This window comes from Paroedura picta, unplaced genomic scaffold (assembly GCF_049243985.1).
Source record: "Paroedura picta isolate Pp20150507F unplaced genomic scaffold, Ppicta_v3.0 Ppicta_v3_sca21, whole genome shotgun sequence".
Classification (NCBI taxonomy): Eukaryota; Metazoa; Chordata; class Lepidosauria; order Squamata; family Gekkonidae; genus Paroedura; species Paroedura picta.
The window spans coordinates 4,207,981-4,311,308 of record NW_027518618.1 but is presented as its reverse complement, the minus strand read 5'-3'; the positions used below and the strand labels follow the sequence as shown (position 1 = coordinate 4,311,308).

The 103,328-nt window shown below is 55.8% G+C and overlaps 2 protein-coding genes across 5 annotated transcripts; one reads left to right on the top strand and one right to left on the bottom strand.

Moving 5' to 3' along the window:
* Window positions 1-11,655: 11,655 nt before the first annotated feature.
* MARK4 (microtubule affinity regulating kinase 4) lies at window positions 11,656-61,952 on the top strand. 4 transcript variants are annotated; one of them, XM_077318595.1, is made up of 18 exons: window positions 11,656-11,852; window positions 35,045-35,311; window positions 37,674-37,727; window positions 39,012-39,060; window positions 41,368-41,433; window positions 43,031-43,101; window positions 43,345-43,401; window positions 44,082-44,318; window positions 44,559-44,678; window positions 46,212-46,311; window positions 46,514-46,623; window positions 47,881-48,040; window positions 48,670-48,884; window positions 49,782-49,885; window positions 51,252-51,521; window positions 55,333-55,412; window positions 57,258-57,302; window positions 59,894-60,135. In XM_077318595.1, exons 1-18 carry the CDS (start codon window positions 11,802-11,804, stop codon window positions 59,956-59,958), a joined length of 2,121 nt encoding a protein of 706 aa, XP_077174710.1. In that variant the 5' UTR covers window positions 11,656-11,801; the 3' UTR covers window positions 59,959-60,135. The 4 variants fall into 4 exon arrangements, with proteins under 4 accessions (XP_077174710.1, XP_077174708.1, XP_077174709.1 ...); XM_077318593.1 differs by lacking the exon at window positions 55,333-55,412 and having other exon boundaries at window positions 11,657-11,852; window positions 47,884-48,040; window positions 59,894-61,952; XM_077318594.1 differs by lacking the exon at window positions 55,333-55,412 and having other exon boundaries at window positions 11,657-11,852; window positions 48,670-48,815; window positions 59,894-61,952.
* A 794-nt stretch (window positions 61,953-62,746) lies between these two features.
* Window positions 62,747-70,820, bottom strand: CKM (creatine kinase, M-type). The gene is made up of 8 exons (XM_077318632.1): window positions 70,664-70,820; window positions 66,771-66,986; window positions 66,212-66,366; window positions 65,957-66,089; window positions 64,913-65,084; window positions 64,222-64,345; window positions 63,615-63,804; window positions 62,747-63,166 (listed from the first exon to the last, which is right to left on the bottom strand). Exons 2-8 carry the CDS (start codon window positions 66,961-66,963, stop codon window positions 62,988-62,990), a joined length of 1,146 nt encoding a protein of 381 aa, XP_077174747.1. The 5' UTR covers window positions 66,964-66,986; window positions 70,664-70,820; the 3' UTR covers window positions 62,747-62,987.
* Window positions 70,821-103,328: the final 32,508 nt, after the last annotated feature.

Below are 103,328 nucleotides of genomic sequence, written 5' to 3'. Positions count from 1 at the left end.
GGAAATGATTAAAAAATAACATTCCAGGCAAAAACAAATACATTTTAATTTGAAGTCAAATGGAGTACAGTCTTCTCTCTTATGTATCAAACTTGTTTAAAGCACTCCACAAAGGAAAAAATGCTGTCTGTATTAGCTCTTCACAAGACTGCTTCCAAAAAAGTATTTTGGGGAAAAAGTAAACATGAATTGTAAACACCTGTTATGGTTCTTTAAAATAATATGCACTCTTTCTGTTTCAACGGCATATGCTCCAAGAAAACACACGTGCATTCATTAGGAAGCACAGGAACGGGAAAAAAAATGTAAGGATGCTACGTAATTGTGATCCAACTTATGTCATGGATATGAATGTTTAGCGAAAAAAGGTTTTTATGTCCTATATGTTTATAGAAATATTCCTGATGAGGGCTCAGGTTGGAATTGGCTGTGTGCAGAAGTCACTTGGTTTGATTTTGATTCCATATCCAGGAAATATTATTTTCTTAAAAGAGCTTTCTTAGCCAGGTTTGATTTTGACTTAATATTTTGAAAACAATCTTCTACGTAAAGAATGATCTCAGCCAGCATTTTTTTCCTTTGTGAAGTTTGAAATATAAGAGACAAGTTAGAACTCCATATTACTCCAAATTAAAATTTGGTTATACCTCAAAAGTGTTTTTGATCATTCCCATCCCCCCTGTGTGACCCATTTAAATTGTTTGACCCCTAAGTTTCTGGCAGTAGTTTTCATGAGCATGAAGGAGAAACTCGACCTACCCAGATCACTCATGGTTCTCCATCTCAGGCCCACTTCTTTTTTTTTGGGGGGGGGGGAAAGCATGCAGGAGAACATCTCCCTGGATCGCAGTCCATATCAAAGAGGAAGAGAACTGCCTCCTCCCCCAACTCCGCAAATCACATGGCAGGCACTGAATGCACCTACCTCCAAATGAGCTCTCCAAGAAATCCTGTCCCCACCTGCTTTTGGCCATTTCTGGCGTTCTTCTGCCACCGCCTGGTCACTTTTGTACGTTAAAAAATTAAGCAGGCATTGTGTCAGAAGAACAGAGTGTGAGTCCAGCAGGGGCACCTGAAAGACCAGCAAAGTGTTGTTCTGTGCAGAAGCTTCCCTGTGCAACTCAATCGCTGCTCTGCGGCTTCAGACCAACACGGGCACCCTCCTGAATTTGTCCCAGATGAGAGAATCTCGTAGCGGCCAGCACCCAACGCAATGGGGACTCTGGCTCTGTGCTCCCAAAACATGCCCCCGATTTAGGGAACAAACGGCAAACGCACCTTCTCTCCTCTTGCATCTTGTTGAGCGGTAGTATTTTTTGACTAGTGATGTTTGGGAGGGGAGCGTGAGGTCGGGGACGTGGGTTTTGTGGTGTCAGGTGTTTGGAACGGGCCGTGCAACTTCCTTTGTATGCCGTCTTTCATCCTATAATGTGGGCTGTGTAATAAGCAGCTGTGTGACATCTTATTTTTTCATTTGCTCAGGCTTTTGGGCTCCAGGATCAGTCCCAGCCACCCAGCTGTTGCTCTGATTTCCACTGATTTCCTTTTCAGAAGCAGTTCTGGGGCTCAGACCCCCCTCCAGTTTGGACCGCATCGTAGGACACAATGAAGGAGCGTGCCTCTGAGAGGCACAAGGAAGGCATGTCTCTGAGCATAAGCCGAGTGGATCCCCCACAGCAGGGGTAGTCAAACTGCGGCCCTCCAGATGTCCATGGACTACAATTCCCATGAGCCCCTGCCAGCGAATGCTGGCAGGGGCTCATGGGAATTGTAGTCCATGGACATCTGGAAGGCCGCAGTTTGACTACCCCTGGATTAACCTGTTTAGCTTCTGGGGACCTTTGCAATAAGATTTGCATTTGCTGGCAGGGGCTTCTGGGAATTGTAGTCCATGGACATCTGGAGGGCCACAGTTTGACTACCCCTGCCCCACAGGAATGAGGCTGGACTGGGCTCCACCTCCGTGATCTGCCCTTGTGGAAGCCTTGAGTCCACGAACACGTTTCCTGATGCCCACCGAACATCATGTGAAAGTGGCTGATAGCAGGCTGAACATTTGTCCGCAGGGGAGCCAGTGGGCTAGGCAGATTAAAATAATGTTGTTGTTTGTAAACCACCTCGCTTTTCCTGTGCACAAGTGCCAACGCGGTACAGCCGTTGAAAGCAGTGTCCCCTAATCTGGAGAATTTCCCGTTCCCGTTCCTCTGCCACATGCAGCCAGTCCCAGTTCTCTCACGACTGTTCTTGTAAGCGGTTCTCTCAGAGCTCTCTCAGCCCCACCTACCTCCAGGGTGTCTGTTGTGGGGAGAGGAAGGGAAAGGGGTTTGTGAGCTGCTTTGAGATTCCTTCCGGTAGAGAAAAGTGGGGTATGAAAAACAACTCCCTCCTTCTCCTTCTCCTCCTCCTCCTCCTCTTGGGCTTCCTGTGTGTGTTGAGCTGTGCTTCCTACAGAACGTGTTCCATGGCTGGCTCCACCTACTTTGGTGGCCATTTCGTAGTTGCACCCACCATCCAAGATGCCCGCAGGCCATAAAGGGTTGGTGACCCCTGGTTAGGGGCATTTCAAGCAAGAGAGAGAAATCATGGAGTCACAGACAAGTCGGGAGGATATCGTCAGCTCTGATGGCCCAAAAGGAAGGTGACCAGATTGTCCCACTTTTGGAGAGACATCTCTCTGCCCTGTGGCTGGCCCTGCAGAGGAACTGGCAGGCCCCTTTGGTAGATGGGAAGCTGGACTGGAGGGACCCTCCCTGGTCTGACCCAGCAGGGCTCTTCTGAGGGTCTTCGCAGGGGAAGGCCTTGGTCTCTCTGCCCTGTGGCTGGCCCTGCAGAGGAACTGGCAGGCCCCTGGGTGAGACGGGAGGCTGGACTGGAGGGACCCCTGGCCTGACCCAGCAGGGCTCCCCTGATGTCCTTAGGAAGGCCTCGGCCTCCCTGCCCTGTGGCTGGCCCTCCAGAGGAACTGGCTGGCCCCTGGGTGAGACGGGAGGCTGGACTGGATGGGCCCTCCCTGGTCTGACCCCGCAGGGCTCCCCTGATGTCCTTAGGAAGGCCTCGGCCTCCCTGCCCTGTGGCTGGCCCTGCAGAGGAACTGGCTGGCCCTTGGGTGAGACGAGAGGCTGGACTGGATGGGCCCTCCCTGGTCTGACCCAGCAGGGCTCCCCTGATGTCCTTAGGAAGGCCTCGGCCTCCCTGCCCTGTGGCTGGCCCTCCAGAGGAACTGGCTGGCCCCTGGGTGAGACGGGAGGCTGGACTGGATGGGCCCTCCCTGGTCTGACCCAGCAGGGCTCCCCTGATGTCCTTAGGAAGGCCTCGGCCTCCCTGCCCTGTGGCTGGCCCTCCAGAGGAACTGGCTGGCCCCTGGGTGAGACGGCAGGCTGGACTGGATGGGCCCTCCCTGGTCTGACCCAGCAGGGCTCCCCTGTTGTCCTTAGGAAGGCCTCGGCCTCCCTGCCCTGTGGCTGGCCCTCCTGAGGAACTGGCTGGCCCTTGGGTGAGACGGGAGGCTGGACTGGATGGGCCCTCCCTGGTCTGACCCAGCAGGGCTCCCCTGATGTCCTTAGGAAGGCCTCGGCCTCCCTGCCCTGTGGCTGGCCCTCCAGAGGAACTGGCTGGCCCCTGGGTGAGACGGGAGGCTGGACTGGATGGGCCCTCCCTGGTCTGACCCCGCAGGGCTCCCCTGATGTCCTTAGGAAGGCCTCGGCCTCCCTGCCCTGTGGCTGGCCCTGCAGAGGAACTGGATGGCGCTTGGGTGAGACGAGAGGCTGGACTGGATGGGCCCTCCCTGGTCTGACCCAGCAGGGCTCCCCTGATGTCCTTAGGAAGGCCTCGGCCTCCCTGCCCTGTGGCTGGCCCTCCAGAGGAACTGGCTGGCCCCTGGGTGAGACGGGAGGCTGGACTGGATGGGCCCTCCCTGGTCTGACCCAGCAGGGCTCCCCTGATGTCCTTAGGAAGGCCTCGGCCTCCCTGCCCTGTGGCTGGCCCTCCAGAGGAACTGGCTGGCCCCTGGGTGAGACGGCAGGCTGGACTGGATGGGCCCTCCCTGGTCTGACCCAGCAGGGCTCCCCTGTTGTCCTTAGGAAGGCCTCGGCCTCCCTGCCCTGTGGCTGGCCCTCCTGAGGAACTGGCTGGCCCTTGGGTGAGACGGGAGGCTGGACTGGATGGGCCCTCCATGGTCTGACCCAGCAGGGCTCTCCTGATGTCCTTAGTAAGGCCTCTGCCTCCCTGCCCTGTGGCTGGCCCTCCAGAGGAACTGGCTGTCCCCTGGGTGAGACGGGAGGCTGGACTGGATGGGCCCTCCCTGGTCTGACCCAGCAGGGCTCCCCTGATGTCCTTAGGAAGGCCTCGGCCTCCCTGCCCTGTGGCTGGCCCTCCAGAGGAACTGGCTGGCCCCTGGGTGAGACGGGAGGCTGGACTGGATGGGCCCTCCCTGGTCTGACCCCGCAGGGCTCCCCTGATGTCCTTAGGAAGGCCTCGGCCTCCCTGCCCTGTGGCTGGCCCTGCAGAGGAACTGGCTGGCCCTTGGGTGAGACGAGAGGCTGGACTGGATGGGCCCTCCCTGGTCTGACCCAGCAGGGCTCCCCTGATGTCCTTAGGAAGGCCTCGGCCTTCCTGCCCTGTGGCTGGCCCTCCAGAGGAACTGGCTGGCCCCTGGGTGAGACGGGAGGCTGGACTGGATGGGCCCTCCCTGGTCTGACCCAGCAGGGCTCCCCTGATGTCCTTAGGAAGGCCTCGGCCTCCCTGCCCTGTGGCTGGCCCTCCAGAGGAACTGGCTGGCCCCTGGGTGAGACGGCAGGCTGGACTGGATGGGCCCTCCCTGGTCTGACCCAGCAGGGCTCCCCTGTTGTCCTTAGGAAGGCCTCGGCCTCCCTGCCCTGTGGCTGGCCCTCCTGAGGAACTGGCTGGCCCTTGGGTGAGACGGGAGGCTGGACTGGATGGGCCCTCCATGGTCTGACCCAGCAGGGCTCTCCTGATGTCCTTAGTAAGGCCTCTGCCTCCCTGCCCTGTGGCTGGCCCTCCAGAGGAACTGGCTGGCCCCTGGGTGAGACGGGAGGCTGGACTGGATGGGCCCTCCCTGGTCTGACCCAGCAGGGTTCCCCTGATGTCCTTAGGAAGGCCTCGGCCTCCCTGCCCTGTGGCTGGACCTCCAGAGGAACTGGCTGGCCCCTGGGTGAGATGGGAGGCTGGACTGGATGGGCCCTCCCTGGTCTGACCCAGCAGGGCTCCCCTGATGTCCTTAGGAAGGCCTCGGCCTCCCTGCCCTGTGGCTGGCCCTCCAGAGGAACTGGCTGGCCCCTGGGTGAGACGGGAGGCTGGACTGGATGGGCCCTCCCTGGTCTGACCCAGCAGGGCTCCCCTGATGTCCTTAGGAAGGCCTCGGCCTCTCTGCCCTGTGGCTGGCCCTGCAGAGGAACTGGCTGGCCCCTATGAGAGACGGGAGGCTGGACTGGATGGGCCCTCTCTGGTCTGACCCAGCAGGGCTCCCCTGATGTCCTTAGGAAGGCCTCGGCCTCTCTGCCCTGTGGCTGGCCCTGCAGAGGAACTGGCTGGCCCCTATGAGAGACGGGAGGCTGGACTGGATGGGCCCTCCCTGGTCTGACCCAGCAGGGCTCCCCTGATGTCCTTAGGAAGGCCTCGGCCTCTCTGCCCTGTGGCTGGCCCTGCAGAGGAACTGGCTGGCCCCTATGAGAGACGGGAGGCTGGACTGGATGGGCCCTCTCTGGTCTGACCCAGCGGGGCTCCCCTGATGGTGTTCTGTGTCTCATCCTTGTGCTTTGGGTTTCCCAGCCTCTCTTCTTCTCTCCTCTTGCCCCCAGGCCTCTTTGGCTCTTCCCCATGGAGCTCTTCTGGGTCGTCCCCGGCAGCACCATGCATTCCCTTTCCCCTCCGGCATGGAAACTGTGGCCCAAGCCAGGAGGTGTGGATGGGCCGAGACCCAGCACTGTCCCAAGGGGGGGGGGATCTGCAAGACCTGGGGGGGGAATTCAGGTCCTCCCATTTGGGCCCCCAGAATAGCTCTCCTTCCCCATGGAGCTTGCCCGGCTGCAAGGCAGCCACACACAAAGGCACATCTGTCCGCTCTGCCAGGCTAGGGATGCAAGGGTTAATGTCAAGGTAGCTGAGTGGCAGGGAATGGTTGGGGTGGCAGCCAATGGCGAGTGAGTATGGCGGTTGCCAGTCCTCCTTGGCAAGGATTGGGGGAGGGAGACTGGGGGGGGGACTGACGGACAGGCCTGTTTCCATGCCGCCTCGTGGCCAATCACCAGCGCGCGGGGCTGGCTTGCTGCTGCAGCAGTGCCTGGCCATTGGCCACTGCCTTCGGAAGGGCAGGCACTGACCCTGCAGCCCCCTGCAGGCCCGGCTGAGCCCGGCTGCCCCCTTGGAGGGAGGGGCCGATTGCAGAGAGAATGCCTGGATACCTAACCCCCCCCCAGCCTCACCCAGAGTGGGAAGGGGCTAACGACCCCCCTAGAAATCCATTGGCCCCTCACACCTTCATGGGGGGGGGGTGCCAGGGGGTTGGTTCTTTCTGCATGGCAAAGCATATGGCTGCCTGCTGCAGCATGGGACTTGCCTGGAGCCCCAGGCACAGAGGGGGCTACGTGCGAAGCAGAGAAATGAAAGAGAGAGCAAGTGTCCGACAGAAGTGCCCTGGGGCCAGGAGACGCATGAATTGCAGGCCATGCCCTCATAAGCCCAGCCTGCCGGGGGAATGAGCCAAGGGCCGGAGGAGGAAGGGGCCTCCTGGCCACGGATCGTGCCCCGGACGCCTCGGAACATTTGGCATGGGCTGCATTCAAGCCAAAGCCTCCCAAGGGGCAGAGCGCCCCCCCCCGCCTCCTCTGCAGAAAGGAAGCCTCAAGGGCCACCTGAAGCAGAATGGGTGGCGGACCCTGGCAGGAGGGGGGGCAAGAGGGGGTGGGCCCTGGCTTGTCCCTGCGTAGCAACTCTTGACGCCCTTGGTGGTCTCCCATCCCGGGGCTGACCCTCTTCACTTCTGAGATCAGCCAGCCTGGCCATGCAGGACAGGAAGGACCGGGTGGAAAGAGCAGCAACATCATCATCATCATCATCATCATCATCATCATCATCATCATCATCATCATCATCATCGCTGCCAATTTATACTGTGCCCGCAGGGGTTAGTCGTGTCAGTCTGTCTGCAGGAGCAGGAAACAGCAAGCGACTAACAAAGTGTGCGGCGGGGGAAGAGCTTTTGTGAGTCGCAAACGAGAAGGGTCTTGTAACCTGCCTTTTTAAACTGCCCAAAGGAGTCGCAAAGTGGCTTCCGGTCGCCTTCCCTTTCCTCTCCCTACAACAGGCACCCTGTGAGGTGGGAGGGCCTGAGAGCCCTGAGAGAACTGTGACTGGTTCAGGTCACCTGTCCGGCTGCAGGGGGAAGAGAAGGGGGGAACAGAACCCGCCAGGTTAGGGACCACCTCTCTTAACCACACCCAACTGGCTCTCAGAGCTCCTACCAGAAAACAAAAGGCCTAACTGCACCTAGGCAGCACCTGGAAACTTGGCTGTCTGGGCAATTCAAACAACAGGTGACAAAATCATATAAACATTTATTGTGCGCAGCTTAAAAAAAATTCTTTAAGGCTAAAAAGCTACAGGCGATTACTGGAAAATTATATACCCCGTGCAATCTTAGGCCTTATCCCTGATTTATTTTGACCCTCACTGGGTCTTCTTCAGGTCTAATTTTGACACATGCATGGATAAAATACAAAATACACAAGGCAGCCAGTAAAATAAATAAATCATAAGAACTTTTTTGGGGGGGAGGGGGTGGCCAAAAATGAATCGAAATGGATCAGATGAAAAATGTCCTTCAGGTAACAGTCCCCTTCTTTCAGGATGCCAATAAATTCTGATGGGGACCCATGAAATTAGTGGGTGGACAAAGGCCCCACCCTGCTCTGCTGCAGGTTTTGTCAGTTTTCAAGATTGGCCCTTTTCTGCAACCGGTCAGAAGGTGGCTTCCCATCCCCTGCCCCTGCCCCTGCACAGCAACACCAGACCACCTTGGCCGTCCCCCACCCAAATCCTCGCTTGCAGGGTCTCATCAGCCCAGGCGATCCCGGGTCATTGTGGCAGCCCAGAAGAGGGCAACTGTCAATCTGGGGCATTTCTAAGTATTGTGGACGTCCTTACAGACACCCCCAGGGGAAAGGGGGAGGGGAAGGATTCCAGATCCGGCATGGGTTGATGCCCTCTCATTTCATCGAATCAATGTGGCATCTCCTGTATCCCTGACCTTTGTCGAAGGGGAAACGGACGCAGGGTTGGCGTCCGCGCATGGAGGTTGCGTCTGCAAACAGGCCCCCCGGGTGTCCCCTGTGCCCTTTCCCTGGGGCTAAGCTGTTATGTCCTGATCCCAGAGCTTGACGCGTCTCAGCTCAGCCACACCACAAATTAAGTGTATGCAACCGTCCCCTCCAGATTAGACTTCTAGGCGGGCCTGCCCCCGTCCCCGACCTGGAAACGGCAGCTGGTGCAAAAAGCGGCTGCTAGGGGCCTTAGTGGAACACCTTGGAAGACCCACATCCAGCCTGTGCTGAGGCAGCTGCCTCAGTTGCTGGTGGTGGCCCGGATCGGGTTCAAGGTTTCGGTACTAACCTTTAAGGCCAGCCGCAGTCTCGGCCCCTCATATCTGCGGGACCACCCGTCTCTTTATGCCCCCTGCAGGGCACTGCGCTCTGTGGGTATGACTCTGTCGGAGGTTCCCAGCCCGAGGGAAGTTTGCCCAGCCTCAACCGCGGCCTTTTTGGTCCTGGCCCCAACCTGTTGGGATGAGCTCCCGGGAGAGCTGAGGGCCCTGATGGAACTCTCTCAGTTCCGCAGGGCCTGCAACGTGGAGCTCTTCCGCCAGGCGTGAAAATGGTGGGATATGAATTAAAGTATAAATAAAATAAAACCTGGCAAATTTGCTTTTGACATTATTATTGCCTTGGCCCTGTTCAACAAGAGGCCAGCCTTCACTTCTCCTGGCTGCCCCTTTCCTCTGAGGAGAGCCCCCATCAATCAGAATTTGACCTATCCGACTCCGGTCTTATACGTCGATTTGAGTCCAGTTGCAGCTTGCGGATCAACAAGATTTGGGCAGCCTAAACGTGCAAGACTTATCAGGGCTTTGGCCTTGGGAAGCTCAAAGGCCCAAAATCTCATGGCGTTGAACGGAGAGCCAGCGGCCCGCTAGAATTTCATGTCTAGGTGTCTGCCCAGGTGGGACCCACAGCGTGCCCCTGGGCCTCCGGAATAAAATCTGCACATTTGTCAGGAAGTCCCAACAGACTAGACTTCAGCCACGGAAGACTCAAAGCCACACAAACAAATGGCGCAGGAAGGTCAGAGTGCTTCCCCTTCACCTCACAAAGGCAGCTTTGACTCTTGAATGATTTATCTCCTGGTAATCTTGTTCCAGTTCACTTTGAGATCAAATCAGCCTAAAACTTTGCCTCGTACAAATAATTGGTTTTTATACCTCACTTTTCATTACCCGAAGGAGTTTCAAAGGGGCTTCCAATCGCTTTCTCTCCCTCTCCTCACAACAGGCACCCTGTGTGGCTGGTGGGGCTGGGAGAGCTCTGAGAGAAATGGGACCGGCCCAAAGTCCCCCAGCCGGCTGCACACGGAGGAGGAGAGGGGAATCAAACTCGGCTCTTCAGATTAGAGGCCGTCGCTCTTAACATCGCCTTGGATAAGGACACCTCCATCTGTGTACATCCGCTGCCTGCCCTCGTACAGAACTGTGCCACCTTGCAGGTTCTTTCTGACACAAGATGTGGGAGAGGGAGAGCTGCTCTGAACTTCCTGGTCTGTTGGTGATACATTGTGAGCGAATGGCACTTCCCTCGGAGCAGGGCCACAGCTCTCCTCCCCGGTCTCAGCTTTTGCTGTTGGGCAGGGGCACACCCACTGGGCACAGGGCACAAGAAGGTGTCTGCCTTCCCAAAGGGCAGAGGGCAGGACACCGAGGCCTGCCTTGGGAAATTTCCTAGCTCTCCAAGGGGCTCCTGGAGTGGACCGCAGCTTTTCTTTGCATGGAGTAGTAGCCACAGCGCAGCGCTTCAAAACTGGGCTCTGGGGGTCTAAAGGGGGCCCGGGGTGGGTCTCCGAGAGTCCACACCTCAGATTCCCCTCAACCGCTGGATGTGTGCCGGAGCCCATGGGCAGAGTTGCAGGAGAGGCCCAGCAATGCCAGTCTTCCCACAAGGGCCCCCCTGCGACGTTCCCAGATCATGGTCCGGGGGGCTGGTCTGGGGAGCAACGCTAGGCCTGCCCCCCTGTGTGCCATGGGGCAGTGCCCTGGCAAGTATGCTCAGGCTGTACACAGGAGCCTGTTCTCTAGTGGTGCAGGGTGGTAGGGTAGCAGACCTGCAGTCTGAAAGCTCTGCCCATGAGGCTGGGAGTTCGATCCCAGCAGCCGGCTCAAGGTTGACTCAGCCTTCCATCCTCCCGAGGTCGGTAAAATGAGTACCCAGCTTGCTTGCTGGGGGGTAAACGGTCATGACTGGGGAAGGCCCTGGCAAACCACCCCGTATTGAGCCTGCCATGAAAACGCTGGAGGGCGTCACCCCAAGGGTCAGACAGGACCCGGTGCTTGCACAGGAGGGGAGACCTTTACCTTTATACCCCCCTCCTGTTATGGGGCAGGCAAGCGGGCTCCATAGAAGACTGGGCCCCCCTCTGTCTTTTGCACTGGAGCACCTCAAAATGCTCTTTTTATCCGCCCTCAGAGAGAGAGGGAGACCAGAAGCCCCTCGGGACTAGCGCTTGTGACTAGGTCAGAATTGCAGCCCCCCCCCCGCCCAGACACACACAAATCCAGGCCTGCCCTCCAAGGTCACTGCTGCCTACTCGGAGGAGCTGACAGTCTCCCTCCCTCCTGCCGGCCTGGCAAGCGGGGCTCTGCCACTGAGCGGGCTCTGCGGGGCCTCGGGCGAAGGTCTTTCCCAGCCCCTCCGGCCGGGCCCTCTGCAAGTGGCATCCAATCGCGGGCCCTCCTACCTGCCCTGCCCCGTGGGGGCGGCGCGCTCTGCACGCGCTCAGAGACTCCCTCGTACTCCCCCTCCCTCCCTCCCTCCCTCCGGCTGGCGCAGGGCGAGGCGAGGCGAGGCGAGGCGAGGCGAGTGGCTGCGGCGCCTTTAAGCGGCTCGGGGGGCTGGCGCTTCGACGGCCGCCTTCCTTCTCCTCCGGCCGGGCCCGGCCCTGCCCAGCCTGCCCGCCTCCCGCGCAGTCAGCCAGCCAGCCAGCCAGCCGGCAGGCAGCACCGCACCGGAGGCGAGGCGAGGCGAGGCAAGGCGAGGCAGACGCGCCGCGGCTGGCTGGCCTCCCCGGAGCCGCCCGCCTGCCCGACGAGGACGACGACGAGGACGCCGGAGCCGGAGCCGGAGCGGCGGGAGGCGGCGTCGGCGGAGGAGGGGCTGCGTGGCGTCGGCGGGCGGAGGGGGCTGGCGCGGCGGCAGCGGCGGAGGCGGCGGCGGAGGCCCGGGGCTGCTCGGCTCTTTTGCGGCCGCCTCCCCGGCGGGTCCGGCCCAAGCCCTCGGCGCGCCCGGCCCGGGCTGATGGCGGCCGGCAGGAGGCAGCGCCCGCCCCCCCGCCCCCAGCGCCGGCCCTGACGCCCCGCCCCCCCCGCCCCCCCCGCCCGCCACCATGCGCCCGCCCGGTGCCCGCTGAGCCGCCGGCCGAACCACTGACCGAGCGAGCGACCGAGCGGCCGGCCGAGCGAGCGCCCCCCGAGCGGCAGCAGGAGCAGGCGGCGGCGGCGGCGTCGGGCTGCTCGGCGGGGCAAGATGTCTTTGCGGACGGCGCTGGCGGCGGGCAACGAGCGCAACGCCGAGGCGGTGAGTCCGGGCCGGGGGAGCGGCGGGCGGGAGCGGCGGGCGGGCGGGCCTCGCGGACTGCGGCATGGCCTCCTGCTCGGTCCCGGGGGAGGCGCGGGGGGGGGGCTGGGGCTGGGGCAAGGGCAGCGCCAGGCAGACCCGAAGGGCGCGGCGTCCCCGGGGCCGAGCAGGTGCAGCGGGGGAAGGGGGGCCGGGGGGCCGGGGGCGCCCTCGGACGGGGCTCTCCCCTCGCTTGGCCCCGGGCCAGAAGGGCGAGCGCCAGCGACCCCACCCCCACCGCACCCGGGCCCCGCGGGGGGTGGGGTGGGAGAGGGGCCTGCTGGGGGTCGGTGCGGCCGGGCAGCGGCCCCTTGGCAAACGCCAGCCCTCCAGGCGGCAAGATGGATGGCGGCCGGGTGGGGATTGCGGGCTGCGCGCTCCAGCAGCGGGGGAGGGGGGGTGGCGCCGGAACACAACAGCCCCCCCCCAACACACACACACACACACACACACACACACACACAAGCCTGCCAGGACGCCCCTGCCGATGGCCACGCAGCCGGGTTGCCCCCCCCCCCCCAGAAGCCACCCCGGAGATTGCCCCTTGAGCGCCTTTCAGCACCCGCGGATGCTCCGCACCAGGCGCCCGACTCCGGGCCTTTGGGAGGAAGGTGCCCGCTCAGTGCTTTCCCTTTGAAGAAGATCGCGTTTCTAGTCCTCATGCCGGTGGAGAGGAATGCGAAAGCTGCCGTCCGCAGGAGGCCTCCAAGGCCAACGAGGGTCAAGGTCCCTGTGGGGGGGGGGGGAGGAAGAGCTTACCCGAGCCGTCCTGATCTGGGAATGCCTGACTTTGGGGTGTAGCACGGGGGGGGGGCAGGGTTGGTGGGGGCTCAGCCCATACCACGCCATACAGTTTTGGCCTGGTTGGATTAGAGAGCCCAGGACTCCCCCCCCTTTTTTTTTTTGGGTGGATCAAGAAGGAAAATGACTATTTCCAGGGCAAACCTCAAACCTCAGCAGGTTAACTCCTGCTGTTGGTTCAGGTTTACTCCCAAGTAGGCTTGCATAAACTTGCAGGTTTAGGTTAAAGAAACACAACCCCTTGTTTGTCCAGGAGTCGTGAGAAAGTTGTTTACCCCTGAGCCTACCTGCAGGGGTGTTGTGGAAGGAAGGAAGGAAGGAAGGAAGGAAGGAAGGAAGGAAGGAAGGAAGGAAGGAAGGAAGGAAATTGATCACCCAGCCACCCTCGACATCTCCATAACAATGGCCTGTTGTGTGTGTGTGTGTGTGAGCAAGAGAGATTGTGCAATTGAGGCCTGAGGCTGGGTCGGCCCCACGTGCTGCCATTGGGACGGGCCCCAGCAGGTGAGCCCTAATCACCATCTCTCTTCTTGCCTCTGAGGCGTTTCTCGATCTCAGGCCCCACCCCAGTGCTGCTGCTGCTGCTGCGGCTGTGGCTGTTGTTGTTGCCGCTGTCATTGATTTGACAAGGCTCCCTGACAGCCCAACAGCCCTGTTGCAACCGCCGCTGTGTTTCCATGGAAGCGAGGTCATCGCCATGGGAGCCGGCCTAGGCTACAGCCCCAGAACCTGTTCTCGGAGCCGGTTTGGCCCTGCCTCACCGCACAGCGTGAGGAGGAAGAGGGCTGCCTCTGAGCACGTGCAGAGCGCTTCCCTCTCCCTGGTGCCGCTGCAGGTCCCAGCTGCAAACCCATTCCGAAGGCACCGGGTGGGGTTGCCAAGCAATCCCCGGCAGCATCTCCAGCTAAAAGGACCAGGCAGGAGGGGACGTGGATGATCTCTCTTTCCTTGAGGCCCTGGAGAGCAGCTGCCAGTCTGAGCAGACAAGACTGACTGGGATGGACGGTCCAGTTCAGTCTCAAGCAGCTTCAGGTGTGTTTGGGGAGGGTCGTGGCTCAGTGGGGGAGCCTCTGCTTGGCCTGCAGAAGGTCCCCAGTTCAACCCTTGGCAGCATCTCCGGTTAAAAAGGGCCAGGCAGGAGGGGATATGAAAGACCCTTTTCACCAGAAGCCCCGGAGAGTCACGGCCGGTTTGAGCCAACAATATTGACTTTCGTGGGCCAAGGATCTCATTCAGTGTATGCTCATCTTCTTTGTGGGAGGCTCAGTGGTAGAGCCTGGCGTGCGGAAGGTCCCAGGTTCAATCCCCGGCAGTTCCAGTTACAAGGGACCTGGCAGTAAGTAATGTGAAAGCCACAAGGGCAGCTGCCTGGCTGAACAGGCAATACTGGCCTTAACCGTCTAATTCAGTGTAAGGTAGCTTCACGTGGCCCTGAGGAAGCGACAGAGCAAGCTGGCAACAGGGTTAAAACATGGTACCCCATCCCTCCATCCCTCCATCCCTCCATCCCTCCATCCATCCATCCATCCATCCATCCATCCGGTTTATGTACCGCCCCTCACTGTGGCGTCCTGGGGTGGTGCACATGGATCAGTATAACAAGAAAGTTCATAGAAACAGTCGGGAGTCATGAAAACAATAGTTGTGAGCTTATGGGACATCAATCATCGTGTGGGAACGGCGTACCCTGGGGCATCTGCAGCAAGTTGGAGGGAGCGGCCAGTTGTAGCTCAGTGGCAGAGCCTTTGCTTGGCGTGCGGGAGGTCCCAGGTTCAATCTCCGGCATCTCCGGTTTAAAATGCATTAGGCAGTAGGTGGTGGGAAAGACTTGTTTCTCCCTGATAGGGGAGGGATGTTGTTTCGCACCTCTCTCCTGTGGGGGGGCCTGGGATGCGAACGTGGCCACTGCAGAGGTGCTGAGATCGCCACAGGGGTTGCTTGCCTTGGACTGGGGCTGTGCCCCCCCCCCCAAGCCACGGCCTCTGTTGTTTCCAGCGAGGGTCCTGCAAGGGCCGCTTGGCAGACATCCCGACTGTCTCCCACCTGTCCTCTCGAATAGCTCCCCCCCCCCCTGGGTCAATCCCTGTGAGTTCAGCCAGCCAATCTGCCCATCCCTTCCTGCTGCCTGCCTGGGTGAATTGGGAAGCCTGATGCTGAACTCTGTCTGGAAGCAACCGGGAAGGCCCCAGGGGGTCTCTCCCACGTCTCGGGATCTCCGTGCGTGCGGGCCTGGGCACTGTAAGACAGGCTGGGTGCCATTTCTGCTGAGGGAGCGTGGCCCTTGGAGGAGTGCCAGGATTGTGACAAGTGTGTCTGGCTCGGTCGGTGTGTGCAGGCTTTGTGAAGACGTTCACACCCGCCCCTTGGGGACTGTGGCCTGGGTGCGCCCCAGCTTCCCTGTGCCGACGGGACGATCCCTCGGTTGTATCTTGTGGTGACAATTGTGCCCAAGCTGCTCTCCCGGTTTCCCTTGAGGGAGGCCTGTCTCGTGGCCATCTTGGGGCACGCAGGCCTCTTCCTGACCACCCTCCTCTGTTGAGCTAATCTTCTAGAATCAAATGCCTTCGCACCTGGGGCAGCTTCCCGCCTGAGGAAGAAACGCCTCAGTCAGAAGGCAGCCCGGTGGCCTAGAAGGAAGGCCTCTCCCTGCCTCCCCGTCATGCAATCCACTGCCTTGGTCGAGACCTGACTGCTGCCAGGGTGGGAAGGCCACGAGGCTGGACCTTGGCTCTGGAAGGAGAAGTCAGTCCAAATGATCCTGCTGGCCCCTGGGCCTTGGGCGAAGAAGGACAGGGCCCTGCCTGCCCCACCTTGCTCCCAAAGGATGGACCCGTGCAGCAGTCTGCAAGCCTCTCAAGTCTGGGGGAGCGCCGTGGTGAGCGGGGTTCAGGCTTGTTTCTCTGTCCACGGCGTGTCTCCGAAGCACCCTGATGTTTGTCGATACCTCGTGCCTGAAAGGTTGACACCTGGCTGGGGAGGAGACCCACGTTCTGCTCCCTCCGGAGCCCTGAGGTCGCTGGGTGACCTTGGGCAAAGCGTTCAGGGATTACTGGGCAGATCGCTGAGAGAGGAGAGATCTCTGGACTGCTGCGTACACAGCTCGGCATCAGCGGCCTTGTTTTGGTTCTTGCACTCGTGGGTCACATGTCTTTCTGGATCTTCCTTCTGTGCTCTCCTGGCTGAGGCCCCGGGAGGAGATGGTCACGGACCTGCTGCTCACGTTTGGGCCCCGCTGTGTGGGCTGCAGGTGCTTCTGCAAAAGCGCACCGGGGGCCATTGTTGGTGGGGGAGCTTGATCAGTGTGGCTGCACACGCATGGATAAGCCATGACCAATGAGCATTCAGGGACCGCCCTCTGGGCCTTTTTTGGCAGGGGACCCTGTGTTGTGGCCACCTGTCCCCAGGTGGGCTCTTTCTGCTGTTCCCACCCACTGGCCCAAGGCAGCGAGGGAAGCTCCCACCGTTCCTTTTCCAGGATCCCTCTTCTGTGGGATTTATTGTGTGGGGTTTCCAGCTAGTGCAGAAGACGGGGAAGCAAAGGTACAGAACGGAGGGGTAAGCAAGGGGTATTTTGTGAGGGGATGGAGAAGCACCATAAAATTAAAACGATTGCTGAGATAGTTTTAGAGGACAGGCATGCTGGACTGCAGTGAATTCCAAGTCACTTGGAGACCCACAGGAGCTTTAAGAAATGAATTCATACCCCCTCCCCCCCAAAAAAAATCTTGTTGGTCTCTGAGACACTGCTGGATCCAACCCCACATGTTAGGCCTGTCGGCTTTGTCTCTGGTTTGTCCAGATAGGTGGTTAAGCATGAGGGTCGTGGCTAAGAGTGGCAGACTCAGATGGAGAACTGGGTTTGAATCCCCACTCCTCCTCCCAGCTGGGTGACCTGGGGCCAGTCACCGTTCTCTCAGAACTCTCTCAACCCCATCTACCTTCAACAGGGTGCGAGTTGTGGGGAGGGGATGGGAAAGGTGTTTATAAGCCGCTTTGCGATCCCTGTGGGTAGGGAAAAGTGGGGTATAAAACCCAACTCTTCAGCGGTCCTTCTCAGCCTAGTGGGGGTGTTGGTAGTTCCTCAAATGGAAGAGGCTCAGTTTGGTCTCCCCTGTTTCCCACCTCCTGGAGGTGAGGGCTGTAGACTATAAGAAGAGCCCTGATGGGTCGGACGGGTGGTCCATCTAGTCCAGCCTCCTGTCTCACCCAGTGGCCAACCAGTTCCCCTGGAGCAGGGGTAGTCAAACTGCGGCCCTCCAGATGTCCATGGACTACAATTCCCATGAGCCCCTGCCAGCAAACGCTGGCAGGGGCTCACGGGGATTGTAGTCCATGGACATCTGGAGGGCCGCAGTTTGACTACCCCTGCCCTGGAGGGACAACAAAAGGGCAGGGAGGCTGAGGCCTTCCCCTGATAAAAACCTCAGAAGAGCCCTGCTGGATCAGACCAGGGCGGCCTTCCCTTGATGTTGCTTCCTGGCTCTGGGATTCAGGGCTTGTGGGCTTGGGGTGGAGGCAGGATCCGAGCAGGCAGTGTCGCTGACCAATGCGAGATCCAGTCGGTTTAGACTGAAGCTGACCAATAGCACACACTGGCGGGAAGATCCGTTGCTTGCGACTGTATATAAGTCGGGTTTTTCCAGAGACCTTTCAGTCCCACTAGTTGTGCCGCCTGCAAGGTCATGCTGAGATCCCAGTAAAGAGCTGGCTGAACTCCCAGTGGCCCCGGCTTCCTTCCGGTCCACGGATTGAGTGTTGACTGCCCCTGGATGTGGAAGTTCCCCTCAGTCACCGGGGCTCGTAGCTGCGGATCAACCTCTCCTCCGTGAATCGAACCCCTTTTTCAAGTCCTCTCTGCTTGTGGCCCTCACCACGTCCTCTGGCAGCAGATGGGTGTGCCTTCGTCGCTCTTTTAAAACATTTCCACCATATCTTTGCAGCCTGCTTCAGGCACAGAGGACGGGGGTTTACAGCTGGCCTAAAAGGAAGGACTTGAGCGCACCCCTCGCTCGCCAGGCATGCGCAAACACACACTGGCCGAGCACAACCCCCCCCCCCCCCGCTCCCCGCTGCCGCCTGTGGCTCTTTCCGAGCAGGGATCCTGGTGCTCCGATGCATTATTGATGGGCTGGGAGGCGGGAGGGAGGGAGGGAGGGAGGGGGTCTGCCTGTGAGGTGTGCCCTCCCCCCTCCCCTGTGTGAGCCTGACAGGCAGCTCTCCTTGGCATCCCAGAATGCACCGAGGCATTCCTGAATACCCTCCCGTGGGAACAGAAAGCGAGCTTTTCAGAAAGGGCAGCCCATGACAGCCCGCATGTTCCCAGCCAGCCAGCCAACCTCCCCTCCCTCCCTCCCTCCCTGCCCCCCTCCCTTTGCAGGAGGCAGGGGGGGGGAACCCATACTGGTCGGGGTGCTGCTTCCAGAGCCTGCAGGACCAGCGCTTTCTCTGCCCTCACCTGCTGGGGGGGGGATTCCTGCCCTGACCCCCTTGGAGGGTGTGGCTCCTCTCCCAGAGTGCACTGCTGCCAGTCAGGAGAGACGGGGGGGAGCTCAGTTGGTGGGAGGGGGTGTCTCCTGTCCCCCCCCCCAGTAGGTGAGACTCTTGGCCTGAGAGAGGGTGGGTGGCTGGGAAGTGCTGGGTCGGGGCTCCCGAGGGGAATAGGCTGGACAGCCCGAGAAAATTGGCCTGGACAGTTGGGGTAGTGGGGGGGGCTGAGGGCACAGGAGGTCACCTCTTGCAGAAGCCTTTCAAAAGTCCGGGAGTGCTGGAGGGGGGCGGGGGTCTGGTCCGGACCATGCTGCGTGTGTTTGGAGGGGTGCGGGGGGAGTCTGGCGGGTGGGCACAAAGCAAAGTGCTGGCTGAGCAGATGGGGAAACGCTGCTCCAGGGTTCAGCCAAACCTGGCCGAGTCTCCGCTGGGAGCCAGGTGGGTCCGCTGCTTGTCCAAGCAGGCCCAGAAATGCCGCCCACCCCAAAGACTTGCCTGGAGGGGCAGGGGGTCTGTGGCACCAGGGAGGACGCTGGCCAGAGGGTGGTTCTGGAAGAGCTGCTGTTTCCTTGCCTCTTCTGCCCCACTGGGGGAACTTCTTTCGCAGGAGCAGAAGAGGGAGGAGGGGGGAGGAGAGGCCATGTCCTGGTTGGCCAGTTTGCCCCCTCCCTTCCTTCCCAGTTCCATGAACTGAGTGCCATGGAGTAGCAAGGGGAGGGGCTGGGGCTCAGCCTGTGCTTCGCATGCACGTTCAATCCCGGCTTGCAATCCCCAGGTTCAATCCCCAGCAGCATCTCCATTTGAAAGGACCAGGCAGGAGGTGATGGGAAAGACCTCAGAATGAGACTCTGGAGAGCTTCTGCCTGTCTGAGTAGGCAATACCAACCTCGATGGACTGAGGGTCTGATTCAGTATAAGGCAGCTTCAAGCAGAGGAAGTCCTCTCTCTGCCTGAGGACCTGGGTGTGGTCTGCAGGGGGCATTTTACCCGCTGCCAGCTCGAATAAGTCCCTTCCATCTACACTGAATTTGATTTCCACTTTGATTTTGGGTGCTTTAAATTTTCTCTCTGCAACATGCATGATTAATCCGGAGTGACCCTACCTTTCCCCTGTGATATCCAGAAGTGGATATATTTCAAAAATCAGCATCAGTAAATTTGTAGATCTCTGCTTTTTGCGAATTAACTTCCCGCCTTGTGCCTCCAACGCTGTAGCAAAGCAGTCTTCCCTGATTGTCCAGGTTCCCGCTTGAAAGGCTTCCCTTAAAGTGACTGCGCTCCAGAAGCCCTAACTTCTCTCAGCAGAGATTTGCCTCTTGGATTTATTCCCCCTCTTCTGCTGTCTCCAATCCTCTCCCCTCTCCCCTCCTTTCAGGAAATGAAAGAGGCTCCTGCTGCACTTGGCTCCCCTCCCTGCTCTGAGCTTCACCAATCAAGTGCAGGACATTTTCTGTTTCAGGGGGAGGGGGAGATAGTGGAAGACCCAAGTACAAATCAATCTGAATTCAGCAGGATCCACAACGGAAAAAACAAAGTAAATGCAGAATCAGCCCTGGAGAGCAGCTGACAGTGCAGAAGGCAGGTTCATGTGTTCAGGACAAATCAAACAGTCCTTGAGCAGCTAGAGCGGATGGCTGTAATGACTAAGAGTCAGCATGGCTTTCTCAGGAACAAGCCATGTCAGACTAACCTCATCTCATTTTTCAGAAAGTGACTCCCTTGCTAGATCAGGGGAATGCGGTGGACATAGTTTGTCTTGATTTCAGTAAGGCTTTTTATAAGGCTCCGCGTGATATTCTTATTGGCAAGTTGGTAAAATGCGGTATGAATCCTATTACTGTTATGTGGATTGAAAACTGGTTGACAGATTGCACCCAAAGGGTGCTTGTATGGTGCATCATCTTGGATAGGAATGACGAGAGGAGGGCCACGGGGATCTGTCCTGGGTCCTATGCTGTTCAACCTAATAATAAATCATTTGGATAAAGGGATAGTGGGGTTACTTATTAAATTTGTATATTACACTAAACTGGGAGGGGCAGCAAACACACCAATAGACGGAATCAGGATACAGGACGATCTTGACAGGCTAGCACAGTGGTCCTCAACCCCTGGTCCGGGGACCGGTACCGGTCTGTGGATCAGTCAGTACCGGGCCGCAGCTCCTCCTCGTCCTCCTCCCTGGCTGCTGCCTTGGGGGCTGCCCTGCCACTCTGCCACTGGCTCACCTTTGGTGCTTTCCTGTGGCCGCCATGGCTGGGGCTCCCCCTCGGTGTGGCACTGTGCAGCTGCTGCTGGCAGCACCCCCCCAGTGGGCGGCAGGAAGTCAGGGGCACCGGTGGGAAAGCAAGTGGAGCAGGGGCTCAGGCGGCGGCGACGTCCCTCGGCAAAAGACTACCCCCACGTGCCTCAGTAAAATTGTCAAGTGTTGACCGGTCCCCGGTGATAAAAAGGTTGGGGACCACTGGGCTAGCAAACTGGGCTAAAATGAATACAATTCATTTTAATAATGAAAAATGTAATGTTCTGCATTTAGGTAGGAAAAATCAAATGCATCCCTATAGGATGGGTGAGCCTTGTCTTGGCAGAAGTACATGTGAAAAGGATCTGGGGGTCTTAGTAGACCAGACACTGAACCTGAGTCAGCAGTGTGACTCGGTAGCTAAAAAGGCAAATGGGATTTTGGGCTGTTTTAAGAGATCACGTGATGTGATGCTACCACTTGACTCCGCTCTGGTTAGACCTCAGTTTGTTCAGTTTTTGGGAACCACAGCTGAAGAAAGATGGAGAGAAACTGGAACGTGTCCAGAGGAGGTTATGAAGATGGGGAGGGGTTTGGAGGCCAAGTCGCATGAGGAAAGGTTGGGGGAGCTTGGTCTGTTTAGCCTGGAGAGAGGTAATATGATGACCGTCTTTAAACACTTGAGGGGCTGTCCTAGAGAAGATGTTTTTGTTGCCCCAGAATCAATGGGTGGGCAGGTAGTTGTGAGTTCCTGCACTGTGCAGGGGGTTGGACTAGATGGCCCTGGAGGTCCCTTCCCATGCTATGATTCTATGAGTTGTATTCCTGTGTTTGACATTCAGAAGATCCCAGGTTCAGTCCCCAGCATCTCCAGTTTAAAAGGCCAGGTGACAGATGATGGGAGAGATCTCTGCTGGAGGACCGCTCTCCGTCTGAGGAGGAGATGCTGACCTTGCCGGAGTGAGGGTCTGCTCCGTGTGTGTTCTTGTTTTCACATCGTCTGCTGCATGAAGGAAGTCCCCCATCTGCAGTGAGATATATGCGTGCATGCAGGAGTGCTTCGGTGGCCTTTAAGTCACTGCTCTCTGCTCTGTCTATAGCAGGGGTAGTCAAACTGTGGCCCTCCAGATGTCCATGGACTACAATTCCCAGGAGCCCCTGCCAGCGAATGCTGGCAGGGGCTCCTGGGAATTGTAGTCCATGGACATCTGGAGGGCCGCAGTTTGACTACCCCTGGTCTATAGCTTGATAGGGAAGGTGCCCCAGGACTTTGTGTCCGCTGGATTTTGCACAGAGGCAAGAGTTCAAATCCCAATCAGGCTCACCAGGGAGTCCTTGAGCACGGCCCAACACTCTCTCTCTCTCTCTCTCTCTCTCTCTCTCTCTCTCTCTCTCTCTCTCTCTCTCTCTCTCTCTCTCTCTCTCTCTCTCTCTGCCTAGTGCACCTTGCAGGGGTATTGTGAGGAGGAAAAGGAGCCCCTCCTAAGAAGGCTAATCCAAAGGAGGATACAGTTGTGGCAAACTAGTTTGTGTTCTATGAAAACGTACATCCTAGCGGGAGGGTGGGGGGAGGGCTGCCGTTTGCGTATGATGTCGTGTCCAAAGGGAGTCCGGGATCTGGCCTGAGCTGGACACCAGACCTGCAAGCAAGTAGCCATCTTATCAGGTGGCTGGGCCCGAGGCGAGGGGGAGAGGCTGCTTGTTCCCAGTGGAAACAGGCAGCCAGTGAGACAATGACACCTCCCCCCCCCTCCCCACAACCCCCACCAGTGGGAAAGAGATCTCTTGAACCTTCTCCAAATCCTCCCAGAAATTTGCACCGTTTGGGTCCTCCTGGTGCAGTGGGAGCCCACCCCCTCCTGGATTTACCGGTCCACGTAGGCCGGGGGGGGAGCAAGGGGGGGACACAGATGACATGAGGGAAGCTGCCTTATACTGAATCAGGCCCCATTTGCCTGCTCAGACTGGCAGCTGCTCTTCAGGGTCTCAGGTGGAGGTCTTTCCATCCCCTACAGCCTGGCCAGTCTCACCTGGGGGTGCTGGGGATGGAACCCGGGTCATTCTGTGTGCTGAACGGAGGCTCTGCGATTGAGCCACGGCCCCTCCACAGCCCAGGATTCTTCCTTGGGGGGCCCCAGGCTTCCCTGAACCTCTTCTTCACAGCTCCTGCCTCTGGCCTGGTCCAGACCCCCTTCTGGCTTGGAAGGGGCTTGAAGCTGCAGCTCTGTGGGGCAGGCAGCCCCAGGGATCTTGAGCCTCTGCCTGGGCCCAGCCGCAAGGGATCAACTCCCAGGAAAGCAGGGGCATACGGGAAACCAGGCCTGGGAGTTTCCATTTGCCAGACAGAGGAATTGGCTTCAGCAAGTCCCCCTGGTTTGGGGTGAGCCCAGAAGGTTGGGGCAGAAGCTGTTGACCCCATTTCACCCACTGGGGTCATCCTAGAAAGCAGCCACCTCTCCCCCCCTGGGACCCTTCTGGGCACCCCTGTTCCAGCTTTTCATCCAGGAGCCCATGGGAGCTGAGGCCCGGATCCTCCCTGCCTCTTACCGGGGTCCGTTTCAGGCCTGAGACCTCGGAGGGAGCCTGAGGCAGCTCTCTCTGCCTGCCCAGCCCCAGGGGGCTCTGGAAATGCTTACCGTACTTCACTCAGCACGCCGCACCGGCTCAACATTTCCCCTTTCCGCGCACAGAGAAAGCAGCTTCTGAGGCAGAAAAAGGTCCCTTCCGGCTCTCTGGGAAATGGAACGGAGAAACGGCCCTTTGTGTGCAGAGACCTCTGGGGGGGTGGGGGGGGTGGAGGCAGGGCATCCTGATGCCCAGGCAGGGTTTGGGCCGGAGGGGGGGCAAGATGGCCATTCAGGTGGTCACCTCCGGTTCCTGCCAGGAAGAAACCCTGTTTAGGACATTCTTTTGCCAGTTCACCTTCCAATGGCATTTTAAGGATTTTTTACTGCATTTCTGGTGATGGACATTTCTTGCATTCGTGAAATGAAGTATTCAGCTTAGAATACCTGGGCCAGGTTTTCAAAGTGCCGATGGGCGTGGCCTCTGGGGGTCTTCTAGCTCAGAGGTCTTTTGACTGGGCAGGGGGAATGTTAACGGCACGTCGGTGGCTTTTTGTTGGGGGATGTTTTTGGCCCCGTTTAATTCTGCAAAACCACTTTGGGGATCAAGGTTAGCGTGGGTTGTAAAGGGCAGGGGAGTGGTGCGTCTTTCTGCAAAGATCCCCTTCTAGAACCCCGGCTGCTGGATGGTGGGCCCACCAGAAAGGACTGCTGGCCTCTGGCCCCTGTGCTTGCTCCAGTGCAGGCAGAAGAGCCGGGGGTTCCGAAAACATGTTTCCCCTTGCTCATGACACGGGAATCGCACAGGCGGGCAGGAGACTGGGGGCAGACCGAAGTCTTTGTTCACTCACACATCCGGTCCGGAGGGGTAATGGTTTGCCGACCACTGGCTGACAGATGGCCTTGCAAGAGGACAGAAGGACCACTGGGGGCTCCTCAGCCATTATGGATAAGGAAGAAGAGGAGCTGGGATTTCTGTACCCCACTTCTTGCTACCGGGAGGTGTCCCAAAGCAGCTCACCATCATTTTTGCTTCGTCTCCCTACAACAGAGACCCTGTGCTATATTGAAGGCTGAGAGAGCTCTGAAAGAACTGTGACTGGTCCAAGGTCACCCAGAGGGCTGCATGTAGAGGAGGAGCAGTGGGAAATCTCACCCGGTTCTTCAGTTTGGAGGCTGCCACTCTTAAGTCTCTTGAAGTGGAGAAACTGGAGTGTGTCCAGAGGATGGCTATGAAGATGGTGAGGGGTATGGAGAGCAAGTTGTAGGAAGAAAGGTTGAGGGAGCCTGGTCTGTTTAGCCTGGAGAGAAGACGACTGAGAGGGGATCTGATAACCGTCAGCTTGGTGGTGTGGTTAGGAGTGTGGACTAATCTGGCATGCCGAGCGATTCTGCTGGGTTTGATTCTAATCTGGCATGCCAAGTTCAATTCCCCACATGCAGCCAGCTGGGTGACCTTGGGCTCCCCACAGCCCTGATAAAACTGTTCTGACCGGGCAGTGATATCAGGGCTCTCTCAGCCTCCCCTCCCTCACAGGGTGTCTGTTGTGGGGAGAGGAAAGGAAGGCGATTGGAAGCCGCTTTGATCCTCTTTTGGGGAGAGAAAAGCGGCATCTAAGAACCAACTCTTCTTCAGATTTCTGATGGGCTGTCATATAGAACAGTAGTCCTCAACCCCCGGTCCAGGGACTGGGACCGGTCGGTGGATCAATCGATACTGGGCCACGGCTCCTCCTCGTCCTCCTCCCCGGCTGCTGCCTCGGGGGCTGCGCTGCCACTCTGCTGCCAGCTCACCTTTGGGGCTCTCCAGCGGTCGCCATGGCTGGGGCTCCCCCTTGGCATGGCACTGCACAGCTGGTACTGGCAGTGCCCCCCAGTGGGCGGCATGAAGTCAGGGGCGCTGGCGAGAAAGCAAGTGGAGCAGGGGCTCAGGTGGTGGCGATATCCCTCGGCAAAAGACTACCCCCCTCCCCAGGTCTCAGTAAAATTGTCAAGCGTTGACCGGTCGCTGGTGATTAAAAGGTTGGGGACCGCTGATATAGAAGATGGAGCAGAATTGTTCTTTCTTGCCCCAGAGGGACAGACCAGAATGAATGGGATGAAATTAATTCAAAAGAATTTTTGGCTAAACATCTGGAAAAAGTGCCTGACAATTAGAGCGGTTCCTCAGTGGAACAGGCTTCCTCGGGAGGTGGTGGGTTCTCCTCCTTTGTAAGTTTTTAAGCAGAGGTTAGATAGTCATCTGACAGAAATGCTGATTTTATGGACTCAGGCAGATGGGGAGTGGGTGGGCAGGAAGGGGTGTGCCAGGGTTTGTCTCTTGTGGCCCTTCCTTGCACCTCCAGGAAATTACTGATAACCACTGTGGGATGGGAGGTGAATTTCCTCCAGGCTTGGCTGGATTCTGGAAATGTTGGGAGGGGGGGAGCGTGAAATTAGGATCACTGTGGGAGGCAGGCAGTTGTGAGTTTCCTGCATTGTGCAGAGGGTTGGACTAAATGACCCTGAAGGTTCCTTCCAACTATGATTATCTGAAGTCTCTGCAAATTATTTATTATATATTTGTTTACCGCTATCCCAAGGCTCAGGGTGGTTCACATGGAACATAAACAATACATGGAGCTTGTTTCTTCATAACATATAAGTGGACTGTAACAATACTAACAATAAAAATAGTAACCTTAGCTAATTCATAACAGTTCAGACAGGTCCATGGTTCAGGTGTTTGGGTTTTGGGAGGGAGATTCAGGGGCCCTGCAGATGTTACTGATTCTGGTCCACACTCAACCAAATCTCTGGCAGAAGAGCTCCTTTTTGCAGGCCCTGCGGAACTGTTTAAGCTCCGTCAGGGCCCTGATCTCTTCTGGGAGCTCGTTCCACCAGGTGAGTGAGGGGCAGGACAGAGAAGACCTTGGTTGAGGTCAAGCGAGTTTGTTTTGGGGCAGGGATGACTAGCCAGTTGGTGGGGGCAGAGCGTAAAGCTCTTTTGGGGGCAGAAAGCAGAAAGATAGTCCCTATCGCCTTAAAGGTAATTACCAGAACTTTTAGCCTGATCCAGAATTCAACTGGTAGCAATTGCAGCTGATGGAGGATGGGCCAAATGTGGAACCTCCACAGTGTTACCGGGAGGACCCTGGCCGCAGCATTTTGAACAAGCTGTAGTTTCCGGATCAAGGTTAAGGGCAGGCCTGCGTAGAGCGACTCGCAAAAGTCCGGTCTAGAGGTGACCGTCTCGTGGATCACTGTGGCCAGGTGTTCCAGGGCCAGGTAGGGCGCTAGTAAGTTGGCTTAGCAGAGGTGGTAAAATGCCAGCTGTGCGACCTGGGCTTCCGTTATAAGGGAAGCATCCAAGATCACACCCAGGTTCCTGGCGGAGTGGGCCACTGACTGCTGTATCTCGTCCAGGGTGGGCAGGCGTGCTTCCTCCCATGGTCCCTTCCTACCCAGCCACAGGACCTCCGTCTTTGAAGGATTGGGCTTCAGGCGACTCTGCTTGAGCCATCTCATCACCGCTTCCAGGCAGCTGGCTAATGCCTCTGGGGGAGAGTCAGGGCAGCCATCCATCAGAAGGAGGAGCTCAGGAGGCACTTCCTCAGGAGTAAATGTTTGGCTCATTCTTATTATGTTCTGAGATCAGTGGCCAAAAATCCCAAAATCATAGAGTTGAACATCACTCATTGGAAGCATAAAATATCCTGTACAAAAAATGCACTAGTAATAATGCTAAAATTATTAAAACACTAGACTGTGTTTTTCTGCCTCATTAAACTGGCCAAAGCACAGAATCTTGCTCCCCTAAGGGCTGTTTCATTGATATAGTCAGCAAGAAGAATAGTATAAAATAATTTGATCATCCGGGATATTTGGACAGAATTGGGTAAGGCAGCTCCAAAAGTCCTGGTAAAATCAGCAACATAAGAGACGGGAGCAAGTTTAGAAAAAGAAGAGCTGCTTTTTTGTACCCTGCTTTTAAGGAGTTACAAAATGTATTACAAGCATTCCCTTCCCTTCCTCTCCCCACACCAGACCCCCTGTGAGGGAGGTAGGGCCGAAAGAGCTCTAAGAGAACTGTAACAGGCCCAGGGTCACCTAGGTGGCTGCATGTGGAGGAGGAATGGGGAACCGCACCCAGTTCTCCAGTTTTGGAGCTGCCGATCTCAACCGCTATACCAGGCTGGCTTCCAAAGGCCACAGTGGGAAACGGGAACCCAGCGCATTCTCACAATCCCCTGCCACAGTTTGGCTCACTTTGCCCTCACTTGAGCTTTGAAGGGTGCTTTTAACAGGGCAGCTAACCGAGAACTGAGTTAGCTGGATCCAGTCAAGCCCCTTAGCAAGACAGCACAGCTTTTTGGCGAAATGGCGCACAACCTCCACTGACCACCCTGAGAAGAAGATCCCATGGCCAAATCCTCGCTCCTGCTAGGACGACAACAGTCCCCCGGTGAGTGGTGGGGAAACCACCTCACTGACTTCATGCCAAGAGCCCAGTGTGCTGCAGCAGTGAGGAGGGCCAACCCAATGTTATTGAGGATGAGGAAGGGGATGGAGAATAAAAGTGGCCCATATTGTCATGCATAGATGGCAGGTGTGGCCAGCTTGGTGTGGCGCAAGGGTGGTCAACCTGTGGCCCTCCAGATGTCCATGGACTACAATTCCCATGAGCCCCTGCCAGCAAATGCTGGCAGGGACTCATGGGAATTGTAGTCCATGGACATCTGGAGGACCACAGGTTGACTACCCCTGTGGATGGTTGCTTCTAATCTGGCGAGTGGGTTGGCTTTCCCGCTCCTCCACATGCAGCCAGCTGGAAGACCTTGGGCTTGTCACAGCCTTAATAGTGCTGTTCTTTCACAGCAGTCGGGCCCACCAACCTTCTAGCATGTCTGATGTGGGGAGAGGAAGGGAAGGCGATTATAAGCAGTTTAGAGACTCATTCTGTCCGAGAAAAGTGGCATATAAGAACCAACTCTTCTTCATTTGGAAGACTCTGTACAGTTCTGCTCACTGTATCTCAAGGAGGAGATGGCAGAGCAGTAAAAAGTGCAGTGCTCTTGGAGAACAGGTGAAGAGCCATAAGATGGGAGGTGGGCAAATGTTGTCCCCATCTATAAGAAGGGAAAAGGAGGATCCGGGTAACTACTGACCCATCAGCTTGATGTCGATAGCTGGCAAAAGTTTAGAACAAATCATCAAACAGACAGTCCTTGAGCAGCTACGGTGGATGGCTGTAATTACTAAAAGTCAGCAAGGCGTTCTCAAGGACAAGCCATGTCAGACTAACCTCATCTCCTTTTTTGAGAAAGTTACTACCTTTCAAGATCAGAGGAATGCTGTGGACATAGTGTGTCTTGATTTCAGTAAGGCTTTTGATAAGGTTCCGCATGATATTCTTATTGGCAAGTTGGTAAAATGCAGTATGGATCCTAATTCTGTCAGGTGGATTGCTAACTGGTTGACAGATTACACCCAAAGGGTGCTTAGAATCATAGAGTTGGAAGGGATCTCATGGGTCATCTAGTCCAACCCCCTGCACTATGCAGGAAATGGAATTTCTTTTGCATTATTTTCATCCCATTGGATCTGGTCCGTTTCTCCAGGGCTAGAGGGAACAACTCTTCTCCATCCTCCATATGGCACCCTTTTAAAGACTTGAAGATGGTTATCAGATCCCCTCTCAGTCGTCTCCTCTCCAGGCTAAACAGACCAAGCTCCCCCAATCTTTCTTGATATGTCTTGGTCTCCAAACCCCTTACCCTCTTTGTTGCCCTCCTCTGGACACGTTCCAGTTTGTCAACATCCCTCTTCAACTGGGGTGCCCAAAACTGAACACAGGACTCCAAGTGAGGCCGAACCAGAGCAGAGTACAGGTGTATGGTTCATCATCTTCTTGAGAGGAGGGACGACTGGAGAGCCTCAGGGGTCTGTCCTGGGCCCTGTGTGGTTCAACATATTCCTAAAGGATTTGGATGAAGGAATAGTTGGGGTACATTAATTTTGGAGATGACACTAAACCGGGAGAAGTAGCAAACACACCAGAAGACAGAATCAGAATACAAGATGGTCTTGACAGGCTAGCAAACTGGGCTAAAATTAAAATGAATTTTAATAGTGAAAAATGTAAAGTTCTGCATTTAGGTAGGAAAAATCAAAAGCATCCCTATAGGATGGGTGAGACTTGTCTTGGCAGTAGTACAAGTGAAAAGATGCTGGGGGTCTTAGTAAACCAGACTCTGAACATGAGTCAGCAGTGTGACTTGGTAGCTTACAGGCAAACAGGATTTTGGGCTGTTTTAACAGAACTATAGTGTCCAGATCACGCCAGGTGATGATCCTGCCAGTCAGGATCCTCAGGAGGTGGTGGGTTCCTCAGGAGGTGGTGGGTTCTCCTTCTTTAGAAGTTCTTAAGCAGAGGCTAGATGTCATCTGACAGAAATGCTGATTTTATGGACTCAGGCAGATGGGGAGTGGGTGGGCAGGAAGGGATGTGCCAGCGTTTGTCTCTTGTGGCCCTTCCTTGCACACCCAGGGAATTGCTGATTGTGGGATGGGAGGTGAAGTCCCTCCAGGCCAGGCTGGATTCTGGAGAGTGTTGGTGGGAGGAGATAATTTGGGCATGAAATTGGGGATCACTGTGGGTAGGCAGGTAGTTGTGAGTTCCTGCATTGTGCAGAAGGCTGGACTAGATGACCTTGGAGATTTCTTCCGACTCTGATCCTATGATTCTAAGGGGGCAACTGAGAGGATGAGGGGGCTGGAGCCCTTGGAGGAAAATCTGGAATAATCGGGGGCTTTTCCATTTAGGAAAGAGATGACTGAAGGGGGACATGATAGTAGTAGAAAACTAGGTAAGGAGTGGAGAGCTCTGACAAAGAGAAATTCCTCTCCCACAGGAAGAGACTGGAGGACATTCAATGAAGCTGACCAGCAGGAGGTTCAGGGGGGACCAAAGGAAATACTACTTTACATAGAAAGCAATTAAAATGTGGAATTCGCTGCCAGAGGGTGTAGGGATGGCCACAGGGATAAACAGCTTTAAAGGGGGATTGGAAAGATTCATGGCTACTAGCCATGGGGATTAAGAGGAACCTGCTTATTCAGAGGCACTAAGCCTCTGACTCCCAGAGCCCGGAGGCAACATCCGGGGAAGGCCTCGGCCTCCGTGCCCCGTTGTCGGCCCTCCAGGGGAACTGGCTGGCCCCTGGGTGAGACGGGAGGCTGGACTGGATGGGCCCTCCCTGGTCTGACCCAGCAAGGCTCTCCTGATGTCCTTAGGAAGGCCTCGGCCTCCCTGCCTTGTGGCTGGCCCTCCAGAGGAACTGGCTGGCCCCTGGGTGAGACTGGAGGCTGGACTGGAGGGACCCTCCCTGGTCTGACCCAGCAAGGCTCTCCTGATGTCCTTAGGAAGGCCTCGGCCTCCCTGCCTTGTGGCTGGCCCTCCAGGCTGGCCCCTGGGTGAGACGGGAGGCTGGACTGGAGGGACCCTCCCTGGTCTGACCCAGCAAGGCTCTCCTGATGTCCTTAGGAAGGCCTCGGCCTCCCTGCCTTGTGGCTGGCCCTCCAGAGGAACTGGCTGGCCCCTGGGTGAGACGGGAGGCTGGACTGGAGGGACCCTCCCTGGCCTGACCCAGCAGGGCTCTTCTGAGGGTCTTCTCAGGGGAAGGCCTAGGCCTCCCTGCCCTGTGGCTGGCCCTGGGTGAGACGGGAGGCTGGACTGGAGGGACCCTCCCTGGTCTGACCCAGCAGGGCTCCCCTGATGTCCTTAGGAAGGCCTCGGCCTCTCTGCCCTGTGGCTGGCCCTGCAGAAGAACTGGCTGGCCCCTGGGTGAGATGGGAGGCTGGACTGAATGGGCCCTCCCTGGCCTGACCCAGCAGGGCTCTTCTGATGTCCTTAGGAAGGCCTCGGCCTCTGCCCTGTTGCTGGCCCTCCAGAGGAACTGGCTGACCCCTGGGGGAGACGGGAGGCTGGACTGGATGGGCCCTCCCTGGTCGGATCCTTGGAGAGGCCTAGGAGAGTCTGTGTGTGTGTTTATGCTTGGAGTGGGGCTGAGGCTCATTGGAAGAGCCCCCGCTGGACATGCAGAGGGTCAAAGTTAAATCCCCAGCATCTCCCATATCCAAAAGGACCAGTCAGGGGATGATGGGGAAATCCCGCTGTCTGGCTAAGATCCTAGAAAGCCGCTGCCAGCCTGAGCAGGCAATGCTGACCTGGCTGCATCAGTGGCCTGACTGGGAAGGAGTCGGCTTCTTGTGCCCGTGGCGCAGGGGTGGGAGGTCTGTTTGGCTTGCTGCATCTGCTGGCCTCTCGTCCCAGGCCCCTGGGGTGCAGAGCTCCCTTTGGGATCTCCAGCGGGGCGGGTGGGGGCCCACGTTGCCTGCCTCAGCCCGGATGCAAAACTGCAGCTGTAGCACTCTGGCCCTCCAGGATATGACGGCACCGTTTGTGAGCCTGGCTCAGCTCCAGCGCTAATCACCACCTTTGTGTCTCCGGCAGGCCGGAGGGGCCCACCCCTTCGCCCTGCTGTGCACCAGCGCTGCCTGGCTGCCGGGGGAGGGAAGGCCCCGCCCCGAGAGGGCCAGCATTTCAGGTTGGTTTTCATGCCAAGCAGACCAACGTGAGGCAGGCGGCACCTGCCCTGCAGAGGTCTGGATTTCGAAACTGGTTGAGGGAGCTTGTGTCACGCTCTGCTGGCGTCGGAAGGAAGCCACTCTGGCCACCACTCTGGAGGGTGGTGGAGGTGAGGCCTGGGGCAGGGGGCTTGGCTCCAACCCCCCCCCCCCGACGGAACTGGGCTGGGGGAGCCAAAACCCCCCCCATTTCGGCTCCTGTGGCATCTCCGCTTGGGCTGTGGGAAACCCAAGAGATCTGGGGCGAGTCCCACACGCTCAGCCCAAAAGACCTTATAGGGTTGGTGTGAGGATAAAATGAAGGGCAGGAGGACATTATCATAGAATCATAGAGTTGGAAGGGCCCTCCTGGGCCATCTAGTCCAACCCCCTGCACTGTGCAGGACACTCACAACCCTCTCGCTCCTCCACTGTCACCTGCCACCCCCTTGAGCCTTCCCAGAATCAGCCTCTCCGTCAGATGGCCATCCAGCTTCTGCTTAAAAATCTCCAAAGATGGAGAACCCACCACCTCCCGAGGAAGCCTGTTCCACTGAGGAATCGCTTTGACTGTCAGAAACTTCTTCCAGAGGTTTAGACGGAATTTCTTTTGAATTAATATCATCCCATTGGTTCTAGTCTGTCCCTCCCGGGCAAGAGAGAACAACTCTGCTCCATCCTCCATACGGCAGCCTTTTAAATACTTGATGGTTATCAGATCCCCTCTCTGTCGTCTCCTCTCCAGGCTAAACAGACCGAGCTCCCCCAACCTTTCTTCATACGTCTTGGTCTCCAAACCCCTCACCATCTTTGTTGTCCTCCTCCTGACACGCTCCAGTTTGTCTACCTCCCTCTTCAACTGGGGTGCCCAAAACTGAACACAGGACTCCAAGTGAGGCCGAACCAGAGCAGAGTAATGCGGTACCATCCCCTCCCGTGATCTGGACACGATACTCCGTTTGATACAGCCCAAAATCCCATTTGCCTTTTTAGCCACTGAGTCACACTGCTGACTCATGTTCAATGTATGGTCTACTAAAACTCCTAGATCCTTTTCGCACATGCTACTGCCAAGACAAGCCTCCCCCATCTTATATTGGTGTATTTGGTTTTTCCTACCTAAATGCAGAACTTTACATTTGTCCCTATTGAACTTCATTTTATTCAGTTTAGCTCACTTCTCAAGCCTATCAAGATCATCCTGTATTCTGTTGCTGTCTTCAGTTGTGTTTGCTACCCCTCCCAGTTTAGTATCGTCTGCAAATGTAATAAGTATCCCCCCTAATCCCTCATCCAAATCATTTATAAATGTGTTGAACAACACAGGCCCCAGGACAGATCCTTGGGGGACTCCACTTGTCCCTCTTCTCCAAGAAGCTGCTGAACCATTAACAAGTTCCCTCTGGGTAAGATTTGTCAACCGGTTATTGATCCACCTGACAGAATTAGGATCCAGACCGCATTTTACCAACTCGTCAACAAGAATATCACGTGGAACCTTATTAGTTGTTCTAGGTCCCTACTGGGGAGCAGGCAGTGGGGCAGAAATGAATAAATGTTATACGATGGGAGCATAAATGCTTTCACAGCGGCCCCCATCAATGGCTTTTTCATAGGATTCATCTGTTGGGGCAGGCCTGGCAGTAGCCGCTGGTCATGGCAGCTCAGAATGGAGCCTCCAGGTTCAGGGTAGACTGCCTTTCAGCATCTTCCTCTCCCTCCCTCCCTCCCTCTCCCTCCCTCTCTCTTCCTCTCTCCCCCCTCCCTCTGCCCCTCCAATTACCTGCTTCCTTGCTCCCAAGACACTGGCCATTGCTGGCCACGGAGCACCAGGTTACCAGAACTTTCACTTGGTTCTCCCTCCCTCTCCCTCCCTCTCCCTCACTCACTCTTTCTCCCTCCCTCCCTCTGTCTCTGTCTCTGTCTCTGTCTCTCTTTCACACGCACACAGTGCTGGAATTTGGGTTTCTCAGGCAAGAAAGTGTGGCTTGTTTAACCCGAGGTACGTTTAGACTCTGGGGCTAGAGTTCTGTGCGTGTTTGTTGGTGCACAAGTGCATTAGGCCCACATCTCATAAGGTTTTGTCTGTTTCTGCCACAAGCCTTGCAGGTGATCTTTGGTGTGTGTGTTTTGTTGGTGTTTTCAAAGCCAGGAGTGGATGGATGGAGGGGGGGGGGCGATAGGGAGGTCTGTGGCAGTGGGAGATCCCAGGGGCAGTGCAAGTTGTAGCCGTCTTCCGTCTTCTGCCTCCTCTGCAGCTCCAGAGCAGCTGTTGATGTTGATCCCCATAATCTCTTTGGACTAAAGATCTTTTGCTTTCTAATCTCATTAAGGCTCCCGGCTTCCCTGGAGGGGATCCCTGCGATCTGTAACCTGCAGCCCAGGGAGGAGGTGACAATAGCTCACTGGGCTAGGAATCCCCCCTTTCCTCTGGGCATACAGTGGGGGGGGGGAGCAGCTGTCAATTTCCTGCATTGTACAGGAGGTTGGACTAGATGACCTTGGGGTTTCCCGTTCTACACTATGCTTGCCGAAATGACACTTCGCTTTCATGGAACGTGTGATGGAGCGGAGGGGGCAAGAGGTCCCGAGGGCATGTGCAAAGGGTTTCTGCCCTCCCCCCCCACTCTGTGGATCCTGGATCTTTGGGATTGGAAGAAAAGGCAGCCACAGAGACATTGGTCTGGGGAGCGTGAGCCTCTGAGCCTCACTTGAGGCACGTTGCATTGCCCAGAACGGGGTTTATAGAAGATAAAAATAAAATTGGGGCATTTTGGTTTCTGGAGAACCAAGGGCTCTCTTAAGTCTTGGGTGCAGTTTGGCTCTAGGGAAGGGAGGTTTTAGGCCCTGCGCAGGGAGGAAGTGGAGGGACCAGCTTCCCTGGAACGTTTGCTTGGCATGCTGTAAGTCCCAGGTTCAATTTCTGGCCTTTCCAATTAAAAGGGTGAGGCAGGAGGGGATGGGGAAGACCTCAGCCTGAGACCCTGGAGAGCTGTGGAGAGGGACTGTGGCTCAGGGGCAGAGCCTCTGCTTGGCAGGAGGAAGGTCCCCGGTTCAGTCCCCAGCAGCATCTCCAGCTGAAAGGACCAGGCAGGAGGGGATGGGGAAGACCTCTGCCTGAGACCCTGGACACAGGCCATAGCTCAATGGAAGAGCCTCTGCTTGGCATGTAGAAGGTCCCAGGTTCAATCCCCAGCAGCATCTCCAGTTAAAAGGGCCAGGCAGGAGGGGGTGGGAAAGACCTCCACCCTAGACCCGAGAGAGAGAGAGAGGCTGCCAGTCTGAGCAGGTGATGCTCCCCTGGATGGGCCAAGGGCCTCATTCATCACAAGGCCATCTCACCTGTGATGTGTAGAGGGTTTTTATGCATCTCACCCCCTGATCCCAGCTTCTCCTGCCCTTTGTGCTCCTGACTGTCCCCCCTGGGTGACGCCACCCTCTCTCCCCTCCAGCACCAACGCTGCCCTGTGGTGACGCTGGACCCTGCGCCCAACCCGGCGACGCCCCCCCTCTCCCCGCAGCCCTCCACCCTGGCCAGCAGCCGCTCCGAGAAGGGCTCGTCATGGTCCAGCCGCTCCCTGGGCGCCCGCTGCCGGAACTCCATTGCCTCCTGTGCCGACGAGCAGCCCCACATCGGCAACTACCGCCTGCTGAAGACCATCGGGAAGGGGAACTTCGCCAAGGTCAAGCTGGCCCGCCACATCCTCACGGGTAGAGAGGTGAGCGGGGGGAGGGCCGTTCGCTGTGGGGCAGGGGGGCCCGGATGACACTGGCCTCAAGGACCCTTGCGGGGTGCCCGGGATTCGGGATCCGATTATTTCAGCATGGCGCAGTGCTTGGCATGGTGGTCAAGAGCAGAAGTCTCTAACCTGGAGACCTGGGCTTGATTCCCCTCCTCCGTGTGTAGTCAGCTGGGTGATCTGCCACCGTTATCTGAGAGCTGTTCTCACAGAGCAGTTCTCTTAGAGCTCTCTCAGCCTCTTCCTACCCCACAGGGGGTATGTTGTGGAGGGGAGAAGGGATGTTTGTTTGTGAGTTGCTTTGGGACTCCTTTGGACAGTGAAAAGCTGGGTATGAAAACATCAGGTCTTCTTCTTAATAAAATCAGACCAGGCCCAGGTTCAAATCCAGCCTGTGCCTTGGAAGCTGTGTGGATGGCCTTGGGCCGTTCTCTCCTCCTAAGCTACCTCTGCCTTGGATCTGCATTTCATAACTTTAATGGAATATCTAAGTCAGGGGTAGTCAAACTGCGGCCCTCCAGATGTCCACGGACTACAATTCCCACAAGCCCCTGCCAGCATTCGCTGGCAGGGGCTCGTGGGGATTGTAGTCCGTGGACATCTGGAGGGCCGCAGTTTGACTGCCCCTGATCTAAGTGAATTAAAAAATTCCTGCATTGTACAGGAGGTCGGACTAGACTGTGTGTAGTCCACCTTTTCCACTCAAAGTGGATTCAACCATCGATACGAGCACAATGACAGCGCAAGGGTTACAGAGAGCGGGATAATCGTAGCGTAGGAGACATCCTGCAGAGTGCAGAGAAACAGTTTTACCCCAGTAGAAAAACAGGGAGGGCCAAGAGTGAGAAAGAGGCAGCAAACCAATAATCCCACCCAAAACACGGCTATTCTTGGCTGCGGTCCCCGTGCTTTTATAAAGTGCCTTCCCCAGTGGGTCCTGGGGAGAAATGGGAAGTCCTTCGCCCTGGGGGCGGGGGCATGAGCAGGGAAGAGGGACGTGGTGGAGCCAGAGGGGAGTAACCATGCCGGAGAGGGGCTTGGGGCACCTTCCGTAGGAGGAGAGCGGAAGAGTCAGGGGCTTTTCCACTTAGAAAAGAGGCCACTAAAAGGGGCGGGGGGGAAGGAGGGAGGTTTATAAAATTATGCATGAGGTGGAAAGATCTCCCAAAATGCTGAGGCTCTAGAACAGCCAAGGAAGCTGTTGGGTTCAGGACGGAGAAAGGGAGAGACTCCTTTGGCAGCCAGAGGATGTAGTGATGGCCACAAGAATAAAACCGCTTTGAAAAGGGGATTAGGCAGGTTCATGTAGGACAAGTCTGTCAGTGGGGATTAGCCACAGCGATGGAGGGGAACCTCCATATTCAGAGGCAGTCAACCTCTGAATTCCAGAGCCAGGAGGCATCATCAGGGGTAGACTTCAGCCTCCCTGCCCTGTGGCTGGCCCTCCAGAGGAACTGGCTGGCCCCTGGGTGAGGCGGGAGGCTGGACTGGATGGGCCCTCCCTGGTCTGACTCAGCAGGGCTCCCCTGATGTCCTTAGGAAGGGCTTGGCCTCCCTGCCCTGTGGCTGGCCCTCCAGGGGAACTGGCTGGCTCCTGGGAGAGAAGGGAGGCTGAACTGGATGGACCCCTGGCCTGACCCAGCAGGGCTCCCCTGATGTCCTTAGGAAGGCCTTGGCCTCCCTGCCCTGTGGCTGGCCCTGCAGAGGAACTGGCTGGCCCCTGGGTGAGATGGGAGGCTGGACTGGCTGGGCCCTCCCTGGTCTGACCCAGCAGGGCTCTCCTGATGTCCTTAGGAAGGCCTCGGCCTCCCTGCCCTGTGGCTGGCCCTGCAGAGGAACTGGCTGGCCCCTGGGTGAGAAGGGAGGCTGGACTGGATGGGCCCTCCCTGGCCTGACCCAGCAGGGCTCCCCTGATGTCCTTAGGAAGGCCTTGGCCTCCCTGCCCTGTGGCTGGTCCTCCAGAGGAACTGGCTGGCCCCTGGGTGAGACGGGAGGCTAGACTGGATGGGCCCTCCCTGGCCTGACCCAGCAGGGCTCTTACAAATGCCTTGGCCTCTCTCACAGGTCTGTTGTGGGGAGAGGAGGAAAAAAGGGTTTGTAAGCTGCTTGGAGAGTCCTTTGGGGAACAAAAAGCAGGGGGTGAGGAGAAGGCCAGCTCTGCTTCCTCTGTGGAGCTCAGCCAGAACTGGCCCACATTGCCCAGGCCTTGTGCCCAATCGTGGGAGCGGACGGAGAGGGGGGGCTGTTTGCCCGTCATGGGTGTGGATGAGGGCTGAGCCCCCCTCCCCCAGCCCCCTCTTTCCCCTCCAGAGCCTGATTCCCTCCCCTTGATTTCTTCCAGGTGGCCATCAAAATAATCGACAAGACTCAGCTGAACCCCACAAGCCTGCAGAAGGTGGGTGCTTGGGGGAGGGGGTGCAGAGCATGGGCTGGGCAGCATTCTGCCTTCCCCCAGGTGGTAGGGGCCAGAAGACCCCCCCCTTCAGCAAAGTGGTTTTCTGCATGGTGCTTCAGATGAGCCAGGATGTCAAGCAGGGATTTGCCGTAGGAGATTGCTGGGCCAGCCTTCCTTACAGGATTGTTGTGAGGCTAGAATGCGGGACGGTGTGGGATGGGATGAGACGAGACAGGAGGAGGGGTTGGGGGCCGCAAGGCTTGCAGCCCTGATTACTGTGGAGCGCCACGTTGAAGTGGAAATCCTGAGGATACGGAGCGTGCCCAGCAGCCCCGTACCGGACCCCCACGCAAGCACCCCCTGGGGCACTGTTGGCCTGGCACCCCCCAGCTCCCCTCCCCTGCCCTGTGCTGGCTTGGGGAGGTCTCTTTCTCCGCCAGCCGGCCTCCCATCTGAGGAAGGCAGCCCCCCTCGAGGTTGACCCTTCTCCCCCAGCGGCTCCAATTGATGCCACTTGGCGCTCTCCTTGTCCTCCCCGCCCCTCCCGTCCCCTCCTTAATTAGCACAGGGAGTCCAAGTTGGTCGCTGTGGTAACGCCAGCTCGTACCAGATCCCTGTCGTGCTGAGGGGGAGTTGGGGGGGGGGTTGTTGCTAATTAGCGGCTGGAGTTTCCAGGACAAATGCGCCGGGAGGGGACGGAGAAGGCGCGGATTGTGATGCTCCCCCCCAAAGAAAAGAATTAGTCATTTCCCCAGCTGGAGGGGGAGGAACTTGGATCCAGGTTGCTGATGTGCCCCATAACCTCTGCCCTCCAACTTCCCCTCTTCTCCCCCCCCCAATTGAAATGCGAGCTCTCCCTATCCCCATTTATTGCCAGCAGACCTAGTGACGGCTGTGATAATAAATCCTAAAACGAATAATAAATCCTAGAAGGGTCCTTGGGGGAGGGGGGGAGCCCAGGGGCTGCCAGCCCCTCCCCCTGCCAAATCCCCCCCCCCCAACACTTACTTACCTGCAAGTAGGGTGTCAGGGGCCAGTCTGGAGTGACAGCATGGCAGCAAGGAGCTGCGATCCACTCCAGCAAATGAGCCAAACTGTAGACTTGCCACTGGGCCATTTGGGGCTCGGCCCCCTGCCTAGAGGTTAGCCGTCAAAGGCCACAGAGCAGCGCTTAAGAGTAGGGAGTCAGTGGGGTAAACGGGGCCTCCTGCCTTGGAGGGTGCCCCTGCAGGGGGGAGGGAGAGCAGCCTGACTCCCTTGTTCCTCTCCCTCTTCTCTTTGCAGCTCTTCCGGGAAGTGAGAATTATGAAGGGTCTGAATCACCCCAATATCGGTAAGGAGCCTGGTGGGGCACCTCTGTCCCTCCCCATACTTGGGTGCTTGTCAGCAAGGGGGGAGCTCAAGGGACAGGGACGTCTTTGCCCCAAGGGGGGGGACAGTGCACATCCCAGAAGCCGACAGTGGCACCCTGTAGGTCAAGAACTTGGCGCTAAAATTTCTGCCTCTGAGCACCTGGGCTTCCATTCATTCTCAAGGTTTCTTCCTCTTGTGGCTTGGCAAAAACAGAAGGCATTTGTGACAATCCAGTGCAAGGTCACAAGCAGAGCGCCAGAGGTGGGCCTCAGAGGCAGGAGTTCTGATTCTCTGTCATCCCCCCCCTGGGGGGGCCATAACAATTTCACTGTCAGCTGAACCCTGTTGTGGGGTAAAAGTTGGAGAATTCCCCATGTTGTGTGAAACAGAGAGCTATTGCAAGGGCTGCCTCATGATTGCAGGAAAGGCAGGGCGTGCGGGGGCAGGGGCTGCCACGGCTGTGGGAACCCCCCCCCCCCTGCCCACCCCATGACTCCAGGAAGTAGTTGTGCAGAACAAGCCAGCCCGGCTTGATGGGCACGATTTATTCTGGTCACAATCTGGCTTTTTTGTTTGCATGGAGCACGTTCAGGCTGATTGGGGCGGCCTGTGAATGTGGCCGGTCCCTGCTGGTGGGAGGCTGCCGTGTCAAAGGCAGCGGCCGCTCCCTTGAGCTGGCAGGATGCGGGACACCGGGCCAAAGCCTTTCAGGGACTGAAAGAGCCAAGAGGGGCCGTGGCTCAGGGGAACAGCAGCCACAAAGGCCTCAGCCGGAGACTCTGGAGAGCCATGGAGAGGGGCCGTGTCTCAGGGGCAGAGCCTCTGCTTGGCAGGCAGGAGGTCCCAGGTTCAATCCCCACCATCTCCAGTGAAAAGGGCCAGGCAGGAGGTGGTGGGAAATACCTTCATGTGGGACCCTGGAGAGCCATGGAGATGGGGCATAGCTCAAGAGCAGAGTCCCCACTTGGTATGCAGAAGGTCCCAGGTTCAATCCCCACCATCTCCAGTGAAAAGGACCAGGCAGGAGGAGATGGGAAAGACCTCGGCCTGAGACCCTGGAGAGCCATAGCTCAGTGGCAGAGCCTCTGCTTGGCAGGCAGAAGGTCTCAGGATCTGGCCCCAGAACACGTAGCCACAGTGATCCCTGCAATGGTCACCTCCAGGCCCAATGACTGTCACTCACTCTATGCAGGCCTTCCTTTCCCAGACCCGGGAGTTACAATCGGTCCAGAGTACAGTTGCCAGGTAAGGGCCCCATGGAGAACACATATGAGACCAGTTCCCCATCAGCTGCACTGCCCTGGTTACCAGTTGAGTTCCAGATCAGGCTTAAGGTGCTGGTTATAGCCTTTAAGACAGGGGTAGTCAAACTGCAACCATCCAGATGTCCATGGACTACAATTCCCATGAGCCCCTGCCAGCGAACACTCATGGGAATTGTTGTCCATGGACATCTGGAGGGCCGCAGTTTGACTACGCCTGCTTTAAGGCCTTACGTGGTCGGGGACCTGTGACTCTGAAGGACGGCCTCTCCAGGTACATCCCCCCAGCATATGCTCTCTGCTCAGCTAAGGCCAACTTACTGGTGGGGCAGGCCCCAAAGAGTTCAGCCCATCTGAGCCAGGCTAGAATCAGAATCCCATCAATTTCATGACTTACGGATGGAGCAAATATTTGGGTGTCTGTCTTAAAATTTTAACAGCCAAATTTTTAGATATTGGATTTTTAGATATTGAAACTCAAATTTTTAGATATTTTTAGATATTGAAACTCAAATACTTTGTTGAAACTCAAATACTTTGGCCACCTCATGAGAAGGAAGGACTCCCTGGAGAAGAGCCTAATGCTGGGAGCAATCGAGGGCAAAAGAAGAAGGGGACGACAGAGAATGAGGTGGCTGGATGGAGTCACTGAAGCAGTCGGTGCAAACTTAAATGGACTCTGGGGAATGGTAGCGGACAGGAAGGCCTGGAGGATCATTGTCCATGGGGTCGCGATGGGTCGGATACGACTTCGCAACTAACAACAACAACAACATATTCTGAGACTTATGTTTATAAAGCTGCTGTAAGCCACCCTGAGACCTCCCTGTAGGTGGGGCAGCCTGAAAGCCAAATAAAATAAGAATATAAATAAAATGGATCAAATCCCTGGTGGAAAGGCCCAGGCAGGAGCTGATGGGGAGGACCTCCGCCTGAGCCCTGCAGAGCGGCTGCCGGACCGGCCGGAACGGACCGAGAGTCTGATGGGATATGAGGCATCTTAATGTGTTGGGTCTCTGTTGCAGTGAAACTCTTTGAAGTGATAGAAACAGAGAAGACCCTCTACCTGGTGATGGAGTACGCCAGTGCTGGTAAGGACCCTCTGCTCTCTCGGCCCCCTCCCTTGCACTGTTCTTGTGGGGGAGAACTCCGGTGCTCTGGAGGGGGGCTCCGGGGGGTGCTCAGAGCCAAGCCAGAGGTGGTTTCGGCTGCCAGGGCTCCACAGCCGTCCCACGTGGGGGCAGGGAGCGCCAGGAAGCCGGCCTGCCTGGCCACCCAAACAAGCCGCTGCAGGCAGCACTTCTCTCCCCCTGTCTGGCTGCTCAGCCTCCCCGAATGGCTAAAATTATCCCCCATCTGTTCCAGCCCCCCCCAGCTTCCACCCCCACGGGAGCTGTGCCTACCTGGCAGCTGGCTGGGGAGGGGTGGGGGCAGCGCACTGGGCCAGGCTAATGTAAAAGAAACCTGAGGAAGATTGACAGATCCCCCCTTCCCTGTTTCTTGCGCCCGTCTCAGTGCTCCAGTGCCAAAGTGGCACCTGCCCAGAATTCATCTCTGCAAAGTGCTCAAGCGGCTCCCAGCCTGAGCAGGGCTGCAGATGTGGGGGGGGTGTGCCATCTTTGCCACCTGGGATGTGCTACCCCAAGTGGTCCCCTGTGCCAAAAATGGGCTATGCCAGGCAGGCAGCCTCCCGAGCTCTGAGTAGCTCCAGGCCTGTTCAGGCCGTGAAGTGGCTGCGTTGGGTGCCCCCCACCCCACCCCACCCAGGACCCTTGAGGAGTGCCTGGTCTTTAGTTGCCATCTCTTCCCAAGCAACGGGGCCTTTGAGAGCTAGCGTGGCGTGGCGGGGAAGAGGGGTCAGCCTCTCAACTGGAGACCTGGGCTTGATTCCTCGCTTCTACTCGACACGCAGGCTGCTGGGTGACCGTGAGCCAGACACAGCTCTCCGAGAGCTGTTCTCACAGAGCAGTTTTGGAGACCTCCCTCCACCTCACAGGGGGTCTGATGCAGGAAGAGGAGGGGGAGGGGTTTGGCAGCCACTTTGGGACTCCTGCAGGTCCTGGAAAGCGGGATGTGAAAGTCAATTCTTCTTCTTTTGTAAGTGGCAGCTGCTCCCGGAGGCCTTTTCCTGCCCACCTGCCGTTCTGCCTGCAGGCGCTTGCTCTGAACTCACCTGTGCCCTACAGGTGCACAAGAGGAGCTCCCTCCTCCAGGGACAAATGACCCCCCAGGGCTGGATCCAGGCGGTGCTTTTCTCCCAGGGAGGGGTCCTCCGTCAGCGGGGCAAAACTCTCCTGCTTCTTCCCGTTCATCTTCTCCCTGAAGGGTTTGGACAATGGCATGAAGGACAAATTTGGGGGCTCCATGGCCAGGAAGGGAAACAGGCAGCAGTGAATCCTCCCCTTCCGTTTGCGTATTGATCCGGATCCCACCCGGCAGATCGAAGATTTCCGGTTTAGTCCCAGGCCTCTCCGGTTAAAAGGTCGGGCAGAGGGAAGGGCCATGGAACTGCAGTGCCTGACAGCGACTGTGTGGGGTTTCCAAGCCATGGGGCATGCAGAGGGGGTTCCCCTTGCCCGCTGTTATTGGCCTCCTGCGATAGGACCACTTCCAGAGGGTGAGGACTGGCAGGAAGGGAACTGGTCTCGAGGCCTCTGAGCTGCTCCCTCCTCTTTTCCTTCCCTGCAGGAGAAGTCTTTGACTACCTCGTTTCTCATGGCCGCATGAAGGAGAAAGAAGCTCGCGCCAAGTTCAGACAGGTGCGGGGAACAGCTCCCGCTGCAGGGGGCAAAGGGGAGGGGGGCAGTCCTTCGCAGCGGGCAACTGGGGGGGGATGCATGCGGCCGGCCGACCGGCCTCTGGAGTGGAAGAATCAGTCCGTCTGGCCTGTGCTCCTTGCCTGAAGGGCAACAGGTGAAATTCCCTGGGGGTCCTGGCCAGCTGTAATGCTTGTGTGCACATTCAAAGAGATTTGTGACTCCCCTTCTGCCCCTCCCGCCTAGATTGTCTCGGCTGTCCACTATTGCCATCAGAAGAACATTGTGCACAGGGACCTGAAGGTAAGAAGACCCCTGGGTGCCCCCTCCCCACCTGAAATGCAGTTGCTTCCAGCTATTCTGGGTACCATGGAGGTCAGTGGGCTCAAAGCCCCCCATCCCCTCAGCTCATGACCCCCCCCCACAGCATGTCCTTCCACCCATTGTCCACTGAATGAACAAATATTCGTTGCTACTGGAGTTTTCAGGTTTTTAAAAAATAGTTTTTAAAGGGAAAGGGGCTTTTCGGGAGCACGAACACAACAGTTTATTGGCTGTTCTGTTTGAGTGACGGCCAGGGGCGGGAAGAAGTGCAGAAAAATATGGCCTTCTTTGTTGCGATTCTGGCGACACCGGAAACCTTTGGGGAATTAATAGACCGCTACTGGGACTTCAATATTCCGCTAGAATTGAAGGTGTGCGGAATGATGAAATTCCACTATTAAATATAGTGTTTCTGCATACTGCAAACATTTGGCAACATTGGTCGTTGTGCGGAATGGCCCTCAGAGTTCCTGTGGACTCTCCAGGGCTGGAAGAAACGCCAGCATTGGGGAATTAAAACAGCCATTCAGATTTGTACCAGGGCCTGTTGTTGGGGAAGAGTTTCCCAGCTGCCCCAGAAAGAAGGCCCTCTGTCCCTCTGTGGGGTCCCCGGGGGTCCTTCCTCACCCCGACCCTCCCCTCCCTTTCCCAATGCACAGGCCGAAAACCTCTTGCTGGATGCCGATGCCAACATTAAAATCGCCGACTTTGGGTTCAGCAACGAGTTCACGCTGGGCTCCAAGCTGGACACCTTCTGCGGCAGCCCCCCCTACGCCGCCCCGGAGCTCTTCCAAGGGAAGAAGTACGATGGGCCCGAGGTGGACATCTGGAGTCTGGGGGTGATCCTCTACACGCTCGTCAGCGGCTCCCTGCCCTTCGATGGGCAGAACCTCAAGGTGAGGCAGGGGACGGAGGGGGGGGGGCTGGAAGGCCCAGGACAGAGCCCCCAGGCTGGCCGGGGCTGGATTTCTGCAAACGGTTTCACTGGATGGGCATTCCCCCCCCGAAATGGTGGTGGGAAGTGTTGTCCAGTTGCCCCCCACTTACAGCTCATGTCGGCCTCCCAGGGGCACGGGGTGGGGTGGGGTGGAAGGCGACCGACTGACCGGCCGGCGCGTCTCTCTCGTCCGGTGCAGGAGCTGCGGGAGCGTGTCCTGCGGGGCAAGTACCGCGTGCCCTTCTACATGTCCACCGACTGCGAGAACATCCTGAGGCGCTTCCTGGTGCTCAACCCGGCCAAGCGCTGCACCCTCGAGGTGAGGAGCTCCCCGTGGCAGTGCTCCCGTTCCCTGCAGCTGGCGCTGCCTCCGTGGGCCGTGGCCCGCCTCCCCTCCCCTCCCCTCCCCTCCCCTCCCGGGGCCTGTAATTTGCCTAATCCACTCAGGGATAATGAGCGGGTGCCTTGGTTGGGGACCGCCCCCCCTCCCCTGCTCTTCTGCAGCCGAGGAGGGGGGGGCAGCGCTCTGCGTTTCCTTTCTTTCCCCGCCATGCAGAGGCAGGATTGGCTGTGCGCCAGGAGGGTGAGTTGCCCCTGAGGACGCACAGAGTGCCTCTCTCCCCACTGGGTGGAAGGCAGCCAGGAGCCCCTCTGCTGGGGGCACACAGAGCCCTCCGCCACTGTAGAGGAGTTGCCAGCCTCCAGCTGGGGCCTGGAGATCGCCCAGAATGACTGCTGCGCTCCAGGGACGGAGATCACGTGGGGGGGTGGGGGGTGGGGGGTGGGGGGGGGAGGTTGCTGCTTTGGAAGGCGGGCTCTGTGCCTTTATGCCCCCCACCCTCCAAGCCCCTCACCTGGCTCCACCATCAAAATCTACAAGGGGTGTCTCTTCCTAAAAAGTGAGCAGAGGGGAGGTGGCTTGAAAACAAGCAAACATGGAGGTGAATTTTTCCCTGGGTTGGGGGGGGGGGAGCTTTTCCAGCGTCTCCTCGGAAACCTGCTCGTTTTTGGAGAAAATTAATATTTGTGAAGACCTTCAAAAAGCTTGGCCCACTCAAGACGTACCTTTATTTGTGCTTAGTTGTAAGAGGGCTTTTATACCGCCCCTCCCTGCACGTGGGCTCAGGGCGGGTCACTCCATAAATGCTTCTGTTCAGCACAACAGCGCTAGACCCTGGGTAGCCCCAGGCCCAGCCAGCGAGTTTTCCAGGGCACGTCCAAGTGGCAAACGGGGAATGCTTCTGACAGTGGCGGACTGAGTTCAATATGTGCGATCCTTTATCCGTGGAAGCGGGCTGCTCCTTCCCTGCTCCAGCCACACCTGAATCTCTGCTCATGGCAAGATTTGTGTCCAGCCTCGTGCCTTCCGGCCTGTCGGGGGACAAAACTTAAGCCCCAGGGCCAGGGGGCAAGGGCTGCCGCTTGTTCTCTAGGCAAGGCCTGGAACTTGCCCAGCGTTTGATCCCTCGGCGACAGAGACCAGCCCCCTTAGAGAAAAGAGCTGCTTGGGGGGATGACCGGAGTGGGTGGCGGCCTCCTTCCCTAAGCTCCGCCCCTCCAAAATCTCCAGGTGTTTCCTGACTCAGAGTTGGCAGCCCTTCGGCAGTGGACACAGTTGCAGTTCTGCTTGTAGGAAACGTGGACATTCTTAAATAGGGTTGTTTGCTAACGCTGCCTAATTAATAAGCAGCACCGTAAAATCAGCGGCAGTTGGAGAGGGAAGGGCGTGCCGCGTAGATTTCGATCCCTCCCCCCCTGCATCTCCATTTCTATCCATTCCCAGAAACTCCCAGAAACTCCCTCTCTCCAGGCCTGTCCCTGACTCACCTCTCCCCATTCTGCCCTTTCGCAGCAAATTATGAAGGACAAGTGGATTAACATTGGCTACGAGGGAGAAGAACTGAAGCCCTACAAGGAGCCGGAAGAGGACTTTACGGACGCCAAGCGCATAGGTGCGGGCGCTCCCGTGGGAGGAGCGAGACCTTTGGGGGCCTCTGCTGAAGGGCTATGCAGGCCGGCCTTGGCTGGCGCCCGGAGGGGCACGGGGCAGGAGTCCCCTGAGTGGGGAAGGGGGCAGGGATGCTCCGGGATCTGCGTGGCTTGCCGGTCACCCCGTTTTCTTCCTCCTCCTCTCCCCCCCCCGGCCATCTCCAGAGGTGATGGTGGGCATGGGCTACACTCGTGACGAGATCAAGGAAGCCCTGACCAACCAAAAATACAACGAGGTCACGGCCACCTACCTCCTGCTGGGCAGGAAGACCGAGGTGAGGCCTGCTGGGGTGGGCGCTGGGGGGGGGGGGGAGGCCTGGGTGGCGACTGGGTGGCCGCAGGAGGGAGAGGAGCCCCCTCCCCAAGTCTGGCTAATCCAGCAATATGGGGGGGGGGAGTGGCCACACCTGGAACTCCCGCTTTCCCACGAAAGGCAACTGATCCTGCAGAGCCAGCTTGGTGTCGTGGTTAAGAGCAGCGGCCTCTAATCTGGGTTCGATTCCCCACTCCTCCACCTGCAGCTAGCCGGGTGACCTTGGGCCAGTCCCTCTGCCGTCCCCGCAGAGCTCTCTCAGGCTCACCCACCCCACAGGGTGTGTGTTGTGGGGGGAGGAAGGCGTTTTGAGACCCCTTTGGGCAGTGAAAGGCGGGGCTGCTTCTTCAGAGCTGCAGAATGGGCAACCGTAATGAAGAGGCTTGGGGACTTTCCCTGGTTGAAAAAAGGAAGAAGAGAAGGTGAAGAAGAAGAAGAAGAAGAGTTGGTTCTTATATGCCACTTTTCCCTACCCGAAGGAGGCTCAAAGCGGCTTACAGTCGCCTTCCCGTTCCTCTCCCCACAACAGACACCCTGTGGGGTGGGTGAGGCTGAGAGAGCCCTGATATCACTGAAGAAGAAGAGTTGGTTCTTATATGCCGCTTTTCCCTACCTGAAGGAGGCTCAAAGCGGCTTCCAGTCGCCTTCCCATTCCTCTCCCCACGACAGACACCCTGTGGGGTGGGTGAGGCTGAGAGAGCCCTGATATCACTGCCCGGTCAGAACAGCTTTATCAGTGCTGTGGGGAGCCCAAGGTCACCCAGCTGGCTGCATGTGGGGGAGTGGGGAATCTAACCCGGCATGCCAGATTAGAAGTCCGCACTCCTGACTACTACACCAAACTGGCTCTCAAGACAGAGGACCTAAGGGGGGGGGGGTGGCCCCGGGGGTCCAGGGCAGTCGCTTTTTCTGCTCTGGTGTTTGGAAGTCGGAAGCAGCTGGGTCCAGACAGGGCTTTGGCCAGAGATGCTTCTCATTAAATTTTGGATTGGCTATGCAGATTTCTTAAAATTGTTGCTTTGGCAGCAACTGCCACCACCTCACAGATCTGCACTGTGTACTGAAGTCAAGCCGTGGTGGCCATTTTGTGGCTGGCTGTGCCACACCTCCCGGCGCAACCTCTCTGGCTGGCCCACCTGCCCCCCCTCTCATTGGTGCTCTCTTCCCTTCCCCTTCCCCCCCCCCGGGAGGAGGGCTTGACCACCCGAGTGTCTCCCAGCAGGTGGAGGGGGGCGAGTCGCGCACGGGCAGCAGCCTCTCCCTGGCCCGGGTGCGGGCGCCCAGCGAGGTCTCCAACGGCACCAGCAAGGCCTCTTCGCACTCCAAGAGCCAGCGCAGCTCCTCCACGTACCACCGCCAGCGGCGGCACAGCGACTTCTGTGAGTGACCCCCATCGTGGCCCTAGCTTGGAGGCCGGCCTCCTCCCACCCCCACGGACCCTGGGCCTGGGCAGGGCTCTGCCCCCCACCTTGGAGGCCGGTCTCCTCCGCGGAGCCCCCAACCCAGTGCCCACCAAGGGTTGCGAGAAAGTGGGCGGGGCCTGGGGGGAACTCTTGCCCAGCAAACTGCCTGATTGGCCATTGCAGAAGTGTGCACAAGATTCTTCAGGCTGCAATGGGAGGTCCGTTGCGGCAGCCTTTTTGTGGCTGGCTCCACCTCCTGGGTCAGCCATTTTGTGGCTCCACCCATCACACCCAAGGGATTCCAAAGGTGCCCACAAGCATCAAAAGGTTGGGGGGGCACCCCTGTTCTGGTCCCGCGTAACTGTACAGATCTGAGGCTAGTCATTTCTGGTGTCTGGGAAGAAGCCAGGTGCTAAGCTGCCTTTGGGTTTTCAGTGCCAATTGGCCCCTTCCTCCGGACAGACCATCGGCGGGGCCAATCGGCAGGCGCGAAGATGGAAGGCTTTCCCATGGCTCTTCCATTTGGGGGGGGGTGTCCTCCATTCCAGCTCAAGGTTCACCCCGTGGGTCTCTCTCTCCCCCCCCTCCCCTGTCTCCCTCGGCAGGCGGCCCCTCCTCCGTCCCCATGCACCCCAAGCGGAGCCCCACCAGCACCGGGGACGGCGAGCTGAAGGAGGAGCGGATGCCCTCCCGCAAGGCCAGCTGTAGCGTCGTGAGCAGCGGACGCGGAATCCCGCCCTCCAGCCCCATGGTGAGCAGCGCAAACAACCCCAACCAGTCCGAGATCCCCGACCGGCGCAAGGATAGCGCCGTCAACACGGTGAGTTGGTGCCTCTCCAGCTCTGGGGTTTCCTGGGCCTCGGGCGCCCCCCTCCGCCTTTGGAGCCCAGAACCAAGGGACCAGCACTGCCAGTCTTCGAGGCTCACCCGCTCCTAGGCAGCCCTGCGGCGCTCCAAAGACCAGAGTGGGGCCCATTCTGCCCCCTCCTGCCCCCCATTACAGGACGGCACTAAAGTTCTCTGCAGCACCTCCACTGCTCTGCTTCCCTTTCTGGCCGTGCCAGGGAGCAGTGGGGCCCTTGGACACGGGCCGAGACCGACCGGGACTGGTGCCCACTTGGACTGAGCAGCGGACAGCTTTGGACGAGAGGCCCCCCCTCCCTGAGTTTTGCCCCCTCCCCATCCAATTGTCACTGGCTTCTCGGCTCCCCGGCCCCCCCAGTGGAGCTCTGATGGACATGTTCACGCTCCCTTGTGCTCCCTGGCTGGCTGGCTGGAGCCTGAAAAGCTCAATCGTGCATCCACCTCAGGAGGCGTCCGCCAAAGCCACTGACCTCGGGATTTTCAGGTACCCTGCATCTCCCTGCCGAGAGAATCCAAAAGCCCTCCTGGCTTCTGACCAGCGCAGTCCCGTGGCTCTTGGCCTGGGCAGCCCAGGCAAGCCGGAGTCTGCAAGCTAAGCAGGGCTGGCACGGGCAGGTATTTGGGTGGAGTCTGCCAAGGAGGTGGGTGGCAGGTCCTCCAAGGAGCGCCATGGGTCACAACGCAGAAGCGGGCACCAGCAAACCATCCCCACACATCCCTGGCCAGGCTTGCAGATGAGCCTCGGGCCCCCTGGCTAGATGACACCCCATACGATCAATCCAGAGAGGCCCCGTTGCTCAAGGGGATCTCCAGTCTCCTCCCAGCCTGAGTCTCTCCCTCCCTCTTGCTGCAGAACAACATCCCCTCCAGTATGATGACCCGGAGGAACACGTACGTGTGCACAGAGAGGCCCGGTGGGGACCGGCACTCGTTGCTCCAAAACGGGAAGGAGAACAGGTAGGCCTTGGAAAGAGCCGCTGGGAGGCCTGGGCCAATTCCCTCCTGCCCCAACCAAGACCTCAGCCTGCAGCCCCAGCCGAGGCCACGGGCGGCCCTGCCTCCTCCGGGGAAGGAGTGGGGCTCGCTGCAGAGGGCAGAGAAGGTGGGCTGGGTGGCCTGGAGGGCGGCAGAGGCCCCCTGCCCACACTGTGCCGAGGCTAGCGTGAAAGAGCGCAGGGCCTCCGTTCCCAGGGCAGCTTTCCAGGCTGGGGAGGAGAAGACGCCAGTGCCTGGCGGGGGGAGATGGCTCCTTCTCCACTCTCACCAGCATGGCCATCGACTGCCCTCCCCTCTGGCTTTTGGGCTGCAAGCCTGGTGGGGGGTGCCCTTGCTCGGCATAACCCTCCCCCGCAGTCACTTTGGAGAGGCTGCCTGCTGCTGGGGGACAGAATGCTGAGTTAGACAAGCCGACAGGGATATTCTGGCAGAGGAATTGGTTGGCCCCAGGCTACGAGGGAGAAGGAGCTCTTCTTCGGGAAGCCTGGGCCTCGTGCAGCTCGGCCATGCCCTCTCTCCCCAGGCAGCAGGAAGAGGAAGGGGGTGCTGGCCTTGACCCCCCCTTCTCCCCCCTGCCCATTCCTGTCCCTTTCCACAGACTTTGGCTCCCACTGTCCAGGCTGCAGCTTGACGCTGCTGGAGCCCCCGGAGAGAGGCTGGGGCCTGGGTGGGCCATGGGAGTCCAGGTCCTGGGGGAATCCAGGACAGCATTCGGCATGGGGGAGTGGCAGCGTCCTTGGGCAAGAGGTGACCTTGTGTATCCCGCCCCCCCGCCAGAAGGGACAGATCCTAAGGGGCTGGGGCCATTCGGAAAGCCAGAGTCATGGCCTTGGCTCTCCTTTTCCAAGTTTTCCTGTAGTCTAGAAGCTTTCATGCTTAATCCTGATAGGCCAAAACAAAGAGGGGAAAGACTCTGTCCAATGGCTTAATCAAATAGTATTAGAAATATAAGAGTCCAGGTGGGAATCATAATAAACAGATAATACAGACTCTTATATTTCTAATATTATTTTATTAAGCCAGGGATAGTCAAACTGTGGCCCTCCGAGAGCAATGGGGATTGCAGTCCAGGGACATCTGGAGGGCTGCAGTTTGACTACCCCTGGATTAAGCCATTGGGCAGATTCTATTTTTCCTTTGTTGTGTCACTGGGATTGTCCACTTTCTTTCTGTAATCCTGGTAGTCAGCTGACTCCACGAAGAGACTCTGTACTTGCCCAGAGTACCCTTGACTTTTATTAGCCCTTCAGAAGTTTCCGTCCTCGAATGGAGCCCAGGATGAGTTTCCGTGCTTCAGCTGCCCCTCTTCCCCCCCCCCCTTCCCCAGCTCTGTCTCCAGCCGGGTGCCCCCGGCCTCCCCCTCCAGCCACAGCATCGCCACCTCCTCCACGTCTTCGGACCGCACCCGGCTCTCGCGTGGCACCAACATCCGCAGCACCTTCCACGGGGGCCAGGTGCGGGACCGGCGTGGGACTGGCGTGCAGAACGGCCCCCCGACCTCCCCGACGCTCTCCCATGAAGCCACGCCCCTGCCGCAGAGCCGCAGCAGAGCCACCTCCAACCTGTTCAGCAAGCTCACGTCGAAGCTCACGCGGAGGTGAGTGGGCCGGGACCCCCCCACGGCGTCTCCAATGCTAGCTGTCTACCTGCTGGCCGGCTACTCCCCCCCCCAGGCGCCTTCTCCACCCCCCCCCCCGCTTGCTCTCTCTCTTCCCCTGGTAGTTTAGCAGCTTCAGCCCCCAACCCGTTCCCACCCAGAAGTGACTCTTGGGGGCCAGAGAATCAGGCGGTACTCCAGAGGGAAAGCTGACTGTGAGAACCATGAAAGTGGGATGAATCCATATATATATATATACAGAAATAGAAACAATTTACTATTAGAGCTCAAAGTGTTTGAACTGTAAAACAGAAAACCTCCACAAAGAACAGCAAATGTTGGTTTGTTTGTTCAGTTTGTTTATCTTCTTCATCTACAATCAGCGGTAGTCAAACGCTGGCAGGGGCTCATGGGAATTGTAGTCCATGGACATCTGGAGGGCCGCAGTTTGACTACCCCTCGTCTACATACATAAAGAGTGATTTATACTTCTGACAACATGCTGAAGGTTCCAAAGACTCCTATTGGTGGAATCTCCCCCTCTCGGGGCCAATGGCTGCTCCTGCTCAGGATTCCGCCCCCCCCCCTGCCGCCCTTAGGGAGCCTCTGTCAGCCCCTGACTGAGGGGCGGGACGTGTTTCCAAGAGCAACGCAGGGGAGTCTTTCCTTTGGAGGGGGGAGGGAGAAAGCTTTCCCCTTCTGCCTAACTGCTGGCTGACAGGGAGGCCACGGAAAAGCCCCTTCCCACTTAAAATACGGCTGTGGCCGGCCTCACTGGCTGGAGGGAAGACGCAGCCAAGCCATGCGTGTCTCATCTCTGCAACTCTCTGAACATTAGAGGCCTACTGCACAAGGTTGTTGTGCAGGTGAAACTAGATTCTGTTGCAGGAGTTCTTTTGCCTTCATCTGCACAACAACCCTGTGCAGTAGGCCTCACGTGTTTCATCTCCACCTGTGAGGGAAGCCTCAAATGTTTCTTTTGCGCAACAGGCCTGTCCACCCTCCAAAGAAGCCCTTTCTGCCTGGGGGGGGGGGGCTGATCTTTATAGTCTGGAGATGAGCAGCAATTCCAGGAGATCTCCAGGCCCCACCTGGAGGTTGGCTACCCCTGGGTTGGAAACATTCCTGGAGATTTGGAGCTTGGACTTGAAAATGATGCAGTACCTCAGAGTCACCCTTCCAGAGCAGCCATTTTTGCCTGTGGAGATGATCTTTATAGTCTGGAGATGAGCTGCAATTCCAGGAGATCTCCAGGCCCCACCTGGAGGTTGGCTGTCCCTGGTCTGAATATGTTCTTTGAAGTTTGGAAGTGGGGCCTTGAAGGTGTGCAATGCCTCCGCAGCCACCTATCACCCCCTGACTTATTTCAGGCCAAGCAAACACTGCAGAGAGGAGGTCAGGTTGCCAGACTGCTGTAGGTTCGTGTTCTGGAATTCCACACTACCTGGGTGTGCATAAACCTGACTAAGGTCAAGACTCCTGTGCACAGAGAGACCTCCTCTTAGGGTTGCCAGCTTCCAAGTGAGCCACTAAACCCACACCAAACCATGAGCTAGTGCCACTGGGCCATTACAGCAGTGGTCCCCAACCAGTCTGAGAACTGGTACCGGTCCGTAGATCATTCTGTACCGGGCCGCGGCTTGTCCTCGTCCCCGGCTGTTGCCTCAGGGGCTGCCCTGCCACTCTGCCACCGGCTCACCTTTGGTGCTCTCCAGCGGCCGCCATGGATGGGGCTCCCCCTCGGTGTGACAATGCGCAGCTGCTGCTGGCAGCACCCCCCAGTGGGTGGCAGGAAGTCAGGGACGCCGGCGGGAAAGCAAGTGGAGCAGGGGCTTAGGTGGCGGCGACGTCCCTTGGCAAAAGACCACCCCTCTCCTCGGGCCTCAGTAAAATTGTCACGCATTGACCGGTCCCCTGTGATAAAAAGATTAGGGACCCCTGCATTACAGAATGCAATGGGCTTTGGTACTAATGAGAAATAATAAATGACTACTCCAATAAATGACACTGCTGAATGGAATGGTGAGATGAAATGTTAATGGGTTTTAATGTTTTTAATGTTAATTAATGTATATGATTGCTACTCTTATTGTTATTCTTACTGATGCACGCTGTCCCCAGGCAATACGGAAGGGCAGTCTATAAATTAAACCAAAAGATGATGACGATAGAATATCTTATCTACTGGTACACGCATAAAGCATCATCCCCTGTGTACGCCACAAAGGCCAACAAGTTCAGCCCCAGGGTGTTTCAATGATACTGATCTTCCTCAGAGGTCAAGACACACACTTGTACATTTAAAAAACAGGGATGCAAGTACTTCTGTAATCTGTTACAGCTAGTTCTGGTCCTGCATGTGCTCGTTATGATGCTTATGCTCCAGGCAGAATTCCCAGCCAGCAAGCATTTTTTAAATCCTCTCCTGGCTATTGGATAATCCCACGCAGGGCTTCTCTGAGCAAAGGTCCTTGACGGGGTACGCTCAGAGATACTTTGTGTGTGCCCAAGAGATAAGATCTTCTTGCATCCTTTTTAAACATCTTGGGCTCTATTCATACATTGTTTCTGTTTTTCTATCTGCACTTTCGCCCCTAACCTTCATGGTTCTCATCCATTTCCCAAATTGGGCTTTTGTTTCCCTTCATGTTCTGTGTTGCGCTAACTGTGACTCTGCCCTGCGCATGTGGAACTCTTTGCAGAGAGGGTCCCGAGGTGCCACAGGGCGCTCTGGCTGCGCTCGAAGGGGAAGGGGCCCGTGCGAGGATGCTGTGGGCCATTGGCCGTCTCAGGGTGTCTTTATTCCGAAATCCCCAAAGGATGTCGGTGGCGGAAATGGCCATCCAGCTGCAGCCAGCTTACGATGACCTGGCCGGGTTCCCAGGGCTAGAGAGGTTCAGAGACCCTTGGCCATGGCCTGCCTTTGCATAGCAACCTTCAGAGATATGGCAGGATCCGGCTGGCCTGAGCCAGCATTGCATCGTCCAGCGTTTTCTGTTGCTTAGGCCTGAGAGCGATATCCGTGTTTCATCGCTGCTTCTGATGAACATGGTGTGCCGCCAGTGGGCACATCCCCCGCCTTCAGCGACACGGTTTCCCCAGTGGTTGCTTGAGAGTGGAGATCCTGGCTCCTTCGTAGTGCAGTCCGTGGCCAAAGAACAGGGCGGGCTTCCTGTTGTGTGTCTGCAAGCCACCCCAAACCATAGGCCAGGGGTAGTCAAACTGCAGCCCTCCAGAGGTCCATGGACTACAATTCCCATGAGCCCCTGCCAGCGAATGCAATTCATGGGAATTGTAGTCCATGGACATCTGGAGGGCTGCAATTTGACTACCCCTGCCATAGACGTTATACCGATGTGCCTAGCAAGGACGCTTGCTTTGCCCAAATCCTTCCCTGACGCTCACACACGCACCCAAGCACCCTCAGTTGACCAATGATGATCCTTGTGCGGCTGCCTTCAAAGCAAGGCATGGCCAATCAGACTTGCTGGACAACAGACCTCCCCCCGCCCCAGCCCACCTAAGCTTTGAAAATATTTGGCAGGCAGGAGAGAAATTGTGGGTGGGGGAGTGATGACCACAAGGGCTGCACTCCGGATCCCTGACCTAGAAGCGGACGGAGAGGCCCCGGAGCCGATGTGCCACGAGGACCAGCTGTGCCCCACCCTAGTTGGAAGAGGCAGCCGACTCCTGGGGCTGAGGCCCGCTCTTCCCGCGGCAGGGAAGGGATTTCTCTCTGGACTAACCTCTCTTGCTTCCGCTCTGCTGCTCCTCCGTGCCTGATTTCACTCTGGCTTTTCTCTGTTTTCAGGGTCACTCTTGACCCCTCTAAGCGGCAGAATTCTAACAGGTGTGTCTCGGGTGCTTCAATGCCTCAAGGATCTAAAATCAGTAAGTTGGGCTGCTTTTCTCCTCCGCAGGGCCGTGGCTGCCCTCCTGTCCCTGCCGTCTTTGGCTGCCTCCTCTCTTTCTCCTCCCCTCCCCTCGCAAAAAAGCTTGCTTCCTTGTTTTCGGGGGTTGGTTGGGTTCGTAGTGAGGGGCTTAGCAATCTCCAGTCCTGGGGCTTTGGACAGTGTGGAACTCAGGAAGGGCGGTGCCAAGACCCATGCCGGGCCAGGAGTCACGCCTTTAGCCCAGGAGCCCTCTTCCCCTGATCTCAGACATGTAGTCTGCACAGGCTCAGAGACACTCTTCCTTCTAGCCCTCAGTCTGAGGCCTGGCTAGGCTTGCGGGAGGGCGTTGTGGGGGAGTTGAGTCTCTTGGGGCCTTGGGTGGACTGGAATGCTGACCCATCAAAGAGCGCCTCTGTGTCACCCAGTAGCAGAGAAGAGGGTCCCACAGGGTGCCTGCCCCCCTGCAGAGCTAGGTTGGGTCAGGGAGGGGAGCTCTTTCTCCTCCTTAGGATACGGCCTCAGGTTCCTGGATGGGAGACGGGGGGGGGGGGGTGTCCTTGCATAAACCTGAAACCTCTGGCAGAGCCCCATAAGTCCCTGCATCTGGGAGTTGGGGCTCCTCCTGCCTCTGTCCCAGACTCTGATTGGGGTCCTCAGCTGTCCTTGGCCTTGAGGCCCTGCATCCTCTTCCCTGAATCATCCTCTTCCCTCAGTCCAAGGGATTATTTTTTTTGGAGGAGCATGCAGCTTTGAGTGCCCACAGGAGCACATAGGAACTGAAGAAGCCATGTTGGGTCAAGTGGTCCTCCAGTCTAACCCTCTGGCTCACACAGCGGCCCAAACCCAGGGGCCACCAGGAGGGCCACCAGCAGGGCCAGAAGCCCCTCCCCCCACTGTTGCCCCCCAAAACACCAAGCATACAGAGCACCCCTGCCTCAGACATAAGAATGTAAGAGAAGCCATGTTGGATCAGGCTAATGGCCCATCCAGCCCAACTTAGTGTCCCGCAGTGGCCAAAATGCAGGGGCCCTCAGGAAGTCCACCAGCGGGGCCTGAACTCCAGAAGACCTGCCACTGACACCCCCCCCCAAGCACTAAGGGGACAGACTATCCCAATCCCAGACATAGGAATATCAGAGAAGCCATGTTGGATCAGACCAGTGACCCATCCAGTCCAACACTCTGTCACACTGGCCACTCACAACCCTCTCGCTCCTCCACTGTCACCTGCCACCCCCTTGAGCCTTCACAGAATCAGCCTCTCCGTCAGATGGCTGTCTAGCCTCTGTTTAGAAATCTCCCAAGATGGAGAACCCACCACCTCCCGAGGAAGCCTATTCCACTGAGGAACCACTCTGACTTTCAGGAATTTCTTCCGGATGGTTAGATGGAATTTCTTTTGAATTAATTTCATCCCATTGGTTCTGGTCCGTCCCTTTGAGGCAAGAGAGAGTAACTCTGCTCCATCCTCTACCAACCTTGGGCTCGCCACAGCACTGATAAAGCTGTTCTGAGTGAGCAGGAATATCAGGGCTCTCTTAGCCACCCTCACAGGGTGTCTGTTGTGGGGAGAGGAAAGGGAAGACGACTGTAAGCCGCTTTGAGACAACTTCAGGTAGATAAAAGTGGCATCTAAGAACCAACTCTTCTTCAGTAATCTCAGGGCTCTCTCAGCCTCCCCTCCCTCACAGGGTGTCTGTTGTGGGGAGAGGAAAGGGAAGGCGATTGGAAGCCGCCTTGAGACTCCTTTGGGTAGAGAAAAGCAGCATCTAAGAACCAACTCTTCTTCATCTCTGCTGTGTCCAGCTCCAGCCTTCACCTCTGCCTTCCTTTCTCTTCCCAGGGTCGCAGACGAACCTGAGAGAATCAGGGGACCTGCGCTCACAAGGTACGTCTCTGCTATGCTTGAAGCCCCACGTCCCTCCTTGGGTCTGCCCACGGTGCTTCAGTAGGTTGTAGTCCGTATGGGAGGTGGGAGTCCACAGAAATGCAGAAAAGCCACATTAAATTTGCAGTCATGCAAAGAGATGCCTCAAAACCTGAGAGTGGTGCCTCGTGTGCTCTTGGGAGCTTGCAGGGCTGAGTGGAAGTCTGGGGGTGGACGTTCATTACCCTCTGTTGGCCCTGGCCCCACCTCACGAGGAGTAGGGTGGAAAGTACCAGGAGGAGGCCTCATGGGTGGCTGGGCTGGATCACACCTGCTGCAGCGGTTGTGGTAGCTCCACTTCCCTTTGGGAGGCCAGACAGGCCCTGCTTGTGTATTTAGGGTGGGGTAGTTGAGCCTTCCTAAGGACCTCAGGGGAGCCCTGCTGGGTCAGGCCAGGGAGGGCCCATCCAGTCCAGCCTCCCGCCTCACACAGGGGCCAGCCAGTTCCTCTGCAGGGCCAGCCACAGGGCAGGGAGTCCGAGGGAGTCCTAAGGACATCAGGAAAGCCCTGCTGGGTCAGGCCAGGGAGGGCCCATCCAGTCCAGCCTCCCGTCTCACCCAGGGGCCAGCCAGTTCCCCCGCAGGGCCAGCCACAGGGCAGGGAGGCCGAGGCCTTCCTAAGGATATCAGGGGAGGCCTGCTGGGTCAGGCCAGGGAGGGCCCATCCAGTCCAGCCTCCCGTCTCACACAGGGGCCAGCCAGTTCCTCTGCAGGGCCAGCCACAGGGCCGGGAGGCCGAGGCCTTCCTAAGGACATCAGGGGAGCCCTGCTGGGTCAGACCAGGGAGGGCCCATCCAGTCCAGCCTCCCGCCTCACACAGGGGCCAGGCAGTTCCTCTGCAGGGCCAGCCACAGGGCAGAGAGGCCGAGGCCTTCCTAAGGACATCAGGGGAGCCCTGCTGGGTCAGGCCACGGAGGGCCCATCCAGTCCAGCCTCCCGTCTCACCCAGGGGCCAGCCAGTTCCTCTGCAGGGCCAGCCACAGGGCAGGGAGGCCGAGGCCTTCCTAAGGAAATCAGGGGAGCCCTGCTGGGTCAGACGAGGGAGGGCCCATCCAGTCCAGCCTCCCGTCTAACCCAGGGGCAGCCAGTTCCTCTGCAGGGCCAGCCACAGGGCAGGGAGGCCGAGGCCTTCCTAAGGAAATCAGGGGAGCCCTGCTGGGTCAGGCCAGGGAGGGCCCATCCAGTCCAGCCTCCCGTCTCACCCAGGGGCCAGCCAGTTCCTCTGCAGGGCCAGCCACAGGGCAGAGAGGCCGAGGCCTTCCTAAGGACATCAGGGGAGCCCTGCTGGGTCAGACCAGGGAGGGCCCATCCAGTCCAGCCTCCCGTCTCACCCAGGGGCCAGCCAGTTCCTCTGCAGAGCCAGCCACAGGGCAGAGAGGCCGAGGCCTTCCTAAGGACATCAGGAGAGCCCTGCTGGGTCAGACCAGGGAGGGCCCATCCAGTCCAGCCTCCCGTCTAACCCAGGGGTCAGCCACAGGGCAGGGAGGCCGAGGCCTTCCTAAGGAAATCAGGGGAGCCCTGCTGGGTCAGGCCAGGGAGGGCCCATCCAGTCCAGCCTCCCGTCTCACCCAGGTGCCAGCCAGTTCCTCTGCAGGGCCAGCCACAGGGCAGAGAGGCCGAGGCCTTCCTAAGGACATCAGGGGAGCCCTGCTGGGTCAGACCAGGGAGGGCCCATCCAGTCCAGCCTCCCGTCTAACCCAGGGGTCAGCCAGTTCCTCTGCAGGGCCAGCCACAGGGCAGGGAGGCCGAGGCCTTCCTAAGGGCATCAGGGGAGCCCTGCTGGGTCAGACCAGGGAGGGCCCATCCAGTCCAGCCTCCCGTCTAACCCAGGGGTCAGCCAGTTCCTCTGCAGGGCCAGCCACAGGGCAGGGAGGCCGAGGCCTTCCTAAGGACATCAGGGGAGCCCTGCTGGGTCAGGGCTGGGAGGGCCCATCCAGTCCACCCTCCCGTCTCACCCAGGGGCCAGCCAGTTCCTCTGGAGGGCCAGCCACAGGGCAGGGAGGCCGAGGCCTTCCTAAGGACATCAGGAGAGCCCTGCTGGGTCAGACCAGGGAGGGCCCATCCAGTCCAGCCTCCCGTCTCACACAGGGGCCAGCCAGTTCCTCTGCAGGGCCAGCCACAGGGCAGGGAGGCCGAGGCCTTCCTAAGGACATCAGGGGAGCCCTGCTGGGTCAGGGCTGGGAGGGCCCATCCAGTCCACCCTCCCGTCTCACCCAGGGGCCAGCCAGTTCCTCTGGAGGGCCAGCCACAGGGCAGGGAGGCCGAGGCCTTCCTAAGGACATCAGGAGAGCCCTGCTGGATCAGACCAGGGAGGGCCCATCCAGTCCAGCCTCCCGTCTCACACAGGGGCCAGCCAGTTCCTCTGCAGGGCCAGCCACAGGGCAGGGAGGCCGAGGCCTTCCTAAGGACATCAGGGGAGCCCTGCTGGGTCAGACCAGGGAGGGCCCATCCAGTCCAGCCTCCCGGCTGTGAGACCTGGCTGTGACCAAGGCAGTGCGGAGCGTGAGGCGAGAAAGGGTGTCCATCCATCTCTGCTCCTCCTCCTCCCCCAGTTGCAATTTACCTTGGAATCAAGCGGAAACAGAACCCCGGCTGCTCCGATTTACCTGGAATGTGAAGCTCACCAGCGCCCTGCCCGCCGAGGCTATCCTGGCCGCCCTCCGCCAGGCCACGGACGCCGCCAACTGCTGCAGCCACCAGCGGGAGCCGTTTGTCCTGTCCTGTACGCACGAGAAGAGCCCCAGCGACCAGTTCTGCTGCTTCGAGGTGGAGGTCTGCCGGATACAGCGGCTGGGCGGGCTCCACGGGGTGCTTTTCCGGCGCCAGGTGGGCACCTCGCTGGCCTTCCGGGGGCTGGTGGCCAAGATCACTGACCAGCTACAACTCTAGCACCCGGGAGGCGCTCGGCCGCGGGGCTCGACCCGCAGGCTGGGCAACAAGGGCGCCGGCCGTTCTCCACGCGGGGCCAGGACTTGCACTCGGAGCCTGGCTCTGTGGCCGTCGGACAGAGGAGCTGTGCCGACCCCCCGACCCCCCCGTCAGCCGTGGGGAGGACAAAGGGGCAGGGGACCCTCTTCAGGCTGCAGCCGCGGAAGTGGCCGAGTCTCCTGAGCTTCACCGGGCGGGTGTTGGGCTTCCCCAGAGCTTTGGGTGGCAAGGGGGAGGGATTTGCGACATATTTTTGACCCTTCTCCCCCCCCCCATCTTCTTCCCCCTGCCCCCACCGGGGGAAGGGCCTGCTGTGAAGCTCCTGGGTTCAGTTTTGGGTCCCCACGCACACCGCCTTGCGGAGGGAGGGAATAACGACGCCCCGCTTAGTCCCTTGGGTTTAAATCAAAGTGGCAAATTGGTCCCGTTTCAACGCCAAGCCGGTTTTTATTCCAGCTGCCTTTGGGTGAGCAAAGAGGTCTCCCAGGCCCTCATTCTGGTTCAACGTCAGGAGAGTTGCAGCCCCCCCCACGCCCCCCCCCTGCCCTCTGTGTCCCCCAGCAGCGGGGGCGGACTTTGGTGTGAGTGGCCGAGACTTCCTGGCTTGCCTGGGGCTCCAGTTGTGGCTCCAGGGTGCGGAGGGGGAGATGGGGGGGGGAGAGGAGACTGGAGCAAGGGGGCTAATTCTGGGGCCAGGGAGATGCTGCCGGCTGCATCTCATCAGGCGGCGAGGATGACCTGTTCTTCACCTGTGGGGCTGCCGCCCTGTGGCTTGGGGGCTAGAGTGGTGCTCAGCTCCTGGGAACCACGGATGGGGCAGAGGGCATCCCTCCCCTGGGGTGATCGGACAGCTGTGGTGTGGCGACCCCCTTTCCCTTTCCGCTCCCCAAGGAGGGTTTCCACCTGGGCCAGCTAAAGGGGGCCTTCCTGCCTCTACGGTTTAGCCTCCTCCTAAAGTAGCAGACAGGCCCCCGCGTGTCCCCCCTTGCTGCATGGCAGAGGCGGCTGGCCCTGGGGGGTGGGGGTGATGGTTCAAGGGCTTCAGTCAATCAACTTCTTCAGAATCGGACCCCACACTGGAAGTGGCGCATGTGCAGAAACGGGGCCGCAGAGGAAGCAGAGGCCTTTCTGCACCCGAGAGGCGTCCGGGGCAGCCCTCCAGCCCCCTGCTGGGCCGGCCCATCTGGGCACCTTAGGCCTGGAGCTGGGGTTCAGCAGCACAGAGTCCAAGCGGCCTTGGGCCCCCAGGGAGGGGTCTGGTTTCCGGCGTGGAACAGAAGCTGAGTGAGCAGGGGGGGGGGTGGACTGGGATGGTCCTGGCCTAGGCTGGGGTGGGGCAGGAATTGGGGGGCCTCATGGCAATCTTGCCCCCGTTGGGCCCTGGCCTGATGATGCTAAATTGGGCAGCACTCGGGAAAATCAAATGGGTTTCCCTCCCTCCCTCATCTCCTTCCCTTCCAGACCCTTGCCCCCCCCCACTGCTGTGAGCTGCCCCCTCCCTGCCCCCCACTCCTGCCTGTTTGCCCCCCATCTGTACAGACTCCCCTGTAAATATCAGTCCCATTAGCCCCTGTATTATTGGGTAGAGATATTCACGATCCAGGCCTTGCTGTGGGACAGTTGTAAGTTATTCCAGCCCGAGCGGCGGTCTGTTCCGAACCCGTAATAAACACAGAGAGCCTCCTCGCGTGCCTGGCTGGGTCCTTGCCTTGGGGGACAGGGCCGGGGGGAGGGGGGACTGCAGCACCTTCCAGGGCCTGACGAGGCGGGTGTAGCTGCTCAGCAGGGGGCACTCTGCTTATGGTCAGAGGCGGCTGGAAAGCAAACCAAGCCCTAGGTCCGTGCGATTGGCTGACTCTTTCACCTGTCTACCGTCCCGTCTCCGCAGCAGCTCGGAGCCCCTGGCCGTGCTGAGAGGCCCCCTGCAGGGAGGGATGGCCCAGCCTGGCTAGATCTCCTATGTGAAGCGGGGGCTTCCCTCCTGAGACCCCCCCTCCAGAAGGGCAGGGTTGCTACGCAGAGGTAGGCCATAGCTTCCTGCCTCCATTCCTGCCATGCCTTGACCCGGATGAGCCGGCCTAGCCTGATCTTGGCAAAACCACCTCTGGCAAAACCACCTCTGAACGGCTTTGGCCTGGAAACCACGTTGTTTGTTCATGGTAACGCAGCTGAAGCTCAGCAGCCCTTTGGTGAGCTCTCCCCAGGAACACCTAGTTGGAGCTCGGGGGTGGGGAGGACAGTAAGGAGGGGGCAGCCCCCCGCCCCAAGTGTTGTGGCCTGGGGGCTCAAGTGTGCTGAAGCTGCCGTCCAGGGGCTGTTTTTCAATGGAGCCTGAGGCTGGTCCGTGAGGGCCTGTCCGCCAGCCAAGGTGCCCACTGCATTGCCGGTCACTGTGCTGCCCTCGGTGCCCTTTGGACCCCGCTGCCCCTGAAGCCCCCCCCCGCCCAAGCAAGAAAGAAGAGGCAGAGAGCGTGCCCTCGAGTGGGGAGGCAAGGCTTTGGGGCCATCGCTATCTTTATTAACTGCTTCCCCTCCGGCTCCGGTGACATGAGCCTCCCCGGTGGTGGTGTGGGGCAGCCGTCCCTCAGCCCTGGCCTCCCCGGACGGGGGAGGGGAGGGCGCCAAAGGGGAGCGGCTGTGGGGAGCGAAGAGGTTGGGTCACCCCCCGGAGTCCGAGGCCAGTCTGCAGGGGGCAGCCAGGGGGCCGAGGTGGCGCGCTCACTTCTGAGCAGGGACCATGTCGTCGATGGCTTGGCCTTTCTCCAGCTTCTTCTCCATCTCCACCATGAGCTTCACGCCGTCCACCACCAGCTGGACTTGGTCCACCTCGGAGGAGCCCAGGCGGTCGGCGTTGGAGATGTCGAACACGGCGCCCACGGCCTCGGTGTCCACGCCGCCTGGGAAGGAAAGGGGCAGTCGCCAGAGGTCAGAGGCCTCTCTCAGGCCAAGGAGGAGCTTGTCCCGGGCAGGCAACGCGCTCCTGATCAGAACGGCCCCTTGGGAGCAGGGAATCCGACGCAAGAACCTCGAACTGAAAAGGGCTAGTTTTGGGGGTTCCCTTTGGGGGTCCGGGGTGGATTCTGAAGTGCAAAATGGCCCACCCATCGGGGAATTTTCTGCCTGGGGCCGGCTCTCCCCTTCCGCAGGAGGAGCAATTCTGATCTAAATCTGTCGGGGGCATTCAGGTTGGGGCGATGGCTGTGAGGCCTCTAAGCATCCAGGTCAGCCTTTCTGATTTGCTGGCACTGGTTTGAGCTCCTGCAGACAGACAGACAGACCCCCGGGAGGACGGGCACCTGCGACGCCCCTGGGCCCGTGGCCTTGGCCAAACCCCCCTCCGCTCACCTGTGCCACGTTTCTGCAGACGGAGGCGGGTGAGGATCTCCTCGAACTTGGCGTGCTTGCTGAGGTTGGGCAGCTTCACGTGGACGCCCCCACGCAGGCCGGTGCCCAGGTTGGAGGGGCAGGTCAGGACGTAGCCCAAGTGCTCGTTCCAGCTGAAGGGGTGGCCGGCTTTCTTGAAGATCTCCTCAATCTGCCCCCCCACACACACACAGAGGAGAGCATTCAGACCCCACTGGCTTCTTGACAGAATCCACCCTGAAGTGTCCCAGACCGGACACAGGGCCCAAGGAAGACCCCGGGGACTCCTGTCATGCAATGTCCTGTTCCCCTGATCCCTCTGTGGGGGGCATCCCGCTGACCCCATGAGCCCACCCTCGGGTCAGGCTCTCTGGTGCCCCATTCGGAGGTATTGGGGAACAACATCCCCTCCCTACCAGGCTCTCCTCGCAGCCCCCGAGGGGCCACTGCCTGCCCCAGCTCTCTTGTGACCAGCCGATGCTGCTGCTGCAGGAGACCGCCAGGCTCCCTGCCTGGTCCTGGGCCGCCCCTGCCCACCGAGGGTCCTGCCCTGCCCCCTCTCAGGACCGGAGGCCGGGTTGCCGCTCACCTTCTGCAGCCCGACACAGAAGCGCCTGAAGACTTCCTTCATGTTGCCGCCCTTCTGCATGGAGATGACGCGGAGATGGTCCTCCTCGTTGACCCAGACCAAGAAAGTCTTGTTGTCGTTGTGCCTGCAGGAAGAGGGGGCAAAGGCCTCAACCTTTCTGGCAAGGGGCCTTTGGGGTCATTCAAGGGACGTCCACCTTAGGGACGGGACGGGGGCAGGGCTGCTGCTGGGCTGCGTTTCGGCAGGCTCAGCACAGGGACGGGCAACGAGTCCTCCACGAGTGGAAGGTCCACTAGGCCCGTTCTGATCAGGGGATTCTTTGGGGGGAGAACCGGGGGGGGGGCTGCAGCAGAACGCTTTCAGGTTGGTCACAAGAGCCCCGATGGTAGTTTTCATTTGTGCACACCACTTTGGCCAACAATTGGAAGTCTGTTCCCCTCCTTGCCGTTTAAGGCTGACCGATCTTTGTCTAGCTAAGGAGGAAGAGCCGGCAGGGACCGGGGTGGCACCCAAAGGGCCGCCCACGTGGGCATTTCTCTCTGACTCAAAACTGCCAGGCGGCAGACGTCTCAGGGGAGTCTCTCGGCGAAGGACGGGGAGTGGGGAGGTCAGAGGCCTGCAGGCAGCCCACGCCGGACCCCGCTTGGGATTTGCTCTCTGGTCCCAGAAGCGCCGCCCCTTCGGTGCTCACCAGATGCCTCGGGCGTCGGGCCAGTCCCGGGCCATGCCGGAGGCGAGCAGCAGAGGGGAGACGGGCTTGTCAAACAGGAAGTGGTCGTCGATGAGCTGCTGCTGTTCAGCGTCAGTCATGTCCTTCAGGGGGTAATACTTGCCCTTGAACTCTCCCGTCAGGCTGTTCAGGGCTGCAGAGAGGGAGAGGAGACACGAAAAGGCCGGGTTTGTGGGGCTGGACCACATGGGGTGGGCCCTTGCGGCGTGGATCTGCCCCTCTCTCCGAGGAGTTACTGACTGGCATAATAAAACCAGAGTCCAGTCAGGCACCTTTAAGACCCACAAAGATTTATTCAAGGCTTTCTAGTGCAGGCCCTCTTCGTCACTGATCTATTCAATGGCTGGGCAAGCAGGCAGCCCATGAGGCATCGCAGGAAGAAAGAGCAATTTGGAAATCTCATCCCACTCCCCAAAACCTCCCCCTCTCAAGTTCCCTCCACCAGCTCAGCCGCCTGTCCTGCCCCATTTTAACTGCCTGACGATCGTTCAGGCTCCTTGATGCAGGCAGAACCTTTATGGGCCAACTTTGGTGGAGTTGTACCAGCCAGTGTTTTCCTTCCTCCTCCTTCACTGAGCACCCAGATTCCCCAAGGCCTGTGGGTGCCCCTGTTCTGCTGCTTCTGTGGGGGTTAGGGTCAGGTGGGGGGGGGAGTTTGCTGCACGAAGGGCTGATGTAACCGGAATCTCCCGACCGCCCTCCATCCCGGGACTCAAGGCGGCTTGGGGGGACTCTGAGGAAGTCTCCCATCCAAGCATGAGCCCAACCCAGGCCAATTTGGTCCCAGCAGGGTTGTGGTGTGGGGTGTGCCCAGAGGTACTCCCCACCTCCGCCCCCCGAGCTATTGAGAACCAAGAATCACAGAGTTGGATTCAGGAAGCGATAACTCCCAGGGTCCTTGGGAAGAGGGAAGGAGGGAGACCATGGAGAAGGCCTCACCCCGTCCCTGCCCTGACACAAGGAGGAGAGGTTTTCCAAGTGGACACATTGGCCTTTCCCCCTTACCGGTGATGGACAGCTTCTCCACAGCACGGCGCTCCCCCCGGCTGCAGTGGGGGGGCAGAGAGTACCCCTTGATGCTGCGGCCAGTCCGCACACGGCTGCTGAACACATAGTTGGGGTCCAGATCATCTCCGCCCTGCAGGGGAGGTTGAGGGGGGGAGGAGACATTAGGTAGGCCCCCATGCAGCTGCCCACAAGCCCCGCTCCCGCCACTCCTCCTGTCCCCCCCACCCACCCACCCATGCACTGCGGCCTCACCTTCAGGTTCTCATGGTTGAGATCGGTCTTGTGTTTGTCGGTGGGTTTGTAGCCGCCGTGACGGTCTGAGATGATGGGGTCAAAGAGGTCCTTGAAGACGTCGTAGGTCTCCTCGTCCCCAGCCACACAGCCGACGGTCATGATGAAGGGGTGGCCTGCCCAGACAGGGAGAAAGGGGACAGAAAGCTGCACAGTACTGAAGAAGCACCGATAGATTTGAGTCCCGTAGCACCTTCCAGGCCAAGATCTTCAGGGGAGGATGAACCCTCATAATCGAAGAGCTCTGGCCCTTGAAAACTTATCCCCCAGAAATCGTGTCAGTCTCTCAGGTCCTACTAGATTGGACTCCAGTCTAGCTGCTCCTTCATGCGAGCCAGCCAGCCAGCAGAGGGAGCAAACAAGCCGGACTGTGGGGCCAGTGCCGCAAAGGAGCAACGTCAGCTACGGGCAGCCGAAGATTTGGCTGGGAATTCGTTTAGACGGAGACGGCAAAAAAGGTGACTGGTTGTTCCTTTGGGGCAGCTTGTAGGCTTTGTGGGCAGGGCTGGCAAGGGCTCACCTGGGTTGTCCACACCAGTCTGGATGCAGTCGTCCAGAGTGAAGCCGCTGGGGGTCTCCTTGTCACGCAGCTTCTTATAGATCTCAGGGTTGAGGACCTTGGCCATGTGGTTGTTGTGCTTGGTGAGGTCGGGATACTCATCCTCTGGCGTGTAGTTCAGCTTGAACTTGTTGTGGGTGTTTCCAAAAGGCATGGTGGCTGTCAACGGGGTGAGTCCTGCACGGTGGAGCCAGACGAGAAAGCAATGGTGGTAACATGGGAGAGGTGCCAATCAGTGGCCCACTGCCCTGGCATAGCCAAAACTGGAGAGGGGTGAAACAAGGCTGGAAGGCCAGAGCCCCAACTCGCAAGGTCAGCCCTTCACCCCCCCCCCCAATAACAGCCTGTAATTCTGCATTCCCTTGTACAGAAATAGCAGAATAGAGGACCCTTGCACCTGATTATACCACTGGTGAACATGCACCTTGGAGAGGGGATAACAATTCCCCCATTGTGCCTGTGGGGATTTATATCTGGATTGGTGACGATTCTCAGTCCCAGTGGATTATATATATATTTGCAGATGTTGTATTGCAGGAAGAAGTGACATATTAATTTCTGGAGAACACGAGCCCAGATTCGTTAAATGAAATCAAATCCCCTGGGCCAGATGACTTGCATCCAAGGGTATTAAAAGAACTTGCAGGTGTAATTTCTGAGCCTCCGTCAATTATTTTGGAAAACAGGTGAAGTGCCAGGAGATTGGAGGTGGGCAAATGTTGTCCCCATCTTCAAGAAGGGGAAAAAGGAGGATCTGGGTAATTACTGGCCGGTCAGTTTGATGTCTATAGCTGGCAAAATTATAGAACAAATCATCGAACTGTCAGTCCTTGAGCAGCTAGAGTGGATGGCTGTAATTACTAAGAGTCAGCAAGGGTTTCTCAAGGACAAGCCATGTCAGACCAACCTTATCAATTTTTTTGAGAAAGTTATTCCCTTGCTAGATCATGGGAATGCCGTGGACATAGTTTGTCTTGATTTCAGTAAGGCTTTTGATGAGGTTCCGCATTATATTCTTGTTGGTAAAATGCGGTATGAATCCTGTTACTGTTAGGTGGATTGAGAACTAGTTGACACAGCATACCCCAAGGGTGCTTGTAAATGGTTTGTCATCTTCTTGGAGAGGAGTGACAAGTGGAGGGCCTCAGAAATCTGTTCTGTGCCCTGTGTTGGTCAACATATTCATAAATGATTTGGGTAAAGGAATAGAGGGGGTTCTTATCAGATTTCCAGATGACACTAAACTGGGAGGGGTAACAAAAACACCAGAAGACAGAATCAGAATACAAGATGATTTTGACAGTCCAGTAAACTGGGCTAAAATGAATCAAATGGATTTCAATAGTGATAAATGTAAAGTTCTGCACTGAGGTTGATAAAATCAATTGCATCACTATAGGATAGGTGAGACTTGTCTAGGCAGAAGCACGTGTGAAAAGGATCTGGGGGTCTTAGTAGACCAGACACTGAACATGAGTCAACAGTGTGACTCGGTGGCTGAAAAGGCAAACAGGATTTTGGGCTGTATTAATTGAATTATAATGTCCATAACCCACAAGGTGATGTTAGCAGTTTACTCTGCTCTGATTAGACTTCACTTGGAGTCCTGTGTTCAGTTTTGGGCACCACAACTGAAGAAAGATGGAGAGAAACTGGAACATGTCCAGAGGAGGCTACGAAGATGGTGAGGGGTTTGGAGACCAAGACATATGAAGAAAGGTTGGGGGAGCTTGGTCTGTTTAGCCTAGAGAGTAGACGACTGAGAGGGGATCTGATAACCATCTTCAAATACTTGAGGGGCTGTCCTAGATTAGATGGAGCAGAGTTGTTTTCTGTTGCCCCAGAGGGACAGACCGGAACCAATGGGATGAAATTCATTCAAAAGAACTTTTGACTAAACGTCCGGAAGAAGTCCCGGCCAGTGAGAGCAGTACCTCAGTGGAACAGGCTTCCTCGGGAGGTGGTGGGTTCTCCTTCTTTAGAAGGCTAGAGAGTCATCTGACAGAAATGCTGATTTTATGAACTCAAGCAGACGGTGAGTGGGTGGGCAGGAGGGGATGTGCCAGGGTTTGTCTCTTGTGGCCCTTCCTTGCACACCCAGGGAATTGCTAATTGCCGCTGTGGGATGGTAAGTGAATTTCCTCCAGACCAGGCTGAATTCTGGAGATTTCTGGCTGGGGGAGATCACTTGAAATTGGGGTCACTGTGGATGGGTAGGTACTTGTGAGTTCCTCCATTGTGCAGGAGGTAGGACTAGATGACCCTGGAGGTCCCTTCCAGCTCAATTTAGTCCAATTTAGAAACCAACAAAATCTGTGGCCAGGAAGGAGCTTTCATGGGCCATGGCTTACTTCTTCAGGTACAAAGCATCTCCAGAAGGGAGCCATGACTCCCGAAAGCTCCTCCCGGCCACAGATGTTGTGCGTCTTTGAGATGCTCCTGGCCTCCTCCTGCTGCAGCCAGACAGACCCCCCAGCGGCCCATTTTGCTCTGAGAACCATCCTTGTAAAAGGCGGGTTGAGGAGATAAAGGTGTCCTTTTCATTTTTAAAGCAGGAAATGGGGAGGTAGATTTGCTTCTCACTTGGCACCTTAAGCTCCCTGACGCAAGACATTAGAGTTCAGTTTCAAAACAGAAATTCCCAAAGAAGGTTGGCTCGGGACTCTCAAAAAGGTTCTCTAACATTTGAGACGGATGTAAGGAAGACTCCGGTCTGTGCCTTTGGGGCAGTCCTGCTCCTGCTTCCACCTTGGCTCTAACCTCCTCGGTTCCCGCGGGCTTAGAGGGCAGCTGGGAAGGGCAGGGCTGCTGGGCCAGAGAGCCATTGGCCTGTGGGCAGTGGGGTCACGCCAAGGACCGGGCTCATTCTGTGCTCACGGCCCCTCTGGATGGCCAGGATCCATTAGCCTTAGGCAGCTTTTCTTACATCTCATCGAGGGGCCTCCAGCCTGAGCATAAGGAGGGGAGCCTGCAGGTGGGGACTGGGCCGCCCAGCTCCTCTGAGCCCAGGGACTCTTCAAACCATCAAGTGTCAGTCCTGGCAGGGGGCCGGCAGTGAATCTGCTGACGTCTTATCAGCAGTGAAGTCACCAATTGTGCACTGGGGGGCAGCTGAGTGGGGTGGGGGGAAGATTCCACCGCTCGGATCCAATTGCCGTCACTGGAAAACTGGGCACGGCTTCAGCTGTCAGCCCGGCCGTTTATTTATAGCCCTCGGTCTTGTCCACAAAAGGACCCAGTTTGCAAGGGCAGCTGCTGGCTGAGATGGGGACTGCCTTCCCGGGGCTGCGTTTGCAAGGGGTCAGCTGGCCCAAGAAACTCAATATCGGGGGCTCTGCAAGGGCCAAGGAAATGGGGAGTCAGCTGCGGGAGAGGGAGACAAGGGGGGTCGGCCAGGAATCGCACAGCCCTTCAGTTCGTCTCCCACCCTGGCCCCTTGACATACCAGCAGCAAGAGAACCGCAGGCACCCTGGCCAAGGCCTCCAGGACTTGAAGGTCACCTTGAAGGTTGCCGCAAGCCAGATGCCCTTTGAGGTTCCCTGCTTCTTCCCATTGGGCAAACCCCACCCCTGCATCTCTCCCGGCATGAAAGAGTCCGTGGAAAGCGTCCCCGGTAGCACCCCGTTCTCCAGAACCCCTTTTTTCTGCACTGGGCTTTTCTCAGCACGAAATCTGGCATTAATGAATTATATCTTAGGAAAAACGTCATGCATTTCTAAAATCAGAATCGCTGGCCTCCTCAGGAGGCGGAGGCACCTGCTCCTGTCCATTCCTCCTCCTCCTCCTCCTCTTGTGCTCCCACCCGGCCCCCACCCCCGAGCGGAGCCTCCGGACCACAGCAGGTGCCTGTTACCTGACAGGGAGAATCAGAGCCTGCGCCGTTCCCCAGGGGTGTTGCACTGCCTCTTCTGCTCCAGCACAATAGGTGACCCAAGAGTCCAGGGCTGGGGGTCCGGAATATATACCTCATGCTCCGCTCCCATTGGCTGACAGCTGGCGATCAGCTGGCCCGTGATTGGATGCTGCTGCCCCCCCCCCCCAGCTCAGTTTGGAATTTGGGCAGGAGGCTCCCAGTTGGAGTGGGCCTCAAGGAGAAAGATGTCTCCCGCATCTCGTCTTCCAGAGAGCTTTGAGCCAAGCACCCAGGGGATTGCATTTCACCTTCACTCCAGCCCTGCACGGTAGACTTTCTGTAGGATGATGACCGGCCCCTTGAAGACAAAGGGGGAGGCACATGGTTGACGCAAGCAAAGGGAACTGGGTGCCAGAGCCGGCCCTCCGGGAGCGTGCCAGAGGAGTGTTCTAAAAATAAGGAGGCACCAAGAGAGAGGTGCTTGGGGCTAGGAGAAGTTCTGCTGTGGTCTTGGGCTTCTCTCTCCTCCAGAGCTGGGGGGCTGGATGTGCTAAGCTGTTTAGGGAATTGGGGGGGGGGGAGGCATTCTTGCCAGAAGACCGGGACAGAGTAGCCAGCAGCATGGATTTCCACCTCTCTGGGTGTGAAGAGAATATTACTGTATTACTTGAAAGAAAGATGACCCCACTGTAAGACAATCTTCTGTCCTAAAAGGATATGCACACAAGACGTGGATTACTGTACGTGACTGTAATATGTCTGAGGATTTAAGAAACATGTGTGTCCCCCTCCCCTTCTTGATGCACATGCGGGAGGGGGGGATAGACTTCCCCAGTGAACAATGAGAGCTGGAAACATGCGTTTAAAAAACAAAACATGCACTGAAATCCCTGCAATGCCTTCACAGCACGGTTGTTTGCTTTTGCAAGAACCGGGGAGGAAGAGAGGCGGCATGGCTGGTTCATGCCACAGCCGTCGGGTTCGTTCTCCGGAGAACTCCGGGTCCAAATGAAAGGGGTCTGCGTCTCTAAGGATAAGAACAGACAATTCTCCCTAAAGCCGCCTGATGCAGCCATGGGAGTTCAATAACACGTCTGCACTATGCAGCGGAGACAACTTTGCAATCAGAGTCACAAATAATTTGTGCACAGTGCCACGGGGCAAGGATGGCATGCCAGGCATCCCCACTTGCTCAGGAGAAGCTGCTTCAAAAGAGGGGAGGGGTTGTGGCTCAGTGGAAGAGCGTCTGCTTGGCATCCAGAAGGTCCCAAGTTCAATCCCTGGTCTCTCCAGCAAAAAGGACCAGGAAGTAGGAGATGGGAAAGAGCTTTGCGTGAGACCCTGGAGAGCCATGGAGAGCGGCCATGGAGTGCTTGGCACGCAGAAGGTCCCACACTCAAACTGTGGACTAAGCCCACATGCTGTTCCCCACGGACTAACCCTATGGGGGTGGGGGGGACAGCACACCACGGTTTCCCCAACACCTGATTGACCAGCAGGCTATGTGAAACTTACAGGTCTATTCAATAATTACACAAAGAAGTAACATATTGCATACAGTTAAGACATAGAGAATTGAGCCACTGAGGAAGACTAATATTATCCAAAAATGAGATTTCCACCGGGGCTCGTTCTGGCCTTTGTATGGCAGTAACAATCTAAAATCCTCTCAAGCCTTGAAGTCAGCGTGTCTTCTTCATCACGGCTCTTGTACCTTGGCAGGAGGCCAGGTAACGCTCAGTCTTGAAGAGCTAGCTTTCCCCTTGCCATCCCTGCCTGTCTGCTTGTTTAGGGGCTTCTTGACCGCTTCCTCTGGCAAGCCGGCTTGGGGGCAGTTTCTAACATGCTCAGTTACTAGTTCAAAAACTCATTAAAAAATTTAAAAACAACAATTCGTAAAGGTTCATTTAAATGTAAACCACCCAGTCCATCCTCCTGCCTCATATACTGGCTCTGAGATTCAGAGGTTCAGGGCATCTGAAATGGAACACCCCCTTTATCCCCCATGGCCATTAGGCCCTGATCGCCTTCTTCCCCATGACTCTGCCTAATCTGCTGTGTCCATCCTGAACCAGCTCCGTTGGTTGCCCTTGAGTTCAACTCCTTCGGGAGAGGAAGAGAAAGTTCACTCTGCCCTCTCTCTCCACCCTGTTTGGGTCTTCTTTTATGTGACTATTTGCCATTTGTTGCCTTTCAAAAATCAGTTTCCTTCCTTGGTGTAACTGGGGTGGGGGTAACGTGGCCAGTTTCATCAGGATCCCGAAGAGATTCAGCAGGCATTTATTAGAGCACCGCAAAATGTTGACACCATAACCACACACACACACACACACACACACACACACACAAACGTGTCTGTGCAAATGACTGATGTCACCTGCTGTGGCTGAGGATTCCTCTCCTCCCCCCCCCCCACTCACGTGCCCCTCCCAGGGCCTGGTATGCATTAAGCAGGTGCCACATTCCTCTAAGCGGAGGAGACCGCCTGCCATCGCCTGCCAGCAGCTGCAGAGACCTCCAAGCCCCCCCCTCCCCGCAAGCGGAACCCTAGCAGACCCCACACGGTGGGGAAGGAGCCGGCCAGGGCGGGTTTGTTTCTCCCCTGGCTAGCCAGCCTACCCCTCAAATTAGGTCAGAGTGGTTGAAATGCACCAGGCCTGCCTGGAATGCCCGGGCTGCTCCATGCTAGAAAGCGCTGGCATTCACCAGCAACAAAGAAAGGGGTGGGGGAAGGACCTAACCCCAAAATTGACTTCAGCAAAAAATTGTTGTCGTCAGCCATTCAGTTGAGTCCGACTCTGGGAGACCCCCCGGAACAGCCACCGCCACGATCCACGACCCCGCACTGCCTCCCTCAGCTGTGGAATGTTCTGGCCGGGACCCAGCCCAATCCCCTCCAACCACTGCACCCTCCTCGGTCAGCCTGGTTTCCTTTTCCCACTGACCAGTCCTAGCACAATTGCTTTCTCCACTCAGTTAGATTGCATGATATTCTGATATCCCCATGACTTTTCCAAAATCCAGCCCAGGTTTGCTATGTGATCACATGTGACACCCCGCCCCCCCATCGAAAGCCAGCTTGAATTCTCTTTCATTGGTTGTTGTACTGCATTGTATGATTTTGAGCAGCCTCTTACTAACATGAGAAATGAGGGCTTTGCACAGTAATTGGAACAAATGGACTTTCTGATGAACTCCACACAGATGCAGGAAAGACCCTTCCTAATGTACTTGCTAATAAACCTCACCCAGACACAGGAAAACCTCTTCATGTTGGTTCAATGGTTGTTGTACTATGTTGTATGATTTTGAGCAGGCTCTTACTAATATTAGAAAAGAGAGCTTTGTTCAGTAATTGGAACTAATGGACTTTCTAATGAACTTCACCCAGACACAGGAAAAGTGCTTCCTAGTACTAGTCCATCCCCTGGGAGATTCCCAGATCAGAATGGAATGTAATGCATTATACACACAAACCCCGAGAAGTACTGGACCAGGGGTCAGGGGGAAGAAGGAACTCTGTGGGCACAGTTAGGGAGATCTAGAGAGCTTGAGGCTTGGAGATCTGGACTGTCAACTCATGTCCAGGCATCAGAGATCTGTTCCCCCAGAGGAAACGGCTGATTAGAGGGTGGGAGGGCAATAGGGCATCGCATCCTGCTGAGGTCAATCCAAACCCCACCCTCAAGCCTCCAGGAACCTCTGAACCTGGAGTTGGCAACTCGAGATACCAACATTGGGGCACAGAACAAAATGGCCAATCTCTGCTTCTGCAGACAGGCCCGGAAGTGACCGATCCTCCTTTGCATCCGGAGTCTACCTGACTGCCCGGGCCGTTACTCCTCTGTGTATGTGTGTCATTTCCACAAAAATCAAATATAGGTGGGTACCGGTGTTATTCTGAAGTAGCAGAACAAAATGTCAGTCCAAAATGTGAGTCCAAATGCACATAAAACTCAACAAAGTTTTATGCAAGGTGTGAGCTTTCGTGTGCAGGCACACTTCCTCACACCCTGCATAAAACTTGGCTGGACTTGAAGGTCCTTTTGGACCCACATTTTGTTCAACAGTCAAGTGCATGCTGGTTTTGGAGCCTTGGAGGGTCTGGGGTCATCTCTCTTGACCCCCAGGTTTTGCTGCTTCAGGCTTTATATAGGCAGCAATTCCCATCTGGCCTGAAACCAAACCTGACTCCCCCCCCCCCCCCCCCCGAGTGTCCAGGGCCTGCCTGGGAGCCGCCATCCCAAAACAGCCCTGCGATCAGATTTCGCCCTCCCCTGCCCTCTTTATAAAGGGTCCACAAGAGACGGCAGGGAGGAAGGGAGATGCCCCGAACAGCTGGCTCTCAGCTGTGATTTACGGGAATCTGACCCCCCCTCCAGACACACCGTCAGGGCCAAGGATCTGCCCCTGGCTTGACCTTGGAGCCCGAGGGGGATGGGTGGAGCAGCAAGAGGCGAAGGGCAAGAAGAGGCACCTAGCAGGGCACCTCTTTCAAAGGAAGGTCCTGGAGAGGGCGAAATCTGGGGACTGGCCAGGTTGGTCACATCCTACTGGCAAGCAGCGGGGGGGGGGGGGGGTAGGTTGCTAGATCCAGGTTGGGAAACTCCTGGAAGTTTGTGGGTGGAGGCTGGAAAGGACAGGGGGCATCACAACATCAGGGGAGCCCTGCTGGGTCAGACCAGGGAGGGCCCATCCAGCCCAGCCTCCCGTCTCACAGAGTGGCTGACCAGGTCCTCTGCAGGGCCGGCCACAGGGCAGGGAGGCCGAGGCCTTCAGCTGATGTTGCCTCCTGGGTCTGTGATTCAGGGATTTTGTGCTTCTGAATGTGGAGGTTCCCATGAGGCACCATGGCTAGTAGTCAATGAACCTCTCTAATCCCCTTTTCAAGCATTTTATTCCTGTAGCCATCACTACATCCTCTGGCAGCAACTTCCACATTTGAACCAGTCTCTGTGTAAAGTATTCTTTCCTTTTGTTCATGCTGAACCTACTGCCCATCAACTTCATTGAATGCCCTTGAGTTCTAGTACTTTGTTGAGTTGGGTATAGTGGCACAGAGTTCTCCCTCAGGCCCACGGGCCACATGCGGCCCCCAACTCTTTCTGTGCGGTCCTCCGTGGTTCCTTCTCTCTTCAACTTATCCTCCATAATAACATTTTGGCCATTCGAGGGACCCATACCACTCCCCCTGTCCATGAATTACCACGTTGAAGCTGTATATTTATATAAGGAAGCTGAAGTAGAGCCTCTTGTGGCGCAGAGTGGTAAGGCAGCCGTCTGAAAGCTTTGCCCATGAGGCTGGGAGTTCAATCCCAGCAGCCGGCTCAAGGTTGACTCAGCCTTCCATCCTTCTGAGGTCGGTAAAATGAGTACCCAGCTTGCTGCTGGGGGGTAAAATGGTGATGACTGGGGAAGGCACTGGCAAACCACCCCGTACTGAGTCTGTCATGAAAACGCTGGAGGGCGTCACCCTAAGGGTCAGGCATGACTCGGTGCTTGCACAGGAGGGGAGACCTTTACCTTTACCTTTAAGAATGGGTTCAGGAGATGTCAAGTCTGCTTTTGCAAAAAAACAAAAAAAAAAGGTGGGAAAAGAACAGTAAAAGGCCTGGTATTTTCACACAAAAAAAGGGGGAGGGGGATACAAAGTGTTTTGCACACTGAACATTTCTAGAGGCTCCACCCATCAAAGCAAGTGGCTTCCAAAGTGACTGGTGAGGCTGCTGCTGCAACCAAAAGCCTCCTTCCTTCCACAACAAGGGCTGGTGGCTCTGACCTCTGGCCTTGCTTGCTCCTGCCTCTCCCTCCTTCCTCTCTCCAGCTAGGAGTCTTCTTACACATCTGTGACTGCAGGAGCCAGTGAGGGGCCCCTTGAGCTCTCTCAGCAGGGAAGCATATGGCCTTCCCCTCCCCTCCTCACCTCTTCCTCCAGCCAAGTCCCCTCCCTCTGGCTGCCATTTTGCTTCTCATGACTGAGGCTTGGCTGGCAAGCAGTGATGTGTAGGTGCACCATGCGTATAATTTGAAGCCAACTTAGTGGCATCTCCTCTGTTCCAGGCGGAAGGCTGAACTTACTCACCCTTTCTGTCAACTTGCCCTTGTTTGGAGGGCCACCGATTCTTAACATATTCAGATTAGAACGTATTAGCAGGTGTATATTTAGAAGAAGAGTTGGTTCTTATATGCCGCTTTTCTCTACCCGAAGGAGGCTCAAAGCGGCTTACAATCGTCTTCCCTTTCCTCTCCCCACAATAGACACCCTGTGAGGGAGGGGAGGCTGAGAGAGACCTGATATCACTGCTCGGTCAGAACAGCCCAAGGTCACCCAGCTGGTTGCATGAGGAGGAGCGCAGAATCGAACCCAGCATGCCAAATTAGAAGTCTGCACTCCTAACCACTACACCAAACTGGCTCTATTTAAGCTTCAAGGAACTGTGTTTATTAAGAACTAAATCCCATAGTATTCAATGTACATAGGATTGCAACTGCCATCTGTTAGGCCAGATTCACAATCCATTTTTAAAAAATTGTTCCTAGCCTGTGTATATAGCCCAATGCTTCTGGGTCTCTTCACTGCCATGGTTGAATTGAAAATCCCCATCCAATAACAGTTAAGAGTGGAGTGGATTTAATAGGAAAGGGAGGAGTTAGGCCTCTCAAATTATACCACTCATATTTTATTTATTGAAGGACAACACTGAAATTCTGCAATTGCTGCTCTGCTAAGAACCCTGTAAGATGTCTGCAAAAGGAAGTTCTGTTTCAAAGAAACAAAAAATTGCAGATGAGTACCGTGTCTTTAATGACAAATGGACTACTGAGTATTAAAGGAGTACAGTATTAAAAGGCACTTTGAATCCTGTCACAAAAGCTACTCAATACATCAAGGAGAGGTGCAAGTGAACAAGATAAACTCTCTTTAAAAAAATCAATGTTTTTGCAGCAAAATAATTTTAGAAAGCATGTTGAAGATAACCAGTCACCTTTTTTGCCTTCTCCCTCTAAACGAATTCTTCAGTAGGAAAGTGTGATGCATATTGCTGTATCCAGCATTAATTACATCAGGCATCATGGCCTTGCTCATTGTCAGTTTCAAAATTTTCTCTCAGAGATCAGTGCAGAATATAGGGATGTATTGTACCATGAAGAAGTCCGGTGGCTTAGCAAAGGCAAAGTATTCAAAAGTGTTTTCAGTCTTCAAGAAGCACTTTCTGACCCTGAATGGATTTTTGATTTGGCTTTCTTAACAAATATCACAGAGCATCTGAACACATTGAATCTAAGACTGCAGGGGAAAAGAAAGCTTGTGTGTGACATGTATACTGATTTGAAAGCTTTTCAAAGGGGAGGGGTGGATGAATTGATATTTGTCATATCACCTGATAAATGCTTAACAAAGTTTAAAAACATTAAAAAATAATTAACTCCCCCCCATTCAGGAAACCCTTCCAGGGTTGGGGAGGGAGGGTGTGTTAATGTGTTAACTGCTGCAGAAAGGATATGTTTTTAGTTTTTAGTTATTTATATAAGCTATAGGTGGACTGGAGCTGGTGGGGGGTGCAAAGCCTGAGAGCCCCCTTGAGGCGGGATCTGCTACATGGCCTTAGCCAGAGAAGTAACCCTCAGCTGGTAGTAAGGTAAGGGAGGGGGTGGGTTTTTGGGTAGGGTGGGTAGTTAGGGAGGTCAGGATAGGGTGGGTTAGGGTGGGTGGGAAAATAGTGCAGCTGAATAGGAAAGGGGAGTGAGTGCTAGTTAGTTAGTTAATAGGGTTTTTTTCTTCCCTGAGAGCATGGGAGATGAGGATCTGCTGTGGGGGGGGGGCAAAAAGGGGCTGGGATTCAGACCATAGTGGGCCAGGGGTGATATGGCAGGGGGGGGTTGGAGAAGAGAAGGGTGGGGAGCACAGATGCTATGCCTTGGGCTAAGCCATGTAAACACAGCGGTCATCTGGGGCGTGCTCGATGCCCTTCTAACCTCCGTCCCACCCCCAGACATGCAGAGGTGGAGGCTAAGGGAAGGGAGCCAACATTGGTCTTGTGCAATGCAAGGTCGATCAACAACAAGGCCTCAACTCTGCAGCAGTTTTTTGCAGAGTCTGGGGCTGACCTTGCTTGCGTGACGGAGACACGGGTGCAGGACGGTGAAACTGTCGCTTTGAAAGAACTAGCCCCACTTGGCTTCTCTGTCCTTCACCAGTCTCGGTCCCATAGTAGGGGAGGGAGGGTGGCAATATTGGTCTGGGAGGTTATTTCCTACGGGGCTCTCCTGGTTTCGGAGATCGGTGGAGTGGAGTGCATTGGCATTGGGTGGGGCTCATTCAAGAGCCTGGCCATCTGGTTGGTATACCATCCGCCCAATGCACCCTGCCGAGCCTGCTGGAGGAGGCGGCCACCTGGGTTTTGCAATTTCCCGGATGTATAATTCTGGGGGACTTCAATGTCCTCAGGACTTGGTTCGGATCTAGTGTCATCCATAGCAACACTGGGGCTCTCGCAATCTGTTGCTGGGCCCACTCATCAGGCTGGCCACACCCTTGACTTGATTTTTGGGGCTGGGGTAGATGTGGTTCTGGAAGCGGCTTGTGGTGTACCATGGTTCAGACCACTATGCCCTGCATGCCCGGATCATGATCCCGCCTCCTCCCCAGTTGGGCGGAGGGTGTATTTTTGCCCGCCCACAGAGACTCATGGATCCAGCTGGTTTCCAGAATGCTCTACGGGACCCGATGCCTCCCGGCAACCCATTGGTGGCCCTGGCGGAGGCCTTGCAGTCCTGCCTGATGGCTGTCATAAATGAGATTGCTCCTAGACGTCCACTCTGCCCTCGACTTAAGCGGGCACCTTGGTATACCGGGGCGCTCCGTGAGAAGAAGAGGAAAATGCGACGACTACAGCGAGTGTGGCAGAAATCTCGCGACGAAGTGACAAGAGCATCTTATCGCACGCTTATGAGGGCATATGAGATGGCAGTGAAAGCAGCAAAGCGTGACTTCTTTGCTGTGGAAATTGCGTCCACTAGCTCTCCTCCAGCTCAATTATTTAGGGTAATTCGGTGCTCACAGCCCTCGAGGGGGGGCATCACAATGCTAGACAATTGGATCTTAGCTGTGAGGCCTTTGTGAGCTATTTTGCGGATAAAGTTTTGTCACTCTGCCACGATCTTCTGGCCACAATTGATACAGTAAATGAACTGGGAGCCTGTTGGCCGTCCTTGGAGGTTATGCTTGATGGCTTCAGGTGGCTCTCTTTACCTGAAGTGGACAGGTTGCTGGGGAAGGTGAGGCCGACCACTTGTCCTCTGGATCCCTGTCCATCTTGGCTCCTCAAGGGGGGGCGGGAGTCAGATAGTGGATCAGCTTGGGGATATTGTCAACTGCTCCCTGCAATCTGGGGAGTTCCCTGAGCTACTTAAAGAGGTGGTGGTCTGCCCACTCCTTAAGAAACCATCGCTGGACTCACGGGACCCGGCTAACTACAGACCAGTCGCGCATCTAGTGTTCCTGGGGAAGGTAGTAGAAAGGGCCGCGGCAGACCAGCTCCTGGCTTTCCTGGAAGAAACTTCGGCATTCGATCCATATCAGTCAGGCTTTTGTCCTGGCCACGGGGTGGAGATGGTGTTGGTCGCCCTGTTGGATGACCTCCATTGCTAACTGGATCGAGGCAGTTCTGCTGTGCTTGTTCTATTAGATCTGTCAGCCGCATTTGACGTGGTCAACCACAAACTGCTAGCACACTGCCTCGCTGAGACGGGGGCATAGCTCTCAGCTGGTTATGCTCTTTCCTCCATAACCAGACCCAGAGGGTGGAAATTGGGAAGGAGTTATCAGGCCCTTATCGGCTCCCGTGTGGGGTCCCTCAGGGCTCAGGGATCACCTCCACGTTATTTAACTTATACCAGCTGGCAAGGAGTTTTGGGCTGGGATGCCATCAGTACGCTGATGACACCCAGCTCTATCTCCTCATGTACGGCCACCCGGACTCCCCCCCCCAGATCCATTTGCCAGATGTTTGAAAGCAGTAGCTGAATGGCTCAAGCAGAGTCGTCTGAAAGTGAACTCCTCCAAGACGGAGGTCCTGTGGTTTGGCCATAGGGGGTCAGGAGAGGAAGCGCGTTTACCCTCCCTGGCAGGGACACAACTTAAAATCGCGCATCAGGCCACGAATTTGGGGGTGACTATTGATGCCTCCTTAACACTTGAGGCTCAGGTCAAGAAGGTAGCCAGCCAGGCTTTTTTCCATCTGCACCAAGCTCGGCTACTAGCGGCCTACCTGTCATCCGAACACCTGGCCACAGTGATCCCTGCGATGGTCACATCCAGAATAGAGTTTTCCAACTCGCTCTACGCCGGCCTGCCCTTGTGCTTGATCCGGAAGCTTCAAGTGGTACAGAATGTGGCTACAGGGGTCCTCACTGGTACATCTTGGAGGGCCCATATCCAGCCTGTGCTGAGGCAGCTGCACTGGTTGCCGGTTATTTTTTGGATCCGGTTCAAGGTTTTGGTTCTGACCTTTAAGGCTTTACACGGTCTGGGCCCGGCATATCTGAGGGACCGCCTATCACCCTATGTCCCCCACAGGGTCTTACGCTCTGCAGGTACAAAGTTATTAGTCATCCCCGGCCCCAGAAAAGTGCACCTGGCCTCGACCAGGACCGAGGCCTTTCCGGTCCTGGCCCCGACCTGGTGGAATGAGCTCCCGGAGGAGTTACGGGCCTTGCGGGAGCTCTCAGCGTTCCTCACCGCCTGCAAAACGGAGCTCTTCCGCCAGGTCGTGGGGTGAGGCCAGGCTGCACGGAAGATCCGGGCCCCCCTACAGCGGCAGTAGCGTACTCCATCTGGCATTCTCTGTCCTCCCTCCCCCTTGATAGTGGGTTACCAAGGGGTAGAGTAGATAGGAACTGAATTTTTACCACATCTTGTTCTATTATCTGGGGATTACGTATGATATGTTTTATATGATTTATTGTATGTTATTATTGGGGTTTTATATGTCTGTAAATCGCCTCGGGCCTCCAGGGGAAGGTGAGGAATAAATCTAATAAAACTAATAAATAAATAAATAACCCCAGGGTTTCTTTGGTTGAGAAAGCCTGGCATAGAATAAGATTTTATACCCCATGTTCCACTGCTCGAAGGAATCTCAAAGCGCCTTCCAATCACTGTCCCTTCCTCCCCCCACAACAGACACCTGTGGGATAGGTGGGGCCAAGAGAGCTCTGAGAGAACTTTTCTGTAAGAACAGCTTTAACAGGACTGTGACTAGCCCAAGATTACCCTGCTGGCTTCATGTGAAAGAGCGAGGAATTGAACCCAGCTCACCAGATTAGAAGCCACCGCTCTTAACCACTTCACCAGAGTCCATGTTACATATCTGGTCATTTCTACATACCTAGCCTCAGCTTCCAATATGCCCAAGTTCAAAAGAAATTCTATTATATATCTCACAACAAAATATAAAAGATATTTTTGTTCAAAATACACTTCTTTATCCCTTTATATTCAAAACTTGTTCTCACCCTTCTTCTGCATTGTACTATGTTTATATGCAGGACACTGTTTCATAACTGTTTCTCATTCTAAGTTTGTCTTCTGCTTGCATAATAAACACTCCGTCTCTCCTCAGATTTCAAAATGGACCCGATTCTCGAATAGATTGTTAATTTTGCCATCACTGCATCGTGGAGAAGTTTCCTTTCCCATTCTTCTCGTCCTCTTTCTGTTTTGCTGCGTGGATTATTCTAGCCACTGTTCCATGTTTTTAAATATCTCTTCTAATTCTTTTGGTAATTTGTTAGGCAATATTCCTAATAGCATATTCCTACTTTCCATAGGGAAATTAAATTTTAATGTATTCTGCATTTCCCCATGCATTTCCTTCCAACATTTTTTCTTTGTTTACAAGTCCATCCCATAAGGCAAAAGGTTTTGTCTACATCTTGATATTTCCAGCATTTTCATATGTAGTTTTTATCTTTTTTTCTCAATATCCTTTGGAGTCTTATACCGTCTAATAACATTTTATACATTTTTTTCTTAATGCCGGACTATCTGTGAACTTGTTTTCCCCATAACTGCTTTCCCCATAACTGCTGTCATTGGTGCATAAGTATTTGCTCTCTAAAATTCTGCATCTGTTTAATCATGCATTTTTCACTTCTTCTTCTGTTTCTAACTGAAGTACTAACTTACATATCCGACAGAGTAAATGATCTTTTTTGTTTTGTTCAAACTCAGTCACCTCTCTCAGAGCTCAAGCTTTGGCTTTGAAACTGATTGGTAATCTAGCAGCCATTGAATGGTGATTCTTTCACTGCTAATATCTTGCCAGGAGTTGAGTTTCCCCTGAGCATTTATCATCCCTCGCCTAGCACTTTTGTCTTCTGGTGATTCCTGTCTTCTCCTCTTCTCCAAAATACGACAGCCTCAGTTTGGTCAATTTAGCTTCAAAGCTCAGTTTGGTCAATTTAGTTCAGACTTAACTGGATCTGGGACTGACTTATTTGGTCACGGTGGCCCATAGCATCTGTGTCTGATAGCAAAAGAATAAAAATGCACAAGGAAACACACCTCATTTGTTGAAAGTCTTTCTATCAGATTCCTCCTCTGAAGATGGGGGCTTGGCCTCTTCAAAGCTTATTCCCCAAAATCTCCTGCTGCTGGCTCAAATTCAACTCTTCCATATTTCAAGAAATTCACTGAGATGTTTTTAAGATCTTACTGTAAGCACTGTGGCTGTAATCTCTACCCAAGGTATTGCAGTAATTAGATAAGGTTTGGGGCCAATATACAGGGCACTACTGGCCGTGTCTAGACATGGCATGGTCTGCCAGACAGGAACGACAGAGTGGGCATGGAAGGGGAGAGGGGGTTACAACTCAACCTGGGAGAATTATTCCAGCACTTCTGGGCCAAGGGAGGTATGGCGGTGGGAGGAGGTTCAATAACAGGGGGAGAGCGACACACGCAGGTCCAGAAAGGCCCCGACCGTGGAAACACGGTAGGTGGCCTGGTCGATGTGCTCGCTGTCCTTCAAACCTCTGTCCCATCCCCAAATCTGTAGGAGAGAGGGCTAGGGCGGAGCCGGTGCTGATGCTATGCCACGCCAGGTCGATCAAGAACAAATCCTCAACCCTGCAGGACTATTTCGCAGGGCATGGGGTAGACCTGGCGTGCATTACCGAGAGCTGGGTGCGCGAAGGTGAAACAGTCGCCCTTAAAGATTTTGCGCCACCCGGCTTCTCGGTCCTCCATCAGCCCCGGCTCCATGGTAGGGGGGGTGGGGTGGCGATCCTGGTCCGGGACAGCTATGCCTTCAGGGCTCTCCCAGCACCATCGATCCCAGGAGTTGAATGTGTCGGCCTGACGTGGGAATCGGTCGAGAACGTGGCCATCTGGGCGGTGTACCGTTCACCCACTGCCCCGCCCGATGCCCTGCTGGGCCTGCTGGAGGCGGTGGCCGCCTGGACATTGCAGTTCCCCAAATTATTAATTTTGGGGGACTTTAATGTCCATGCGGATTCGTCGGGTCCAGGACTTGGCCTGGACCTGGTGTCGGCCATGGCGACACTGGGGTTCTCGCAGTTTGTTGCTGGTCCCACTCATCAGGCTGGCCACACCCTGGATCTGATCTTTGGTGCTGGTGTTGAGATCGATCTGGTGGCTAACAACATCGTTCCGTGGTCTGACCACCATACCCTGAAGGCTCGCCTACGGATGCCACCCCTCCCCTGTTTGGGTGACGGACGCATTTTAGTCCGCCCACGGAGACTTATGGAATCCAAAGGATTCCTGAATGCTCTGCAGGACCCGATGCCCTCCGGTGTCTCGTTGGAGGCCTTGGTGGAGGACTGGCAGTCCCGCCTGTTGGCCGCCATTGACGAGATAGCTCCTGAGCGCCCTCTCCGCCCTCGCCTCAAGCAGGCCCCGTGGTTTACCGCGGAGCTTCGGGAGAGGAAGAGGGAGGTGAGACGGCTAGAGCGAGTGTGGCGGAAGACCCGCGACGAAGCTACAAGAACATCTCATCGCACGCTTATGAGGGCGTATGAGATGGCGGTGAAAGCGGCAAAGTGTGACTACTTTGCTGCGGAAATCGCGTCCGCTAGCTCTCGCCCAGCCCAATTATTTAGGGTAGTTCGGACTCTTACTGCCCTCGAAGGAGGGCATCAAAATAGTAGTAAATTGGAACTTGGCTGCGAGGCTTTTGCGAGCTATTTTGCGGATAAGATCTTGTCGCTCCGTCGCGACCTTACTGCCACAGTTGATACAGTTTGTGAACTAGAAGCTCCGTGGCCGTTACGGGGGATCAGGTTTGATGGCTTCAGGCGGCTCTCTTTATCCGAAGTGGACAAATTGCTAGGGTCGGTGAGGGCGACCACTTGCCCCCTTGATCCCTGTCCGTCGTGGCTGCTTAAGATCAGCGACCCACGGATAAGTGTTCCCCTGAGGGAGATTATAAACCTCTCTCTTATATCGGGAGAATTCCCTCAGCGGCTCAAGGAAGCAGTGGTTCGCCCTCTTCTGAAAAAACCATCGCTGAACCCGTGGGACCCCGCCAGCTACCGCCCGGTATCGCATCTTGCATTCCTGGGCAAGGTAGTTGAGAGGGCCGCCGCGGACCAGCTCCTAGCATTTTTGGAGGAAACTTCGGCCCTTGACCCATACCAGTCTGGCTTCCGTCCTGGCCATGGGGTGGAGACCGTGCTGGTCGCCCTGACAGATGATCTCCGGCGCCAGCTGGACCGGGGCGGGTCGGCCATCCTCGTGCTATTAGACCTGTCAGCCGCATTTGATGTGGTTGACCATGAGCTCTTGGTTCACCGCCTCGCTGATACTGGGATTGGAAGGGTGGCTCTTAAATGGCTATCCTCCTTTCTAGAGAACAGGTCACAGAGGGTCGCTGTGGGGGAGGAGTTATCCGACTCCTTTGCACTCCCATGTGGGGTGCCACAGGGAGCGGTGCTCTCCCCCATGTTATTTAACATCTATATGCGTCCCCTGGCTCAGCTGGTACGGAGTTATGGGCTTGGGTGTCATCAGTACGCTGATGATACCCAGCTCTATCTCTTGATGGATGGCCGGCCAGACCTCCCCCCAGAAAAATTCGCCAGTTGTTTGGAAGCAGTGGCTGGATGGATCAGGAAGAGCCGCCTCAGACTCAACCCCTCCAAGACGGAGGTCCTTTGGCTAGGCCGAAGGGAGCAGGAACAGGAAGCGCGTCTTCCCTGCCTGGACGGGGTACAATTGTCATCTGTGCCCCAAGCCAGGAATTTGGGAGTGATTCTGGATGCCTCACTTTCCATGGAGGCCCAGGTCACTAAGGTAGCCCGGACGGCGTTTCTCCATCTACGCCAAGCTCGGCTACTAGCGCCCTACCTGCCCCCGGAACACCTGGCCACTGTGATCCATGCAACGGTTACTTCTAGATTAGACTTCTGTAACTCGCTCTACGCGGGCCTACCCTTGTCTCTGACCCGGAAGTTACAGCTGGTACAGAATGCAGCTGCACGGGTCCTCACTAAATCATCTTGGAGGTCCCATGTTCAGCCTCTGCTGAAGCAGCTGCACTGGTTGCCAGTTTGTTTCCGGATCAGGTTCAAGGTTTTGGTATTAACCTTTAAGACTATACGCGGCTTGGGTCCTGCATACTTGAGGGACCGCCTATCTCCTTATGCCCCCCGCAGGGCACTTCGCTCTGCGCGTAAGAATCTGCTGATGATCCCAGGACCCCGGGAGGCACGCCTGGCCTCGACAAGGGCCAGGGCCTTTTCGGTCCTGGCCCCTACCTGGTGGAATGAGCTCCCTGAAGAGCTGCGGGCCCTGTCGGAGCTCTCCGAGTTCCGCAGAGCCTGCAAAACGGAGCTCTTCCGCCAGGCGTTTGTCTAAGGCCGGGTGATGGCCCGGGGCTAAGATCGGACTCCTCTCCCCGGAGGGGGGAGGCCAGTACTAGACTGACCTGGTTCCCCAGAGTGTTCCATCCTATGCCCAATTATCCTCCGTTCCCTTCTGCTCATCCAGTGGGCCTGTACGGGAATAGCTTTTTAATCGCCATCATTGTGACTTAGTCATTGTTTTAATGGGGTTTTAATGGGGAATTTTAATGGTTAATATATTGTATTTGTATTAAAACATTGTGAACCGCCGCGAGCCGGTTTCCGAGAGCGGCGGTCATACAAATCAAATAAATAATAAATAATAATAATAATAGCATTTAGAATTCCCCCGAAAAGCCAATTTAAAAAAAATCCTTTAAATTGAACCAATCCTAATTCTAATTATATTCTGTGAGATCAAGGTCTAATGGACCTGTATAGCCCTTTAAAGTAATGGAAACCCCATGTTATTTTGCAACTTTCTAAGTTAGAGAGGCCACCCCACGCTTTTAACATCAAATGGGGCATGTCTTGGTAAGAGGGGCAGAGACCAGCGTTTGAACTGATTCCTTGGGAATCTCTTGCTTGGTCTGTGCAGTGCTAAAACTATACTTGTAAACAGTTCCTTTTTAATGAACGTTTTGTACCTTTGGGGTGGGAAAAGATCTAATGGAAGGTCTGTTTTGGCATCTCAAAATTCCTGTCTTGGGGTGATTTGAGTTTCTGGAGAGCAGAAGAGACTCCATCTGAACAGAGAAGGTCCCTTGATAATAAGTGGATTCTTGATTTCAGTTTCTAGCTCCCCAAAGCAACACCTCTGAGACCCTAAGTTGGAACTACCTGGAGGTTTTGGGGGAGGAGCCTGAGGAGGATGGCATTTAGGTATGGGAGGGACCAATGGGGTACAAGGCCACCAAAGTCCACCTTCCAAAGTGGTCATTTTCTCCAGAGGGCAGGCCAGGAAGCATCTATCCAATCTAGCCTCCCGTCTCACCCAGGGGCCAGCCAGTTCCCCTAGAGGGCCAGCCACAGGGCAGGGAGGCCGAGGCCTTCCTAAGGACATCAGGGGAGCCCTGCTGGGTCAGACCAGGGAGACCATCCAGTCCAGCCTCCCGTCTCACTCAGGGGCCAGCCAGTTCCTCTGAAGGGCCAGCCACAGGGCAGGGAGGCCAAGGCCTTCCTAAGGACATCAGGGCAGCCCTGCTGGGTCAGACCAGGGAGGGCCCATCCAGTCCAGCCTCCCATCTCACCCAGGGGCCGGCCAGTTCCTCTGGAGGGCCAGCCACAGGGCAGGGAGGCCAAGGCCTTCCTAAGGACATCAGGAGAGCCCTGCTGGGTCAGACCAGGGGTCCATCCAGTCCAGCCTCCTGTCTCACACAGGGGCCAGACAGTTCCTCTGCAGGGCCAGCCACAGGGCAGGGAGGCCGAGGCCTTCCTAAGACATCAGGGGAGCCCTGCTGGGCCAGACCAGGGAGGGCTCATCCAGTCCAGCCTCCCGCCTCACCCAGGGGCCAGCCAGTTCCTCTGCAGGGCCAGCCACAGGGCAGAGAGGCTAAGGCCTTCCTAAGGACATCAGGAGAGCCCTGCTGGGTCAGACCAGGGGTCCATCCAGTCCAGCCTCCTGTCTCACACAGGGGCCAGACAGTTCCTCTGCAGGGCCAGCCACAGGGCAGGGAGGCCGAGGCCTTCCTAAGACATCAGGGGAGCCCTGCTGGGCCAGACCAGAGAGGGTCCATGCAGTCCAGCCTCATGCCTCACCAAGCTGGATTTGAGAGAGGCTTACTATTGTGTGCGAATTAAAAGCGGGCATGAGCAACTAACTACTTTTAACACCCTCCTGGGGCAATTTGTGTATATTGTGATGCTATTCGGATTATACAGTACACCTGAAATGTTTATGAACTTAATTAATGAGGTTTTGTATGATTTGCTATACAAGGGGAAATCAGAGAATCATAGTATAATAGAGTTGGAAGGAACCTCCTGGATCATCTTGTCCAACCCCCTGCACTATGCAGGACACTCACAACCCTATCACTCATCCACTGCATCCTGCCACTCCCTTATTTTGATGATATTTATTTGTATACAGAGAGCATGGAAGAGTATGTCCAATTGGTGCAGGAGGTGTTGAGGAGGTTAAGGGCTAATCAACTGTATGCCAAACTGTCCAAGTGTGATTTCCATTAAAAAAGACCAGCGTTTCCTGGGGTCTCCGGTCTTTCCCCAAGGATTAAGCATGGACCCCAATGGTTCTTCCCCTCATGGACTTGCTGAAAACAAAAGGGGGGGGGACAAATGGGAAACAACCCCATTTAGCTTTGCCAAGATGGACGAGTGAGTGCCAGAACGCCTTTAATGACCTAAAGACACTGTTCACATCTGATCCTGCAGCATGCTGATCCTACACGGCCCTTTACTCTCCAGGTAGATTCCAGTGATGTGGCCATGGGAGTCATGATCCTCCAGAAGGGGAAGGATGGGCAGCTTCACCCGCTCACCTATATTTCAAAGAAATTTACAGAAACTGAAAGAAATTGGGCCATTTGGGGAAAAGAGGCCTTGTCCACCTGGCAGCATTGGTTAGAGGGGTCCCCGAGTCCTTTTGAGGTCTGGACCAATCACAAAAAATTACAAGCACTACAGCAGCCGGATTACAGGCTGCCGCTCTTAACCACGACCCCGATTGGCTCTCTGCACAGTGGTAGTGAAAAGGGGGGGGGGGTATAAAAACCAACTCTTTTTCTTTAGATGAGAAAGAAGCGCTGCATGTGCTCAGAGTAACCCTTTCTCAGAGTAACCTTTTGCATTTGCAGTTCCCAGATCCTTGCTCCCGGTACACCTGGCTGTTCAGTTTTGCTAGGACCCCTCCTTTGCCTCATCGTAAAGGAGAGACAATATGGCAGAAACTCAGATTGGGGGACATTTTGATGGGGGTGAGAATGTCTGGCTCATCCGAATTGGTGGGAGGCTGAGGCAGAAGACATACACTGACCAGCGTGGTGTTGTGGTTAAGAGCAGCACCCTCTAATTGTCATGAACCTCAGTTCATGCCCCCCCTGTTTGCCTTGTATTCTGATGCCCCCTTTGAACCTGTCGCCATAAATACATCAGGACCCTTCTGCTTCTTGTCCCCATGCCTGCCTCCCTGGATCCCTCCCTACTTTCCCAGCAGGATATGTCCTTTTCTCAAAGCCCGAAGTGTCCTTGTAGTGCCCAGAGACATAACATGTAGGTTTCTTTGTATTTCAAAGACTGACCATCTGGCCTGGCCTGTGAATCTTAACACTTCATTTTCACTCTCCCGCAGAAATGCCAACGACCCCTCCCTTATCAAACCTGTACTATAAAGATGTCCATGTGTCCTTCTTCTGCGTCTCTGCCAAAGAGTTTGTTTAGGAACTCTTTGACTGTTGTTTCTTCTGCTGTAATCTTGGATGCTTCATTTAATGGGACTTTACCAGTGAACCTCTGCCTGATTCCTGACACTAATCCGGAGAAGTGGGTTTGGTTCCCCCCTCCTCCTCCCCAGCTGGGTGACCTTGGGCCAGTCCCAGTTCTTGCGGAGCTCTCTCATCCCCACCTTCCTCTCAGGGTGTCTGTTGTGTGTAGAGGAAGGAAATGTGATTTCCAGCTGGTTTGGGACTCCTTTGAGTTGTAAAAAGTGTACAATAAAACAGCTCTTCTTCTTTGAACCCAACCCGTGCAAACTATGCTACTATGACCCAGTTGTCACTGAGGCAGTCAGATCCAGGATGGCTCTTAAAGACCCCCATCCTCCCACCCCCTCTTCCTGCCCCCTTGAAGCCAGCCAAAGTCCTTTCGCTGGCTGTCCATTGCTGGCAACAGGGCCAGAGGTCCTGGGAAGGTGCTGCTCCCCCTCCCGCCCGGGCGTGTCACCTGATCCCGTGGAGAAGACCAGACTGTATTGGGGGAGGGGGAGTGCTCCATGCTTCCTCGGTGCACGGCAGAAAGTGGGTGCTTTCCCTGCACTCTCCCGGTTATCTGAGCTCCCCTGAGATCAGCGTACTCATGGGAATTCTATCCCCAGGGAGAACAGGGGCTGGGCCTGGCATATTTTTAGACGCCTCCAGCTGCAGATCCAGCCTCGGGTTTCACGCCAAGGAAAGCCAGGTTCAGAAGCTCCAGGAGGCCTGGCTGCTCCTGTCCCTGCAGCGCCCCAAATTCGCCAGGGGGCTCAAATTAGTGGCCCTGACATGGACCCTCTTTTGGGCTGCCATGCTTCAGGTGAGCGTGAGGGAGAATTCTCACGTCTGCATCCCATCTCTACACTCTGGAGAGCTTCCTTGGAGGGTGGGCATTGTCCGGTGCCCTGCAGAGGCCCCTCCTCTTCCCAAGCCCCGCCCTCTCCAGACTCCACCCCCTAAATCTCCAGGTATTTCCTGGCCCAGAACTGGCATTGCCCATCTGGCTGGCATTCTCTGAGGCCCCGTGGGTGATGGAGGCAAGGTGGAAGGCACGCAGAAGCAGGGCAGCTTTGGGTGCAAGGAACAGCTTCTAGGTACAGTTGCCAACCTCCGGGTGGGACTGGAGGGCTACCAGAATTATAACCCATGTGCAGCTTTGGTGGGTGGGCTGAATGGCTTTATCCTCCCTTCCCAAGTCCCTTTCCTTCCCAAACTCTCAGCTCCACCTCCAGATCTCCAGGTGTTCCCCAAACAGGGGTTGGCAGCCTTGTAGCATGTGTGAGCGGTCACCTCTACCCTCTTGCTGCTGCTGGACAGGAGGCAGAGCACATGCCAGGGAAATGATCCAAGACTGGCAGGCTCTGACAGGAGGGGACGCGGCGTTCTCTCCTTCCAGGACTGCCCGCAAAGGAAGAACTCCGAGCAGCTTTTTCATCCCAGGGGGGGTCACAGTTTTAGAATCATAGAGTTGGAAGGGGCCACACAGGCCAACCAGTCGGAATCGCTCTGTCTCTGAACTGGTTGTCTGTTTTTCCTATGCTGGGCAATCCAGCCTACCTCCAGGGCAGTTGTGCTAGGAACAATATTTGGTTGGTCTTATTCATTCATTCATATTGAGATTTTTAACCTGCCGCTAATAGAAAACGGGACCACGGTGCAGGCAGACCAATCTGTTGTTTATCATTATACTGAGCCTTACGGGAGGGTGGTATACAAATGTCATCAATTATATATATATATATAATATAAAATATATATATATAAAATATATTGCACCATTTGGTATAAGTTCCACTGTTAAATAAGTTTATTGAAAGTTCATTGTACTGTACTGCGTATATATTCAGTATACTAATGTAACAGAATTATTTTTTTTTGCTATATATTCGCACTGTCGTGTAAGGAATTCATAGTCTGACAAACAGTGCTTGCACTCGAAAGCTCACGCCCTGAATAAATCTTCATTGGCCTTAACGGTGCTCCTGGAATCTGATTTTATTGTGTACTGTGTGTTGGACGAGGGGAGGAGATAGCTAGTGGGTTCTTTGCCTGCTGCCATAGTAGTAGTTGTTGTAATATTATTAAGGGGAAATTCTGTGGTTTATTGTGTTTTTTATTCTTTTATTGTTTGTAAACCGCCGTGAGCCCAATCGGGAACTGCAGTATATAAATCCAAATATAAATAAAATAAATAAATAAATGTAAACTGGGGTGGGGTAACAGATAGATAGATAGATCCTGCCCTCCTCCAAGTGACAACCTTTCAAATACTTAAAGAAGGCTATAATGTCCCCTCTCAACCTCCTTTTCTCCAGGCTGAACATTCCCAAGTCCCTCAACCAAGGGCTTGGTCCCTTGGCCCCAGATCATCTTCGTCGCTCTCCTCTGTACCCTTTCAATTTTATCCACGTCCTTCTTGAAGTGAGGCCTCCAGAACTGCACACAGTACTCCAGGTGTGGTCTGACCAGTGCCGTATACAACGGGACTATGACATCTTGTGATTTTGATGTGATACAGCCCAAAATGGCATTTGCCTTTTTTACCGCTGCATCACACTGCCTGCTCATGTTTAGCTTACAATAGATAGATTAGATAGATAGATAGATAGATAGATAGATAGATAGATAGATAGATAGATAGATAGATAGATAGATAGATAGATAGATAGATAGATAGATAGATGAGCCAACAAGAAATGAGTAGGTGGTCTGAGAATTTCTCTAAGGTCCAGATATTTTTTTGCCTCCTCCTGTGAGATTTTAGTATGCAGTTCCTTTACATGGCAGGTAACCAATAAAGATTATTGATATTCACTTCAAGTTCTTCAATAAGTTTTCTTAAAAGTGTGGAGTCTTTTAAGATTCCCAGAACTGTGGGAATCAATTTTTTAAAATAGAAATCTATTCTATCTAAATGGTTCTTGTGCAGATTCCATCTGGGGTGCTGTAGGGCGACCTGGAGGTTTTTCCAAGGGCTATTCCGCACAAGTTAAATGTAGCCGAAGTCTTACAGTTTGTAAACACTTTTTAAAAAAACATTCCACTTGACATTGCCTATAAACCGCCAAACTCCCGCCAAACTCCAGCAACATACGGATCTTTGTAGCGCTTCTGGGGGAATGCAGAAAAGTGGATTCTCCCCGAAAAAACGCTAGACTTCTGAGCACAAGCCGCAGCACATCAGCAAAAGACATAATAGCGGTAGAAAGAAGGTCCCTCCCTAGCTCTCTCCCCCGAGCTTCCAGAGATGTGATCACCATTTTTTCCCCTTAAACCGGCGAAAGCAATGAATAAGCGAGGCTTCCTCGGCTGAAGCTCCTCCACAAGCAATTCAGAAGTGCTTAACAGTAAAACAAAGCTCCCTTCGGCAATTGTCTTTAACGTTTCCGAGCACAATACAGCTCCCTGTTCAACACTGCCCGGAATTTCGGCCAGAAATTACACCCGGGGGGGGGTTTACTAGAAGAGTGTGTAAATGATTAAGCGCCAGCTCCTATGCCAGCAAAAAAATGTCTTTCTGAGACAATGAATGAACACATATTCATTGCTACTGGTGTTTTCAGATTAAAAAAAACAGTTTTTAAAGGGAAAGGGGCTTTTCAGGAGCACGAACACAACAGTTCATTGGCTGTTCTGTTTGATTGACAGGCAGGGGTGGGAAAAAGTGGGGGGAAATATTGCCTGTTGAGATTCCGGGGAGACTGGAAACCTGTAGGGAATGAATAGACCGCTACTGGGACTTCAATATTCCGCTAAAATCGAAGGTGTGTAGAATGACGAAATTCCACTATTAAATATAGCGTTTCTGCATATTGCAAACATTTGGCAACTTTGGTTATTGTGCGGAATGGCCCCAAATCTTTATAAAGCTTTGGTAATAAGTAAAACTATGGGAGGGCTGGATAATCATTAATAAAAAATGAAGCCTCCTGTTTAGAAATTAATTTCTGTCCCAAACCGCCATGTACCAATTAGCTAGATCCTCAAGAAAGTTTAAAGGTACCCATTTGTAAAATGTTTCATCAGATAACTGTTTGAGATCTTCCTCCTCATAGTCCATAGTATTATGACCCCCCCTCCCTTATCAGCCGGCTTTATAGTGATGGAGGAGTCCATTTTTATTCTTTGTAAAAAAATTTAATGCAATAATTAGCCTTGTTTGTTTTCTATGTGGATATTATAATATGCTATTATGATGTTTATTATTTAGTGTCACTGAGGAAGATCACGACAGCAAGGTAATCCCTAGGGGCTTGTTTAGACACACTTCCTAAAAATAAAGTCTTTCTTCTCCATTGCCAGCTTCTTTCTTGCTAGTGTTTACAGCTGGGTCTTCAGCTGCCTAAGTTCATAAAATCAGCATTTCTGTCAGATGACTCTCCAGCCTCTGCTTAAAAACTTCCAAAGAAGGAGAACCTCCCACCTCCCGAGGAAGCCTGTTCCACTGAGGAACCGCTCTAGCTGTCAGGAACTTCTTCCGGATGTTTCTTTTGAATTAATTTCATCCCATTGGTTCTGGTTTGCCCTCTGAGGTAACAGAAAACAACTCTGCCCCATTTTCTATGCGACAGCCCCTCAAGTATCTTAGCCGCCTTCTCTCCAGGCTGAACAGACCAAGCTCCCTCAACCTTTCCTTATACGACTTGGTCTCCAAACTCCTCCCCATCTTTGTAGCCCTCCCTTGCACACGCTCCAGTTTAGCTCTGCATCTTGTTCCAGTTGTGGTGCCCAAAACTGAGCACAGGACTCCAAGGGAGGCCGAACCAGAGGGGCGTATCCTTTGTTATCGTTTCATCCACCTCTTGCTTTCTGATTTGGTCGCAGGCCCCCTGGGAAACCATCCTCAAGACGGAATTTTTATTTTATTACTTTAAATACGCCCGGCCTTGACCAGATCCAGGGCCTTTGGGGTTCTGGCCCCTGCCTAGTGGAATGAGCTGCCGGAAAAGCCAAGGGCCCTGCCAAGTTTCTTCAGGGCCTGCAAGATGGAGCTCTTCCACCAGGCGTTTGGTTGAAGCCAGGATAGGGAAGCTCTTATCGGGCCCCTCCTCCAAACATCGACCCTGAGCTATCAGATGGGCCGTGGAGCCATGAATTTTGGAGGGCGGGGTCTTGTTGTAAGAAGTTTTTGATTTATTGGGCTATTTTATTGTACTGAACTTCTTGTAAACCACCGCAAGCCAGCTGGTCCAAGAGCAGCAGTTAATAAATGTAATAAAAATAAATAAATAAATGTTTCTGCCTCCTGGAGCCCCAGGCAGCTGACTGTGTCAATAAAAAAAAGCAATTTTTAAGCACACACACACAAGGCCCCATTTAAAAACTCCAGTTTGAAAGACAGGAAGCCACCTGTCCTGAGATGCTGTGCGTGCCCCACCGCCCCACCCTGCGGAGTCCAAGGCAGGAGAAGAGGGTGGACTTGCACGGCAGTGCCAGTAACCTCCCCCCCCCCACCCTCGACAAGAACTTGTGCTCCACATCTGGGAGGAGGGGGAGTGGCCTCATTCCAAGGAGGTTTGGGGCAGAGAATTCCCCAGGGGGTTCACTGGGGTGGGGGGGGGCATGCAGAACCAAAGATCCTGCTTCCCCCCCCCCCTTGGTTGCCAAACAAGGAAAGGGGGCAGCTTTGGAATGCAGGCAGAGGCACAGTCCTCGCCCCATGTGTGGAAGGCCCCAGGCCGGGCATTCCATGCATCAGCTGATCTACGCATTGTGGGACACACCTGTCACGGGGCTCCTCCGAGCACCTGTGGGGAGATTAGGAGGCAGAGGGCTTGCTAATGGGGCACAGCTGGAAGCCACAGGCAAGCAGACATGCAGGAGAAAAGGCCCTCTGTGTGCAGGGCACATGTTATGGGGGGCGGGGATGGTCTGCAGCCCAGGGGAGGTGGTTGCACCCGGGGAAAACCCACCCCAGGTGCAGCCCCCGAGGTCAGGTGCTGGATTCTTTCACAGACACATTCTCAGGGAGTTCTGCTCAAGAGATTTCTAGCTTTGCTCCCCACACCACCCGCTCTCTCCCTGGAAGCCAATCACAGGGCTAGTGCCCCGCCGGTCCTCAGAGCCCTTGGTGGTGACCCATATTTTCAGCCAGGAGGAGGCCTTCATTAGCCAAGCCCCTCAGAGACCAGTACTCACTGCCTGGCCCTCTCTGACTGTAGGCCTGGCCGGCCCCACTTTCAACCTCCACAGGGAGCTGGGAGACCCCCGGGGGTGAGGACCCTGAAACACTTGCTTTGTGGGGGCCGGCAGTCAAGGAGAGCCCTTTGCACAAGCCCAGAAGAGCCTTTTCTTTCTTGGGAATTCTGGGGATTGTGAACTCAGCCATAGTTCCCTTCCATAGAATTATACAGACAGCTCCGTGGGGAGGGGTCGTAGCTCGGGGCAGAGCTTCTGCTGGGTCAGGCCAGGGAGGGTCCCTCCAGTCCAGCCTCCCGTCTCACCCAGGGGCCAGCCAGTTCCTCTGGACCACCAATAGCAGGGCACAGAGGCCAAGGCTTTCCCCGGATGTTGGCTTCTGGTTCCGGGATTCAACGGTGGACTGCCTCTGAGTGTGGAGGCTTCCCTCCCCCACGGTGGTGAGTAGCCACTGATAGATCTTGATGGGCCCAGAGTCTCTTCCAGTGTACACTTTCATGTGTGTCCAGGTTGGGCTGTATCTCCCACAGTGCCCCTCATGGAGGTCAGACTCTGCCCCCCACCCTGTCCCTGGTCCCTTCCTGTTTGCCCCCTCCAGGGAGGGTGGGCTTTCACAGGGGTCGCGGCAGTGTGAGCACATCAGAGTCTCCTGAAAATGAATTCTGTCTGAGGGAGGGAGCCTGCACACAAGAGCTCACGCCTTCAATAAATCTTTGTTGGTCTTAAAGGTGCTCCTGGACTCAGTTTTTGTTCTTCCAAATCATTGGTTTTCGTCACTCGGTTCGTACCCCGCCCTTCTCTCCAAAGTGGCCGACAAAGCTCCTCTTCCATTTGATCCACACAACAGCCTTGCAGGGTAGATCGAGAGAGTGTTCGTCTGTCTGGAGCAGCGGAAAAGAGCAAGATCGGCATGGTGGGACAACTGAACTGAACTGAGAAACCCCAGGGGGAAAAAACCAATTTATATACAATCATGAACCGTGGATCTTCACACCATTGGTCAGTTTTGGTTTAATTTCTGTGAAAGAACACTGGCATAATTTTATGGTCACCACAGCATGAGGAACATGCTGGGTTGTGGCATTAGGAAGGTTGGGGACCCCTGTTATAGGGCTGCTGGAGGCCACAGCAGAAAGCAGGAGGGGCTAGTGTTGCTCCTTCAGGCAGCCTGCCCCAGAGACCCTCCTGCCCCAGAGTCCAGCAGCACCTTGGGCCTGGGAGTCCCACTTTGGCTTTGGCCCCAGAACAGAACCAAGTGTGGTTAAGAGTGCCAGATTAGGATCTGGGAAATCCCAGGACAGAGTCCCTACTCTGTTGTGGACGTTTTCTGGGCCAGCCACACGCTCTCCACCTTACCTACCTCACAGGGTTGTTGTGAGCACAAAATGGGGACACGATGCAAGCCGCTTGGTGTTCCCATCGGAGTGGAAGGCTGGTTCCAGAGAAAGCGAAGAAACCTCACCAACAAGTGACCCCCAAATTGGGTGTGCAGAGTTCATGCACCCCATGCAAGCAAAGTAGTTACAGAGGTCACAGCATCCCTGAGCACGAGCAGAGTGACCTTCTCTCACCATAGCAAAGCTGAGCCTACCCCAGGTTGGAGACTGGCTTGTATCGACTTTGCTTTTCTCTTTGCGTTGGACGTCCTTTTGCATCATTTCAGTGCCCCCCACCCCACCCCGCCCCTTGTGACAATGAAGCCCAGGCTCTTGCCATGCAAAGGTTGGGGCTTACACAGGGATCCACTGATTATTTACCCCCCCCCCGCCATTCTCCCCAAGGACAACCGGATGCAACTGACAGCACCATTCTCCCTTCATCTATCTTATCCTTACGACAATCCTGTGAGGTAGGTGCGGTGACGCCCGAGGGGAACCAGTGAGCTTCCCTGACAGAGTGGGGGTTTTAACCCATTTCCCAGATGCTACGTTGGCTCAAAGTGTTTGAATTCCAAACGCATTTTGGAGCCCGGCTGAGTAACCTAGAAGTGGAGAAAGAGGAAGCTCCATTGTAGTCGCCAGCCTCCAGGGGACGCCTGGAGATCTCCCGGAATGGACACTGATCTCCTTGGCGGGAGGGTGGGTCTACGGCACTAGATCACCTCCAGGGATGTCCCCGCCCAGAGCTGGCACGTCCGAGTCCGGCGCGTCCGGGAGAGGATCCCCTTGGCCAGAGGTCCTTCCCGGCCCCCTCCAGGCCGCCAGCCGAGAGAAGGCGCTAAGCAGCTCGTTAAGCGCAAGCATCTCAGGGATGCGCAAGGCGAGGCGAGGCGAGGGGGGGTACGGCCAGCGGGGGGCTTTTCCCTTCGCTTTGGCCCGGGGAAGCCTCCGATGCCAGGAGCCAGGCGGCCGGGCAGGCTTCTGGCGCCACCTTGTGGCCGCCGCCTGCCAAGGACGGGTGAGGTGCCTATGGGCACCGTCCTTGGGGACCCCTGTACAATGCAGGGGATGCTCAACATCCTCTTCCCCACCGCCGACCTCCACTCTCTGCTGACATCTGGGATCCCTGGGCCAATCTGGCCTGGAGGAAAGGTCTTCCAGACCCGAGGGGGCAGTGGGCATTCCTCCGGGGGGAGGGGAGGGAGGGTCCACGCGATGGCGGGGAGGGGTGTGGAGCAATCAAGTTAGGTCTCCAGACGCAGCAGCCCACTTAAAACGGCTCATCTTCCAGCAAAGCCACCCTCTTTGCCATGCGGGGTGAGGCCGCAGCCCCCTCTGCCTGGGCCCGGCCCCCTCTGGCTGATCTCCAGGGCCCAGCCTGCCCTTTACGTCGGTTTGTGGGCCTCGGCACTTTGAAGCCACTCCTGGACTTGCAAGGAATGAAAAATTTAAAACCCTGAGAGACAAAACACCAACTGACAGTAGCTTTTAAAAATGCGTTGCAGAGAAAGCGCCCTTGGATCAGGGCCAGACCAACTCCCTGCTTTTGGTGGCATTTGGGGCAGGGAGGGACCTCAGTATTGTACACTGCTATGAGGTCCACCCTGCCGTTTTCTCCAGGGGGAATGATCTCTTTAAGTCTGGAGATGAGCTGTAATTCTGGGGAAGGCCCCCCCCCCCCATGGACAATGATCCTCCAGGCCTCTACCAGGAGTCCATTTAAGTTTGCACCGACTGCTTCAGTGACTCCATCCAGCCACCTCATTCTCTGTCGTCCCCTTCTTCTTTTGCCCTTGATCGCTCCCAGCATTAGGCTCTTCTCCAGGGAGTCCTTCCTTCTCATGAGGTGGCCAAAGTATTTCAGTTTCATCTTCAGGATCTGGCCTTCTAAGGAGCAGTCAGGGCTGATCTCCTCTAGGAGTGACCGGTTTGTTTACCTTGCAGTCCAAGGGACTCGCAAGAGTCTTCTCCAGCACCAGAGTTCAAAAGCCTCAATTCTTTGACGCTCGGCCTTCCTTATGGTCCAACTTTCGCAGCCATACATGGCAACTGGGAAGACCATAGCCTTGACTAAACGCACTTTTGTTGGCAGAGTGATGTCTCTGCTTTTTAGGATGCTCTCTAGATTTGCCATAGCTTTCCTCCCCAGGAGCAAGCGTCTTTTAATTTCTTTGCTGCAGATCACCATCTGCAGTGATTTTGGAGCCCAGGAAAATAAAGTCTGTCACTATCTCCATTTCTTCCCCATCTATTTGCCAGGAATTGAGAGGGCCCGGATGCCATGATCTTTGTTTTCTTGATGTTGAGTTTCAAGCCAACTTTTGCACTCTCCTCCTTCACCCGCATCAACAGGCTCTACCTTCCAAAGGGGCTGTCTTATTGAGGGGAACGGATCTCTGTCACCTAGAGACCCGTTGTCATCCCAGGGGGTCCCCAGCCGCCCCCTGGAGGCTGGCAACCCTAAGGGACTTCTTGATTTGACCTGGCCACCAAATATTTGCCCCCCTCCGTGTGGGGACACCCAAGACTAGACAGCCCCTTTGGAAGGTAGAGTCAAACTGTGGCCCTCCAGATGTCCATGGACTACAATTCCCACGAGCCCCTGCCAGCGATTCTCATGTTCCCTTACCATGGGAATTGTAGTCCATGGACGTCTGGAGGGCTGCAGTTTGACTACCCCTGCCCACGACGGTCTCTGCAGAACGTGGCTCCAGTGGATGAGATTCTATTGGCTGGGGAATTTGGCTTGCTGCTAGGGAGGCAGTTACTCAACTCACCCCCCCCCCCCGCACACTGCATCTGAGCCCCCTGGCTCTTTTCCCCCATTGATTAGAGCAGGCTTTGCTCACTCAGCATTGCGGGGAACCCATAGATAATCCTGTCCTGTCGCCCCCCCCCCACGTGCAGAGTGGGCTGGCGGGAAGCCAGGAGAGCTTTCAGTGGGCAGTGCAGGAAAAGGCCGGCAGAAGCACTTCCTATGCAATATTAAAGGCGGTGACTTCAGCACTCCATGGCCATCAGTTCTTTGCCAGCCGCCCAGCCTGCCAGCAGCATCTGCTGCCCCCACCTACACAAGGCTTCTTGCCGCACGGAGAGCGGAGTGGGTGGGGGTGGGGGTGCTGAGAGGCAGCAGGACTCCAAATTCAGGGAGGGAGGCCCCACCCCAGTGGCTGCTCGTGAGCGCTCAGTGCAGAGGGCCATTGGGTGAATGCACCAGACTTTGAGCCCATCATGGGTCTCAGGCAAAGAAAGCACTTCAACCTCACTTATTACCTGGTCCGTTTCACTGGAGATGCTGCTGGGGATTGAACCTGGGACCTTCAGCATGCCAAGCAGAGGCTCCGCCACTGAGCCACAGCCCCTCTCCGTGGCTCTCCAGGGTCTCACACCAAGGTCTTCCCCATTACCTCCCCCCTGGTCCTTTTCAAGTGGAGAGGCTTGTCATTTTTTGGTCTGTTCCTTGTGTCATGTGATGACAATCTCTCTTCGCCCCAACTTGTTCTGGGACTGGTATTTGCTGGGATCCTCTGGTTTGATGCTCTGGTGTTTGTGCCTGGGCCTAAGGGGAGTTCCCACCTGAACTGTTTTGTTAAGCTATTAAACAAATAAATTATCTCTCTGTGGTGTGGGCAAGGCCATCTTGCACCGTGGTAACCTTGGGAACATTCTGGCATGTGCGCCTGATGCATTTTCTGTGCCGTTTGGGTCTCACACTGTGAACTGCCTGCTGGGTTTGGCTTTTGAAGTGTATCCTGCTGGAAGTGCTAATTGCCCAGTTGAAGGAAATGCTTGCCAGTTGTAACTCTTGCCCTAAGGCAAAGGAGCCTGTTTGCCCAGGAAGAGAGAAAGCTCATCAAGGCATAGAACTGAGGGATCTCAGAACCTCCAGGTTTCCCCTGGAGATCTCCAGGACTGGACCTCGTATCGAAACCTTTGCAATGTCTTTTATTTCTCATGGCCGTTGGGTAAGGGCCTACTGCTTGTATCCTTTTGCAGTCAGAGTGGTTCAGTAGTGGAATAGGCTGCCCAAGGAGGTGGTGAGCTCCCCCTCACTGGCAGTCTTCAAGCAAAGGCTGGATACACACTTTTCTTGGATGCTTTAGGATGCTTTGGGCTGATCCTGCGTTGAGCAGGACTAGATGGCCTGTCTGGCCCCTTCCAACTCTATGATTTTGTGATTTCAGTAAGGCTTTTGAGAAGGTTCTTCATTATATTCTTATTGTCAAGCTGGTCAAATGCAGTATGGATCCTATTACTGTTAGGTGGATCGAGAACTGGTTCACAGAGCGCACCCAAAGTGTGCTTGTAAATGGTTCGTCATCTGCTTAGAGAGGAGTGAGGAGTGGGGGGCCTCTGGGGTCTGTCCTGGGCCCTGTGTTGTTCAACATATTCATAAATGATTTGGGTGAGGGAATGGAGGGGGTCCTTATTAAATTTGGAGATGACACTAAACTGGGAGGGGGAGCAAAGACAGCAGAAGACAGAATCAGGATCCAGGATGATCCTGGCAGGCTGGAAAGCTGAGCTACATTGAACAAGATGAATTTCAACCGTGATAAATGTAAAGTTCTGCATTTTGGTAGGCTCCTTCCCCGGCCTTTCTTCTTTCCTCCCAAGGCCTCCATGTCTGCAGCACCAGCTCTGGGCTTGCGAGTGGCACAAGAGCCTGAGGCAGGTCGGCACCCCAAGTTGGCACCCCAGCTTTTCATGACCCGAATGAGTTCCAAAGTGGCTGGCAAACACCGTTCCCTTCCTCAACTCACAACAAATAGGTGAGCCTGAAAAGATTTCTGGGAGAACTGTGCTGTGAAAACAGCTCTGAAAGACCTGTGGCTGGCCCAAGGACACCCAACTGGCTTCAAAGGGAGGAGGAGGAAGTGGGGAATCCAACCCCGTTCTCCAGATTAGAGATGGCCGGCCACTGTTTAAGCACAAGGCCCCAGGCTGGATTCTGCGCCCCACCTTGCCCACCGCTGGGGGCACAGGGGCATTGACATGCCTTGGGATGGGATGGGATGGGATGGGATGGATTTACTGCCACAGGAAGAGGGGGCAGCTAGAAGCAGAGAGCGTTTCAAGAAGGGCCTGGAGAAATGTATGGGGCAGGGGTCCATCAGGGGCTAGGAGTGAGAAGGTCTGGGGCAGGGATGCTCAGCCTCCTTGGTGCTGGGGGGGGCAACAGTGGGAAGGCTGCTGGAGTTCTGGCCCCGCTGGAGGACCTCCTGGTGCCCCTGGGCTTGGGGCACTGTGTGACACGGAGTGTTGGGCTGGAGCATGACCAGACATGGCTCCTCGTCCGTTCCTGGTCCCACCAGAGAATTTGTTTGTGGCAGAACTTCTGTCTATCCAAGTGCAGCTTCTCTGCCTACTGCTGAAAGGCCCCTGAAAAGCCCCGGGGGTGGTGGTGGGGGGAGGCAGAGGGCAACCAGGAATACCTCCAGGAAATTAAAGACATTGCCCACCCCACCCCATGAGCCGAAATATTTGGTGGAGATCCAGCACTGGCTTTCTTCCCTTGGCACCAACTTCCATGCATTCCCCCCCCACCATGCACCACATAACGGTATTCGTATTTCTTAAAAATCAATAATTGCTGCAATCCCCCCCCCTCCAAAAAAAGAAACCTCCCTGTCAAGTTGAGGCTTTTGGTGCCGCCTGCGCACTCAGCACTTCTGCTCCGGTCCACCCCCAGGCGGCACAACGGGCAGGCCCAGCAGTTCTGGCCTACCCAACCAGGCAGGCACAACTGAAGGCATGAGTTTCCCGCAGGGTTGCCATCCTCCAGGCGGGGCCTGCAGACCTCCCAGCCTTACTTTGGTCCAGCTCCCCCGGAAAGAAGCGGGGCCCTGC

Bases quoted from the DNA above. Each gene is read 5' to 3' on its own strand.
- MARK4 (XM_077318592.1), top strand. From the start codon at position 11,802: ATGTCTTTGCGGACGGCGCTGGCGGCGGGCAACGAGCGCAACGCCGAG. The intron at 44,319-44,558 runs GTGAGGCAGGGG...CGTCCGGTGCAG, and splicing joins TCGATGGGCAGAACCTCAAG to GAGCTGCGGGAGCGTGTCCT. The intron at 48,885-49,781 runs GTGAGTTGGTGC...CTCTTGCTGCAG, and splicing joins AGGATAGCGCCGTCAACACG to AACAACATCCCCTCCAGTAT.
- CKM (XM_077318632.1), bottom strand. From the start codon at position 66,963: ATGCCTTTTGGAAACACCCACAACAAGTTCAAGCTGAACTACACGCCA. The intron at 66,367-66,770 runs GTGAGCCCTTGC...CTGTCTGGGCAG, and splicing joins GACTGGTGTGGACAACCCAG to GCCACCCCTTCATCATGACC. The intron at 63,805-64,221 runs GTGAGCGGCAAC...GTGGGGGGGCAG, and splicing joins TCTGTGTCGGGCTGCAGAAG to ATTGAGGAGATCTTCAAGAA.